This window comes from Choloepus didactylus, chromosome 7 (assembly GCF_015220235.1).
Source record: "Choloepus didactylus isolate mChoDid1 chromosome 7, mChoDid1.pri, whole genome shotgun sequence".
Lineage (NCBI taxonomy): Eukaryota > Metazoa > Chordata > Mammalia > Pilosa > Megalonychidae > Choloepus > Choloepus didactylus.
Genome location: NC_051313.1, coordinates 118,659,670 through 118,803,848, shown reverse-complemented (window position 1 = coordinate 118,803,848; position 144,179 = coordinate 118,659,670). Strand labels below are relative to the sequence as shown.

Sequence of the window (144,179 nt, the reverse complement as noted above, 5' to 3'; positions counted from 1 at the left end):
TTTTTTAGTTTTGGTCCACTAGAGACAGTTCCAATTCTATCTCATTTTCCTTTTGATTAGCTACCTTAAGAAAAATATGTCTTGAGGATGACAAGGAATTTGAACAGAGCAGAATCATGAAACAAAGTTTGTGTAGCAAGAAATAAAACCTGTTCTGGTTTGCTAATGCTGCTGGAATGCAAAATGCCAGAAATGGATTGTCTTTTATAAAGGGGGTTTATTTGGTTACACAGTTACAGTCTTAAGTCCATAAAAGTGTCCAAGGTAAGCCATCAACAATCAGGAACCTTCACCGAAGGATGCCCACTGGCATCCAGAAATCTCTGTTAGCTTGGAAGAAATGTGGCTGACGTCCACTTGCTCCCAGGTTGCGCTCCTCAAAATGGCATTCTCCAAAATTTTGCTCTTGGGGCGTTTTGTCTCCTCTTAGCTGCAGCTGCTCTTCAAAAGTCACTTTTAGTTGCTGTCTCTTGGCTGAAGCTCTGAGCTCCTTCTGTTTGGGCACTTATATAGGGCTCTAGTAAACTAATCAAGGCCCAGGTTGAATGGTGGGGCCCGTCCTTCATGGAAATTATCTAATCAGAGTTATCACCTGCAGTTGGGTGGGTCACGTCTCCATGGAAACAACCTAATCCAAAGGCTCCAACTTAACACTAATACGTCTGCCCCCACAAGATTGCATCAAAGAATATGGCTTTTTCTGGGGGACATGATACACACAAACCAGCACAAAACCGTATTGGCTGATGTGCCAGTTTGAATGTATTGTGTCCCCCAAATGCCATTATCTTTGTGGTCTTTTGGGGCAGGCGTTTTGGTGCTGGTTAGATTTGCTTGGAATGTGCCCCACTCAGCTGTGGGTGATGATTTTGATGAGATGTTCCCATGGAGGCATGGCCCCGCCCATTCAGGGTGGGCCTTGATCAGTGGAGCCATATAGATGAGCTGACTCAGAGAGAGGGAACTCACTGAGTGCAGCTGTGAGTGATGTTTTGAAGAGGAGCAAGCTTGCTGGAGAGGAGCGTCCTGGGAGAAAGCCATTTTGAAGCCAGAGCTTTGGAGCGGACGCTGGCTGCCTTCCTAGCTAGCAGAGGTTTTCCGGACAACATTGGCCATCCTCCGGTGAAGGTACCTGATTGCTGATGTGTTGCCTTGGATGCTTTGTGGCCTTAGGACTGTAACTGTGTAGCGAAATAAACCCCCATTTTATAAAAGCCTATCCATCTCTGGTGTTTTGCATTCTGCAGCATTAGCAAACTAGAACAGCTGATAATAACAATTAAAAACATAAACCCAAAGTATACTAGTTTGTCCCCATATTACATTTAACCAAGAACTGATGTCAGGAAATTAGCCTATCCATTGGAATGTTTTTGGGCCTTGCAGATATCATGAAACACCTTAACTTAGTCCTTTAAGATATTTATCAGTGTGCCAGATGTATTAACATGAATGTAGCATTGTTCACTGGCAGTCAGGGTGCTGTCTGCTTTGAAAGAAACTGAGGCTCAACTGTGAGCTTCAACTCTTCAGCTTGAAGAGCAATAAAGCTCTGTTTCCTAACTAGATGTATTTATAACTGCTCTCTCCTAGGGAAGGTTTGATGTTGTGCATGGAGCCCTGTATTAGGCAGGCCAAGAGATTGGAGTATCATCCCTCTTTTGTCAGTTTGTGGCCTGATGTACAAAATATACTGTTAACTTTTTGACTGGCATTTTGAGTAGACAATATAAGCAAGATCATGGGATCTAGTTATATTTTCAGGGAGTTAACAAAACCCGTGCAGTTATCTGCAGTTTATAAAGGAGATGTAATATATTTCAGACAATGAACAGGAGCAGAATCTGATAACCCACAGGAGTGTGCTATAATTTTCCATGGAAACATTAAATTTCTCTAGTCACCCTCCTTTTAATCAAAGATAACCTCAAAAAGATTACTGTTAATCATAAATAAGGTTGATTTAATTAGATTTGGCCCGATTATTTACATAGATACAGCAAGAATGGCAATTTACCATATAAGCCTTTTTAAGTTTCCTCTTCATAAGGCACCCCTGACTGGACTTTTAAAAGCCTCTCAAGGCTAGGAAGCCAAGGCAAAAACTCAACACCAGATTCACCCATAGATTTGGGTGAATTCCTCTTTCTCAAGATCCTTAAGGTATCATGTAGTTCCTATGCATGCCAGAAAGTAACTTTCTTTATTGACCTGTAAGGCTGGGAACCTGGGAGCCAGGTACCAGACTGGTTTCTCCAAGAGTTTTATAAGCATCAGCTTCATAGAATAAACCTTAGTTCCATGAAAGTTTCTGGTCACATCTGATTAACAGAGCATCATTCTCAAACATGGCATAGCCAATTACGTCCTGTTAACAAGGAGGGCAGAATCTGACTGAACTTTTGTCAATCATTATTTTGTCATAAAAATAAGAATATTCAATAAGAGTTTCCAAATTCTGGAGGGTTCAGGGAGGGAGAAAAAGATGGATGTTTTATGAATTATAGACAGTCTAAGGGAATAGAGTAAGGGATTTCTTCTATCTAGAAAACAAAATGTTGAAATAGCAGCAATACACAGCACAAACAGTGAATCCTATGTTAAACCATGAACTATAGTTAATAGTAATAGTACAATTATTAAAATGTGCTTTCATCAATTGTAGCAAAAGTACCACATAAATGCAAGGTATTGATAATAGGGTAGCATATGGGAATCCTGTATTTTCTGCATGATTTTTCTGTCAATCCAAAATTTCTCTACAAAAACACACACACACACAAATCAGCAAAAATTCAAATAACATTGAAATCATTCTTTGTCAGTTAATTCAATTCTAGGTTATTAATCCTTGTTTTACTTTGTCTTGTCTTTGCAATCTCACAAACTCATTGGCATCTCCACTAGACTTCTGGAATTTTGACAGCCCAGTGGTGTGATCTCAAAGTTGTTTAAGCAAAGTCAGTAGAAGCCGGTGCCCCAGAATACGTGACATAGTCATCTCCATAGGTCTCTGAGACAGTTCTGTTTGTTGAAGACAAAGGCCTCTGACCTGTAGCCACAACGCTTAGAGACGGCAGGAGGATGGAGAACTCAAGGGTCCCATAGGCACCTTTGCCTGCTTTTCTCATTGTTTCCAGAGCCATCAGCCATTGCCTTCAGGTCCCATCCTCATTGACAAAACCGATAAAAGAAAACTTTTCATGCAATTTAGGATTCTGTAGCATTATTGAGTGATTCTTGAATTGGGCACCATCCCATCCAGAAAGGACTCAGTGTTCTGACAGAGATTTCTTGGACGTCAGGACAACAACTAACAAACCAACCAACAAATCTCTTCCAGTCTTTGCAGATTGCCTCTGTGCTGGGGATCTCCTTCAACACTTAGTCAAAATTACACTAAGTCTACAGATTAGGCCACAATAAACGCTTAAGGTCGTCTCAGCTTTCTTCTGAGTATGTATCTTGCCCTGAGTTTGCAGCAAGGCTTTTTTAATTCCCCCAAATGCACAAATGCTCCTGAATGCCCTAATTTTCCAAGGAAACTCTCCAAAGCTTTCTCTCCTGGGTCCCAGGCACTCTATTGTATGTTTCAACCATAATATATTGCCCCAAGTGACTACACTTTGCTCATTCCCTTACAGTGTTTTGTGGCTACATCTGCCACTTCTCTGCCCTAATGAGTTATAGGATAAAAGAAACAGAGATGTGCAGAAGAAACTTGGACATGGAATTAGAAGCCAGAGGAGGCTATTCAGATTTTCTATTCTTGAGTCACTTTTGATAATTTGTGTCTCTCACAGGATTTGTCAATTTCATCTAAAGTTGTCAAATTTAACATTCTAAATTTGTTTATAATATTCCTTTAGCATCCTTTTAATATCTGATGGTTCTGTAGTGATGACCACCCTTTCATTCCTGATGATGATAATTTATATCTTCTTTCCTATTTCTTGACTAATCTAGCTAGAAGTTTATACATAATTGAACTTGCATTAACCAGTTTTTTTGTTTCATTGATTTTTCCCTATATCATATGTTTTAGTTAGCTAAAGCTCCTGAAATGCAATATACCAGAAAATGCAGGCTTTTAACAGTGGAGTTTATTAGCTTACAAGCTTACAGTTCTGAGGCTGTTAAAATGTCTAAATCAAGATATGAACTGGTGACACCTGGATTCTGAGGAGAGTCTGCCACCGATCCTCAGCTCCTCTGTCACATGGCCAGGCACATGACGGATGTGCTGGTCTCCCCTTTCTCTCCCAGGTTTTGTTACTTTCAGCTTCTGGCTTCTCCTTCTGTGGCTTTCTTTCTCAGCTTCTGTGTCTTTTTCTGTGTGAGTTTCTGCATTTTTCTCTCTGTGTTTTATCCTCTTATAAAGGATTCCAGTAAGAGGATTAAGAGCCACCTGGCACATGCCTCAACTGATCAAAAGTTCCCACCCACAGCAGATCTATATGCACAGGAATGGGTTGGCTTCAAGAACATGATCTTCTGGGGTCCATTAACAGCTTTAAACCAGCACACTCCACCCTCTGGACTCCAAAAAGGCATGTTCTTTCCATATACAAAATACATTCATTTCAAATGTGTTCAAAGGCACAACTACATGATGATACTGTGATGAATGCAAAACTGTATGATGATACTGTGAACAACTGATTATACACTGTGGATGATTGTATGCTATATGAATATATCTCAGTAAAATTGCAGACAAAAAAAATAAACAGAGGGATACAAGTGCTGGAGAAAATATGGAGAAAGGGATATACCTATTCACTGTTGGTGGGGAAGAAGAATGTTGCAGCCCATCTGGAGGTGGTTCCACAAGAAGCTAAGTATGGGGTTGCCATAAGATCCTGCAACCTCATTATTGGGTATAGACTTGGAAGAACTGAGAGCAGGGATATGAATGGACATTTGTGCACTGGTGTTTATGGTGGCAGTATTCATGATTCACAATTGATGGAGGTGGCCTAAGGGTACATCGACTGATGAATGGAATGGTGAACTGTGGTGTATGTATAAAATAGAATACTAAGTGGCTACAAGAAGGAATGAAGTTGTGAGTCATGCAACTAGGTGAATGGGTCTTGAGGACAGCATTTGAGTGAAATAAGCCAGAAATGAAAAGATGAACATTATGACTCCTCACTGATACAGACTAACTATAATGTACGAAATCTGAGAACTGAATCTTAGAGCATAGTTATCAGGGGAAGGCTTATTGTAGAGGTCCCTAGATTGTAGGCTCTTACAGCAGTCACTTCTATTACTGAGTTGTAATGGTTATCTCTAAATTTTGAGATGCTGAGCTCTTTGTGTATAACCTGGTTTGTCCCTGGAACTTCAGGTATCAGTGTGACATCTGAGGCTCAGAGCTAGAGTGCAGCAGCTATGAATGTCAGTATTACCCTTGATAGCAACTGTTTTAAAAGCTGAAAAAGAGTTTAGATTTCAGTTAGAGATATGAATGAAGCTAATCTTGTTAGGACTATGGCAAATCCAACTAAAGGGTAAAGGACGATATTGATGGTGTTTTAAAACTTCAACTTCTGTGTGAGACCAATGGAAGATATTTTTATTTGGTGCAAAATGCTTTATTCTGTAACACACTACAGAATTTAACTTGTATGGTCAGTTTATTCAAACACCATAATTACATGAAACTTTAGGGAGAGAGATCTGGTTGGTTTGTAAGGTTAGTGTGAATCCCCAATACATCCCAAAGTAATTTTGGCAGAGAATAAAAATGTATTTGCAAAGCTTCCTTGGGGGACTGGAAGGATATGTGGAAATATTAAACTTCCCCACCCAGGAAATTGCATTGATATTCTTACAAGAATTGGGGACTATCAATTTAGAAGGCTGAGTGCACAATCTTCGGGCTTGCCCTTATGAAGCTTGTTACTTCAAAGGAGAGGCTAAGGCTACTTATAATTGTACCTAAGAGACACCCCCAGAGAACCTCTTTTGTTGCTCAGATGTGGCCTCTCTTTCTAAGCTATCTCAGCAGATAAACTCACTGCCCTCCCCTCTACATGGGACATGACTTTCAGGGGTGTAAATCTCCCTGGCAATGTGGGACATGACTCCTGGGGATGAGCCTGGACTCAGCATTGTGAGATTGATAAAGCCTTCTGGACAAAAAAGAAGGAGAGAAATGAAACAAAATCAAGTTTCAGTGGCTGAGAGATTGTGAATGGAGTTAAGAGGTCATTCTGGAGGTTATTCTTATGTTTTATGTAGATATCCTGTATTAGTTAGGGTTCTACAGGGAAATAAAACGAACAGGAGATATCTGTAAATATGAGATATTATAAAAGTGTCTCATGCAACTGTGGGGGTGCACAAGTCCAAATTCCATTGGGCAGGAAGCAAGCAGGCAACTCAAATGAAGGTCTTTGATGAGCTACCTAGGAGAGGCTGATTGGCTGAAGAAGAAGTGAAAGTTCTCTCTCTTCTCCCTTAAAAGTCTTCAACTGATTGGGTTAAATCCAGCTGATTGAATTCTCTCATTGTGGAAAACACTCCCTTTGTTGATGTAATCAGCCACAGATGAAATCAACTGACTGATGATTTAATAAACCAGCCTTCTGGTTTATTAACCAGCCACAAATGTCCTTGCAGTAACGATTAGACCAGGGCTTGCTTGACCAGACACCTGAACACCATCACCTGGCCAAGTTGACACATGAACCTAACCATCACATATCCTTTTTTAGTTTTGGTGTATTGGAATAGCTAGAAGGAAACACCTGAAACTGTTGAATTGCATTCCAGTAGACTTGACTCTTGAAGACGATTGTATAACTATGTAGCATACAAGGGGTGACTGTGTGATTGTGAAAACTTTGTGAATTACACTCCCTTTATCTAGTGTATGGACAGATGAGTAGAAAAATGTGGACAAAAACTAATGAAAAATGGAGTGGGATGGGCAGGATGGGATGTTTTGGGTGTTCTTTTTTACTTTTATTTTTATTCTTATGTTTATTCTTTTTGGAGTAAGGAAAATCTTCAAATATTGATTATGGTGATGAATGCATAACTATCTGACAGTACTGTGAACAACTGATTTTATGCTGTGGATGATTGTATGGTATGTGAATATATCTCAAGGAAACTGAATAAAAAATACATTCATTTCATCACAGTATCTCAAAAGGCTTAAATCATTTCAGTAACATATTAAGTACAAAGTCTCATTAAAAACAGTTATAGGTGTGGTCTGTCCAAGGGCACACTTGCCCTCTGGCTGTGGCCCTTTGAAACTTGGAACAAGTTATCTGCTTCCAATATGCCAAGTGAACAATCCCATTTCCACAGGGAGAAATTGGAAGGAAAACAGGGGTCATGTGTCCCAAACAGTTCTGAAATCCAGCAGACCATACTCCATTATGTTTCAAGGTCTAAGAGTCATCTACAGAATGATGTCTTGTCCACAGGGCCTGATGAAGGGGCAGCCCCACCCCTTCCAAGGCCTTGTGCAGTGGCCCTGCTCTCTCCAGCTACTGGGGTGATGGCTCCAACCTCTCCAAGCATTGGGTGATGGCCATGCTCTCAGCTCCACCCTCATCAAGCATTTAGGCAGCAGCCAGACTCTCTAAGCCTCACCTTCCTCAAGCATCAGGGTTGCGGTCAGACTCTCCCCAATCCATGGAGAATGTGCTCCACCCTCTCTGAAGGCTGGGGTGGCAGCACTCTTCCTGAACAATGAGGAGGGAGGCCTGTCCTCCACAAGCTCTGGGGCATCCTCACCCTTTCCACATATATGGGTGGGTCCACTCTCCTGGCTCAAGGTGTCTTCATTCCAGACCTCAGCTTCCATGGTCCTACCTTTGAAGTCATGTTTCCTTCAATCTATCCTTTTTCTATCCCTTTTAGTCCAGGATGGCAGTGGTTCTGTGCAAACAGATCTCAGAAAAAACTTGTCAGTTTTGCATGTAGTACACAGGGGTCCTGTGCTGGTTTGGATGTATTATGTCCCCCAAAATGTCATGTTCTTTGATGCAATCTTGGGGGGGCAGACATATTAGTGTTGATTAGGTTGGAACCTAATGATTGAGTGTTTCCATGGAGATGTGACTCCATCAACTGTGGGCAAGACCTCTGACCTCTGATTGGATAATTTCCATGGAGGTGTTACTCTGCCTATTCAGAGTGGGTCTGAATTAAATCATTGGAGCCATATAAAAAGCTGACAAACAGAAGGAACTCAGAGCAGTTGTGAGTGACATTTTGGAGAGAAGATTAGAGAGACATTTTGAAGACAGCCATTGGAAGCTGACACTGACATTTTGGAAAACGCCATTTGAAATGATACCTGAGAACAAGCAGACAACAGTCACATTCCTTCCCAGCTAGCAGAGGTTTTCCAGACACCATTGGCCATCCTTCCAGTGAAGGAACCCTATTGTTGATGCCTTACCTTGGACACTTTATGGCCTTAAGACTGTAACTGTGTAACCAAATAAACCCCCTTTATAAAAGCCAATCCATTTCTGGTGTTTTGCATAACAGCAGTATTAGCAAACTGGAACAGTTCCCAATCACTGGACAGTAGGACCTTCCAGAGATTCTTTCTGGATATCTGCACCTCCAATCCTGACTTGCACTGAAATAACTGACTGAATCCATGTTCAGTTAAATCCTTCCATGGGGCACTATTCTCTGGGGACTCACTTTCAGAGAGCTCAGAATTTTCCAAACCATCAATTTCTGGTTTCTTTGTGCCCAAGAGTTCAGTTCTCAGCTCATCCCTTTCCTCTTGCATTTTACTATAAGCTCCAATGAGAAAACAGGCTGAAATTTCACATTTAGTTTGGAAATCTCCTCAGCTAAATACCCAAGCTCATCACTTTCAATTTCTGCCTTCCACCCACCATCAGGATTCATTTTGCCAAATTCTCTGCCATGTTAAAACAAAGAGCATCTTTCAGTTGGCAGACACTATCATCATTTCTATCTAAGGCCTCATTGGAAGTACCTTTAGAGTCCATATTTCTACCAACAGTCTCTTTGAAGCACTAAGCCTTTTCTATCAAGCACCTCACAATTCTTCCAGAATCTTCCCCTTACCATTTATAAAGCTGCTCCAGCATTTTTCATATTTGCAAAGCAGTACCCCACTCTTCTGGTAACAAAATCTGTTTTAATGTGGTAAAGCTGCTAAAATGCAGATACCATATAATGGGTTGGCTTTTAGCAATGGGGATTTGTTTGTTTACAAGCTCACGGTTCTGAGGACATGAAAATGTCCAAATCAAGATATGAATGGGTTATACCTGGACTCTGAAGAGAGGCAGCTGGCATCCTCAGTTCCTCTGTCACATGGCAAGGCATGTGGCAGGGCTGTTGGTCATCTCCCTTGTCTCCCAGTTTTTGTTACTTCTAGCTTCTGGCTTCTCCATCTGTGGCTTTCTTTCTCAGCTTCTGTGACTTTTCTCTGTCAGCTTCTGCATCTTTCTCTGTGTGTTTCATCCTCTTATAAAGGACTCCAGTAAGAGGATTAAGACCCACCTGACACATGCCTCATCTGAAATAACCTAATCAGAAGGTTCCATCTGCAGCAGGTCTGCACCCACAGGAATGAATTGGCTTCAAAGAAATAACAGCTTCAAACCAGCATATCTTATTTCACTGATTTCTGTTCTTACCTTAATTATTTCCTTCTTATTATTTACTTTGGGTTTATTTTTCTCCTCTCTATGAGTTTCAGTAACCATTTAAAGCTACATAATTTTCTCTTACCACTGCTTTCGTTGCATTCTACACATCGTTATATGTTTTATTTTCATTTTCCTTTGATTCAACATATTTTCTAATTTATCTTATTTTTTGTTCTTTGACCCATAGGTTATTTGGTAATGTGTTTTAAAATTTTCAAATATTTGGGAATTTTCCAGATATTTTTCTGCTTTTCATTTCTAATTTAATTCCATTTTGATCAGAGAACCTACTTTGTAGTATTTAATCCTTTTACATTCCCTGAGACTTTCTTTATGGCCCAGCACATAGTATATCTTGGTAAATACTGTACACTGTAAAATGTGCACTTATAAAATATGTGTATTCTGTTGTTTGGATGTGAAGTGTCCTATAAATACCAATTAGTTCCTAATGATAATGGTTTTTTTTTTTTTTTTTTTTTTTTTTCTGCTGCAAAAAGCTTTATTGTTTACACTCGTTTCAGAACTTGTTAGAGAGTGGCAGGGTGGCTGGTTAAAAAGATGCCTCCTGGCTGGAGGAAGGGGCTCAGGCAAAAGCCTGGATGCCAGGGGAATGCAGAGGGGCCCCCTAAAGGCCTCTGGGCTCCAGAGACTCCTAGTCGTGCTTGAGGGTGAGGCTTTCGAAGAGATACTCGCCCAGCCGCTCCTGAGGGACACCCAGCCTGCGGAGGTTGGTCAGGTGGTCGCCTATCTTCTTGATGAGTTTCACCTCCTCATCTAGGAAATGGTTCTCCAGGAAGTCACAGAGATGAGGGTCGGTATTGGCAGAACCCAAGGCATGCAGTTTCAAAAGATCCGTGTTCAGGCCCCTCTCCAAGACCAGGGCGGCTTCCATGGCTTCCAGGGTATTACCCCACTCATCTTTGGGCGGCTTCTGCACATCCTGAAAGAGGGCGCGGCCACCGCGCTGGTTTTGCATCTTCAAGAGACGCTCGGCGCCCTCGCGCTTCTCCTTTGCCAACTCGCGGAAGAAGTGGTCCACGCCCTTCAGGGCCACATCGTCACGGTCGAAATAGAAGCCCAGAGAGAGGTAGGTGTAGGAGTCCTGCAGATGCTCGTTGACCAAGCGGTTGACAGATGCCTCCACATCGGCGGAATAATTCTGACGGATCTGGGAGCTCATGGTTGGTCGACAATGAGGAGCTAACCACACAGAGAAACGGTGTTAGCTGGTCCCAAAAACAGGAGCTGGCCCAGAAGTTGGTCCCGGAGGTTGCAACTGGAGACGCAGTTGGAGGGTGGCCGAGGCAGAAGACGTGGGGGAAGCGTCCCCGGGACTGTTCCGTTCAAACACTGTTGAAGCAAGAGACAGATCCGCGGGACCGCCGTGCGCGCTGCTGATAATGTTTTTTATATCTTCTAAATTTTTATTGATTTTCTGTCTCTTTGTTCTGTTCATTTTGGAGGGAGGTATGTTGAACTCCACCAACATAATTGTGAATTTGTCTGTTTCTCCTTTCACTTCCATCAGTTTTTGCTTCATGTATTTCTGTTATTCAGTGCCCACACATTTCCTATCATTACGTCTTTTTGATAAATTGAGCCCTCTGTCATTAGGAAATGTCATTTTTATTCCTGGTAATCTTATATTTTCTCAAGTCTACATTGATAAAAATAATTATAGCCACTTCAGCTTTCTCATGATTAATATTTTCATGGTATATATGCTTCCATCCTTTTAATTTTAATCTGCTGTTTCTTTACATATAATGTGAATTTGTTGGAAATAATTGAATTTTGTTTTCTTATACAGTGTGACAAGTTCTTCTTTTTAATGAGATAGTCTAAATCTTTCACATAATGTAATTATCCATATAGTTGATTTATGACTATCTTGATTTTTTGTTTTCCATTTTTCTTTGTTTCTATTTTCCTTTTCTCCTGCCTTCTTTTTTTAAAAAGTATTCCATTTTGTCTTCATTATAGGCTTATTAGCTATACCAATTTGGTTTGTTATCTAGCAGTTTCTCTAGGATTTATATTGCGTATCTTTAACAGATCAAATGAACCTTTTAATAATGCAATACATTTCGCATAATGTAAGAATCTTATGGCAGTATACTTACATTTCTTCCTGCCCATTTTTTGTACTATTGTGTCATACATTTTACTTTTAACTGTGTTATAAACTCCAAATTACACTAGTATTACTTTTTCTTTAAACATTCAACTATCTTTTAAATAAATAAACAAATGAGACAAATTGAGAAATACTTCTTTTATGTATTTACCCATATATTTGTTATTGCTCTTCATTTCTTTGTATAGTTCCAGGTTAACATTTAATATACATTTTCTTCTGCGTGAAGAAATTCTTTTATCATTTCTTATAGTATAGGTCTGGTGGCAACAAATTCAGTCTTTGTCTGAAAAATTCCTTCTTTTGCCTTTAGATTTGAAATGTATTTTTGCTGAATAGAATTCTACATTGAGAACTTTTACTTTTATCCCTTTAAAAATGTTTCCTTTTCTTTCGACTTGCATAATTTCTGATAAAACCTACTATCTGTTCTTTTGTATGTAATGTGCTTTTTCTACCTGGCTGCTTTTTTTTTTTTTTTAAAAAGCAATATGGTAGCTGTTTATTCTTCCTTGATCAAAATATATTGACTCAGGTATGAAATATAGTTTTTGTTCATATTTGAGAATTACATATTAAAAATTTTCAAAACTCCAAATTATATAAAGCAAAGATTAAGTCCCTTTAAGTTGTCAGTTCAGTGATTGCTCCCTTGATAACTGCTAATCATTGTTAAAATTATATTTTTTTACTCTTAGTTTCAAAATAAAACTCCATGATCCATGTCCTTAGGAAATAAGACAATCTTGTAGGCAGTGTAGACGAGTGCTTAAGAGCAACATCCCTAGAACTGGACTGACTGGGGTGAGTCCTGACTCTGCTATTTATTAGATATATAATAGTAATTTTGGGCAAGTTGTTTAACCTCCTTCTGTCTACCTGGCTGCTTTTAAAAGTATTCATCGTCAGTGGTTTTCAGCAAATTTTTTGTTCATTTACAGTATCTTGATGTCTTGCACTTGTCTAGGACTCGGATAAACATGTCTTGAATCAGGAAAAGTGATTCTGCATTTAATTTTAATGTGTTTTTGGTCTAGTTTTCTTTTTTTTTAATCTGGCTTGAGGTTCATGAGCTTTTTGGATTTGTAGGTTTACAGTTTTAATTAGATTTGGGAAAATGTTGGACACTTTTTAATCTCTGGAAGTTCCATTTAGTTCTTTTTTTGTATCTTCCATTTCTCTCTTCATTTTGTTCATGTTTGGTTTAACTACTTGTACATAGTTGTAATAGCTGCTTTAACTTTTTTTCCTACTAATTATGTTATCTTTATCACTTATTGGTCTGTTTCTATTGACTGGTTCTTCTCCTAGTCATGTGCCATATTTCCTGACATTTTGGTACCACAATGTCCTACAATTTTAGACTACATACTGATTTATTTTACATTGTTGAATATCTGGGCTATTTTTTTTTTTTTTCCTTCCTTTAAAGAGTGTTGGACTTTGTTTTTAAATTCTTTTAGGGAAAGTATAGAGTAGCCTCTACTCTGTTGGATACTTAGCCTGGAATAATCAATGAAGACACTTTATTCTCGCTAGTCAGTACTCAAATGTCTCCCAGCCCTGTGTGAGCTTTCAGAATTCTTCTTACCACTCCCGGGGTACTCTTTGCCTGGACTCATAGAGATTTACCCTGTGTATACACATCTTAGTATCCAGCAAACAGTGAAAGTCTTTTCTATGCTTATATCCAGAGCTCTTTTTCTGCATATCTGCCTCCTCTCTGAAACTTTGTCCCACAATTTCCAGCTGCCTTGGCTTCCTTGAAGATTTCCCATCTCAACTGAGTGAGACTGTCCTGCTCTGCTTGGGATCCTTCCTCTACTCTGCCTCCCAGATGTGCCTCCAGACAGAAAGCAGAGTAAACATGGGACTCATTTCATTTGTTTACCTTCTTTCAGGTAATACAGTTCTATTATGCATTCCGTCTGCCATCTGAAAACTGTCATTTCAAATATTTTGTCCAGTTTTCTAGTTGCTTGGTGGTGGGAAAGTAAATCCAGTTCCTGTTACACTATTGACCAGAAGTGGCAATATAATAATTTTGGAAACCTCTTACAATATTGTGTCTTTTTTGCATTTTCTTTTGAAAATACTCCAGTATCTTTACCTGAAGTCATGAAACACAAAATCCTTAAAAATCTTACAAGAATTGTATTTGCTTAAATTCAGGAAAAGATAAGGAGTAACTGTGAACTTGACTCTCAATTCAACAGAGATCTAAGAGAAAGATACCTGGCTAAAAAGGATAGATTGCAATAAGTGGGAGGGACAGAGAGGTCAAAGTCCAGGTTTTCTTTCTACTCTGTGTCCTTAGTGTCTTTTAGAGTGCATGGGACATAATAGTTATCAATTAATATTCATTGCATAAATGAGAAGAAAAGACCACCAGGATTCTCAGAGAGAAAGCAAAGATCTGTGGAATGTTTGACAATCTACACTTAGAAATATCCTGTCTCATACATAATGACTCCTGCCTTTCCCAGTCCTTTCTATCCTTGAAATCCCAAATCCATACTCATCCATTTATTCATTTACTTATTTATTTAACAAGATTTTATTGAGCATTGGCTAGTGCCAGGACTGTTTTAGGTACTGGAAAGAGACCCTTCTCTAGAACTTTAGTCCTTTTGTATCTCCTAGTTTTTAATGCTCCATTTTGACTCCTGTGACTCTTCTATATGTTTTGTCCATTTATGGGATCCATGCTGTCTTATATTTGTCTAAGACTCAGATATGTATGCCTTGAATCCAGGCAAGGTATATTGCATTTTAAGAGGGTATAAAATAAACAAATTACATTCACCCAAAGCAATGAATTTCTAATGGACAAATTTACAGCAAAACAACTTTTTCAGCCTTGAAAAAGTAGGGTCCCAAAGTCCTAAAAATGATGTGATAACCTTTTCTCTCCATACCTAAGTCTGTCTGGCATGCTTTGTCCCTTCTATTATTTTTGACAAGTGCAATCTCTTTAAGCCTGGGTTTTTCTTTCAGTCCTCATCTCCCTTACCTATCACCAGGACAGCAAGGAGATCCCAGCCATATCACATCCTCACCCCAACTTCTGATGTTGACTTTCTACATCCACTAGCTATCATATCATCTCATTGCCCTGTCTCTCTCTCTCTCTCTTTCTCTTTCCTTATGCCAAACATTTATTCTTCAATGACTTTGACTGCTTCACTATATTTCCTTCTTAACTCACACACCCATTCAAATTCATCACTGGTTAATGTCTACTTTATAAAGGTCAGACCCTTCCTTCAGAGCATCCAGCTCTTTCTAGATTCTGCCATTGATACAAATAAGGAGAGAATAATGTCTCTGTTACAACTTCCTCCTCATAGACATTTTATTCCTTATATAGAGTCTAGCTCCAATCAAAGGGGTAATATGGGGCTCTCTCTCCATTAAACTTTTTCCTGACAACTTTTATATCTGCTCTGGGAGAGATATGTGTCCTCTGGAAACCAAGGGTAGGAGATTTAAGAATGATCAAGGGTTGATGCAATCCAGTTGATAAAAAGCAATTTAGAAGTGGGACAGCCAGCATAAATGAGTGTGGGAAGTGACAGTTATAGGGAACTTCTGATGCGAACAGTGAGCTTCCTTTTTCTTCTCCTCTGCTGTTCACAATCCTCCACACTGTGGTAGAAGGGGCAGTGGTAATAACACGGAGAGGGGAGTGGTGGAGGCTAGTTCCACGAGGAGGCAGTGAGAGGTGGTCATCTAGGAACTGTCCAGCAGTCTGTAATGTCCCATGCAAGTGTCTGTATCTCTTGAAGTCCACTCCGGTCCAGATCTGCTCACCATCACTTACAAATTTCAGTGCCTGAAATAATCCAGAAACTGGCCAACCAGGCCTCACAGATTAATTCATATTGATTCTCTCCCTTTTTCCCCTCCTCCCTCCCCCTCTCCCCATCACTATCAATTAAGAAAGAATACAGGGATGCATAATACTACTCTTCCTCCAAAATAAAAATTGAGGGGGGGGGGCTTGAATCATGAGATCAGCCTCAGAATCTCTTCCTTCCTTCTTCGAATGACTGACAATAAATCTGAACGTGAACTTCCCATTATTCTGACAACAGACTCCAGAGTCCAGCTGTATCCTATGCTTTGGGAGCCACCCAGGCATTTGTAGCTGGGATTTCCCCAGCCACGGTCTCTGCCCTTGATGCTACCGCCTCTGATACTCTTTTGTTCCTCTTGCGATTCACCTCTCCCTTATAGATCTCAACACCCTGATCCTCAGCTTCTGCTCACACGCATCCTTGCAGCAGAAATTTCTCAGGGGCTCAGTCTGCCAGAAACTAGTGACGCTGCCTCTCACCCACTGTCTGTTAGGTAGAGAAGAATGACTACCAGAATTACCCAGAGCAGAGCTTCTTCAAGGCCTCTGCATGCATTGATGTATAAACTTTTCCTCAAGGAAAAGACAGAGGGATGGAGAAAAGCTATAAAAAGACAAATAAAATAATTAGGAGCATGGCTGCAGGGCATTAAGTGTGAAAACAAAGTAAAAAGCTTACAGGGCTTTAGACAAAGTGAATGCTAGCAGGTGTGGAGGATGATCTATGATGAAAGCATTTTAGATTATGAGAGGTACAGAGAGTTATATTTGTTCTCTTGGTTTGCTAACACTGAGTAAGGGAAAGATTTCCTTTGAAGCTTTAAGAAGGTGAGTTTAGAACAGGAGAAACTACTTAATTTCCATTGGGCACCTTTTTACCCATAGAAGCTGAATGCATGTCTCAGTTCCACAAAGATTTAGATAAAAACAAGGGTGGCAGACATGCAGAGGGTTCTAAAGGTAACTAGAACCTTTTATGCCTGTTCGGAGCCTATGTACAAGGCAGACTTTAGTGAGGACCCCTTGGCCTTACCCTGGCTGCCCTGCAGTGGTTCTTATGCTCAGGTGTTCCTAGATCTACACACACACAGTGAATTCCAGATGAAAAGGATGCTGATTTCCATGCCTGGGGGAGAGGGGAAGTTAATTTCATTTTTTGCTTTTTTATTTTGTATATTTGGTTGGGGAGTTTACTCCATCAAGGCAAAGCAGCTTTAACTGGTAGCTGCATGAACTGCTCCTTCCTGTGAAGTAGTAGTTCTAAGTCTTATTTGCATATACTTCAGATTTTCTCAGCCATGGAGGACACGTCTTTCCTAAGAACTCACTCAGATCTTGTGTCCACATGACACCTCTGGATATGTTTCCCCATAATCAAACAGAGCTACTCTCTTGACCTGATGCCACCTCTTCCCGCAATTCAGTGTATGACTTCCCTGTTATAACATCCCCCTTCTCACTAACTCAGCTCGGGACCGGGACAGTCACGGCACCTCTGTCAGCTGGACTAGCTGGACACAAGTGACAAAGCTACACATCACTTCTCATTGGCTGGAGGAAAAGGTCACTGAACAGAAGTAATAATTCTTAGAATCACAGCTTTCCCCAAACCTGTTCCATCAACCACTCTCCCTCCCACTCTTATTGCCTAACTTAACATGGGCAGCTGAGTGTTCAACAGCTCCTTCTTGGGACAGGTTTTTCATTGACTGTGTATGCTAACCCGAGCAATAGAGCACCCGGCTTAGAGAGGGAAACAGGAAAGGGAGCAAGGCAGACGGCTGCTACGCTGCCTTTCCAGAGAGGAAGTGGAGGAAAGAAGCAGAAAAATAATTTTGGAGGGCTCATATGATGTCTCTTATTGTCCCATAACAGGAGCAATTGAGCTCATACACCAAAAAATGTTTTTTCTGATTGCAGAAAACAGAAAACTAAGGCACAGGTAAGGTGGGCTGGAATAATCTTGCTCAAACTTCTCTCACCCTAAGAAAGAAACTTTTCTTGTCTCCCATATACAAGTGCTCAGGGCTTACCTTAGCCTTCTCTGTATTTTACTAGGAGCAGATAATCCTTTTAAGATAAAACAAAAAGGCAATCAATAGTGTGTTTTATGTATTTAAATATATGTAAAAACACTTTGCACATGAATGAAGTAAAACTCTGCTTGGCTTCCTGGGACCTACTGTAGATACTTGGAGTCAGAGACCAGGATTATCCCTAGCTCTTGACTTTCTCTCCAGACCACACTTGGCCAGATTCAGATTCTTTAATTCAAGTCACAAGCCTATGAGCTATTTTACACTCATTTTACCATTTTTCTTTAGACCACTGCCCAGGTGGTACAGATTTTTCTTAAAAATCTATGTCAGAAATGAACATAAGGCTTTAGCTAAGGTCCCATCAGGGCAGAGGGGATGCCTATCACCTTCCTTCTTACAGATCTAATGCTTATAGTGATGCAGCCCAATGCCATATTAAGTTCTTTGATAAGCAGGTCAAACTATCGTCTCTTATCCAACTGATAGCCAATCAGATATTTGCCAGTGAGAGGGAGAAACAGGCACTCCTCTTTCTTTTTCCATCCCATAAGTGGAGGCATGCTATCTTAGTGTGCCAGATCTGCTATGAACTACTGCACAATGGGTTGGCCTAAACAAGAATTTATTGGCTCACAATTGGAGGCTAGAAGTCCAAAGTCAATATGTTGGCAAGGCTATGCTTTCTCCAATCCTCCATCATGTGACAATCTCTCCTCAATGACTTCACATGGTTTCTGGCTTCTCTGACCATGCTTCCTCCCTGTAGAAGGCTTCCAGTCATACATGGATTAATACCCACCTTGATTCAGTTTGACCACACCCTAATAAATAATAACATTTTCAAAGGTCCTATTTACAAATGGGTTCACACCCACAGGAACGCAGATTAAGACTTGGATGTGTACTTTGTGAGGTACTTAAACCCTAATCATCGGCCCCCTGCTCTTCTCTCTATATTCATTTTCCTGCAGATATCACTTACCTCCATGGCATCAATTATTATGTAAAGAAAACTCTATAGCTCCAATCTCATCTTAGGCTACCCATTGCAGTCCCATTATCATTACTTTTTATGTATTTGCATTTTATATCCAGTAAGAAGTAAAAAATGGAGTTACAAACCAAAATACAATAGTACTGGCATTTAAAATTACTCATGTAATTATCTTTACTGGAGATCTTCATTTTTCATCCAGCTTCAATCTACTGTCTAGTATTCTTTCTTTTCAATGTGAAGAAATTTTAGCATTGCTAGTAGGACAGGTCTAGTGGTGGCAAACTTCCTCAACTTCTGTTTATATGGGAGTATCTTAACCTCTCCCTTATCTTTGAAAGATCATTTCATTGCATATAAAATTCTTGGTTGGCAATTATTTTCTTTCAGCACTTTAAATATGTTATGTCACTTCTTTCTTGCCTCCATGATTCTGATGAGATAGTGGCACTTAATCTTACTAATTCTTGCTTTTACATGATGTATTTCTTCTCTCTTGCAGCTTTCAGGATTCTCTCTTTGTCTTTGACCTTTGACCGTTTGATTCTAATGTGTCTGGGTGTGGATCTCATTATCCTGTTTGGAGTTTACTGATCTTGTTGGATGTGTGTGTGTATTTCATTAAATTAGGGAAGTTTTCAGCCGTTATTTCTTCAAATATTCTTTCTGCCCCTTTCTCTCTTCTCCTTCTGAGAATCCTGTAACATGTATATTGGTATGCTTGAGAGTGTCCCACAGGTCTCTTAGGCTCTGTTCTTTTTTTTTTTTCTTTCAATTCCTCAGATGGAATAATTTCAACTGTCTTATCTTCAAATTCACTAATTGTTTCTTCTGCCAGCTCAAAATTGCTGCTGAATTCCTCTAGGGAATTTTTACATTCAGTTATTTTGGTCTTCAGCTCCAGTATTTCTGTTTGGTTTCTTTTTATAATTCATATATCTTTATTGAAATTCTCATTTTGCTCATATACCATTTTCCTAATATCCTTTGGTTCTTTGTCCATATTTTCCTTTAACTCTTTGAGCATACTTAAGATCATTTTTAAAAAAGTCTTTGTCTCAGTGAATAAAAATATATATGCAGGCCCCCCTGAGGACAAGTGTTGAGCTTCCTCAGCTGGATTGCTGCCGATGTTCTCACAAACATTGAGGACTGGTGGTTTGATGTGCCGAATCCTCTATCATGGGACTTGCCTTTATGAAGCTTGTTGCTGCAAAGGAGAGGCTAGGCCTGCTTATAATTGTGCCTAAGAGTCTCCCCCTGAGTACCTCTTTGTTGCTCAGGTGTGGCCCTCTCTCTCTAGCCAAGCCAACTTGGTGGGTGAACTTGCTGCATGCACATACACACGCACCCCCCACCGAGTAGGCTCTGACTCCCAGGGGTGTAAATCTCCCTGGCAACATGGGATATGACTCCCGAGGATGAATCCAGACTCAACATCATGGGATGGAGAACATCTTCTTGACCAAAAGGGGGATGTGAAATGAAACCAAATAAAGTTTCAGTGGCTGAGGAATTCCAAGTGGAGTTGAGAGGTCACTCTGGTGGACATTCTTATGCACTATATAGATAACCTTTTTGGTTTTAATGAATTGGAATAGGAAGAAGTAAATGCCTGAAACTATCAAACTGCAACCCCGTAGCCTTGACTCTTGAAGATGCTTGTATAGCAATGTAGCTTACAAGGGGTGCCAGTGTGATTGTTAAAACCTTGTGGATCACACTCCTTTTACCCAGTGTATGGATGAATGAGTAGAAAATGGGGACAAAAACTAAATGCAAAATAGGGTGGGGGGGTGGTTTGAGTGTTTTTTTTTTTTTTTTTACATTTATTTTTTATTCTTATTTTTACTTTTTCTGGTACAAGGAAAATTTTCAAAAAAGATTGCGGTGATGAAGGCACAACCATATGATGGTACTGTGAACAACTGATTGTACACTTTGGATGACTCCATGTGTGAATATATGTCAATAAAACTGAATTTTAAAAAGTCTTTGGTATGTGCAATATCTAGTACTCTTTGTTCATGGTTTCTGATGTTTTATCTAGCTCCTTTGGATAGGCCATTATTTCCTGTTTTGTGTGTGTGTGTGTTTGCCTTGTAACCTTTTATTGCACACTGGACATTTTAATATTTTAATGAGTTAACTGTGTGTAATTTAGTCCTTGAGATGTCTTTTCCATAAGTGTGAATCTAGCTAGTGTTTATGACAGACATGGCTTTGAATGCCAGGAGTTAACAAAACCAACCAATCAAACAAACAAAAACAAACAAAAATAAAAAAACCAGACACACCAAAAAACACCATTTATGGTTGCAGATTGGCTCTTTATTGGCTAGAGCTTTTCTTCAGAGCTTAGCCATCCTAACCATGAACCTGAGATCAACCCAAGGTGAAAGTGTAGGGTCAACCCCAGTCTTTTCTATTTAGGTCATCTTGTTCTGGACGTGTACTCATAGTCTTAGGAATTCCTCCATTTGAACAAATCTGACCCTCTGCAGTTTGATTGCTTCTTACACTGATTTAGCTGCCCACAAACTGCTTCTGTGTGCAAGGCAAGTTCTGGGATTGCGAGCCAGGATAAGTGTCCTGGTTCAGTCTTTCAGGCTGCCACTAGATTGTCTGAAACATACATGCACCCCAATATGTTCATAAGGGTTACCATGCTTCCCCCAGAACCAGAAGCAGGGACCTGGCTCCCTAAGAGTATGGTCTGGCTCCCAACAGAACCAAAAAAAATGGGAAGGACTAACAAAGGTGCCATGAGGTTTTCCTACCATTGTTAAATTGTCTTTTTCTTGATTCAGCACTCACTCAGTACTGCAACCCTTTAACTGTTCTCCAGAGCTCTGAGAATGATGGTTCTGCTAGTTTTTCCTAGTTATTTAAGAATTCTTTGGGGGTACCAAAACCTAGAACATCATCTTGGTGATAACACCCTCCCCTTCTTTTTCTAGTACCTGAAGTTTGGAGCTTTAATCATTCATTGCAGACATTTTTCTTTTCTACTATGAGCATTTAAAGCTCTAAATTATTCTTTAAGTGCTGCATTGCATGCATTTTGATATAATGTGTTTTCATATTCTTCATTTCAAAACATTTTCTAATTTTCCTTGTGATCCTGTTTTGACCTTGGTGTTATTTAGAAGTGTCTGGTTTAGTGTCCAAGTATTTCAGATTTTTCCAGAAATTTTTCTGTTACTTGTTTCTAACTTAATTCTGTTGTGGTCAGTGACAATGCTCTGTATCACTTCAATCCTAAGTTTATTGAGACTCGTTTATGACCCAGAGTATGGTCTAACATATGGGATGTTCTGTGTGCCCTTGAAAAGAATGTGTATTCTGCTGCTGTTGAGTGGAATATTCTACAGATGTCAATTAGGTCATGTTGGCTGGTTGATAGCATTATTCAAGTTCATATACATTTAAAATTGTTATATGTTCTTGCTAAATCGACCCCTTCATCATTATGAACTCTTCCTCTTTATCTTAAGTGATGTTCCTTGTTCTGAAATTACACTTGTCTGATACTAGTATAGCCACCAGCTTTCTTATAGTTGGCATTCTTTTCCCTTTTCTTTTACTTTTTTAAAATTTAATACTATATTTTATTTGTCACAGCCCAGCTTAGCCCTAGGACCAAGAAAATGCCAGGCATGAAGTTAGACATGAGTTTAAAGGAGTAACTTACAGGAGTTAGAGTTCTATGGCAGCGGTGGGCCACAAAAGCTGGAAGTTAGCACCCCACAAAAGCAGGGGTTGCCAGGGAGGAGTTCTTTTTTTTTTTTTAGGATTTATTCACACCATACAATCATCCAAAATATACAATCAATTGTTCACATTACCATCATTCATCACCCCAATCTATGTGTTGAACATTTTCCTTTGTACCTGAAAAAGTGAAAATAAGAATTAAAAAATAAGAATAAAAAAAGAATACCCAAATCGTCCCTCCACTCCCACCCTATTTTTCCTTTAGTTTTTTGCCCCCATTTTTCTACTCATCCATCCATACACTGGATAAAGGGGAGTGTGATCCACAAGGCTTTCACAATCACATTGTCACACCTTGTAAGCTACATTGTTATACAATCGTCTTCAAGATTCAGGGGTTCTGGGTTGTAGTTTGATAATTTCAGGTATTTACTACTAGCTATTCCAATTCATTAAAACCTAAAAAGAGTTATCTATATAGTTCATAATAGTGCCCACCAGAGTGACCTCTTGACTCCATTTGGAATCTTTCAGCTACTGAAACTTTATTTCATTTCATTTCACTTCTCCCTTTTGGTCAAGAAGATGTTCTCCATCCCACAATACTGGGTCAGATTCCTCCCTGGGAGTCATATTCCATGTTGCCAGGGAGATTTACTCCCTTGGGTGTCAGATCTCATGTAGGGGGGAGGGCAGTGATTTCACCCACCAAGTTGGCTTAGTTAGAGAGAGAGGCCACATCTGAGCAACAAAGAAGTACTCAGGGGGAGACTCTTAGGCACAGTTATAAGCAGGCCTAGCCTCTCCTTTGCAGTAACAGACTTCTTAAGGGCAAGTCCCATGATAGGTGGTTTGGCACATCAAACTGCCAGTCCTCAATGTTTGTGAGAACGTCAGCAACCATCCAGGTAAGGAAGCACAACACGTCTGCATTTCCCCCCAGCTCCTCAGGGGGGGTGGCTCTGCATATTTTTTTTTCATTTTTTTTAAATTAACTTCATCAAAAAATTAAAAGAAAAACAGACAATAAAAAAACATTTCAAACGAAGCCAAAACAAAGAAATAAGGAAAAAACAAATAGCCTAAAATAACTACATTACTTCCAACAAGTTCCTACTATGCCCAAAGAAAATATACAGACTATAACCCACCAAAGGAATAAGAAAAACAGATAACTTAAGATAACTACATTTCTGTGAACTTGTTCCTACCATACCCACCAGAAATTAACAAACCATAGCCATTCCTGAGCATTCCCAGGATGTTAAATTCACCCACAATAACTTATCTGTTCTTATTAGATTATCATTCCCCTTTTACTGTTTGCTATCTATCACTAGGTCCCCTATATTCTACCTTATAAACCATTTATTTTACATTTTTCAGTGTTCACATTAATGGTAACATACAATATTTCTCTTTTTGTGCTGGGCTTATTTTGCTCAGCATTATGTCTTCAAGGTTTATCCATGTTGTCATATGTTTCACAGCATTGTTCCTTCTTACTGCCATGTAATATTCCATCATGTGTGTATACCACATTTTATTTATCCACTCATCTGTTGAAGGACATTTGGGTTGTTTCCATCTCTTGGCAATTGTGAATATTGCTGCTGTGAACATTGGCATGCAGATATCTGTTTGTGTCACTGCTTTCACATCTTCCAGGTATATATCGAGAAGTGCCATTGCTGGATTGAAGGGTAACTCTATATCTAGTTTTCTAAGGAACTGCTAAACTGTCTTCCAGAGTGGCTGAACCATTATACAGTCCCACCAACAATGAATAAGAGTTCCAATTTCTCCACATCCTCTCTAGCATTTGTAGTTACCTATTTGTTTAATGGCAGCCATTCTAATTGGTGTAAGATGGTATTTCATTGTCGTCTTTATTTGTATCTCCCGAATACCTAGTGAAGCTGAACATTTTTTCATGTGTTTTTTTGGCCATTTTTATTTCCTCTTCAGAGAACTGTCTTTTCATATCTTTTGCCCATTTTATAATTGGGCTGTCTGTACTATTGTTGTTGAGTTGTAGGATTTATTTCTATATGCAAGAGATCAGTCTTTTGTCAGATACATGGTTTCCAAATATTTTTTTCCATTGAGTTGGCTGCCTCTTCATCTTTTTGACAAATTCATTTGAGGTACAGAAATTTCTAAGTTTGAGGAGTCCCCATTCATCTATTTTTTCTTTTGTTGCTTGTGATTTGGGTGTAATATCTAGGAAGTGACTGCCTAATACAAGGTCTTGAAGCTGTTTCCCTACATTATCTTCTAGGAGTTTTATGGTATTGTCTCTTGTGTTGAGAGCTTTAACCCATTTTGAGTTAATTTTTGTGTAGGGTGTGAGGTAGGGATCCTCCTTCCTTCTTTGGGATATGGATATCCAACTTTCCCAGCCCTGTTCATTGAAAAGAATGTTATGTTCCAGTTCAGTGGCCTTGGGGGCCTTATCAAAGATCAGTCAGCCATAGATCTGGGGGTCTATCTCCAAATTCTCAATTCTATTACATTGATCAATATGTCTATCTTTGTGCCAGTACCATGCTGTTTTGACTACTGTGGCTTTATAATAAACTTCAAAGTCAGGGAGTGTAAGTCCTCCCACTTCATTTTTCTTTTCTGGAATTTTTTTAGCAATTCAAGGCATCTTCCCTTTCCAAATAAATTTGATAACTAGCTTTTCCAAGTCTGAGAAGTAGGTTGTTAGAATTTTGATAGGGATTGTATTGAATCTGTAGATGAGTTTGGGTAGAATTGATACCTTAATGACATTTAGAGTTCCTATCCATGAACATGGAATATTTTTCCATCTTTTTAGGTCCCTTTCTATTTCTTTTAGTAAAGTTATGTAGTTTTCTTTGTATAGGTCTTTTATATCTTTGGTTAAGTTTATTCCTAGGTACTTGTTCTTTTACTTTTTACCTATACTTTTCCTTATATTTAAAGTGGGCATCTTATAGACAGCATACAGTTGGCTTATGTTTTTTACATATTCTGACAATTTCTGCCTTTTAATTGGAGAGTTTAGAACATGTACACTTAATTCAATCATTGATATAGTTGTGTTTCAATCTAACAACTTACTATTTGTTTTCGCTTTGTTCCATCATGTTTTTGTCCCTTTCCCCCTCTATTTTACTGCCTTAATTTGGACTAATTATGCTTAGTACACTTTATCTTCTATCTTGACTTATGACCTATACCTTTTTTTTAGTGATTTACCTAGTGTTTAAAATATCCAACTTAGTGCAATCTATCTTCAAATAAAATGTACTACTTCACATATAGTATAAGAACTTACAAGAGTAGACTTCCAACTGTTGCTGCAAAGGAGAGGCTAGGCCTGCCTACAATTGTGCCTAAGTGTCTCCTCCTGAATGCCTCTTTGTGGCTCAGGTGTGGCCCTTTCTCTCTAACTAAGCCAACTTGGCAGGTGAAGCACTGACCTCCCCTCTATGTGGGATCTGACACCCAGGGGTGTAAATCTACCTGGCAACATGGAATATGACTCCCGGGGAGGAATCTAGACCTGGCATTGTGGGATGGAAAACATCTTCTTGACCAAAAGGGGGATGTGAAAGGAAATGAAATAAGCTTCAGTGGCAGAGAGATTCCAAAAGAGCCGAGAGGTCACTCTGGTGGGCACTCTTATGCACAATATAGATAACCCTTTTTAGGTTCTAATGAATTGGAATAGCTAGCAGTAATACCTGAAACTATCAAACTACAACCCAGAACCCTTGAATCTTTCTTCTTTTTTAATTAAATTCAGTTTTATTGAAACCCTTGAATCTTGAAGATGATTGTATAACAATGTTGCTTATGAGGGGTGACAATGTGATTGGGAAAGCCATATGGATCACACTCCCCTTTGTCCAGTGTATGGATGGATGAGTAGATAGATGGGGGCAAAAAAAAAAAAAAGACAACCAGTGTTCTTTTTCACTTTAATTGTTCTTTTTCACTTGAATTTTTTTCTTATTATTTTTGTGTGTATGATAATGAAAATGTTCAAAACTTACTTTTGGTGATAACGCACAACAATATAATGGTACTGTGAACAATTGAATGTACGCTTTGTATGACTGCATGGTATGTTGATATGTGAATATATCTCAATAAAAATGAATTAAAAAAAAGTGTAGACTTCCATTTCTCCCTCCTATCTTTCATGCTATTATTCTATTATTTTCATACTTTTTATTTCTAGGTATGTTATAAACTCTAAAAATATATTATTCTTTTTTGCTTTAAACTGTTATATTTTAATAGAAAAAATATTTTATATTTATCCACATATTTACAATCTCATACTCTTTTTTTTTTTAGCTCTGACACAAAGTTTATTAGAAGTCTATTTTGCTTTAGCTTGGTTTGAAATACATGATACATGTCTTTTTGCACAATGCTCTCAAGAAGTTTCAATACTTGTCATTATTTTAAGTAAATTTTTCCAGGGAAAACTGTGGTAAATTAAATTTACATTTGTCACATGTATGCAACCCCTACAAATTCCTTCCTTCTGCCACTCATTGTAGAGCCTCTTGGATCTTAAATACCTCATGCTGTTTCCCATGGCTATTTTTTTAATTCAGTTTTATTGAGACATATTCACATATCATACAGTCATTCATGGTGTACAATTAGCTGTTCACAGTATCATCATATAGTTGTGCATTTGTCACCCCAGTCTATTTTTTTGAACATTTTCCTTACACCAAAAAAAGTAAAAATAAGAATAAAAAATAAAAGTAAAAAAGAACACCCAAATCATCCCCCCCATCCCACCATATTTTTCATTTTGTTTTTGTCCCCATTTTTCTACTCATCCATCCATACACTGGATAAAGGGAGTGCGATCCACAAAGCTTTCACAGTCACACTGTCACCCCTTGTAATCTACATTGCTATACAATCGTCTTCAAGAGGCAAGGCTACTGGATTGCAGTGTGATAGTTTCAGGTATTTACTTCTAACTATTCCAATACCTTAAAAACCTAAAAAGTGTTATCTATATAGTGCATAAGAATGTCCACCAGAGTGACCTCTCGACTCCATTTGGAATGTCTCAGCCACTGTCACGCTCTTTTCATTTTACCATCTAGACAACATTCACAAAGAGACAAAGTCCTTGTTCAAGTAGGACACTTTACTTCCTAATCAGCACTGTTCTTCTAGTCTCTGATTGAAAGCTCTGCTGTTGATAGTTTCACTCCTCCTACATGGAAGACTATAGCAGGTGTAAATTGGAATGAATGAAGACAGTTTCTAATTTTCTTTCTTGGATCTTGGTTTATATGTGGAAAACATAATCTATGGAAAGTCACTATGGTTACAGTCCAGCCTTGGAAAAGAAGTACAGGGGTGATGGGTGTTCTAAGTAAATCCTGGATTCCATATCCTCCTGAAATCTCATCCCAGACAGACCAAACCTCTTCCCTCAGACACTAATCACTGCAGTCTACAAACCAAATCCAACCACAGCTTCACCCAAGTCATATTTCCTCCAATATCTTCACCCCACCCCACCTTAACCTGTAGGTAGGGAAGAAATCAGGGCTGAGTCCCTATTCTAAGATCCTTCCTTCCAGGTTGGGTCAGAATCTTCAATATCCACACACAGAATTCAGCTTAAAATCACACCTTCATACAATATTAGCATATGTGACCTGACCCAAGGCTTACAGTAAGAACTCAGAGGCATACAGCTCTGAAATACTGAAGGATTTATTGGTCTTGGGGAATTCTCAAGAAGGGTGCAGTGGAGAGTTCTTCAAAGGAGATGAGGGGATGGGGAGTCCGGTGAGGGGATCATCTCCTCACCAGTGCTACAAAACATCAACATTGATAACCTTCTTTGTTTTAGGAATTTTCTAGGGGTTGGGTGCTTTAAGGTCACAAAAAAAAAAAAAGACTTTGGACTTGAAGGAATCAGCAAGTAAGTCATGGTAGAGAGCACAAGAAGGCAGTAAGAAGGGAAGTTAAGACTGAAGTTCGCAGGGCAGCTGGAATTCAGATCTCTGCCAGGTCTTCTTTACAGAATTATTTTCACCTGCAACAAGACACACACAGTTACTGTTATCCTTGGGTTCAGGACTCAAGGCTCAAGCCCACCTTCCCCACTTCCTTTATACCTACTCCCCCTTTCCCTCCCCTGTCCAGGCCCTAGGAGAAGGTGCTCATCCCTGCACGTGCCGCTGTCCTTCACGTGTGCAGAAGCAAGGAGAACCCTAAAGCGATGGGGGCTGGCTTGAGGGGAACCCCAAATGTTTCAAGACTCCAAATATCCTGAGAAGGGGAGGGACCAAATCACTGAGGTGACAGAAAAAGCTCAACTCTGGGATGATAACAGTGAAGGAAGGATAATTGTCACACTCTATAAAACTGCTCTTTGAATGGATTCCAAAAACCAATGTATACTTTTTCAGCTGGCTCTTACAGAACATTTGACACTACACAGTATTTTCTTGTTCCTGAAAATCTTTACTCCCTTGGCTTATATGTTAATACATTCTCCTAATTCTTCTGCCGCTGCTTTTTCTATTTTCTTTGAATACTTCTCTTTCTATATTTTGTTGATCATGGATTTTTGTGTAAATTGGATTTTTAAAAAATAACACATTGACTTACCATTTATCTTGTGTACTTAGTTTTTGGTGCCCCCTTAAATTTTCCACTCAAAGTGATGCCTTACTTGCCTCACTTCAGTACCTGCTCTGCTTTCTATAATTCCTCTCAAAGCCTGACATTAACCAGTACTCTTCTCATTCTATTTTTCTCATTCTAAACAATCTCTTTGGACAATTTCGTCCTTTGCCATACCTTTAACAATGACCCATCTATATGTGGATTATTGCCAAAGTTATTTATCTCAATCCTAGACTCCTCTACTAAACTTTGGACACCCATTTCCAATTACTTACTGAACTCCCCACTTAGTTGTGTAACAGACAGCGCCAACCCAGCATGTCCAAAATTAAGCTCTTTATTTTTTCCCCAAACCCACCTCTGCTCTTCTATTGATTATCTTAATAAATGGCACAATCATTTATTTTATACTTAAGATGGGAACCTGTATCCAGTCAATGAAAAATCCTATTAATTCCAACTCTGATGTATCTCTCAAATCTGTCTTCTCCTGTATATGCACTCTGCCATTGTTGTAATACATGTTTTACTATTTTTCACAACCATTAGCATCTATGTTACCACCAGTGTCATCATTTTATAAGTAAATTTCATCATGCCTGATAAAAATATCCACAGTTATACTTTAGATTGCCTGCCAGCCTTTCAAATTCCAATTCCAATTCCATAAATTACTAGATCTGTGATCTTGGAGAAGTTATGGTTTCAAAATCAGGGTCTTCTTTGTAAACTAGAAATAATAGTAGAGCCTATCTAAAAGGATTGTTGAGAAGATTAAATGACATTACATCTATAAAAAGTGTAGAAGCATCCTCAGTAAATATTCAACAAATGTTTAAGATTATCATGTCATTCTACTTAGAATCCCTCAGTGGCCTCACAATTAATTTCCGTATAAAATTCAAAGCAGAGCATACATGGTATATAAAGACCTTATAAAAGGTTTCCTGCCTTCCTCTTCAGCTTTCTGTCATGCCCCAATATACATCCTTCTTTATAACCATGCTCAACTCCTTGAATGAATTATGTTCTTTTGAACTTCTGTTTCTTTCTATGTGTTTTTCTTTCTGCCTCAATGCTTTTCCTTTCTTTTCCTGACTATTTTTTACTATTTACCAAGTTTTATGCATTTACTTATCCTGGAGGTCTTTCTTTCACCTTGCCAAGGCTCCAAGTAATACTTTAATTATAACATTTGCCATACTATGTTCTAATAATTGTTTTCTATTTTTGTATTCTCTGTTCACAGGAAATTTTTGTTTATAAAATCTGCAAGCCCAGCAAAGAGCCTTGGACAAAGCAAGTACTCAATAAATACATATTGGATGAATTAATAATATGCTCAGTAAGTCAACAGACACTTGTCAATATGCCAGGACATGTGCTAGATTTTACAGGTATGTAGATGAATATGAGGGGGCTTCTGATTCATGACAAGATGGCAAACCAACAAGAATTCCTCATTTCTTCCCCACACAAATCTCTATGGCAAAATTATAAAAGAGCAAAGGAAGCCTGAATATAAGGAACCAACATAAAACTAAATGAAACATCTGGAGAGATCACAGGCCGTTGTGAACTAGTGTGCAGGGGGCAGGGGCTAGACGAGGCAGGGGCAGGAACTGATTTGGCCCAAAGCTAGTTACAGCAGCGGCGTAACTTCTTGGAGCTTTTAAGTTTTGCTCTTGCCTCTCTCCCACTTTGCCTCTGGAGAATCACTGCCTGCCTCACTGCCTTTGTGAGACATAAATCAGCAGCACACCAAGCCTCACGTTGTTGGCAGGATAATATCAGGGTAATAGTAAAGCCTGCAGGTGTGAGATACAGGCTACTCATACCAGGGGGCAGTCAGTGATGGCTCTCTGATGCCTGAGACGCCTCTACTCTGGGATTCATTATCACCCATCTCCTTAAATTCACTAGGAAGGGGCTCACAAAAGGCTACAGTCTCTCCCTCCAAATATATTGCTAGACAGGGTAAGTAATAACATGAGCTTAGAGGGCAAAATAATTAAACATATCAATAGAACACATACCGCAAAAAAAAAAAAAGACAGAAAAATTCAAAAACCCATACCACATAGATAGGAATTGATGAAACAAACATCAAGATTTCAAAATAAGCAGAATATATTGTCTGAAAAAAGGGCAAATATTGTTGATATGAAAGTAACCCAAAGTTAAAAAATGACCAAGCTTGAAATATTAGATATAAGAAATGCAAGAGGCAGGACAAGATGGCAGACTGGTGAGCTGTATGTTTTAGTTACTCCTCCAGGAAAGTAGGTAGAAAGCCAGGAACTGCGTGGACTGGACACCACAGAGCAATCTGACTTTGGGCATACTTCATACAACACTCATGAAAACGCGGAACTGCTGAGATCAGCGAAATCTGTAAGTTTTTGTGGCCAGGGGACCCGCGCCCCTCCCTGCCAGGCTCAGTCCCGTGGGAGGAGGGGCTGTCAGCTCCGGGAAGGAGAAGGGAGAACTGCAGTGGCAGCCCTTATCGGAAACTCATTCTGCTGATCCAACTCCAACCATAGATAGACTGAGACCAGACACCAGAGAATCTGAGAGCAGCCAGCCCAGCAGAGAGGAGAAAGGCATAGAAAAAAAACAACACGAAAAACTCCAAAATAAAAGCGGAGGATTTTTGGAGTTCTGGTGAACATAGAAAGGGGAAAGGCAGAGCTCAGGCCTGAGCTCAGGCCCTAAGGCGCATATGCAAATCCCGAAGAAAAGCTGATCTCTCTGCCCTGTGGACCTTTCCTTAATGGCCCTGGTTGCTTTGTCTCTTAGCATTTCAATAACCCATTAGATCTCTGAGGAGGACCCTTTTTTTTTTTTTTTAATCCTTTTCTCTTTTTCTAAAACAATTACTCTAAGAAGTCCAATACACAAAGCTTCAAAGACTTGCAATTTGGGCAGGTCAAGTCAAGAGCAGAACTAGGAGAGCTCTGAGACAAAAGGCAATAATCCAGTGGCTGAGAAAATTCACTAAACACCACAACTTCCCAAGAAAAGGGGGGTGTCTGCTCACAGCCATCATCCTGGTGGACAGGAAACACTCCTGCCCATCGCCAGCCCCATAGCCCAGAGCTGCCCCAGACAACCCAGTGTGACGGAAGGGCTTCAAATAACAGGCACACACCACAAAACTGGCCGTGGACATTAGCCTTCCCTGCAACCTCAGCTGATTGTCCCAGAGTTGGGAAGGTAGAGCAGTGTGAATTAACAAAGCCCCATTCAGCCATCATTTCAGCAGACTGGGAGCCTCCCTACACAGCCCAGCAGCCCAGAACTGCCCTGGGGGGACGGCACTCACCTGTGACATAGCACAGTCATCCCTCAACAGAGGACCCGGGGTGCACGGCCTGGAAGAGGGGCCCACTTGCAAGTCTCAGGAGCCATACGCCAATACCAAGGACTTATGGGTCAGTGGCAGAGACAAACTGTGGCAGGACTGAACTGAAGGATTAGACTATTGCAGCAGCTTTAAAACTCTAGGATCACCAGGGAGATTTGATTGTTAGAGCCACCCCCCGTCCCTGACTGCCCAGAAACACGCCCCATATACAGGGCAGGCAACACCAACTACACACGCAAGCTTGGTACACCAGTTGGACCCCACAAGACTCACTCCCCCACTCACCAAAAAGGCTAAGCAGGGGAGAACTGGCTTGTGGAGAACAGGTGGCTCGTGGACGCCACCTGCTGGTTAGTTAGAGAAAGTGTACTCCACGAAGCTGTAGATCTGATAAATTAGACATAAGGACTTCAATTGGTCTACAAATCCTAAAACAACCCTATCAAGTTCAGCAAATGCCACAAGGCCAAAAACAACAGAAAATTATAAAGCATATGAAAAAACCAGACGATATGAATGACCCAAGCCCAAGCACCCAAATCAAAAGACCAGAAGAGACACAGCACCTAGAGCAGCTACTCAAAGAACTAAAGATGAACAATGAGACCATAGTACGGGAGACAAAGGAAATCAAGAAGACCCTAGAAAAGCATAAAGAAGACATTGCAAGACTAAATAAAAAAATGGATGATCTTATGGAAATTAAAGAAACTGTTGACCAAATAAAAAAGATTCTGGACACTCATAGTACAAGACTAGAGGAAGTTGAACAACGAATCAGTGACCTCGAAGATGACAGAATGGAAAATGAAAGCATAAAAGAAAGAATGGGGAAAAAATTGAAAAAATCGAAATGAACCTCAGGGATATGATAGATATTATGAAATGTCCAAATATAAGACTCATTGGTGTCCCAGAAGGGGAAGAAAAGGGTAAAGGTCTAGGAAGAGTATTCAAAGAAATTGTTGGGGAAAACTTCACAAATCTTCTAAACAACATAAATACACAAATCATAAATGCTCAGCGAACCCCAAATAGAATAAATCCAAATAAACCCACTCCGAGACATATACTGATCACACTGTCAAACACAGAAGAGAAGGAGCAAGTTCTGAAAGCAGCAAGAGAAAAGCAATTCACCACATACAAAGGAAACAGCATAAGACTAAGTAGTGACTACTCAGCAGCCACCATGGAGGCAAGAAGGCAGTGGCACGATATATTTAAAATTCTGAGTGAGAAAAATTTCCAGCCAAGAATACTTTATCCAGCAAAGCTCTCCTTCAAATTTGAGGGAGAGCTTAAATTTTTCACAGACAAACAAATGCTGAGAGAATTTGCTAACAAGAGACCTGCCCTACTGGAGATACTAAAGAGAGCCCTACAGACAGAGAAACAAAGAAAGGACAGAGAGACTTGGAGAAAGGTTCAGTACTAAAGAGATTCGGTATGGGTACAATAAAGGATATTAATAGAGAGAGGGGAAAAATATGACAAACATAAACCAAAGGATAAGATGGCTGATTCAAGAAATGCCTTCACGGTTATAACGTTGAATGTAAATGGATTAAACTCCCCAATTAAAAGATATAGATTCACAGAATGGATCAAAAAAATGAACCATCAATATGTTGCATACAAGAGACTCATCTTAGACACAGGGACACAAAGAAACTGAAAGTGAAAGGATGGAAAAAAATATTTCATTCAAGTTACAGCCAAAAGAAAGCAGGTGTAGCAATATTAATCTCAGATAAAATAGACTTCAAATGCAGGGATGTTTTGAGAGACAAAGAAGGCCACTACATACTAATAAAAGGGGCAATTCAGCAAGAAGAAATAACAATCGTAAATGTCTATGCACCCAATCAAGGTGCCACAAAATACATGAGAGAAACACTGGCAAAACTAAAGGAAGCAATCGATGTTTCCACAATAATTGTGGGAGACTTCAACACATCACTCTCTCCTATAGATAGATCAACCAGACAGAAGACCAATAAGGAAATTGAAAACCAAAACAATCTGATAAATGAATTAGATTTAACAGACATATACAGGACATTACATCCCAAATCACCAGGATACACATACTTTTCTAGTGCTCATGGAACTTTCTCCAGAATAGATCATATGCTGGGACATAAAACAAGCCTCAATAAATTTAAAAAGATTGAAATTATTCAAAGCACATTCTCTGACCACAATGGAATACAATTAGAAGTCAATAACCATCAGAGACTTAGAAAATTCGCAAATACCTGGAGGTTAAACAACACACTCCTAAACAATCAGTGGGTTAAAGAAGAAATAGCAAGAGAAATTGCTAAATATATACAGACGAATGAAAATGAGAACACAACATACCAAAACCTATGGGATGTAGCAAAAGCAGTGCTAAGGGGGAAATTTATAGCACTAAACGCATATATTAAAAAGGAAGAAAGAGCCAAAATCAGAGAACTAATGGATCAACTGAAGAAGCTAGAAAATGAACAGCAAACCAATCCTAAACCAAGTACAAGAAAAGAAATCACAAGGATTCAAGCAGAAATAAATGACATAGAGAACAAAAAAACAAAAGAGAGGATAAATATCACCAAAAGTTTGTTCTTTGAGAAGATCAACAAGATTGACAAGCCCCTAGCTAGACTGACAAAATCAAAAAGAGAGAAGACCCATATAAACAAAATAATGAATAAAAAAGGTGACATAACTGCAGATCCTGAAGAAATTAAAAAAATTATAAGAGGATACTATGAACAACTGTATGGCAACAAACTGGATAATGTAGAAGAAATGGACAATTTCCTGGAAACATATGAACAACCTAGACTGACCAGAGAAGAAATAGAAGACCTCAACCAACCCATCACAAGCAAAGAGATCCAATCAGTCATCAAAAATCTTCCCACAAATAAATGCCCAGGGCCAGATGGCTTCACAGGGGAATTCTACCAAACTTTCCAGAAAGAACTGACACCAATCTTACTCAAACTCTTTCAAAACATTGAAGAAAATGGAACACTACCTAACTCATTTTATGAAGCTAACATCAATCTAATACCAAAACCAGGCAAAGATGCTACAAAAAAGGAAAACTACCGGCCAATCTCCCTAATGAATACAGATGCAAAAATCCTCAACAAAATACTTGCAAATCGAATCCAAAGACACATTAAAAAAATCATACACCATGACCAAGTGGGGTTCATTCCAGGCATGCAAGGATGGTTCAACATAAGAAAATCAATCAATGTATTACAACAGATTAACAAGTCAAAAGGGAAAAATCAATTGATCATCTCAATAGATGCTGAAAAAGCATTTGACAAAATCCAACATCCGTTTTTGATAAAAACACTTCAAAAGGTAGGAATTGAAGGAAACTTCCTCAACATGATAAAGAGCATATATGAAAAACCCACAGCCAGCATTGTACTCAATGGTGAGAGACTGAAAGCCTTCCCTCTAAGATCAGGAACAAGACAAGGATGCCTGCTGTCACCACTGTTATTCAACATTGTGCTGGAAGTGCTAGCCAGGGCAATCCAGCAAGACAAAGAAATAAAAGGCATCCAAATTGGAAAAGAAGAAGTAAAACTGTCATTGTTTGCAGATGATATGATCTTATATCTAGAAAACCCTGAGAAATCGACGATACAGCTACTAGAGCTAATAAAGAAATTTAGCAAAGTAGCGGGATACAAGGTTAATGCACATAAGTCAGTAATGTTTCTACATGCTAGAAATGAACAAACTGAAGAGACACTCAAGAAAAAGATACCATTTTCAATAGGAACTAAAAAAATCAAGTACCTAGGAATAAACTTAACCAAAGATGTAAAGGACCTATACAAAGAAAACTACATAATTCTACTAAAAGAAATAGAAGGGGACCTTAAAAGATGGAAAAATATTCCATGTTCATGGATAGGAAGACTAAATGTCATTAAGATGTCAATTCTACCCAAACTCATCTACAGATTCAATGCAATCCCAATCAAAATTCCAACAACCTACTTTGCAGACTTGGAAAAGCTAGTTATCAAATTTATTTGGAAAGGGAAGATGCCTCAAATTGCTAAAGACACTCTAAAAAAGAAAAACGAAGTGGGAGGACTTACACTCCCTGACTTTGAAGGTTATTATGAAGCCACAGTTGCCAAAACAGCATGGTACTGGCACAAAGATAGACATATAGATCAATGGAATCGAACTGGCAATTCAGAGATAGACCCTCAGATCTATGGCCGACTGATCTTTGATAAGGCCCCCAAAGTCACTGAACTGAGTCATAATGGTCTTTTCAACAAATGGGGCTGGGAGAGTTGGATATCCATATCCAAAAGAATGAAAGAGGACCCCTACCTCACCCCCTACACAAAAATTAACTCAAAATGGACCAAAGATCTCAATATAAAAGAAAGTACCATAAAACTCCTAGAAGATAATGTAGGAAAACATCTTCAAGACCTTGTATTAGGCGGCCACTTCCTAGACTTTACACCGAAAGCACAAGCAACAAAAGAGAAAATAGATAAATGGGAACTCCTCAAGCTTAGAAGTTTCTGCACCTCAAAGGAATTTCTCAAAAAGGTAAAGAGGCAGCCAACTCAATGGGAAAAAATTTTTGGAAACCATGTATCTGACAAAAGACTGATATCTTGCATATACAAAGAAATCCTACAACTCAATGACAATAGTACAGACAGCCCAATTATAAAATGGGCAAAAGATATGAAAAGACAGTTCTCTGAAGAGGAAATACAAATGACCAAGAAACACATGAAAAAATGTTCAGCTTCACTAGCTATTAGAGAGATGCAAATTAAGACCACAATGAGATACCATCTAACACCGGTTAGAATGGCTGCCATTAAACAAACAGGAAACTACAAATGCTGGAAGGGATGTTGAGAAATTGGAACTCTTATTCACTGTTGGTGGGACTGTATAATGGTTCAGCCACTCTGGAAGTCAGTCTGGCAGTTCCTTAGAAAACTAGATATAGAGCTACCATTCGATCCGGCGATTGCACTTCTCGTTATATACCCGGAAGATCGGAAAGCAGTGACACGAACAGATATCTGCACGCCAATGTTCATAGCAGCATTATTCACAATTGCCAAGAGATGGAAACAACCTAAATGTCCTTCAACAGATGAGTGGATAAATAAAATGTGGTATATACACACGATGGAATACTACGCGTCAGTAAGAAGGAACGATCTCGTGAAACATATGACAACATGGACGAACCTTGAAGACATAATGCTGAGTGAAATAAGCCAGGCACAAAAAGAGAAATATTATATGCTACCACTAATGTGAACTTTCAAAAATGTAAAACAAATGGTTTATAATGCAGAATGTAGGGGAACTAGCAGTAGAGAGTAATTAAGGAAGGGGGAACAATAATCCAAGAAGAACAGATAAGCTTTTTAACGTTCTGGGGATGCCCAGAAATGGCTATGGTCTGTTAATTTCTGATGGATATAGTAGGAACAAGTTCACAGAAAGGTTGCTATATTATGTAACTTTCTTGGGGTAAAGTAGGAACATGTTGGAAGTTAAGCAGTTATCTTAGGTTAGTTGTCTTTTTCTTACTCCCTTGTTATGGTCTCTTTGAAATGTTCTTTTATTGTATGTTTGTTTTCTTTTTAACTGTTTTTTTCATACAGTTGATTTAAAAAAGAAGGGAAAGTTAAAAAAAAAAAAAGAAAGAAAGAAAAACAAGGAAAAAAAATGATGTAGTGCCCCCTCGAGGAGCCTGTGGAGAATGCAGGGGTATTCGCCTACCCCACCTCGATGGTTGCTAACATGACCACAGACATAGGAGACTGGTGGTTTGATGGGTTGAGCCCTCTACCATAAGTTTTACCCTTGGGAAGATGGTTGCTGCAAAGGAGAGGCTAAGCCTCCCTATATTTGTGCCTAAGAGTCTCCTCCTGAATGCCTCTTTGTTGCTCAGATGTGGCCCTCTCTCTCTGGCTAAGCCAACTTGAAAGGTGAAATCACTGCCCTCCCCCCTACGTGGGATCAGATACCCAGGGGAGTGAATCTCCCTGGCAACGTGGAATATGACTCCCGGGGAGGAATGTAGACCCGGCATCGTGAGACGGAGAACATCTTCTTGACCAAAAGGGGGATGTGAAAGGAAATGAAATAAGCTTCAGTGGCAGAGAGATTCCAAAAGGAGCCAAGAGGTCACTCCGGTGGGCACTCTTACGCACACTTTAGACAACCCTTTTTAGGTTCTACAGAATTGGGGTAGCTGGTGGTGGATACCTGAAACTATCAAACTACAACCCAGAACCCATGAATCTCGAAGACAGATGTATAAAAATGTAGCTTATGAGGGGTGACAATGGGATTGGGAAAGCCATAAGGACCACACTCCACTTTGTCTAGTTTATGGATGGATGAGTAGAAAAATAGGGGAAGGAAACAAACAGACAAAGGTACCCAGTGTTCTTTTTTACTTCAATTGCTCTTTTTCACTCTAATTATTATTCTTGTTATTTTTGTGTGTGTGCTAATGAAGGTGTCAGGGATTGATTTAGGTGATGAATGTACAACTATGTAATGGTACTGTAAACAATCGAAAGTACGATTTGTTTTGTATGACTGCGTGGTATGTGAATATATCTCAATAAAATGATTTTAAAAAAAAAAGAACACTCAGGCAAAAAAAAATGCAGTATAAGCATGAGAAATGCTGGCATGTGTGACTTATAATTAAAATAAAAGCTAAAAACATAAACATCTGGAGTTCAAGCAAATATTTAGAGAAACAAAGTTTCAAATAGTTACCATAGTAATAGGGGATGTACTGCTAATTACTTTTTTCTTTTAACCCTTACACTGAGTTATTCCATGCTGATGAAAAGAAAACACATACCTTATTTAAATAAACACTCCTCAATGCCACATGCCTGAGATTGCATATATGCTAGTAGAATAAAAAATTTTTTAAAAACCTTAGAATTATATAACACAAAGAGTAAACCCTATTGTAAAGAATGGGCTATAGGTAATAGCACAATTATAAAATGTTCTTTCATGAATTTTAACAAATGTACCACACTAATGCAAGATGTTAATAATAGGCTGATATATGAGAACTCTGTATTTGATGTGTAATTTTTCTGTAAACCTACAACTTCTCTCATAAAAAAATGTAAATTCTGGAAAAAAAGAATATGTGGAATAAATGCATTATTATTATAAAAAAAAAAGTGTTCATAGAGTTTCAAAGAGGAGAAATAAGAGAAAAACCTTACATACATTCATTGTAGTTAAACTTAATAACATCAAAGGTGATGAGAAAGTTCTGGAAATGTCCCAAGAGAAAGAACAAATCATCTACTAATGAAGACAAGAATCAGACTGACAGCAGACAGTAGATGCAAGAAAATTATGCATAAATATTTTCAAAGTACTGGAGCAAAAGAAATTTGAACCCTATTTTATTTCCTGGAAAGTTTTTATTTAAATGTGAAGGTGCAAAAAAAAGATATTTTCAGGAATACAAGGCTTCAGAAGACTTATTACCCAAAGATTCACTCTTGAAGGAAGTGTTCAAATAAGAAAAGAAATCATTTCAGGATAAGCTGTAAAAGATATGAAAAGTAAGAGCTATTAAACAACTTAATACATATTGTTTATTGGTATCCATAATAATCCAGAAAGAAATTGATTAGAGTCTATTTCTAGTCAATATCAAGATGGTGGAAGAAGGCAGGTCAGGTGTATGAGGCTGAGATCAAAAGGGACATGAGAGCATATACAGCGTACGTTGGATTGTTTTCATGGGGAAGGGAGAGGAGGGATATTGGTTAGTTTAAGAAAACTCAAAAGGGATAAATAAAATAACATGATTCTTAAATTAATGGCAACTGAGGGAACTTGTGCAAGCTGTTAAGACATATTACAAAGTCGTAGTAATCAAAACACTAGGATACTGGCACAAGAAGAGACAAATAGAGCAATGAACAAAATAGAGCTCAAACACGGATCCATTTATAATGGAACTTTATATATAATAAAGGGGCTCCACGAACCTATGGAGAAAAGGTAAACCATATACTAGTGTTGGGAAAACTGACCCAGTGTATGGAGAAAAATAAAACTTGATCCCCATTTAACATCAAACACTACGGTGTATCCCAGATATATTAACTAAATGTGAAATTTAAAACGAGAGAAGATATTGCAAGGGAGCAACTTTGAGACTTGAGCATGGGAAAACTCCATAATCTCAAATTTCAAAAACAGAAGCATAAAATAAAATATTTATAGGTTTGATTATGAAACTATTAAAGATTTCTGTTTAATAAAGGATACCAAGGAGGAAGTTGCCAGAAGTCAAATTAGGAGAAAACATTTGCAATGCTTAAAACTGACAAAGGACTAGTAGCAAGTCTATACAGGTAACTACTGCAAATCAATAAGGAAAAGACAGGAGCCCAAAGCAGAAAAATGAGCAAGACTATAAACTGGAAATTCACGGAAGAGGAATCGCAAGTGGCTAGCAAATCTAGAAGATAGTTCAATCACAAATAATTAAATAAATGCAAATTAAACAGCAATAATATATTCTTTTCGTCATATGAAATTAGAAAACTGGATAATGTCCAATGTTGAGGTGGATTTAAGAGTTGCAGAAAATTGCAGGTACTGCTGGGGGAAATACAGATGAGTACAGCCATTCTGGTGAGCAGCTGAGCAGTACATTGCCAAATTAAGAAGTTGCATTCCAATGACCCAGCAACTCCTTTCTAGGGTACGTAAGTTCTGTAGACGCATATTTGTATGGGAACATAAACACTGTTTGCAATAATGGGGAGCTAGAGGCAATCCAGGTGTCGCAGGGGGAATACAGATAAGCGGACAAGCATGGAACAGCTAAAGCAATAGGCTAGATTGCAGAATTACATCCATAATACTACTTTGGCCCATTAAAAATACATGTACACTAAACAATACTATTACATTATATTAGGATATATACAAATAAAAGGAAATGTGTCAAATCCATTAGACCATTTACTTGTGGGTTCTGAGTAAAGATTAGAAATGGGAGTGGGGACAGAGGGTAGAATAGAGCAAGTAAATCAAGAGCAGAACTTGCAAGGACTGAGGATGCTTGACTTCACTCTCTGCACCTGAGGTCCAGCAGAAAAATAAAAACAGTAATCATGAATAAGATGTGCTCATCACCGTGGAAAAAACACTAATGGGAAGAGAATTACAAAAGAGCTAAATAGATAAAATGTGGCAAGTACCATGATAAATAAGAAACTATAGAACCCCGGAAGGAGAGTTTGTATGAGCTTTGCCACTCAGTGAATCCCAGTGGTTTTCAGTGGAGATAGCAACCAAACTGTCTCTCATGCTGTGCTATAATTATATACAGAAATGTCTATCTGCCTCCACTACTAGACTATGGGTGCCTTGAGAGTTTGGACTTGGTCATTTCCTTCACAAACTAAAGAGGAAGTATAGGGTAGTGGTTAAGCAAACAGTCTTGAATTTGAACACTAGCTCACACACTACCTCCTAGCTGTGTGATCTTGGTCAAATTGCTCAACGTTTCTGTGCCTGGTACCGCACATGTGTAAAATGATGACAATATTAGTACTGTGGAGAAAAATGAGTTAATAAATGCAAAGTACTCAGAATAGTGCCTAACATAGTCATTACTTGAGAAATTATCAGTATTATTTTTATTATTATGCAGCTCAATGCTTTTAACCCTATAAGAGATCAGTGTACACTGATCATATTGAATTCTTCTTCCCCTCCTTATATACCACAGATCCCAGACTCCAACATCTTTTCCTCTGATGTTATCCTACGGTCCCTGCCCACAGAATAACTCACAGGGGCCCCCGGGCCCGGGGGTCACTGCTGGATCGCAGAGCCCTTGTGATGAGGGTGGTGCCAGCAATGATGCCCACCAGCCCCACCGCCAGGCCCAGGGCACAGACCACAGTCTCCGTCGTCTCAGGCATCTGGATGGGCTCCTGGGCCTCTGGGAAGAGAATAAAGAGACGATATCAGAAGGTGCAGGGAGAGGTGGGGCTGGCCTGGGGTAGGTACAGGTGTTGAAGCTTATAGACCATTTGATGGCATGTTAGGGTAAGGAGTGGACTGAGACCTGGTGAGTGGGGAAGGTTGGTGCCGAGGGCACCAGGTCCTGGGGGTAGAGGGTCCCAGGGAGGGTGTGGAGAGGGAAAGGGTCTTCCTACCCCAGTGCTTGAGAAGCGGCTCGTCCAGGCCCCAGTGCTCCGCCTTGCAGTCATAGAAGTCCTCGGCTGAGGGCACGAAGGTCAGGTAGTGGAACTTGTGGAAACTGTAATCTGTTCTGGGCAGGAAGAGGCTCTCCCCGACACCCTCGGTGACCGGCTGCCCGTTGCGCAGCCACGTGACGTTGAGCACCGGCGGGAAGAACTTGTCCAGGTGGCAGATGAGGGTGTTGGGCCGACCCAGCTCCACAGGCTCCTTGGGAAACACGGTCACCTCGGGGGGCTCTGAGGGGAGACGGGACCTGGTGAGTCCCTGTCTGGGCTGAATCACAAAGGCTCCACTTTTGGGATCTTACATATCTCAGGCTCAGGCTTTACGGTACCTCTGGGTTTCTGAATCAGAGCAAGAATCTCATTCTACTGATTAATCTCACTCAGCTCAACCTTTCTCTTGGATAAGGATGATCCAAACTCTCAGCTGGACTGGGCTGAGCCATGGTCACTCAGGGAAAGAGGGTCACTCAGCTGTGGGCACCTGGGTCTCCCTCCCACTCTGCATGTGACAGAAGAATCTCCCATCCCGTCCCAGTTGGGCTACAGAGGAAGAAGCAAAGATAGACAGTACCACTGGTGGCCTGGGTGTGGTTGGAACGTTTGATCATGACATTCAAATTGCTCTTCATTATGGCGATGTTGGCCAGCCCACCCTGAGCCTCAAAGGAAAAGGCTCGGCCAAACTCCGGCAGATGCCAGACAGTCTCCTTCTTATCCAGATCCACGTAGAACATCTCATCCTCATCAAACTCAAACATATACTCTCCAGAAGGTCTATGTGTCTGTACAAACTCTTCATAAGTTGATATATGGTCTGCTGCATAAAGAAAGAAAGTAGGCAAAGATGATAAAATGTAAATTTGAATATGTAAGTGGCAGAGGTCATAAATGGACAATGATTTGTTAATGTAGAAAAGGCAGATGGAAAAAGGCCAAAGGAAGAACATAGGGGGAAGAAGGATTAACACTAAAAGAAGATAATGCAGAGAAGACAAGAGCAGATATAAAAGGAAATGAGGGAGGAATGAAATGAGAGAAGAGGATCATTGAGGAGTTGAGATGCTTCCCAGGTCTTTGAAATACTATGCATCCTGGCTCTCGAGAAATATTAATAATGCTAACAGGTAACATTTATTGAGCATATACTGTTCTAAGTACTGTACATATATTTACTCATTTAATTGTCACAGTAACCCTACGAAGCAAACACATGCATGCTATTTTATGAATGAGGAAATGCAGAGAGATTAAGTATTTTGCTCAAGCCCACACAGCTATTGGTGGAACTAGTAGAGTTTTTCCTCTCCCCAAACGATCTCAGAATTCTTCTAGGCCCACAGATGTAAAATTATTTTTAGAGTCTTGGGAGAATTTTATTTTTCCTACTTAAAGAGAAAAAAGGGGGAAGTAGAAAATTGAGGGGAAAAGAAAACATCTTTCAAGTTGTAGTGCTATTTATAGTATTTAATTTTCTATTTCACTGATGAACATTAAACTGCAGGGTGTATAGTTTTCTTTATAAGATTTTTCATTTTAGTTACATTAAATTCAAAAGTTCAGAACAGTTATTTTGGCAATGGTTCCAAAGCTTTTCATTTTTGTTTTAAAAGAGCTACAAGTTTTTGCAGAGTTTGAAATACCTATGGAATTTAAGTTCTTTTGTTTCTTTCTTTTTTTTTTTTTCAATTCCGTGAGAGAGAAAAGAGAAACCATAACATTCTGCATTTTTCACCTCTACGTTCAGACTCCTCCTATGTTGCATGTTTATTTGCTACTGGGATCCCAAATGTTTTTACATATCTTTATAGATATAACCATTAAAAATATAATTTCTTAATCTTTATCAGTTTATAAGACCTATGGGATTTAAGTTATTTTGTTTCTTAGTCTTTATCAGTTTATAAAAAATAGGAACAAACAAGAGAGTAACAGAAAAACTGTCATTATTAAATAAAGCAATGAAAATATGAGACATTTGGGGTTTGGAATAATAGATGAATAAGAGAGAAAGGGGACTTTAGAGGTTATCTTGTCTAACTGTAATATTCATGGATTTCCCTACAGCGGCTCTAACATACAGTGACCCACTCTGTGCTTGGACATTTACAGTGGGAGGGAGATAATTTCTTCACGAGGGTAGTTACAGCCCTTCTCAGTTTTAAAAACACAGAGGAAGCACCTTCAGAAAAGAGGATAAAATAGAAAGAGACAAAATCTCTAATTATGAGAACAAAATTGCCAACGTGAATGTAGTTTGTACTTCTTTTGATGCTTTATGTTTCAACTTCTTCACAAATTCTAAGGTCTAAAGTTCTGGTAGATTGAGAATAATGATTTTCCTTTAAATATCATTTTCACTCATCTCAGACAAAAAAATATTATAAGCTTGCTATATATCAAACATTGTTAAACACTAGAGATTCAAATAAAAATAAGGCATTGTTCATGTCCTTGAGATTCTTAGAATCCCCTGAAGGAGACAGACAAGCAAAAAGACAACAGCATGCACATTGCCATAAGTTCAGAAATACTGATATGCACTAGGTGCTATCAGGAACACAGAGGAAGGACAGGAAAATCAAATAAGGCATTAGGGAAGTTTTCCTGGAGAATGTGTTGCTTGAGTTTAGACAGTCAGAAAACAGGGTAAAAAGCCATTTCTCACACAGGGAGAAGAATATTCAAAAAGTGTAGGCCCAGCTTGACATGTGACATATTTAGAGAAATGCAAAGTCTTCGATTTGATTGGAACTTAGGTCAGATATGGGACAGTAGGAGTAGATGAGAAGAGACAGGCAGGGGTGAGATCATGGTGGGCCTGGCATGGAAAGCTCAGGAGTTTAAATGCTATCCTGAAAGCCACAAGGAATTATTGAAGGAATTTAAACAGTAAGGTGACATAACAGATTTATAATTTAGGAGCATGGCTGTGGTAGGAGTGTGCAGAATGGATGGGAGAAGCCTGGTTTAGAGAAAAAAACAGAAGCTCTTGTAGGAATAAAAAGAGTGATAATGAGCATCACAGCAGAAGGAAGGGAGAAGAGGAATGAATTTGAATGGCATTAAAAGGATTAGATTAGAATCTGTAGAAACTCGTGAGTAATAGGATGGGGGTGAGATAAGGGAGATAGAGGAGTCCTAGATGACTGTTTCATTCCTAGACTGGCCAGTGCAATGAACTTTATTCCATTATCTAAAGAGATAATAAAGGAAGAGGGTCTGATGGGAAGAAAATGTTTAGTTCAATTTGGGGCAAACTGAGTTTAAGACATCTAAAAGGGATCTAAGTAGAAATGATCAGTAAGCAGTTGAACATGATGCCTGGCTCTTAGGAGAGGGATTTGGGTCAGTGACAGAGAACTGGGACTGAGTCATCAGTGGTAGCTGAAGTTTAGATGAGATTGTCCAGGAAGAGTGCATAAAATAAGAATTTCAGAAATCTGAGGATACATCTCTGGAGAACATGAAAATTAAGAGACAATTTCACAGGAGAATGAAGATGATCCAGAGAAATAGGAGAAAAACATGGCCAAAGTTAAAGGAGGATTTAAAAAGTTCCAAGAAGAAATAAGAAAGAATTAGATTATGGTGGAACTGTCATCAAGAACTAAAGCCAGACAGACATTGAGAAGTCCTCACTGGGCTTGAGTTTCTATTTCGGTCATTGAAGACCCATCAGAGTGTATCTTCAGTCGTGTATTGGAGACAGAAGTCAGAATGCAGCAGGTTGAGGACTGATTAAAATAAAACAAAGTAAAAAAAAATTATGAACTTCTCCAAGAAGTTAGCTACAAAGGTGTGGACACACAGAGAGTATCACCAAGGTAGGATGCAGAGTTCAGGCAAAGCTGGCTTTTATTTATTTGTTATGTTTGCATTTTTTAGGTAGAGAACATGCTGATATGTTGAGGGAGGAGCCAGTAGGGAGAGAAGCACTAAAGGTAGAGCCAAATTAATTGATCATATCTATAGAAAACTCTAAAAAGTATTCATACATGTATGAAGGCAGGTTCCTTATGATGTTGATTATAACACAACATTGAAAATAAAACGTAAATGATTATCAACAGAGCAATAGGTGCTTCTTTCTCTCTAGTTTCATCTCCTCTTCAACTTCTATCCATCCCCTAGAATCCATATCTAAAAACTGTATGGGACCACGGTGCATCTTCTGGGGATCTGCTTTTATATAAAGGACTCTAACCCTTCACATCACTAGATTTTTGGGACAGCAGAGGAAAAGAGTGTTCCCTAAAATTTACATTCCTGGCTGAGCCCTTGTGGCTGTACAAAGCCTAAGTCTCTCAAAGCAGCAACAGTCCCCTGGGTCACTCAGGATCTGAATCACAAGGTTGACAAAAACATAGAAACACCTCTGTCTTGGGAGAAAAAAGCATTTGAAGTACCCTCAAAGATCCTGGCAGGGTCCTAGGATCCTGGGAGAGAGGAGGAACACAGGATCTTATGGATTTTTCTCCTCACACACAGGACCCATTAGCTCAGAGTCCCTCAAAAGCAGACACAAGAAGTGGAGGAGAGGGATCTAGGAGTAGTACAAGGGGCAGGGGATCCCTGAAGGGTTCAGTTAGAAAGTCACCGTGTGCAGAATTCTGGGGTAATGCGAAGAGTATGATCATCAGAATCGAGTCTGGGTTTAAGCCTTGGCTCTTTGACTTTGTGTATAACCTCAGAAATGTATTAATCATTCTGAGTTTCAGTTTTTTCTTCACAAAAATGAAGTAATAATATCTTCCTTGAAGATTGTTGTGAGGAGAAAATGAAGAAAGATACTAAGTAGATAATCTAGTAAATAGTGGCTGCTATTATTATTGTTACAATTAGGACAAGAGGGAACAAAGGAGAACCTCATCAAGGGAGTGAAGAAGAAAGAGAGGGTACAGGGAGGAAAAGGGATCAATGAGTCCCTGAGATCTCTAACCCTAAAGCAACAATTCATAGTGCCCTGCCCCACCTCTCACCCTCACTGTCTCCAGTCCTCCTGAGCACTCACCCTTGATGGCCTCAGCTCCTTGGAGACTCAGAAGGAAAGCCAGAGAGAGGGCTCTCAGGATCAGAGCTTTATTCTGGAACATTCTCTCTTTGGAATGTGGGGTCTACAATGACCAGTGAGAGAGCACAGGAGCAGTGATGAGGAACTGGGGCTGGATGGAGGCAGACAGACTCTGAAATTGTGGGCTTGTATCACCCAAAAATGTCCAAAAGGGGTAGAGAGGAAATGGCATGGCTAGCCAGGCTCAACCAATCCGGGAAATAACTGAGCTGACAGTGTCTGTTGCTGGGTAAAGAGGATACTGGAAGGGGCTGGGGAGGAGATGGGAGAATTTTCAGAAACCAGCATGGTCAAGGAACTCCAATTTTAAGATACATTTTCAGGGTTAGAGAGAAACTTGAAAAGATAAGTCACTCTAGCATTCTTCTGATGGCAATTGATTTGTATAATGTTCTGTGATAGCATAGGGTTAGTTTTCCTTCCTTCATTCCCCATCCCCACCTTCAACATTCAAGTTATCTTTGATGGTTTCTTCTAAATAATTTTTGCAAAATAATTTTTAAATTTATTTCACCAAGTTTACAAAAATATTCTGCTGGTATTTAGTTGTAAATGAACTATCTAATAAAAAATATAATTAATTTTTGTGCCCACCTGCCTCCTCTTTTTTGTTTAATTATTTATGTAAAAATTTTACAATTTCATTCAGAGGTTTAATTAACATGAATGAAGCTGATCTTTAAGCATCTTTCCATTCTTGGTTACTTTTATTAGTGAAATTTCCGGATAATACTTATTTATTCAGATTTCTTATTATTTGAATTTGTCTGGTAAACAAGCTGTCTGAAGGTAATATTAATTTTTTGCTTTAGATTACTACTCATTTTATTTAATTTTCATATAAGAATGGGCACTCTTCCCTTGATCTTGTTTTTAAGAGAGATTTCTCAAATGTTTTTCTATTACATGTAATGCTTATTTTTGTTTTATATTCTCCTTACCATATTTAAGTAATTATTTTTCTATTCTTATTTTAAATGTTTTTATTTTGGAGTATTTCTTTGGTATTCATAGTTAAGATCATAGAATTGATTTCATGCCTAATAGACCTCTTATGCTATGTAAATCTTTTTGTCTCCTGCATTATATATGCTACCATTTTGTTTACATTTTAATATCTATGTTAATAGTTGATGTTGGTTTGACATTTTCTTCATTAAATTTTGTGGTCCAACAGGATCACATTTTATAAGTTTGTAAATTAGGGAGTAATGTTCCCTGAAAGTTTGTAAAGTCTTCACTGTAAACACATCAAAATCAGATGCTTTGGAGGAGGTAGGATCCTTAATGATTTTTTTTCATTTTCTTCCTCATTTACTGGTCTATTTATATCCTCTATGGACTTTACTTTTCGAAAGCATTTTCAGATCTATTTATCTCATTTGACCTTTAGAGCAAGTTTTATCACCCCCATATTGAAGAGGAAGAAAGCGAAGCCTAGAAAAGGTAAGTAATTTCCTTAAAGTTGCAGCACATACTTGGTGGTAGAGCTGTTGTGTCTTCACTCTCAGGTGCAAGGTCCCTGGGCCTTACAGACCCTGGCAAGAGTCCTCCATAAGGACCCTCAGTGCTCTGCACCCTTCAGGGCTAACCAACCTCTGGGAGAAAGAGGATTGGATGGGAGCTGCTCACACAGATCTCCCTGAGCATAAGCCAGGCATGCAGACTACATTTTGAGTTCGGGGAGGAGAGTCTAATTTCACTATAAATCTTGCCACTGTATGACTTTTTTTTTTTTTCAAAATCCTGAACTTTATTTACGAGTGTAAAAGGATCACTGGACAGAAAAAAAAAAAAGTTAGAACAACAGTACAATAGATACAAAGATGGTCAAGATGAAAATAAAATTGAAATAAATGGTAGACAGCATTTCTGTGATGACCGTGACTCGATCCCACTAGCATTAGCGTGCTGATCATTGTGAGGAAGTTCAGAGAAGCAACACATCATGAATTCTCCAAACAGGAGCTCATAGATGGCATGACAGAATTAGGATGTGACAGCACAGAAACACTCAAGGGCCTGACACCCAAGATGGAACAAGAATCAAAAGAACCAGGATGGTTTGAGGATTTTTACCAGTTTACTTTTTTTAAAAATTCAGTTTTATTGAGATATATTCACATACTTTACAATCATCCATGGTGTACAATCAACTGTTTGCAGTACCATCATATAGTTGTGCATTCATCACCAATCTACTTTTGAACATTTTTCTTACATCAGAATCAGAATAAGAATAAAAAATAAAAGTAAAAGAGAGTACCAAAATCATCCCCCCATCCCACCCTATTTTTCATTTGTTTTTGTCCCCATTTTTCTACTCATCCATCCATACACTGGATAAAGTGAGTGCAACCCACAGGGTTTTCACAATCATGCTGTCACCCCTTGTAATCTACATTGTTATACAATCGTCTTCAAGAGTCAAGGCTGCTGGGTTGGAGTTTGGTAGTTTCAGGTATTTACTTCTAGCTATTCCAATACATTAAAGCCTAAGAGGTGTTATCTATATAGTGCATAAGAATGCCCACCAGAGTGACTTCTTGACTCCATTTGAAATCTCTCAGCCACTGAAGCTTTATTTCATTTCATTTCGCATCCCCCTTTTGGTCTAGAAGATGTTCTCAATCCCATGATGCCAGGTCCAGATTCATCCCCAGGAGTCTTATCCTGTGTTGCCAGGGAGATTTGCAACCCTGGGAGTCAGGTCCCACATAGGGGGAAGGGCAGTGAGTTCACCTGCCGAGGCCACTGTATGACTTTTTACACACTGTGATGGCCCTTGCTCCACCCCAGACTCACTTCTGTGAGTTTTTGGGGGGTGGCAGGTGGGGAAAGGGAAAGATAATCCCCAGAGATGGGCTACCAGAATATCAGAGATCTGCTTCAGAGCAAAGAAAACACACAATCTCCCCATACCTCCTGCCTTATTCGATAACTGAAAATGAGTATCACTCTCCTCCATCTATCAATTGTCAGACCTTTCACACTAAGCTTCTGCCCAGTGAGTGATGAGTCATATCAAGCTCAGTGTTCATTGGTTCCTTTCTGAGAATCTGTCCAATCCCAGGGGACATAGGAGATTATTTTGGTCCATGGTCTCTGATATTCCAGAGGGAAGTGCACTTAGTGAGTCCTTCTCTGACTGCAACTCTCTCTGCCTCGCCATCCTTTTCCACCTCCACAATGGTCCTGCAGGTCCCTGAAGGCCCCTGGACAGCGGCCCTGACAGTGTTACTGATGGTGCTGAGCAATCCCATGGTCCAGGGCAGGACCGCTCCAGGTAAGTGCAGCAGCTACTCCTGGAGGGCTGCCTGGCTCAGGGGGAAATTCCTGGGTCCTTTCCCTTTAAGGATTCTGACCCTGAGACGGTCCGTGGGGGCTCCCGCCACAGTCCAGGATCCATTCTCTCCAGCTAGGAAATCAGGCATACCTCTGGTTGTGATCCAGCAGGACTATTCTCTCTCCCAGAGACAAAGGCACAATGAGCAGGGAGGAGGACATGCTTGTCTCATGTGGAAAATGGGGCCTAGAGGCCCTGGATGGCTTTAGAGGGACAAGTTCAGCCAGCAAGTTCAGCCTCCTGAACAGAACGCAGAGGGGACTCCTAGAGGCGCTCTTGGCTGGGGTGCCTGGGCTCTAAGATCACCCTGCTGATTCAGTGCTGATTCAGTGCTCAGGGAGAAGGCCTTCTGATCTCTAGGGTAGAGCAGGAGCTACCCCCCTCAGACAGTGATGGCAACTTCATCAGAGAATATTTAGGTAGGACCAAGGAAGACAGTGATTGAGGGAGAGACTCTTTCCTCATGCTACCTCCCTGTGGTCGTTCAGTATTATAGCTCCTCGGATGAGAAGTCTGTCTATCCAGTGCTTCTTAGCTTTCCAGTCCAAATTTACATCCAACACTGTGAGAGGTAGGGCTGAAAAGTAAGTCATCTAGATCTTTCACTAATTTTCATCTTTCCTTTCCTAGAACCTTACTCCTTTATCTCCCTCCACACATCTCCCTAGAATATATTGCCTTCATTTTGCTTCTCCAGTTTCCGGGGGTAATAGCTTGAATCTCCTGAGTTTAGTCTCTCAAACCCAAGGCCCCTCTCCTCTTCCACTGAGCCCATTTGCTGATATGGGAGGGAAACCGGCAGATGTTAATCCCAGAGGGTGCTGGGAACTAACTAGCAAGGCAGGTCAGCTGTGCTTTCAGAATCCTGTGAACTGGAGAGGGATGAGGCTGGGAAAGAAGCTTTTGGATGATTCTGAATAATGTCCAGGAAGAGGCAAGGGGAAGCAGTGCTGTGATCCCGTAGGAAGAGCTGTTCTGTGGGATAATGGGCAGTGATGGGAGTTGCTCAGAAAACTCTGGACGTGGGGTGAACAGAGGGCAGAGTGGTATGTTATGGTGGGAGGGGGAGCTGGGGGGGGGTTGCAAAGGGTGAATTGAGACTTGTAGGAAGATTGAGATGAGAATGTGTAGGTATATGAAAGAGAAGAGGGAGGTAACCAGAGCACCCTGTACAGAATAAATGCTCAGTAAAACTTGCTGGAGACAGAAGAAGATGGCAGCATAGAGAGGACTGGAAGCTGGTTTGTCCCCCTGAAACAACTCATAAACAACCAGGAACAACTAGTAAATAATCTGGAATAACTGCGGGGGGGACAAACGTGACTGTCCACTCATCATACACCAACCTGAATTGGGAGGAATGCCCAAGATCGCAGCATAAAATCTGTAAGTAAAACCTGCAGATCCAAGCCAGGAGCCCCCTCCCCCCATGGCCTAAACTGCAAAGCCTCCTGGTGCTAGAGAGCAGCATTCTCTGAGCAAGTGAAGATAGCTCAACTGAGCTCCAGCTGGGGTTTTAATTAACAAATGTGGACTGCTGCATACAAGATATGAATTCCCAACAAGCAGACAGAGGCTTTTGGTGATGATTGACCTTGGAGAGCTGGAGGGTGGCCGCAGACTGGCCCTGAAGGGGACTTTCTGTCCCTTTTATGGCTCAGTGGAGAAAGCCTCAGCCATTTTCAGTTCCCAGTGTTCTGACCAGACAAGGGTGGAGATAGCACAGGCACAGAGTCTATTCAAATATAAATGACCTCGCCCTATGGGGTGTATTTTCCCTAAGAGGAAGAAGATGGTGCCAAGCTCTACTACTCACCTTCCATTGAGAACCAGACCCTAGAGCCTGGGGGAAAACAGCCATGGGCCTCACCTCCCTACACCAATCTGGAGTGATAGGCTGACAGGCGCCACCTGCTGGGCAGAAAGGCACAGTGATTGAGACCTCACAGGGTGCACCAATCTTCTAACACAAACCCTCAGGGAGATGTGATATGTTGCCTCCTGCTAAGACCTGAGCCCGTTCTGGTCTTGGAAAGCCTGATTGGGGTAACCAAGAAAATCAGATGCCTAGACAACAGAAAGCTACAACCTACACTAATAAAAACGAAGTTATGGCCCAGTCAAAGGAACAAACTTACACTTCAACTAAGATATAGGAATTTAAACAACTAATACTAAATCAGTTTAAAAAGTTCAGGGAAGATATGGCAAAAGAGATGAAGCGTATAATGAAAACACTGGGTTACATAAGGAAGAAATGGAAAGTTCTAAAAAACAACCGGTAGAATCTACGGAAATGAAAGTTACAACAAAAGAGATGAAAGACACAATGGAAACATATAACAGCAGATCTCAAGGGGCAGAAGAAAACACTCAGGAACTGGAGAACAATGCACCTGAAAGCCTACACACGAAAGAACAGATAGAGAAAAGAATGGAAAAATAAGAGCAATGTCTCTGGGAACTTAAGGACAAAATGAAATGCAGGAATGTACATGTCTTTGGTGTCCCAGAAAGAGAAGGGAAGGGAAAAGGGGTGGAAAGAATAATAGAGGAAATAATCAGTGAAAATTTCCCATCTCTTATGAAAGACATAAAATTACGAATCCAAGAAGTGCAGCATATCCCAAACAGAATAGATCTGAATAGGCCTACACCAAGACACTTAATAATCAGGTTATCAAACGTCAAAGATAAAGAGAGAATTCTGAAAGCAGCAAGAGAAAAGCAATCCATCACATGCAAGGGAAGCTTGATAAGACTATGTGTGGATTTCTCAATAGAAACCATGGAGGCAAGAAGGAAGTAGGATGATATATTTAAGATACTGAAAGAGAAAAACCACCAACCAAGAATCCTATATCTGGCAAAACTGTCCTTCAAATATGAGGGAGAGCTTAAAATATTCTCTGACAAACAGACAATGACAGAGTTTGTGAACAAGATACCTGCTCTATAGGAAATACTAAAGGGAGCACTGCAGACATAAAGGAAAAGACAGGAGTGAGAGGTTTGGAACACAATTTTGGGAGATGGTAGCACAGAAATGTAAGTACACTGAACAATGATGAATGTGAGTATGGTTGAAAGAGGAAAGTTAGGAGCATGTGGAACACCAGAACAAAAGACGAAAGGTAAAGACTGGGACTGTATCACTCAGTGAAACCTAGGGTGTTCAATGATTGTAATAAAAGGTACAAATATGTTTTTACATGAGGCATAACAAGTGAATATCAACACTGCAAGGTGTTAAAAATTGGGTGGGATTGGGGGTAAAATATAATCAATGCAAACTAGAGACTGTAATCAACAGAAACATTGTATTATGCTTCCTTTAATATAACAAAGGCAGTATACCAAAGCTAAATGCATATGGGTGGTGGGGCACAGGGTAAGGGTATGGTGCTCCTGGCATTGGTGATGTTGTCTGACTCTTTATCAGACTTTAGTTTAATGCTATTTTTCCTTTTGTTGCTTTCTAGCTATCAAGTTTTTTTCTCCTTTCTCCTTTTCTTTTTTCTTTTTCTTTTGTCTCTCTAACTTCTTTGACTCTTCCTCCTTCTCTGTGGAAGAAATGGAGATGTCCTTATATAGATAGTGGTGATGGTGCTGAATACATGAATACGTGACTATACAGGGAACCAACAATTGTTTACTTAGGATGGAATGTATGGTGTGTGAACAAAACCATGTTAAAAAAAATGGGTTGATGAAGAAATCTTGAGGGCACTATATTGAGTGAAATAAGACAGACACACAAGGACAAATATTGCATAGTCTCACTCATATGAACTAATTATAAAATGTAAACTCATAGACATGAAATATAAGTTACCAGGATATAGAATGAGGCTAAAGAATGGGGAGCAGTTGCTTATCATAAGCAGAATGTTCAACTAGGGTGAACTTAAACGTTTGGAAATGGACAGAGGTGATGGTAGCACATTGTGAGAATAACTAACAGTGCTGAATGGTGTGTGAAGATGTTGGAAAGGGGAAGCTCAGAGTCATGTATGTCACCAGAAGGGAAGTTGGAGGTTAAAAGATGGGAATGTATAAAACAGCAAATCTTGTGGTAGACAATGTCTGTGATTAACTGTACAAATATTAGAAATCCCTCTCATGAACTACAACAAATGTATAACACTATAACTAGAAGTTAATAATAGAGGGGCATATAGGAAAAAATATATACCTATTGCAAACTATATACTACAGTTAGTAGTATTTTAACATTTGGTACTATACCAAGCTATGAATCAATAATGGAGGGGGGTAGTTAGGGGTATGGGAGGATTGGAGTTTCCTTTTTTTGTCTTTATTTCCTGGAGTAATGAAAATGAAAAATATTGAAAAAAAGATTAATTGTGGTGATGGACACACAGCTGTATGATGGTACCATGGGCAACTGATTGTGCACTCTGGATCTTTGGATAGTTGTATGGTATGTGAACAGTCTCAATGAAAACTAAAAAAATTAAAAAAAAAACCTGCTGGAGGAGCTGGAATCAGGCGAATGTAGGTGGGCAGAGCAGAGTCTACAATTCCCCTCACACTCTTCAACTCCACCCAGATCCTCCCACCTCAAACAGGGTAGAAGAGGAAAGACAGAGGAGGGCAGGCTTTGGCTTGAAGGGGCTGGGGGGCAGGGGAAGCCTGGCTGAGATGAGCCCTAGAGAGCATGAGGGGAAGCAGCAGATGGGTCTCGAAGAAACCAAACTCATAGAGGCAACATCCTTTTAGCTCTGACAGACTTTTAAAATGAGCTTTTATGACTGGGGCTCTCAGTCCTCACGTGTCCTGTTCCAAGGTTTTATGACTGGGGTCCCCCCACCACCATACACACCACTCCAGGGTTTTAGTACCAGACTCCCAAGTCCTCCTGTTATACCAACTGGGCAGTTGCAGAAACTGAGTGTGGATTTGAATCTTTATATATTTACTCTTTTGTCATTTTTACCCCCCAAATAAAATCACTGGGAAAAGGAGAGGTGGGAAGATATAAAGAGTCAGCAAAGGCCTCCACCCATTAGGATCGCATCCAAATGGCAGTTCTAGTTCGTATTTTCCGGTAGTCCTTGAGCTGAACTGGTCCCTCCCAAGTGTTTCTTTAGAATTTTGTACTTTATTAAAACATGATCAAAAGAAAGGGGAAGAGAACAAATAAAATTTTGAGCAGTGTCAGATTTGATGCTACATGTTCTACATGTGTTAATTTCTTTAATTCTCACAGCAGTTCTTCAAGGTAAACAGTATTTTTACTATTTTACATTTCAAGAAATGGAGACTTAGATTATTGCCCAAGATCATTTAGCTAATACAAGTTTGAGCTGGGACTTGAACCATACCTGTAACCTTTTCTTTTTCTCACACCATATTGTCTCCATTATATTGTAATTATTTTAAAATTTTTTAAATAATTCAATTTTATTGAAATATATTCACAAATCATACAGTCATCCACAGTGTACAATCAATTGCTCACAGTACCATTATATAGTTGGGCATTCATCACCACAATCAATTTTTAAACATTTTCATTATTACACACAAAAAAATAAAAGTTTAAGTAGAAAAGAACACTGAAAACATCCTGTACCTTCCCATCCCTCCCTATTATTCATTTACCTTTTTTTTTTTTGGATCTTATTGTTTTAATAATTCTAATAGTCTTTGCATTTTTTAAATTCAGTTTTATTGAGATATATTCACATACCATACAATCATCCATGGTGTACAATCAACTGTTCACAGTACCATCATAAAGTTGTGCATTCGTCACCCCAATCTATTTTTGAACATTTTCCTTACACCAAAAAGAATCAGAATAAGAATAAAAAAATAAAAGTAAAAAAGGACAACCAAACCATCCCCCCCATCCCAGCATATTTTTCATTTAGTTTTTGTCCCCATTTATTTACTCATCCATCCATACACTGGATAAAGGGAGAGTGATCCACAAGATTTTCACAATCACACTGTCACCCCCTGTAATTGACATTGTTATACAGTTGTCAAGAGTCAAGGCTACTGGGCTGGAGTTTGGTAGTTTCAGGTATTTACTTCTAGCTATTCCAATACATTAGAACCTAAAAAGTGTTATCTATATAGTGCATAAGAATGTCCACTAGAGTGACCTCTCCACTCCATTTGAAATCTCTCAGTCACTGAAGCTTTATTTTGTTTCAGTTCGCATCCCACTTTTGGTCAAGACGACGTTCTCAATCCCACATTGTCGGGTCCAGATTCATCCCCGGGAGTCATATCCTGCATTGCCAGGGAGATTTACACCCCTGAGAGTCAGGTCCCACGTAGTGGGGAGGGCAGTGAGTTCACCTGCCGAGGAGGCTTAGTTAGAGAGAGATAGGGCCACATCTTAGCAACAGAGGCACTCAGGGGAAGACTGTTAAGCATGATTATAAGCAGGTTTAGTCTCTTCTTTGCAGTAACAAGCTTCATATGGGTAAGTCCCATGACAGAGGGCTCGGCATATCAAGCTGTCAGTCCCCACTGTTTGTGAGAACATCAGCAACAATCCAGGTGGGAAAGTCCAACACTTCCGCATTTTCCCCCAGCTCCTCAAGGGGGCCCTGCATGTATATTTTTATTCTCTGCCCAAATTACTTTGGGATGTGTTGCTATTTCACTCTAACCTGTACAGACCTACCATATTTCACTTCTTATTCAAAGTTCCACGTAATTGTGGCATTTAAGTAAACTGACTGTATAAGTTATATTGTTTAGGAAATACAGATCCTACACCAAATAAACATCTCTTCCCTTGGTCTCACATGGAAGTTGAAGTTTTAACACATAGTCAGTTTCAACCTTTACCCTTTGACCCTGTTTGCACTAGTCTTAACCAGATCTACTTCATTCATATCTCTAATTGAAGTCTTGGCTCTTTTTCAGCTTTTTTTTTTTTAACAGTTGCTGTAGGTGTTAATACTGACATTCACATCTGCCAAGCTCTAACTGAGTTTCAGGTGTCACACAGATAGCCAGTGTTCCAGAAACCAATCAGGTTATACACAAAGGGATCAACATCTCAGAGTTTGGAGATAGCCATTATAATTCAGGAATAGATTTGACTGCTGTAAGAGCTTACAATCTAGGGACAATTGCAATCATCGTTTCCCTGTTAGGCTGTGCTCTAAGATTCAATTCTGAGTTTACATATTGTAGTTAGTCCATATTGGTGAGGCATTATAGTGTTTGCCTTTCTTTCTGGCGTACTTCACTCAAAATGCTGTCTAAGGATCCATCACCTCGTTGCCTCTCACAACTTCACTCCTTCTCGTAGTTGCTCAATATTCCATTGTATGCATACACCACAGTTCACCATTCCGTTCCTCAGTCAGTGTACCCTTAGGCCACCTCCACCCACTGCAAATCATGAATACTGCCTCCATGAACACCAATGTGAAAATGTCCATTCATGTCTCTGCTCTCAGATCTTCCAAGTACATAATCCATAATGAGGTTGCAGGACCTTGTGGCCCCCACATACTTAGCTTCCCCATTGAGTGTGATGTTAGCTGTGGGTTTTTTTCATATATTGCCTTTATTATACTGAGAAAATTCCCCTCTATTCCTATCCTTTGTGGTGTTTTCATCAAGAAAGGATGCTGAATTTTGTCAAATGCCTTTTCTGCATCGATCTAGATGATCATGTGGTTCTTCTGCTTCAGTTGATTGATGTGTATTACATTAATTGATTTTCTTGTGCTGAACCAGCCTTGCATACCTGGAATAAACCCCACTTGGCCATGGTGTATAATTCTTTTAGTGTGCTGCTGGATTTGGTTTGTGAGTATATTGTTGAGTATTTTTGCATCTATATTCATTCAAGAGATTGGTCTATAATTTTCTTTTTTTGCAGTATCTTTGTCTGATTTTGGTATTAGGGTGATGTTGGCTTCATAGAATGAGTTGGGTAGCTTTCCCTCCTCTTCAATTTTTTTGAAGAGTTTGAGCAGGATTGGTATTAATTCTTTCTTGAATGCTTGGTAGAATTCACATGTGAAGCCATCTGGTCCTGGGATTTTCTTTTTTGGTAGATTTTTGGTGACTGACTCAATCTCTTTGCTTGTGATTGGTTTCTTGAGGTCATCTATTTCTTCTTGGGTCAGTGTTGGTTGTTTATGCTTTTCTAGGAAGTTGTCCATTTTGTGTAAGTTGTCCAGTTTATTAGCATATAAGTACTCACAGTAACTTCTCATTATCTCCTTTATTTCTGCAGAGTCAGTAGTTATGTTTCCTTTTCCGTTTCTGATTGCATTTATTTGCATCCACTCTCTTTTTTTCCGTTGTTAGCCTAGCTAGGGGTCCATCAATTTTGTTGATTTTCTCAAAGAACCAGCTTCTGGTTTTGTTGATTCTCTCTATTGTTTTCCTGTTCTCAGTTTCATTTATTTCTGCTCTAATCTTTGTTATTTCTTTCCTTCTATTTGCTTTCGGGTTAATTTGCTATTCTTTCTCTAGTTCCTCCAGGTGGACAGTTAATTTCTCAATTTTTGCTCTCTCTTCTCTTTTAGTACAGGCATTTAAGGTAATAAATTTCCCTCTCAGCATTGCCTTTGCTGCATCGCATAAGTTTTGATATGTTGTGTTTTCATTGTCATTTGCCTCGAGGTACTCATTTCTCTTGTAATTTCTTCCTTTACCCACTGGTTTTCTAAGAGTGTGTTGTTTAGCCTCCATATATTTGTGAATTTTACAGTCTTCTGCCTGTTATTTTTTTCCAACTTCATTCCATTATGATCTGAGAAAGTGTTTTTTATAATATCAATATTTTTTAATTTGTTGAGACTTGCTTTGTGACCCAGCATCTGTTCTATCCTAGAGAATGTTCCATGAGGACTTGAGAAAAATGTGTATCCTTCTGTTGTGGGGTATAGTGCTCTATAAATGTCTGTCAAGTCTAGTTCATTTATCATACAATTCAACATCTCTGTTTCCTTGTTGATCTGCTGTCTAGATGTACTGAAGTCTCCAACTATTACTGTGGTGTTATCTACTTCTCCTTTCAGTGTTCTCAGTGTTTGCCTCATGAATTTTGGGGCACTATGCCTTGGTGCACAAATATTTATGATTGCTTTGTTTTCTTGATGAATTGACCCTTTTATTAATATATAGTGTCCTTCTTTATCTCTTTCAATTATTTTACTTTTGAAGTCTACTTTGTCTGATATTAATATAGCTACTCTGCTTTTTTCTGGTTGCTTTTTGCATAATATCTTTTTCCAACCTTTCACTTTCAGCCTATTTTTTTCCTTGTGTCTAAGGTGAGTTTCTTGTCAACAGCATATAGATGGGTCCTGTTTTTTAATCCATTCTGCCAGTCTGTGTCTTTTTTTTTTTTTTTTTTTTAAATCATCATTTTATTGAGATATATTCACATACCACGCAGTCATACAAAACAAATTGTACTTTCGATTGTTTACAGTACCATTACATAGTTGTACATTCATCACCTAAATCAATCCCTGACACCTTCATTAGCACACACACAAAAATAACAAGAATAATAATTAGAGTGAAAAAGAGCAATTGAAGTAAAAAAGAACACTGGGTACCTTTGTCTGTTTGTTTCCTTCCCCTACTTTTCTACACATCCATCCATAAACTAGACAAAGTGGTGTTTGGTCCTTATGGCTTTCCCAATCCCATTGTCACCCCTCATAAGCTACATTTTTATACAACTGTCTTCGAGATTCATGGGTTCTGGGTTGTAGTTTAATAGTTTCAGGTATCCACCACCAGCTACCCCAATTCTTTAGAACCTAAAAAGGGTTGTCTAAAGTGTGCATAAGAGTGCCCACCAGAGTGACCTCTCGGCTCCTTTTGGAATCTCTCTGCCACTGAAGCTTATTTCATTTCCTTTCACATCCCCCTTTTGGTCAAGAAGATGTTCTCCGTCCCACGGTGCCAGGTCTACATTCCTCCCTGGGAGTCATATTCCACGTTGCCAGGGAGATTCACTTCCCTGGGTGTCTGATCCCACGTAGGGGGGAGGGCAGTGATTTCACCTTTCAAGTTGGCTTAGCCAGAGAGAGAGGGCCACATCTGAGCAACAAAGAGGCATTCAGGAGGAGACTCTTAGGCACAAATACAGGGAGGCCTAGCCTCTCCTTTGCAGCAACCGTCTTCCCAAGGGTAAAACTTATGGTAGAGGGCTCAACCCATCAAACCACCAGTCCCCTATGTCTGTGGTCATGTTAGCAACCATGGAGGTGGGGTAGGCGAATACCCCTGCATTCTCCACAGGCTCCTCAAGGGGGCACTACATCTTTTTTTTTTTTTTTTTCCCCTTGTTTGTCTTTTTTTCTTTTTTTTTTTTTTTTTTTTTTTTTTTAACTTTCCCTTCTTTTTTCAAATCACCTGTATGAAAAAAAAAAGTTAAAAAGAAAACAAACATACAATAAAAGAGCATTTCAAAGAGACCATAGCAAGGGAGTAAGAAAAAGACAACTAACCTAAGATAACTGCTTAACTTCCAACATGTTCCTACTTTACCCCAAGAAAGTTACATAATATAGCAACATTTCAGTGAACTTGTTCCTACTACAACCATCAGAAATTAACAGACCATAGTCATTTCTGGGCATCCCCAGAACGTTAAATAGCTTATCTGTTCTTCCTGGATTATTGTTCCCCCTTCCTTAATTGCTCTCTACTGCTAGTTCCCCTACATTCTACATTATAAACCATTTGTTTTACATTTTTCAAAGTTCACATTAGTGGTAGCATATAATATTTCTCTTTTTGTGCCTGGCTTATTTCGCTCAGCATTATGTCTTCAAGGTTCATCCATGTTGTCATATGTTTCACCAGATCGTTCCTTCTTATTGCCGCGTAGTATTCCATCGTGTGTATATACCACATTTTATTTATCCACTCATCTGTTGAAGGACATTTGGGTTGTTTCCATCTCTTGGCAATTGTGAATAATGCTGCTATGAACATTGGCGTGCAGATATCTGTTCGTGTCACTGCTTTCCGATCTTCCGGGTATATACCGAGGAGTGCAATCGCTGGATCGAATGGTAGCTCTATATCTAGTTTTCTAAGGAACTGCCAGACTGACTTCCAGAGTGGCTGAACCATTATACAGTCCCACCAACAATGAATAAGAGTTCCAATTTCTCCACATCCCCTCCAGCATTTGTAGTTTCCTGTTTGTTTAATGGCAGCCATTCTAACCGGTGTTAGATGGTATCTCATTGTGGTCTTAATTTGCATCTCTCTAATAGCTAGTGAAGCTGAACATTTTTTCATGTGTTTCTTGGTCATTTGTATTTCCTCTTCAGAGAACTGTCTTTTCATATCTTTTGCCCATTTTATAATTGGGCTGTCTGTACTATTGTCATTGAGTTGTAGGATTTCTTTGTATATGCAAGATATCAGTCTTTTGTCAGATACATGGTTTCCAAAAATTTTTTCCCATTGAGTTGGCTGCCTCTTTACCTTTTTGAGAAATTCCTTTGAGGTGCAGAAACTTCTAAGCTTGAGGAGTTCCCATTTATCTATTTTCTCTTTTGTTGCTTGTGCTTTGGGTGTAAAGTCTAGGAAGTGGCCTCCTAATACAAGGTCTTGAAGATGTTTTCCTACATTATCTTCTAGGAGTTTTATGGTACTTTCTTTTATATTGAGATCTTTGGTCCATTTTGAGTTAATTTTTGTGTAGGGGGTGAGGTGGGGGTCCTCTTTCATTCTTTTGGATATGGATATCCAACTCTCCCAGCCCCATTTGTTGAAAAGACCATTATGGCTCAGTTCGGTGACTTTGGGGGCCTTATCAAAGATCAGTCGGCCATAGATCTGAGGGTCTATCTCTGAATTCTCAATTCGATTCCATTGATCTATATGTCTATCTTTGTGCCAGTACCATGCTGTCTTGGCAACTGTGGCTTTATAATAAGCTTCAAAGTCAGGGAGTGTAAGTCCTCCCACTTCGTTTTTCTTTTTTAGAGTGTCTTTAGCAATTCGAGGCATCTTCCCTTTCCAAATAAATTTAATAACTAGCTTTTCCAAGTCTGCAAAGTAGGTTGTTGGAAATTTGATTGGGATTGCATTGAATCTGTAGATGAGTTTGGGTAGAATTGACATCTTAATGACATTTAGCCTTCCTATCCATGAACATGGAATATTTTTCCATCTTTTAAGGTCCCCTTCTATTTCTTTTAGTAGAGTTATGTAGTTTTCTTTGTATAGGTCTTTTACATCTTTGGTTAAGTTTATTCCTAGGTACTTGATTTTTTTAGTTGCTATTGAAAATGGTATCTTTTTCTTGAGTGTCTCTTCAGTTTGTTCATTTCTAGCATATAGAAACATTACTGACTTATGTGCATTAATCTTGTATCCCGCTACTTTGCTAAATTTGTTTATTAGCTCTAGTAGGTGTATCGTTGATTTCTCAGGGTTTTCTAGATATAAGATCATATCATCTGCAAACAATGACAGTTTTACTTCTTCTTTTCCAATTTGGATGCCTTTTATTTCTTTGTCTTGCCGGATTGCCCTGGCTAGCACTTCCAGCACAATGTTGAATAACAGTGGTGACAGCGGGCATCCTTGTCTTGTTCCTGATCTTAGAGGGAAGGCTTTCAGTCTCTCACCATTGAGTACTATGCTGGCTGTGGGTTTTTCATATATGCTCTTTATCATGTTGAGGAAGTTTCCTTCAATTCCTACCTTTTGAAGTGTTTTTATCAAAAAGGGATGTTGGATTTTGTCAAATGCTTTTTCAGCATCTATTGAGATGATCAATTGATTTTTCCCTTTCGAGTTTTTAATGTGTTGTAATACATTGATTGTTTTTCTTATGTTGAACCATCCTTGCATGCCTGGAATGAACCCCACTTGGTCATGGTGTATGATTTTTTTAATGTGTCTTTGGATTCGATTTGCAAGTATTTTGTTGAGGATTTTTGCATCTATATTCATTAGGGAGATTGGCCGGTAGTTTTCCTTTTTTGTAGCATCTTTGCCTGGTTTTGGTATTAGATTGATGTTAGCTTCATAAAATGAGTTAGGTAGTGTTCCATTTTTTTCAATGTTTTGAAAGAGTTTGAGTAAGATTGGTGTCAGTTCTTTCTGGAAAGTTTGGTAGAATTCCCCTGTGAAGCCATCTGGCCCTGGGCATTTATTTGTGGGAAGATTTTTGATGACTGATTGGATCTCTTTGCTTGTGATGGGTTGGTTGAGGTCTTCTATTTCTTCTCTGGTCAGTCTAGGTTGTTCATATGTTTCCAGGAAATTGTCCATTTCTTCTACATTATCCAGTTTCTTGCCATACAGTTGTTCATAATATCCTCTTATAATTTTTTTAATTTCTTCAGGATCTGCAGTTATGTCACCTTTTTCATTCATTATTTTGTTTATATGGGTCTTCTCTCTTTTTGATTTTGTCAGTCTAGCTAGGGGCTTGTCAATCTTGTTGATCTTCTCAAAGAACCAACTTTTGGTGATATTTATCCTTTCTATTGTTTTTTTGTTCTCTATGTCATTTATTTCTGCTTTAATCCTTGTTATTTCTTTTCTTCTACTTGGTTTAGGATTGGTTTGCTGTTCATTTTCTAGCTTCTTCAGTTGATCCATTAGTTCTTTGATTTTGGCTCTTTCTTCCTTTTTAATATATGCGTTTAGTGCTATAAATTTCCCCCTTAGCACTGCTTTTGCTGCATCCCATAGGTTTTGGTATGTTGTGTTCTCATTTTCATTCGTCTCTATATATTTAGCAATTTCTCTTGCTATTTCTTCTTTAACCCACTGATTGTTTAGGAGTGTGTTGTTTAACCTCCAGGTATTTGTGAATTTTCTAAGTCTCTGATGGTTATTGACTTCTAATTGTATTCCATTGTGGTCAGAGAATGTGCTTTGAATAATTTCAATCTTTTTAAATTTATTGAGGCTTGTTTTATGTCCCAGCATATGATCTATTCTGGAGAAAGTTCCGTGAGCACTAGAAAAGTATGTGTATCCTGGTGATTTGGGATGTAATGTCCTGTAGATGTCTGTTAAATCTAATTCATTTATCAGATTGTTTAGGTTTTCAATTTCCTTATTGGTCTTCTGTCTGGTTGATCTATCTATAGGAGAGAGTGATGTGTTGAAGTCTCCCACAATTATTGTGGAAACATCAATTGCTTCCTTTAGTTTTGCCAATGTTTCTCTCATGTATTTTGTGGCACCTTGATTGGGTGCATAGACATTTACGATTGTTATTTCTTCTTGCTGAATTGCCCCTTTTATTAGTATGTAGTGGCCTTCTTTGTCTCTCAAAACATCCCTGCATTTGAAGTCTATTTTATCTGAGATTAATATTGCTACACCTGCTTTCTTTTGGCTGTAGCTTGCATGAAATATTTTTTTCCATCCTTTCACTTTCAATTTCTTTGTGTCCCTGTGTCTAAGATGAGTCTCTTGTATGCAACATATTGATGGTTCATTTTTTTTGATCCATTCTGCGAATCTATATCTTTTAATTGGGGAGTTTAATCCATTTACATTCAACGTTAAAACCGTGAAGGCATTTCTTGAATCGGCCATCTTATCCTTTGGATTATGTTTGCCATATTTTTCCCTCTCTCTATTAATATCCTTTATTGTACCCATACCGAATCTCTTTAGTACTGAACCTTTCTCCAAGTCTCTCTGTCCTGTCTTTGTTTCTCTGTCTGTAGGGCTCCCTTTAGTATCTCCAGTAGGGCAGGTCTCTTGTTAGCAAATTCTCTCAGCATTTCTTTGTCTGTGAAAAATTTAAGCTCTCCCTCAAATTTGAAGGAGAGCTTTGCTGGATAAAGTATTCTTGGCTGGAAATTCCTCTCTCTCAGAATTTTAAATATATCGTGCCATTGCCTTCTCGCCTCCATGGTGGCTGCTGAGTAGTCACTACTTAGTCTTATGCTGTTTCCTTTGTATGTGGTGAATTGCTTTTCTCTTGCTGCTTTCAGAACTTGCTCCTTCTCTTCTATGTTTGACAGTGTGATCAGTATATGTCTCGGAGTGGGTTTTTTTGGATTTATTCTATTTGGAGTTCGCTGAGCATTTATGATTTGTGTATTTATGTTGTTTAGAAGATTTGGGAAGTTTTCCCCAACAATTTCTTTGAATACTCTTCCTAGACCTTTACCCTTTTCTTCCCCTTCTGGGACACCAATGAGTCTTATATTCGGACGCTTCATATTATCTATCATATCCCTGAGGTCCATTTCGAGTTTTTCAATTTTTTTCCCCATTCTTTCTTTTATGCTTTCATTTTCCATTCTGTCATCTTCCAGGTCACTGATTCGTTGTTCAACTTCCTCTAGTCTTGTACTATGAGTGTCCAGAATCTTTTTAATTTGGTCAACAGTTTCTTTAATTTCCATAAGATCATCCATTTTTTTTATTTAGTCTTGCAATGTCTTCTTTATGCTCTTCTAGGGTCTTCTTGATTTCCTTCATATCCCGTACTAGGGTCTCATTGTTCATCTTTAGTTCTTTGAGTAGCTGCTCTAGGTGTGTCTCTTCTGGTCTTTTGATTTGGGTGCTTGGGCTTGGGTTATCCATATCGTCTGGTTTTTTCATATGCTTTATAATTTTCTGTTGTTTTTGGCCTCGTGGCATTTGCTGTCCTTGATAGGGTTCTTTTAGGGTTTGTAGACCAGTTGAAGTCCTTATCTCTAATTTATCAGATCTACAGCTTCGTGGAGTACACTTTCTCTAACTAACCAGCAGGTGGCGTCCACAAGCCACCTGTTCTCCACAAGCCAGATCTCCCCTGCTCAGCCTTTTTGGTGAGTGGGGGAGTGAGTCTTGTGGGGCCCAATTGGTGTCCCAAGCTTGCGTGTGTAATTGGTGTTGCCTGCCCTGTATGTGGGGCGTGTTTCTGGGCAGTCGGGGAGGGGGGGTGGCCCTAACAATCAAATCTCCCTGATGATCCTAGAGTTTTAAAGCTACTGCAATAGTCTAATCCTTCAGTTCAGTCCTGCCACAGTTTGTCTGTGTCACTGACCCACAAGTCTTTGGTATTGGCGTATGGCTCCTGAGACTTGCAAGTGGGCCCCTCTTCCAGGCTGTGCACCCCGGGTCCTCTGTTGAGGGATGACTGTGCTATGTCACAGGTGAGTGCCGTCCCCCCAGCGCAGTTCTGGGCTGCTGGGCTGTGTTGGGAGGCTCCCAGTCTGCTCAAATGATGGCTGAATGGGGCTCTGTTAATTCACACTGCTCCCCCTTCCCAGCTCTGGGACATTCAGCTGAGGTTGCAGGGAAGGCTAATGTCCACGCCCAGTTTTGTGGTGTGTGCCTGTTATTTGAAGCACTTCCGTCACACTGGGTTGTCTGGGGCAGCTCTGGGCTATGGGGCTGGCGATGGGCAGGAGTGTTTCCTGTCCACCAGGATGGTGGCTGTGAGCGGACACCCCCCTTTTCTTGGGAAGTTGTGTTGTTTAGTGAATTTTCTCAGCCACTGGATTATTGCCTTTTGTCTCAGAGCTCTCTTATTTCTGCTCTTGACTTGACGTGCCCAAATTTCAATTCTTTGAAGCTTTCTGTGTTGAGCTTCTTAGAGTAATTGTTTTAGAAAAAGCAAAAAGGATTTAAAAAAAAGAAAAAAAAAAAAAAAAAAAAAAAAACGGCCCTCCTCAGAGATCTAATGGGTTATTGAAATGCTAATAGACAAAGCAACCAGGGCCATTAAGGAAAGGTGCCCTGGGCAGAGAGATCAGCCTTGCTTCGGGATTTGCATATGCGCCTCAAGGCCTGATCTCCGCCCTTCCCCTTTCTGTGTTCACCAGAACTCCAAAAATCCTCTGCTTTTACTTTGGAGCTTCTCGTGTTGTTTTCCTTCTATGCCCGTCTCCTCTCTGCTGGGCTGGCTGCTCTCAGAGTCTCTGGTGTCTGGCCTCAGTCTATCTATGGTTGGAGTTTGAATCAGTAGAATGAGTTTCCGATGAGAGCAGCCACTGCAATTCTCCCTTCTCCTTCCTGGAGCTGACAGCCCCTCCTCCCCCGGGACTGAGCCTGGCAGGGAGGGGCGCGGGTCCCCTGGCCGCAAAAACTTACAGATTTCGCTGATCTCAGCAGTTCCACGTTTTCATGAGTGTTGTATGAAGTATGCCCAAAGACAGATTGCTCTGTGGTGTCCAGTCCACGCAGTTCCTGGCTTTTTACCTACTTTCCTGGAGGAGTAACTAAAACATACAGCTCACCAGTCTGCCATCTTGCCCCGCCTCCCAGTCTGTGTCTTTTTATTGGGGAGTTTAATCCATTAACATTTAGTGTTATTACTAAAAGGGCAGTACTTTCTTCTATCATTTTGTCTTTTGGATTTTAAATGTCATGTTTCATTTTTCCCTCTCTCTCTTTTTACCCTTCCTGATAATCTCCATTTCTACACTCTTCTCCAGACCTCTTTCTCCTGTCTTTTCCTATCAGCCTGTAGCACTCCCTTTACTATTTCTTGTAGCACCAGTCTCTTATTCACAAACTCTCTCAGTGTCTGTTTGTCTGAAAATATTTTAATCTCTCCCTCATTTTTGAAGGACAGTTTTGCAAGATATAGAATTCTTGGTTGGCAGTTCTTCTCTTTCGGTATCTTAAACATATCATACCACTATCTTCTCACCTCCATGGTTTCTGTGGAGAAATCTGTACATAGTCTTATCGAGCTTCCCTTGTATGTGATGGATTGCTTTTCTCTTGCTGCTTTCAAAATTCTCTCTTTGTCTTTGACATTGGACAATCTGATCAGTAAGTGTTTTGGAGTAGGTCTACTCTGTTTGGGGTGCACTGTACTTCTTGAGTCTGTAATTTTCTGTCTTTTGCAAGAGTTGGGAAATTTTCAGTAATTATTTCATCTATTCTTTCTGCCCCTTTTCTCCTCTCTTCTCCCTCTGGGACACCCATAACACATATATTTGTGCATTTCATGTCATCACTTAGCTCCCTAAGACCCTGCTCACATTTTTCCATTCTTTTCACCATATATTCTTTCATATTTGTGAATAGATGTCTGGTCTTCCAATTCACTGATCCTTTCTTCTGCCTGTTCAAATCTACTGTTGTATCCCTCCATTGTATTTTTTTTTTTTTCTGAGACATGAGCTTTTATTATAGGGCTTACCTACAGGGTGGGGAAGTCGAGTCACATTGCCCTGAAACCAGGAGCTTCTCTGGATGGATTCAGGAGCTGCTCTGAATGGTGGCCAGTTCAGAGCACAATGTCGAAATAGTTTGCCCCCTCCGCTGTCTTTTTCATCTCCTCCATTATGCCCTTCATTCCCATAAGTTCTGCCATTTGCTTTTCCAAGTTTATGAATTCTTCCTTGTGGTCATCCAGTGCCCTCCTTATATCCTTCATCTCTTTTGCTATGTCTTCTCTAATTCTTTGACTTGATTTTTGAATTGATTTAGATTTGTTTGAACATCCCCAATTAGTTCTTCCTTTAGTTCACTGAATTGATTTAGCAATAATTGCTTCAACTCCTGTGTCTCAGTTGAACCATTAGTTTGTTCCTTTGGCTGATCCATATTTTCGTGTTTCCTAGTATGGCTTGTTATCTTAAGCTGTCTAGGCATCTGACTTTCTTGATTAGTTTATTCTGGAGCTTGTTTTCACTCTTTTACTTAGGGTTTCTTGTTGGTTGCCTTTGTTCTCTAACCTTTGGTGTTCAGTTCAGCTAATTCTAGACCTTTAACTTAGATTCTGTTTAGTTGATCAGAATTTTTCACCTCTTGTTTTTCTTTTCTTGCTCCTCTGCATCTATGTAGCCTTCTTGTGTGATGGTCTCATCAGATATGGGAAACCCCAGTCAGGTTTTCCCAGTCCAGAGAGGCCCAGGTCTCAGGAGGAGGGGTATGGAGTTTCCTTTAGAATGAGACACTCCTGTGACACTTTTAGAGTCTATGCTTCTCCCATGCTGTCCAGCAGGTGGCGCTTGCCAGCCTGCAGTTCCCCCACCAGTATAAGGAGGCAGGGAGCCTTTAGTTCTCCAGGTGACCCTGACCTTGTCTGGAGTGTGGCTGGCTGAAGATGGTTTCTGAATTTCAGCCCCTGGGGTCTGAGTTCCCAAAAGGAGGCTACCACTGGAGCTGGACTATGCTCCCCTTTTCTTGGGAAGTTATGGTGTTTAGCAAATTTTCTCCACCACTAGACTTATTGCTTTGTCTCTCAGAGCTATCTTAGCTCTGCTCTTGCCTGGGCCCAAACTGGAAGTCTTTGAGGCTTTCTGTAGTGGGCTTCTTAGAATAATTGTTTTAGAGAAAGAGAAAAAGATTAAAAAAAAGAAGAAGAAGAAAAGAAAAGAAAAAGAAAAAGAAAAAGAAGGGCCCAATATGGTCTATTTATCCTTACAGATCTAATGGGCTATTGAAATGCTAAAAGACAAGGAGTTCAGGACAATTGAGGAACAATCAAGAAAGCAAAGAAACCAGCTTTTCAGACAAGGGCCCTCACCTCCTGAAATTGCATATGTGCCTGATTCTGTTTGATCCTGGCTCTTCTCCATATTATGTTCACCTGAACTCCAAAAAAATCTCTTTTTTTATTTTGTTTTTTGATTTTTGTGGTTGGTTTTTTTTTTTTTTCTTTCTGTTTTTGCTAACCCTATCTTCTCTCCACCGGACTGACTGCTCCTGGATTCTCCAGTGTCTGATCTCAATTTATCTGTGGTTGGAGTTTTTGTTCCAGAGTCTGAGTTTGTTAATCAGTGGTACAACTGCAGTTCTCCCTCCTGATTCCTAGCACCAACAGCCCATCCTCCCATGGGACTTTACCTGGCAGGGAGGGGTGCAGGCCCCCTGGCCACAAGAACTTACAGATTTTGCTGATCTCAGCTGTTCCACCCATTCATGAGTGTTGTATGAAGTATGTCCAAACTAAAATTCCTCTGTGGTGTCCAGTCCACGCAGTTCCTGGCTTTCTACCAACTGCCCCGGAGAAGTAACTAAAACCCACACCTCACCACTCCACCACCTTCTATTCATTTACTTTTTGTCTTCATTTTTCTATCATCTGTCCATATACTGTATAAAGGCAGTGGGAGCCACAAATTTTCACAATTTGTGACACAGTATAAGTTATATAGTTATACAATAGATTTCAAGAGTACGGGCTACTGGGTTACAGTTCAACAGTTTCAGGTATTTCCTTCTAGTTATTCCAATACACTAAAAACTAAATAAGTATATCTATATAATTCATAAGAATAACCTCCCAGATGACCTCTCAACTCTATTTGTGATCTCTCAGCCACTTTATTTTGCTTCATTTCACTTCTCCATTTTGGTCAAGAAGCCTTTCTCAATCCCACGATGTCAGGGCCAAGCTCATCTCTGCAAGTCATGTCCCATGTTGCCAGGGAGATTTACAGCCCTGGGAGTCCCATGTAGAGGGGAGGGCAGTGAGTTTACCTGCAGTGTTGGCTTAGAGAGAGAGGCCACATCTGAGCAACCAAAGAGGTTCTCCGGGGGTGAATCTTAGGCACAATTTTAAATAGGCTTAGCCTCTACTTGCAATAACAAACTTCACAATGACAAGCCCCAAGATTGAGGGCTTGGCGTTCTAATTGGTAGCCCCCAATGCTTTTGAGAATATCATTGTTAGGTCAGAGTTGTTCAGGAATCCACACAATGCAGCGAGTCGTGGTTTAAGTAGAGAGTTTAAGGTTTATTAAAGGAAGAAAGCCGAAGAAAGCAGGTGGGAGCCAGCAGAAAAGAAAGAAAGAAAAAATGGCTCCAGCTCTCTATCTGAGAGCAGCATTTTTTAAAGGAAAAAAAACCATGTGGGGAGGGAAGGGTGTCCTGTGCTTTAAGCGGGTGAGGGCTTATAACTTCTGAGCTGACTGGTTACTAGGGTTCTAACACACTACTCTTCTTTGATGTGCACTGTATTATCTATGTGGAGGAAGCAGGCCTTTTGGCTTCTTTGTGGTCATTCATCTTATGGACATATCTGACCTTGCCTTACCTACCTTTGAGGGGCCACTGTGGCTGGGACAGCCTTGAACAGCCTTCATTCTTTAGTTTATGGGGCACCTATTTTCTGTGAGATAAGCAGCAGGGCCCCTGGATCAGGCATTCCTTCTATATGTTAAACTCTTTTTTCTGGGGTCTGACAATCATTAATTCCCCAGGTGGGGAAATTTAATATTTCCACATTTTCTCCCAGTCCCTCAAGGGGGCTTTGCAAATACATTTTTATTCTCTGTCCAAATTACTCTGGGATGTATCAGGGCTTCACACAAACCTGTACAAACAAACCAGATTTCATTCCCTATTCAACATTTCATGTAATTATGTTGCTTGAATAAATGGACCATACAAGTTAAATTATATAGTGTACTACAAAAAATAGAGATTTTGCATCAAATAAACATCTCTTCCTTTGGTCTCACACAGAACTTGAAGTTTTAAAACACTGTCAATATCATCCTTTACTCTTTAGTCTAATTTACCCTAGTCTTAGTTATGCATTCACCACCACTATCTGTATGAGGACATTTCCATTCCTTTCAAAAAAAAAAAAAAAAGACACACACAAAAAAAGAAAAAAAATGACAACTAAAAAGCAACAAAAGAAAAACTAAAATAAAACACGTGTAAAAAGTCAGACAACTACCCCTATGCCAAGAATCCCATACCCCTCTCTTATATCCCCTCATATAGACATTCAGCTTTGGTATATTGCTTTTGTTACAATTAATGGAAGCATATTACAATGTTACTGTTAACCTTAGATTCTAATTTGCATTTCTTGCATTTTTCCCCAATACCACCCCTTTTTTTTTCATTTTTATTGAGATTGTTCAGATACCATACAATTATCCAAAGATCCAAAGTGTACAATCACTTGCCCCTGGGTACCCTCATACAGCTGTGCATCCATCACACTTAATTTTTGTTCAATTTTTAGAAACTTTTCGTTACTCCAGACAAGAAATAAAGTGAAAGATGAAAAAAGAAAAAAAGAAAAGGAAACTCTAATCCTCCCCTATCCCTAACCAACCCCCCTCAATTGTTGACTCCTAGTATTGATAGAGTACATTTGTTACTGTTTATGAAAAAATGTTAAAATACTACTAACTGTAGTATACAGTTTGTAATAGGTATATAGTTCTTCCCTATACGCCCCTCTATTATTAACTTCTAATTGTATTGTCATACATTTGTTCTGGTTCATGGAAGCGATTTCTAGTATTTGTACAGTTGATCATGGACATTGCCCATCATAGGATTCAGTTTTATACATTCCCATCTTTTGACCTCCAACTTTCCTTCTGGTAACATATATGACTCTGAGCTTCCCCTTTCCACCTCATTCACATACCATTCGGCACTGTTAATTATTCTCACATCTTGCTACCAACACCCCTGTTCATTTCCAAACATTTAAGTTCATCCTAGTTGAACATTCTGCTCATACTAAGCAACCACTCCCCATTCTTAAGCCTCGTCCTATATCTTGGTACCTTATATTTCATGTCTATGAGTTTACATATTATAATTAATTCCTATCAGAGACCCTGCCATAATTGTCCTTATGTGTCTGGCTTATTTCACTCAGCATATTGCCCTTGAGGTTTTGTCATCAACCCATTTTTTTTTAATATGGTTTTGTTCACTCACCATACATTCCATCCCAAGTAAATAATCGATGGTTCTCTGCATGGTCATACATTTATGTGTTCACCATCTTCACCACTATCTATATAAGGGCATCTACATTTCTTCCACAAGGCAGGAGGGAGAGTCAAAGAAGGTAGAGAGGCAAAAGAAAGAGGAAAAAAAATGACAGCTAGGAAGTAGCAAAAGGAAAAATAACCTTAAATCAAAGAAGAATAAAGAATCAGACAATACCACCAATGTCAAGTGTCTAACATGCCTCCCCTATCCCCCCCTCTTATCTGCATTCACCTTGGTATATCACCTTTGTTACATTAAAGGAAGCATGATACAATGATTCTATTAGTTACAGTCTCTAGTTTATGCTGATTGCATCCCTCCCCCAATGCCTCCCCATTTTCAACACCTTGCAAGGTTGACATTTGCTTGTTCTTCCTCGTAAAAGAACATATTTGTACATTTTATCACAATTGTTGAATACTCTATATTTCACCAAGTTACATATTCCGTCTTTATCTTTCCTCCTTTCTTGTGGTGTCTCACATGCTCCCCACCTTCCTCTCTCATCCATATTCATAGTTATCTTTGTTCGGTGTACTTACATTGTTGTGCTACCATCTCCCAAAATTGTGTTCCAAACCACACACTCCTGTCTTCTATCACCCTGTAGTGCTCCCTTTAGTATTTCCTGTAGGGCAGGTGTCTTGTTCACAAAGTCTCTCATTGTCTGTTTGTCAGAAAATATTTTGAGCTCTCCCTCATATTTGAAGGACAGCTTTGCTGGATACAGGATTCTTGGTTGGTGGTTTTTCTCTTTCAGTACCTTAAATATATCACACCACTTCCTTCTTGCCTCCATGGTTTCTGCTGAGAGATCCGCACATAGTCTTATTAAGCTTCCTTTGTATGTAATGGATCGCTTTTCTCTTGCTGCTTTCAGGATTCTCTCTTTGTCTTTGACATTTGATAATCTGATTATTAAGTGTCTTGGCGTAGGCCTATTCATATCTCTTCTGTTTGGAGTATGCTGCGCTCCTTGGATCTGTAATTTTATGTCTTTCATAAGAGATGGGAAATTTTCATTAATTATTTCCTCTATTATTGCTTCTGCCCCCTTTCCCTTCTCTTCTCCTTCTGGGACACCAATGATACGTACATTATTGTACTTTGTTTCATCCTTGAGTTCCCGGAGACGTTGCTCATATTTTTTCATTCTTTTCTCCATCTGCTCCTTTGTGTGTAGGCTTTCAGGTGTTTTGTTCTCCAGTTCCTGAGTGTTTTCTTCTGCCTCTTGAGATCTGCTGTTGTATGTTTCCATTGTGTCTTTCATCTCTTGTGTTGTGCCTTTCATTTCCATGTATTCTACTGGTTGTTTTTTTGAACTTTTGATTTCTGCCGTATACATGCCCAGTGCTTCCTTTACAGCCTCTATCTCTTTTGCAATATCTTCTCTAAACTTTTTGATTTGATTTAGCATTACTTTAAATTCCTGTATCTCAGTTGAAGTGTACATTTGTTCCTTTGACTGGGCCATAACTTTGTTTTTCTTAGTGTAGGTTGTAATTTTCTGTTGTCTAGGCATGGTTTCCTTGGTTATCCAAATCAGGTTTTCCCAGACCAGAACAGGCTCAGGTCCCAGAGGGAAGAAATATTCAGTATCTGGTTTCCCTGTGGGTATGTCTTAGAAAATTGCTCCACACTGTGATGCCTCAGGTCACTGTGCTTTTCTGCCCAGCAGGTGATGCCTGTTAGCCTATAATTCTTGACTGGTGTGAGGAGGTATGGCCGTGTTCCCCCAGGCTCTGGGGTCTGGTTCTGAATGGAAAGGGCCCCATCCCCTTCCTCCTAGAGAAGACAGAGCCCCCAGGTGGAGGTCATTAGCATTTCAATGGTCTCACTCTCTGCTTGTGCTGTCTCCACCCTTCCCCAAGTCACAGCCCTGGAAACTGAATATGACTGGGGCTTTCTCCACTGAGCCAAAAAAGAAACAGATAGTCCCCTTCAGACCCAGCCCAAGGCGACCCTCCGGCTCTCCAAGGTCAGTCGTCACCCAAAGCCTCTGTTTTTAGGGGATGCGTACCTGTAGTGAGCAGTTCATACTCGCTACTTAAAACCCCAGTTGGAGCTCAGCTGAGCTATATTCGCTTGCTGGGAGAGAGCTTCTCTCTGGCACCACAAGGCTTTGCAGCTCAGGCTATGGGGGAGGGGGTCTCATGACTTGGATCCGCAGGTTTTACTTACAGATTTTATGCTGTGTTCTTGGGCATTCCTCCCAATTCAGGTTGGTGTATGATGAGTGGATGGTCTCGTTTGTCCCCCTGCAGTTATTCTGGATTATTTATTAGCTGTTTCTGGTTTTTTGTAGTTGTTCCAGGGGGACTACTTAGCTTCCACTCCTCTCTATGCCGCCATCTTGCCCCGCCTGCTCTGCACCACCCCATTTTTAACACCTTGCAAAGTTGACATTCATTTGTTCTCCCTCATGTAAAAACATTCTTATATTTGTACATTCAATCACAAACATTGACCACTCCAGGTTTCACTAAGTTACACTGCCCCAGTCTTTTCTTCTATCTTTCCTTATGGTGTCCTACATGCCCCTAACCTTCCTCTTTCAACCATACTCAAAGTCATCTTTGTTCAGCGTACTTACACCATTGTGCTATCATCACCAATATTGTGCTATCCACTTCTGGATGTATACAATCAATCCTGTTGAACATTCTGTGCTCCTTCAGCGTCAATTTCCTGACCTTTACTCTATCTCCTGGTATCTTCATTTCTACACTCTTCTTCAAACCTCTCTCTCCTGTCTTTTCCTATCTGCCTGTAGTGCTCCCTTTAGTATTTCTTATACAGGAGGTCTCCTGTTCACAAACTCTCTCAGTGTCTATTTATATGTAAATATTTTAAACTCTTCCTCATTTGTGAAGGTCAGTTTTGCTGAATATAGGATTCTTGGTTGGCAGTTTTTCTCTTTCAGTATCTTGAATATGTCATACCACTGCCTTCTCACCTCGATGGTTTCTATTGAGAAATCTGCACCTAGTCTTACTGAACTACACTTGTAGGTGATGGATTGCTTTTCTCTTGCTGCTTTCAGAATTCTCCCTTTGTCTTTGACATTTGACAATCTGATTAGTAAGTGCCTTGGAGTAGGTCTCTTTGGATCAATTCTGTTTGGGGTATGCTGTGCTTCTTGGACCTGTAATTTTATGCCCTTCATAAGAGTTGGGACGTTTTCATTGATTATTTCCTCTATTATTCTTTCCACCCCTTTTCCCTTCTCTTCTCCTTCTTGAACACCTATAATGTGTATATTCATGTGCTTCTTGTTGTCATTCAGTTCCCTGAGCCTCTGCTCATATTTTTCCATTCTTTTCATTATCTCTTCTTTTGTTTATAGGATTTCAGGTGTCCTGTCTTCTAGTTCACTGATCCTTTCTTCTGCTTCTCCAAGTCTGCTGTTGTATGTTTCCATTGTGTTTTTCATGTCTTCTTATTGTACCTTTCATTCCTATAAGTTCTGCTATTTGTTTTTTCAAGTTTTCTAGTTCTTCCTTATGGTCACCCAGTGTACACTTGTACATTAAAGGTGGTCTTGGAAGTTGTGTGATAAATTGCTTCTGCCATTTAATTTTTTTTTAATTTTTAATTTTGAAACAAATTAAAACTTACAGTAACAGTTGCAAAAATAATACAAACCCCAGAACTCCAGCATACCCCAACCCCTCTCCACCGATACCCTGATCTACCAACTTTAATATTTTGTCACTTTACCATTTCTTTCTTTCCCTCCCTCCCTATCATCCATCGTCTATTGCTCTGTCTTCTGAACATAGAGAGCAACTTGCATACATCCTTGAACAAATAATGTAATTCACATATACATTTCCTATGAACAAGAATATTCATTAATGTAATCACATTAAGTGTAATTAAGAAGTTCAAGAAATTTAACATTAATATAAATTTTACATTCTATATATATATTTTTTTCTTATGTCCCAATTGTGTCCTTTTGAGCCTTTTCTCCTCTATTCTTACATCTCATCCAAGATCATCTATGGCATTTAATTGACATTGTCTATTTAGAGTGTCTTTTTTTTTTTAATTGTGGAAACATATATACAGCATAAATCTTCCCATTCCAACCCCTCCCAAGCATTCCATTTAGTGGGATTAATCACATTCACAATGTTGCAATGCCATCACCTTCCCACCATCCATTGCTAGAAATTTCCCTTCACCCCAAACAGAAACCCTACACTCATTTCTTATTAACTCCCCATTGCCCCTTCCCCCACTTTTTGTAACTCATACTCTACTTTTCATTTCTATGATCATATTCTCTTGATACTTCCTTTGTGTTTACTGTGGGGCTTAAATTTAACATCTTAAGTCTATAACAATCTTGTTTTCTTTGATACCAACTTAACTTCAATAGGACGCATAAACTATGTTCCTATACTCCTCCATTCCCCCACCATTATGTAGTTCTTGTCAAAAATTACATATTTTACATTGAGTCCAAAACCACTGATTTGTCATTACACTATGTATTTTAGATCCTGTAGGAAGTAAATAGTGGAGTTACAAATTAAAAATACAGTAGTATTAGTATTTATATTTACTATGTGATCTTTACTGAAAATCTTTATTTCTTCAAGTGGTTTCAGTCAATTGTTTAGTGTCTCTTCCTTTCAGCCTGCACAATTCCCTTAAGCATTTCTTATAGGACTGATCTACTGGTGATGAAGTCCCTCAGCTTTTGATTATCTGGGAATGTTTTCATCTCCCCCTCATTTTTAACATCCAGGTATTTGTGAATTTTCTAAGTCTCTGATGGTTATTGACTTCTATTTGTATTCCATTGTGGTCAGAGAATGTGCTTTGAATAATTTCAATATTTTTTAAATTTATTGAGGCTTGTTTTATGTCCCAGCATATGGTCTATTCTGGAGAAAGTTCCATGATCACTGAGAAGAATGTGTATCCTGGTGATTTGGGATGTAATGTTCTATATATGTCTGTCAAATTTCTCTATTTCTCTCTCCTTTCTTTGTTTCTCTGTTGGTAGGGCTCCATTTAGTATCTGAAGTAGGGCAGGTCTTTTATTAGCAAAATCTCTCAGCATTTGTTTGTCTGAAAAATTTAAGCTCTCCCTCAAATTTGAAGGAGAGTTTTGCTGGATAAAGTATTCTTGGTTGGAAATTTTTCTCTCTCAGAATTTTAAATATGTCATGCCACTGCCTTCTCGCCTCCATGGTGGCCGCTGAGTAGTCACTACTTAGTCTTAGGTTGTTTCCTTTGTATGTGATGAATTGCTTTTCTCTTGCTGCTTTCAGAACTTGCTCCTTCTCTTCAGTATTTGACAGTCTGATCAGAATATGTCTTGGAGTGGATTTATTTGGTTTTATTCTATTTGGAGTTCACTGGTCATTTATGCTTTGTGTATTTATATTATGTAGAAGGTTTGGGAAGTTTTCCCCAAAATTTCTTTGAATACTCTTTCTAGACCTTTACCATTCTCTTCCCCTTCTGGGACACCAATGAGTCTGAAATTTGGATGTTTTATTTTATCTATCATGTCCCTGGGATCCATTTCTTTTTTTTTTCCCCCCATTCTTTCTTTTGTTCTTTCATTTTCCATCCTGTGTTTCTCGAGGTTGCTGACTTGTTGTTCAGCTTCCTCTAGTCTTGTACTATGAGTATCCAGAATCTTTTTTAGTTTGGTCAGCAGTTTCTTTTATTTCCATAAGATCATCTATTTTTTTATTTACTCTGGAAATTTCTTCTTTATGCTCTTCTAGGGTCTTCTTCATGTCCTTTGTATCTTGTGCCATTCTCTTCTTCATGTCCTTTATATCCTGTGCCATGCTCTCATTGTTTGTCTTTAGTTCTTTGATTAATTGCTCCAAGTACTGTGTCTCCTCTGATCTTTTGATTTGGGTATTTGGGTTTGGGTTATCCATATCATATGGTTTTTTCATATGCTTTAAAATTTTCTATTGTTTTGGGGCTCTTGGCATTTGCTTTACTTGCTAGGGTTCTTTTAGGAAATGAAGGATTATTCAGACACCAATCTCTAATTTGTCAGATCTACAGCTTGGTGGCATACAATTTCTCTAACTAACCAGCAGATGGTGTCCATGAGTCACCTATTCCCCTCAAGTCAGTTCTCCCCAAACTTGTCTTTGTGGTGTGTGGGGGTCTGGTTCTTGTGGGGTCCAATTGGTGCACCAAGTTTGGGTGTGTTGTTGGTGCTGTCCGCCCTGAATGTGGGGCATGTGTCTGAGCAGTTAGGGAGACAGGACAGCTCTAATAATCAAACCTTCCAGGTGTTCCTGGAGATTTAAGGCTGTTGCAAGAGTCTAAACTTTCATTTCAGTCTCTGCTGCTGACCCACAGCTCCTTGGTATTGGCGTAGGGTCCCTGGGATTTCTGGGTGGATTCCTATTCCCAGCCATGCCCGTCTAGGACCTCTGCTGAGGGAAGACTGTGCTACATCACACATGCGCACCATCCTTCAAGGGAAGCCCTGAGCTGCTGGGCCATGCCGGGGCATTCCCAACCTGCTGTGAAGATGGCTGAATGGGGTGTGTTAATTTCCCCATTTCGCACAGCTCCACCTTCCAGCTCTGGGACAATTAGCTGTGGGTACGCAAAACACTATTGTTCACGCCTGACACTGTGGCATGTGCGCGTGCTACTGGAAACACCCCTGTCACATTGGGTTTCTTGATGCGGCTCTGGGCTGTGGCTCTGGTGCCAGGCAGGAGCGTTCCCAGTTTGCTGGGAAGATGGCTGCAAGGGGCGTGGTTTTTTTTCCCCTTTTGGCTAACCTCTGCCTGCCTTGCTCCGAGACAATTAGTAGCGGGTACACAAAAGGCTATCTTCCACACCAGATATTGAGGCGCTTGCACAGGCCGTTCCTGCCATGCTTCACTCTGTGGTTCCCACTGCCGTATCTGCAGCCACTTTTGGGTTTTTTTAAAAAAGAACTAGTCTGCCTCCAAATGTCAACCCTCGGTTTCCCCATACCGCAACACAGCTGCTGGATATTCAGTGGCTTACTCATTCATTTCAGAACACAGACTCCCAGTTTCACCAAGTTCACGGTCCCTGTGGATTTAGCAGACCTTGTCCAGCTGGTGTATCACTGGAATTGGTGTTCTGGGTCACTTTCTGGCTTTTATCTAGTATTTTCCACAGAGATGTTTTTTGCCCTGTCTCCCCTAGCCACCATCTTAGGTTCTCTGCCATTTAAATTTGTGATATTCTGTTTTAATGCAGTCACAGAGCTTGCCATTAAACACACACACACATTTAATAAACTTTTTTAAGAGTTCCCTCCTATGTTCCAGGCAAACAGTTCATTTTATTTGTTTGTTCATTCATTTCACTGATACACAAATATTTACTGAGCACTATGTTAGATGTTGGACATATAAAGAAGAATAAGCCAGTAGTTAATGTAAGAAGTTAATGTATAGAGGATTAAACAGATGTGAAAAGCAATCATACTACCTTAGTTTCCCCAACATGACCAATAACAAACCAGGCCAAAGAGACTGAGGGAGAAGCAAAGACAAATGTGCTTGATCATGGTTATTTCTGTGCACATTTGCACCTGCCAGAACCCTGCTGGTGGCACACATGGGGAGACCTGCCACATTTCTTTATATTAGATATTGCATCATCAATAACTCTGAAACAATGGCATCTACCCCAAGATTCTGGATATTGTGATTATGGTCATTGATCAAGTCATATTTCACACATTTTAAGGTCAAGTCTCCTAACAGCCACATTTGAAAAGTGAAAACATGTTAACATTTAGACTAAGAAGTTTTTCTTACACCAAACTTTAAGAAATTTATTTCTAGATTTCCAGCACACACACAACCAGAACAAAATTGAGGTAATACAAGATGTAATAGTGAGACATATGAGAGAGCACCTACCTGTGGAACAGGGCAAGAACTAAGGCAATGCTTTCTGGAGGAGGTGAGATTGGAGCCAAGCTTGTCACCAGGATGACAAGTGAAAGGAACAGGGTTCAGATAGAGCATCACTGCTCTTTCTCTGGCTGCTTTTGGCCTGAGAGCCTTTCCGCACTGCTCTCCCCGGTGGTATTCTGCCCTTCCCTGTGACCCCAGATGAAAATCATCTCCCCCCTAAGCTGTTATCTCCCTCTGCTCTTCCACAGAGCTGATTACTTTCCCCTCAGTATGCCCCCCACTCTCTAAGGATCATTGAATCACCCCCTTGTTAAATGACATATATATATATTTGACATACATATTTTTACTTTTCTCTTTTAGACTTTGAGTTTCTCCCAGGCAGGACCCTTCTATTATTTAATGCTGAAAAGGGCTTCAGAAATAATTTCATTAGATATTCTTTTATGGATGAGAAAACCGAGGCCTAGAAAGGTTCAGTGACCTGCCTAAGATCCCCTATCTTGCTATTAGGAAAAATAAAAATAAAAAATAAAAATAGTACTTTAAAATCCAACCCTAAGGTGGGGAGGTTTGGGAGGATACATAGTAGCTTATACATGAAATTGAATGTGCACGGCTCTCAATAAATGTGAGAGAGACCGAGATACAGAGACCAAGCACCAGCTCCTGATTAGGCCGCATGCAGCGTGGAAGGCACGGGAGCTCGGGGGACTCTGGGCTCATCGGTGGCTCAGCACCTCCCCGCTCCCCGCAGAGAACTACGTGTTGCAGTCCCGGGATGACTGCTACGCGCTTAACGGGACGCAGCGCTACGTGGAGACATATATCTATAACCGGGAGGAGATCGTGCGCTTCGACAGCGACGTGGGGGTGTACGTGGCCGTGACGGAGCTGGGGCGGCCGGACGCCGAGCACTGGAACAGCCAGAGGGACATCCTGGAGCGGAAGCGGGCCGAGGTGGACACGGTGTGCAGACACAACAACGAGCTGGTCGAGGGTTTCACGCTGAAGCGCCGAGGTGAGGCTGCGGCCCGGGCTGCGGAGCGCGGCGAGGCCTCTGCCGGGGGGGGTCGGGATCGGGCACGGGGCGAGCCGGCTGGGACGGGCCTTCAGCCCTCACAGCAGGCGGGAAGGAGGACTGTGACGGGGCGGGAACCAGTCCAGGGGAGAGAGGGCACGAACTGGACCGAGCGTGAGATGCGAGGAGACGGGACCCAGAGAAAAGCGCCAGGAGGCTGGCAGGCCCGAGGGCAAAGCGGGCGGGCAGGGAACCCCTGTGGGGGGAGGTGGTGTGGTCCCTTTGGGGCCTGCGGGTTTGAGATGCTTCAGGGACCCCCAGGTGCACCATTGATGGACAATCATAGTAAGGAGCCTGGAGCTGGGGAGAAGCATCTGGGCTGGATGAGATTATCTACAGAGACAGCATCCTGTGAGGAGAGAGAACGGGACACAGGAAATGGTAGCAGTTTGGACAATTTTGTGTACAATACATGGTTCATGTCTGTGCTTTTCCCTGACCCAGCCCACCTCAGGGTGTTCTCTGAGAAGTAGAAAGAAGGTAGAAAGGAAAGAACTAAGTTATTAAGGACCTAGAAGCCGAGATGTGGGGAATTACCCTGAATGGGCTCTTCTCCAGGAGCAGATGGATCTTTTCTGCCATCCAGGGGGGAGGAGGGTCCTGGTAACAGAGGCCAAAAAGAAGTGACTGTGCTGGGTGTTGGGAAGTCACGAGTGTAGGCAGCAGCTTGGACACTGACCTGGGAGCAGCGGAGAGGATGACCAGGAGAGGAGGGGACATCGAGTAGAGAGAGGCAGGGGGATGGGCAACCCCTGACTATTCCTGAGAACTCTCAAGGGACCCACGAAGAGGAGGAACTTGGGAAAGGACTGGAATTCCCACTAATCAAGCATGTGGGAGCTCAGAATATTGGATTTGGAGATATTATTATAAATATAAAGATTTTGGTTTTTTGGAGGGGAGGCCAGATGATACACAGGTTATTTGAAGAATAAAACATGTCATTTTTTATTAAATTTACTTCATTTACTTTTATTTTTCTTGCAATAAAGTTATTAGATTGATGGAGAAGAGAATGCCGCTAAGTTATATTATAGCTTCAAGAAATTATTTGAGCTAATTTTGCATCCTTTTCATCAAGAAGAACATTGAAAAGATAGACAGTTTCACAGCTGGTTAAACATTCTTTGCCCCAAAACTATTAGCTAATGACTTATAGTTAATAAAGTTTATAGTATAAATTATAATATAAATTTCTGCTAAATGTACTAGAAAGTACTGCTTTTATATCTCTCCCATTCTTCTCAATCTTTACTATGTAATTGAAGATGTATTTGTATCTTTTCAGGACCACCCTTATCCACTAGCCTAATTATGGCATTTATATTTTAAACATGTAGAAATCCATTCTAGACTCCAAATGTCTAAGAAATGATCATGCCATTACCTTTTCTTTTTCCTGCTCCTAGCTCAGCCGAAAGTGCACGTGTCCCCCTCCAAGAAGGGGCCCCTGCAGCACCACAACCTGCTTGTCTGCCATGTGACAGATTTCTACCCGGGCAGCATTGAAATCCAGTGGTTCCGGAATGGACAGGAGGAAACAGCTGGGCTTGTGTCCACCAGCCTGATCCGTAATGGAGACTGGACCTTCCAGATCCTGGTGATGCTGGAAATGACCCCCCAGCAGGGAGATGTCTATACCTGCCAGGTGCAGCACCCCAGCCTGGACAGTCCTGTCACCGTGGAGTGGAGTGAGTTACCCCTTCATGACCCCATGAGACTCCACATTCTGAAGAGGAGAAGACACTGACTCTGGATCCCCTCACTCTGTCTTATGTGTCTGTATGCTAGGGTCACATCTACCCCATCTTCCTCCTATACAAGTTCCTGGCAATGGAGACTTGTCTGTCCCTGGCCTAGGGGATCCTTAGGACTCACGGTTCTCTGCCCTTGTCAGAAAATCTAGGGAACTGAGACACCTTCCTGAATGGCCCTCGGACATGGGAGCAGTTCTCTTCCTTCAGGCTTTCAGCCTACCTGGGGTTATTTTGAGAGGCAGCTACCAGAATCAGTATCTGTCTCCTTGGTTCATCACCACCCTAAGCTCCAGAACTTGGGGGTTCTTTCAAAATTTACCCCTTATCCAAAGTGCATCCCTCTCAGAGTCCTGCTTCCAGCCTTCTATATCTGGCTCCAGGACCTCGGCTGGGACCTGAGGGGGTGCAGCAGGTGGGGGTGAGACTGACCCTGGGTCTGTTCTTACAGAGGCACAGTCTGATTCTGCCCAAAACAAGATGCTGACTGGAGTCGGGGGGTTTGTGCTGGGGCTCATCACCCTTGGAGTGGGCATCTTCATGCATAAGAGGAGCAAAAAAGGTAAGGAATCCTGGGGAGGTGGCTGAGACTTGCCTTTCCCCCATCTCACTCATCTGTCTTCTGTGATAAGGGTCTGAGCTAGAAAAGGAACCACAGAGAGTTCTGGAGACCACAGACATCAGATGGTGGAACAGCTAAGCTGGCCTGAAGGAAGTGAGGAATCCCCAGGCTGGGATCTTATCCCACCCAGAAGCATGAGCTGCCCAATTACTCAGTTAACGCAAGGCTTCTGTCACTGATAGGTCCATCTAGAACCAGTCCCTGCCTTAATTCCCAAAGACGGGATCAGGGCAATGGTTGAATGGGATGGGAATGTTTATCTAAAGTGTCTAAGGTGGTTTTTAATGGCTGAATATATCTCCTCCTCTCTTCATTTTAGTTCAACGAGGACCTCTATAAACAGGTAATATTCCTGCCTCATTTTCCTTGAGGGGGTGGGAGGCGGACGGATGTCGCTCTTTTCATGGCAGTGTAACTCTGAGGCACCTACTGGGAAGAGAGTCTCAGGTCTGAACTTCTTTTTCAACCCCAGCCCTTGGGTGAGTGTAGGGAAAGAGCAATCCTTGGCTCCATCTGTGAAAGGAGCCTAGAAAAAGTGCTTTCTATCAGGGCCAAGAGAGTCTCTTGCCATAAATTTTCTCTCCTGGGACTTAGAGGAAGAGATGCCAACAAACTTGGGATAATATTTTCCTTTTTCCCCACAGGTTCCTGATCTGACCTGAAAGACTATATGTGCCTGGAACAAGTATTTTTATGTTTCTTTAGTCCCAGAAGGCTTGAGTCAGACCCTCAGCTTCCCTAGAGGATGTTACTGCCGAGTAACTGCTCTGAAACCAGTTTCTGCACTTCTGCTTTTTGATTCAATGCACAGCTTCTACAGAGCCGCTAACCAAGTTCCCTTCTCCTTAGCTCCATAAAGAATCAAAACCCAGCATGATTGTCTCTTTTCTTTTGAGAACATGCACCAAGGCATCTCTGGCATTGCTTTCTGCTTGAGGGTTTTGATAAACAGAGGAGTTACTGTAGAAGCTCATTGTTTGTACTTAAATAAGAAGAAAATCACAAAAATAGGAATATTCTAATTATCAGATAAGAGGGCCAGTTGGAAGTGGAAAGCCTCCAAATTTGCTAATTTCATCAGGCTGCCCCATGTTCATCTTTGGCATCTTCATCCATGTAGGCCTGGAACCATCGTTCTTAGTTATTCATGGATGAGCAGACCCCCATATGATTCTGGGATTATGTGATCCATATTCAGATGCATTGATTCAACATATAATTAATTGAGAGTGTGATATACTGCTTTTCAAGTAATCAAATCAGAATTAAAACCTAAAAATGTCATGTAATAAATTTTAGACACTTTCTTTGCTTACCATGATAAATAGTTCTTGACCAATAATGACTTAGTTTTTTTAATGTATCAAGTTATAGAGGATGCAGACTTAGCCTCTATTCATCAGATCACCCCAGACCTCCTGTCTTAGTAATTCACACAGTGGGAAACGCATCCCCAGTATTTAAAGAGACTCAGAGCAATAAATGTAGCACTTTTTTTCAAATATCAGCTTGCTTTCACAATCCAAAATGATTATGGGCTTTTTGTTTGATATTAAATTATCTTTATGGTCAAGATAGAGGTCTCATTTAGTCTAAGCATTCCTCTTGAATAGAGTACAGAGAATTACCTCCTAACTCACATACTGAGCACTCCATAGTTTCTGGCACACCAAGTTGGTGGCTTCTCTCTCCTGGATTCTTGTAAGCAGCCCCTGAGCCTTGATTGCCCTGAGCACCAGCCCCTGGTCAGTTTCCATGAGCTGCTGTGTGCCTCTCTCGCAGCTCCCCTCCAAAAGCACTACCTGCATCTGTGGACCAGCTTCTCCCATTTCAAAGAGAGGTTGATGGGTGAACGTGCAGAATTGGATGTCACTGGCACAGAGGTGTTGCTGGGGTCTGCAGAAAGGGTGGACTTACTAAGTGAGGGAGTCTGGAAGAGAAGCCACAGAAATGGAGACTCAACCATGTCCACATAATCTGCTAAGTGCATAACACACAATGCCTCATTCAATCCTCATAACCCAGGGAAGAGGACAGAGTTTTATTTTCTTCTTAAAAATGTGAAAACTGAGCCTTTGTGAGGTTACATGGCTATCACATGGCAGAAACACAAATAAAATTTAAATCTGACTGATTCCAAAGCCCATGCTCTTTCCTTGACAACCTGAGAGAATTGATAGGGAGACAGGAATCTTGTCCAGTTTAAATACTGTTAGCCCTGATCAGCATGGTTTTCTCTAAAAGCATAAATGAAAATGCTCCCACCTTGTTTTGTGTAGTAATTTCAGCTGTCCCGTAGTGAGGCAAGTAGGACAGGATAGAGTAAATAAATGAGGATTTTTTTTTCTCTTCCAAAACCCATATGGGGCCATGTTTTATTATTCGGATGGTTCTTAGCACATCTTATCCCATATTGCAATTGCTTATATACATGTCTTATAACTTCCAAGTCATTCAACTTTATAATGCCCAACACTTTGCCCATTGCTCTCCTTGTAGGGGGCATTCAAGTTGATAAGAGAGAAATCAGTTCTGGTTAATATTCTTCCAACAGTATCTGAACTACTCCCAAAACAAACTTGTGACTAGAAGAGGCACAGATCATTGACCACATTCTTGCCAAAATGACTGATTGAAATTCCTTTATAACTGATTTGGTCTCAGTTTTCAGCAGATGCTGAGACTTTTGCTAGTTAAACCAGTTTTCTTTGGATTAATTTTGTTTTCTGTATGTGTTTGTGCCAAAAAATAAAGACAGATTCTCTAACGACAGTGATAATATATGTAATAGGACTACTTCTTAACGTCAACATTCCTTTTTTTAAGTGTACCCAGGAAAGACCCTCTTTTTCTTCAGATATATATATTTAAACAGGAAAGTAATTTAAGTCATTCCCAAAATTGCTTATATAAAGGCACCACTCAGGAAACTTGCCCCAAATAAGTCTAATGGTTTCCATGACCTGGCATAAGTTTTTAACTCTCCTTATAGATACTGAACACAAAATCCCAAATCAGTGACTATCACAAAGACTGACTCCAGGAAGAGTGTCCTCCCTTCCTGCACTCCAAACTGAACTCAGATATTTATTTTCCTTGTGCACCTTTAAATATTGGCTGATATTAAAGTTCCAGGTTCTACCAAGTGGGCCACTATCAAACAAAAAGATCACAGCACTGCTTTCCTTGGCTGATCTGTAACATCATCATCCACAAGCACATGTTATGTGTGTGTGTGTGTGTATGTGTGTGGTTGGGAGAAGGTTTCTCCCTGAAGGCCATGCTCCCAGCTTCAAAGTCTATCCTTGATTTTTGTCTCCCTTGGTGACTGTTCCATGTCCTGTACCTGCACACACAATCTGTTGAAGCAGACAGGTACTCTATAGGACAGTGAGAATTCAACCTGCTGAACATTTCTTGAAAATACATGGAAGGCTTCATGTTATTTGTGTCATTTACATCAAAGGCATATAATCTGGATCACAGCCTAAAACAAGGATTTATTGTCTCCAAAGGTGGAGGACATGGTTTCAAATATTTAAAGAGATAAAATGAGGATTCTTGTTCTCCCTCCCATTCCCTTGAGAAACCTATTCAGTGTGATAGTAATATGATCAGAATCCAGCCATTCAAAGAAAGAGAAGAGTCATGGACATTCTGAAAAGGCTTAAAATCTAGCTCAATCAATGTTAAATCCCCAGACCCAGAGCCCCCAAGCACCGAGTATATTAAACCACACCAGAGCACAGCCTTCTCCAACCATCCTTCTCCCCCTCTTCCCTGGGTTACAGGACAGGGAAGCTCCCAGGACAGAGTGAACATTCCCTGGATGAGAAACTCCAGTCCCTTGGCCCACATTCCAGGTCTGGGCATATACTCTGGGGAACTGAGGGGATAAGGAGACCTGGAATAGGTCCTGGACTTGGAGAATGAAGTTATCAGACATGTTGAGCACTAACGTGCACAGGAATATATTAGTCTCCTGGATTTCTCAGGAAGAGAGTTCCAAAAGAAGACCAGGGCATGGAGACCAGCCATTCTTCACCATTCTTCAAAATTTCAACATTTATCAAGTACTTTTTGTGCATCAGGCCTTTTGCAGAATGAACTAGGTGGGGTAGGGTCATAAAGACAGGCAGGAACTGAAGAGATTGTTGGGTACTTCAGAGATTGGCATTCTGGAGCACAAAGATTCAAGGGAAGCTGGGAATTGAGCATTAAAAGAGACCTGAAGGCAGGTTCTCCCCTATGTCCTCTTCTGACACAGAAAGGTCAACACCTGCACCAGGACACAGTGAGTTTAAGACTCCAATTTTAGCATTGCACCCCCATCCCTTTACACCTGTTCCCTTCATTTTCTGTCCCTGTGGTTGTTTAGGTAGAGGATGTTCTTCCCAGCACATGTTGCTCCCCCCCCCCACAATGAGGGGCAGTGAGAAGTGAATGGGTACCCTACCATATGCCGTTTCACCATCTCTAAATCTCCGCCTGCCCACATGCCCTGAGCCTCTGAGACAGCAAGACATGAATGATGGAATGATGACAGTTGAAGGAGATAGGAGTTTGCCACACTCCAGTAGGGTTCCAGAAGACTTTTTTTGTTTTTCACTTTTTTAAAAAAATCAATTTTACTGAGATATATTCACATACCATACAAAAATCTAAAGTGTATCAAATTCCATGTGAGACCAAGGGAAGAGATGTTTAGTTAGTGCAAGATCTATATCTCCTAAACAGTTTAACTCGCACAGTTCATTCAAATACCATAATTACATAGAACTTTTAGTAGGAATGAGACTTGGTAGGTTTGCATAGGTTAGTGTGAAATAATGACACATCCCAAAGTAATTTGGACAGAGATTAAAAATATATGTGCAGGGCCTCCCCGAGGAGCTGGGGAAAAATTCAGTGTTGGGCTTCCTCACCTGGAATGTTGCTGATGTTCTCACAAACATTGAGGACTAGCGGTTTGATGTGCCGAGCCGTCTGTCATGGGACTTGCCCTTATGAAGCTCATTACTGCTAAGGAGAGGCTACACCTGCTTATAATTGTGCCTAAGAGTCTCCCCCTGAGTACCTCTTTGTTGCTCAGATGTGGCCCTCTCTCTCTAGCTAAGCCAACTAAGCAGGTGATCTCACTGCCCTCCCCCCATGTGGGACCCGATCCCAGGGGTGTAAATCTCCCTGGCAACACAGGGTATGACTCCCAGGGATGAATCTGGACCCAGCATCATGGGATTGAGAAGATCTTCTTGACCAAAGGGGGATGCGAAATGAAACAAAATAAAGTTTCAGTGGCTGAGAGATTCCAAATGGAGTCGAGAGGTCACTCTGGTGGGCATTCTTATTCACTATATAGATAATCCTTTTCAGGTTTTAATGCATTGGAATAGCTAGAAGTAAATACCTGAAACTATCAAACTGCAACCCAGTAGCCTTGACTCTTGAAGACAATTGTATAACAATGTCGCTTACAAGGAGTGACAGTGTGATTGTGAAAGCCTTGTGGATCACACTCCCTTTATGCAGTGTATGGATGGATGAGTAGAAAAATGGGGATAAAAAATTAATGAAAATAGGGTGGGAGGGGGGCGTGTTTTGGGTGTTCTTCTTTACTTTTATTTTTTATTCTTATTTTCACTTTTTCTAGTACAAGGAAAATGTTCAAAAAATAAATTGGGATGATGAATGCACAACTATATGATGGTACTGGAAACGACTGTACACTTTGGATGATTGTACGGTATGTGAATATATCTCAGTAAAATTTTATTAAAAAATCCAAAGTGTGCAATCAAGTGTTCACTCCAGCAAAATTTTAATTCCAGGCCCAGTGGATACTTATCTTACTTGACACCTGGTAAATATCTAACACTGGTAACTATTCCCTCCTAACACTGGTAACTATTCCCTCCTTGCTGAAATTTCTGCTCTCTTGGCTTCTGTTACAATATTCTCTGAATTCTCTTTCCGCTTCCTCAAAGTCTCTTTGGGCCCCTTTCTTTCTATGCCTTTTTTATAATAAGAATGGGGTAGGCTATGATGATGTAACAACCCTAAAATTTAGATTTTGTTTGTGCTACTGGGGGGAGCTCTGCTCATCACAGCCACTCAGGGAACCAAGCTGACGGAAGCCTCGTCTCGACGCCTGTTCCCATAATCTCCCCCACCGAGCGAGGGGAGCCTGGTGAGTTCTACACTGGCTCTTACTGATCCTCCTGCAACTAACACATCACTTCTCACATTTCATTGGCCAATGCAAATCACACACTGCACCTGACTTCAAATGAGGTGGAGTCCTTGGAAATGCAACATATTCAATAAATACATATTAAGTAAATAGCAAAATACTCACACACTGGAGAGACATTTTGTTGAGGACCTGTAAGAAAGGAATAAGTTTCGTTTTCACATAGAGACAGCATGGAATAAGGGAAATGGAGGCAAAACCAGTTTAAACAAGCCCCAGACAAAGAAAAGAGAGAATCTGCCTGCTCCTTATATGGAAAAGTAACCATAGTTACTGGAATGTAAAGAGATATGAGGTAATATCAGAGGCGGGAACTCACAGCAGAAAAAATAAAAATAAAAATTTGGGGGGGATAGGCTGATCAGTTCAAAATCTCAAAAATGAGCTAGTTGGCTCTCTGGGATTGGCTGTACAAATTAAAATCTCAAAAGATGAATTAGTTAGTGTTCTCGGATAGGCTGTAACCTCTGTAGTACCCAGTCAATGGGGAAACAGGGGAGGGACTTGCGAATTAGGAGTAGGAGATTTAAAGACCGCCATTCTCTTCCTCTGGCGCGCCAGCCTTCCACGTGTTTGGCTGGACGCCCTATCTTGCAAGATTGTAAATAAATTCTTTTCTCTTCCAGAACCGAGAGAGCGTTTATTCCCTTACAGGTACCGCTTTATTTCCGACAGGACTTACATTGTACCTGGAACTATGATAGGCATATGGATAAAGTGGAGCTTTAGCTCCTGAAAGTTTTACAAACCAGCTGCCAGACCAAAGAGGGTTTCTGGGGTGCTGGGAATGTTCTGTTTCTTAAATGAGGTAGTAGTTCCATGGGCGTTTGTTGTCAGTAATTCACTGACTGTACATTGTTGTTTTGTGTATTTATATATGTGGTCTATTACATCATAAGAGTTTTAAAATAGAGGTAAGGGAGAATATTGGTAATTTGAAGCAAAAACAAGAAGCAAATGAATCAAGCAGAAATATAGGATTTTAAGAATGGTAGAAATGAAGAACATAATAGATGTGATAACTAATGGGACTTTTGCAATTGAAGAATAATTAATACCTAAGAGGATAAGACTGAGAAACTCTTCCAAAAGTAGTATGAAAGATTAAAAAAAAACATAAAAGAAAAACTAAGAGACACGATGGCTACAAATAGAAATCCTGATGTCCTGATGATCACACACCAAGAAAGTGGGGAAAATAGTAGAGAGGAGATGAAATGTCTGAAAATATAATAGGGCTCTAACATTTAAAGGAAGATGAAATAATTCTGGTTGAAACGGCATGTAGAGTGACAGTTTTAAAAATCACATACCTAAATACATTATAAAGGAACTAATAATTTCAAGAACAAAGAGAACACTTCTAAAAAGAACAGAACAGTTCAACTTATAAAAGGAAGAAGCAGATTTCTCTTTAGAAGGGCAAAAATAAGATAGATCATTCTTGTCAACAACAACACAATGTCATATGAAAATGGAATATTATTTTCATAAAATTGAAGGAAAATAACTTTGTATCCCCAAACTTATTAATCTATGTCGTATTAAATGGCCATTTAATACGACATAGATATTCTCAAGTATTGCAAGCCCAGTGCTTTGCTACTCAAACAACCACTTGAAAATACTTTCAGTGCTACAAAGAATGCTACAAGAAATTTGGAAAAGAAAAAAGATCAAATAATTTAGCAGAGTTTATTGTTATCTTAAAAAGCAAGGACTCAATGTGTTTTTTAAAAAAATAAAAAGAAAGAAAAAGGGTATATAAAACAAACAAAATCTAAAAATATAGATAATTTCAACATAGTAGAGATGATGGGAGGTCATGGTCATGATGGGGAAAAACAAAAGAACATATGACCCCCATAAAGTAATTGTCTTATTTGGGGGGTGGGGGAATTTTTCAGTTTTTTTTTTTTTTAATCAAGAGGATAAATAAACATGATTAAGGGCATTAAGACAAACCACTTTATGAATATACTTGATTCTTTCTTGGGGGGGGGTAGCTATCAGGTTTTTTTTTTTTTAACTCAAAATGTAAATAAATATGACTAAGGGCATTAAGACAAACCACTATATGAATATATAAAGATTCAAAATCAAATAACAGAAAAAAGACTTAGGTAGATATTAAAAGAGAGCTTGAATAACAAATTTTACATCTGACAAAATAAAATACAAAGCATGAAAAAAAAGATCTAGGACAAAAATGTAATCATCTTGAACACAGATACCCCTAAAAATAAAGCCTCAAAATATTTAAATAACCAAATGATAGAAAAATGTGGAGAAAGAATTAAATCTAAAAATTTAGCTATATATTTTAACATATCCTCAATAACTAAGAGCCAAAGCAGAGAGCTAGATTTCAATGATGCAATTAATAAACTTAAATATTTTGATACCTAAAAATTTCTACAAACAATAAAGAGAATATAATATGCACATTTTTTCAAGCACAACTCATGGGACATTTATGAAAACTTAGAATTTATTAAGCCACAAAGAAAGTCTCAGTAAACTGAAATTAATCAATAGCATATGAACTTTGTTCTTTAGCCATAATGCAACTGAATTCTACATTGATAAAAAGGATAATTAATTCCACATAACTAAGAGAAGCAATTAATAAACCTGGGATTTAGAAAATAAATGATGGAAGATAGTACTAAATGAAAAACTATATACCAAAAGTAGTGCCAAGAAGAAAGCATCTAGCTTTAAACATATTTATTAGGAAAAGAAAAGCTGAAAACAAATGAGATCATCGTTTAAATTCAGAGACTAGAAAAGAAGAAAAAAACAAAAGAAAATAGAAATAATAGAGACAAGGGCAGAAATCAATGAAATAGAAAAGAAGCTGTAGAGGAGTAACAAAATCAAATCTTAGTTCATTAAAAAGTTTGATGAGGTTGATACACCTCTGGTGAGATGTTCATGAGAAACACGGGAGATACAAATGAAAAATGCAGAATGACAAGGGTAAAATAATGATACACATATTTAAAAATGAAATAAACTTATGATCATCTGCACTAAAAAATTTGAAAAGCTTTGATAAAATTGATAAATTTCAAGAGAAATATAAATGTCAAAACTATAAGAAAAATAGGAAATTAAAATAGATTAATATGCATCAAAGACATTGATGACAGTAAGCAAAGAATAGCCGCCGTAAAGATTTCCACTCCTGATAATATAACAGATAAGGGAGTCCTGCTACATTTCCAAGGATCAGAAAATTCCTATGTTATGTATATTGTTATAGAAAATAGAAAGGAACTGAAGCTTTCTAGATCATTTTATGAGGTGTTCTATCCTTATTTCCAGATCCAGCTAAGGTCAGTACAAAAGAAAAACATTACAGAGTCATTTCATCCATGTCACAGACTGCAACAGTATATTACAAACATGATTAACTTTGGTCAAATAAGGTTTTCCTAGGAATGCAATAATGGTTCAATATCAGAAAATCTATAGTGGGATTAATACATTAGTAGAGAACAGAAAATTCTTATTGTTTCAACCTAAATCAATTCAATGAGTACACGAAAAGAAAGTTGGTAAGTTTTAACAAATGGTAAAAATTATAAACCAAAACTCTATAGCAACTATATTCATGAAGAAATAGATGCATTCCCTTTCAGATTAGGGAAAAGGTAGGATGTACTTTATTGTTGCTACTGTTTGACATAGCACTAAAGGTTTTGGACATTGGTATGAGAATAGAATAAAATTAAAGCTGAAAAGATTGTAAGGGAGAGATCTAATGGTCAGTTGTTGAAAATGATATCATAATCTACATAGAAAAATTAAAATAATCAATGAATTACTAGAAAGTATGGTAAGTTCAAATGATATCAGAAAAATTAAGAAATACAACAGTAATAATAAACTAGAAAATACAATTAAAAAATAAGATATCATATACTATAAAATAAATGCCAAAAGAATTAGTAATAAATGAAGAGAAAACCCAAGATCCCCGAATAAGAGAGCTTTTTAACTCTAACAATAAATACTTACAGATCTAAATTAATGGAGACACATTTCATCTAGGGAATAGGATTGCTAATGTTCTAAAGATTTCAATTCACTACAAATTCAATGCAATTACAATCCAAATTCCTGCGGGAATCTTTGAAGAATTCAATACACTTATTCCAAAATTTATAGGAAAGAATAAAACTGTGCAACTGCACAAGCAGTTAAACCAGTACCACAGCACGTGTTTGATAAGGTCACATCTAAAAACTGACACAGATTGCCAATGACCCCACCGATGGCCCACCCAGACCCTCCTCACCAGGCCTGTGACCCCACCCAGGCTGTGGTGGGTCCTGCTTGCTGACCCCTTTCTCCCGAGAATTGCTCTCAGTAGCTGTTTTGCCCAAAGATGTGACACATGGCAGAGACTGAATGATGGGGTAAAAAGTCCCACTCCCCTTGCTCAAGGTGGAGGTAGCCCATGGGACATTCATTCTCCAAGCTCCTCATGGGATCAGGCTGAGGCTGGCCTCCACTGGAGATGCATCCTGTCCTGCTTCCCCTCACCCTCGCAGATTTCTCCTGAGAGTCCTCCCTCAGTGAATCACTTTCCCAAGAATTCCCATCTCAGGTTCTGATTTCTGGAAAGCCAAATGAAGACACGTAACTATGTCACACTGTTCACTCTCATGGATAATAAGATAAGAGAGAGGCATTCGTGTGGACTAATGATGAGCATACACCATGAACTGAGGACCATAAAAGAAAGCACCGCTCTGTACCTTGAGCCCAAAATAAAAAATAAATTGAATTTTAAAAAAAGATGTGGTCATTGCCACTGAGAATTTCACTAGTTAGCAGAGGAAAGAGATGTATAAACAGATACATACATTTTTAAGGCAGTAATTACAATGATGACTAGGGAACTAGAAACACAAGAGACCTGTGTATACAATTCAGCGGGACAAAGGGTGTTCACTGGAAAGAGGAAAGGGACTTAAGAATCTATTAGGATGAATTTTAACTTTGTAGTTCTGTGTCTTTTCTTCTACTAGACAATGGGCTCAGTGAGAGCCACAAACCGGTCTTGTTCTTTGTGTAATAGAGGGGCAGTATAACACAGTGGGTGAGGGTGCAGCCTGCGGTGCCCCAATGCCTGCCTCAGATCTCAGTTCTGTGGCTTTCAAACTGTGTGACCTTGGACAAATGGATGCCCTCTCCTGAAGTCCCTTTCCCCTCTGTAAAATGGGGCAGTGATGGTACTAACCTCCAAACCTAAATCAGTGAATACAAGAGAAAAATTTAATAGTGCCTGATGCATAGTAAGTAACTCAACTACTGTTGTTTACCACATATATTTGTTATTGTCATCATCTAATTCAGTGACTCTAAAATATAAACTGTTCAAAGATTCCCTGTTAGCTTCCCCACCTCGATGGTTGCTGATGTGCTCACAGACGTAGGGGACTGGTGGTTTGATGGGCTGAGCCCTCAGTCACGGGACCTGCCCTTGGCAAGATTGTTGCTGCAAAGGAGAGGCTAGGCCTGCCTATAATTGTGTCTAAGGGCCTCCTCCCAAATGCCTCTTTGTTGCTCAGATGTGGCCCTCTCTCTCTAGCTAAACCAACTTGGCAGGTGAAGTCACTGCCCTCCCCACTACGTGGGATTTGACACCCAGGGGAGTGAATCTCCCTGGCAATGTGGATATGACTCCCAGGAAGGAATCTAGACCTGGCATCATGGGATAGAGAACACCTTCTTGACCAAAAGGGGGATGTGAAAGGAAATGAAATAAGTTTCAGTGGCAGAGAGATTCCAAAAGGAGCCGAGAGGACACTCTGGTGGGCACTCTTACACACAATATAGATAACCCTTTTTAGGTTCTAATGAATTGGAAGAGCTAGCAGTAAATACCTGAAACTGTCAAACTACAACCCAGAACCCTTGAATCTTGAAGACGATTGTATAACAATGCAACTTATGAGGGGTGACAATATGATTGGGAAAGCCATATGGTCCACACTCCCCTTTGTCCAGTGTATGGATGGGTGAGTAGAAAAACGGGGCAAAAAAAAAAAAAAAAAAAAGGCACCCAGTGATCTTTTTTACTTTAATGATTCTTTTTCACTTGAATTTTTATTCTTCTTATTTTTGTGTGTGTGATAATGAAAACGTTCAAAAATTAATTTTGGTGATAAACGCACAACTATATAATGGTACTGTGAACAACTGTATGCTTTGTATGACTGCATGGTATGTGACTATATCTCAATAAAATTGAATTTAAAAAAAAGAATTAAAAGTATATTATTGTTAAAAGCTCAGTCTGTGGAGTCAGGTAGGGCCTTAATAAAAATCCTCATATGGATTTGTGTCTCTGAATAAATCATTTGAAGAGATTTTTATAATTTTTTGATTATTTCTTTCCAAATACAAAACTGGGATGATCATTCTACTCTGACAGGATAACTTTAAAATTATTTACTTGATTTACCCACTTAGTATCATTGTTTAATTAAGTATTAGTGAAAAATTAATAGCCCAATCCATATCATATTTGAATGAGCCAATAAAAATATTTCACCTCAAGATTAGGGCCTATTCTCAATTCATATTTACCCACCCTTTTACATTTCTAATCTTAAACACTTACTGTATCTTCAATTTCTTGCACATCCATCCATTTTCCCTTCTTACATTTATTCCTTACCTTTGCAATATCATGTCTCCTGTAACAACTAGAGAAAAACACTCAATATAGATACCCAGGAATCTGTTACTTCAGTGCCCACCATGATGAATTAAAGTCCACCATGGTGAATTAAAGCATTTTGTGAGCACTCTCCAGAGTCATTAGAGTTGAGTGGCCAGAGACCCTGCGTAATCTTGGTTCTGAACCAATGGGCCACATGGTCATTCTGGGTTCAGTTTTCTTATCCTGTAAATTAGTGAGCTGAATCATATCACCTTGAAATAGACATTTGCTAATAATATCAGCAGATATGAAGAATAGTAGCACCAGAATATTATCACTAGAAATAGAAGTAATGCTAATTCAGATATCTGCCATCTTCAAAGCACAGAACGAGGTGTTTGGGGTGAGGGGGGGCTGGAATCACGAATGGGGCATGTTCTCTGAGCTTCCAGTGCTAACAGCTCTGCGATGGTTAAGTTCATGTGTCAATTTGGCCAGGTTATGGTGTCCAGTTGTCTGGTCGAGCTACCCTGGTCTGAATGTTACTATGAAGATATTGTGTGAACTTGAAATATCAGTAAGTTGATTGTGTCTATGGCTGATTACACCTACAATCAACTGAAGAGACTGCCTTCAACAATGAGAGAAGTCTCTTCCAATCAATTGAAGGCCTTAAAAGAAGAAGTGATGATTTCAGCAGTCAGAATGGAGAATTTCCATCTCTACTTCAGCCAGCCAGCTTCTCCTGGGGAATTCCTCAAAAACTTTCATCAGAGTTCCCAGCTAGCAGCTTGCCCTATGGAATTTGGACTTGCCCATCCCCAAAGTCACATGAGACAATTCTTATAAAAATCTCTTAATATATTTATATGTATCCTGTTGGTTCTATTTCCCTAGAGAACCCTGACTAATACAAGTCCCATATGGGAAAATAAAACACAAACAACCCTGAGATTGAAGCAAGTGATGAACACCATTAAAACAATAACTGCAGGACAGGGATATGGAAGAACCTGTTTGATGTGGCCTGAGAAACCATACTGGACATCAGGACTTGGCGTTCAGGGAGGGCTTCTTACAGGGATAGGTGATTGACTACGTATGTGTGTATATATTGGTGTACCTATATACATAAATATTTATGTTTCTATATTTCATTTTTTTCCAAATGCCCAAACTCTCAAAAGTAGATTTTACTTAGCCAAAATGTTCTACTCATTCCCTTAATTATATTGCCTCAGGAGCATTGTCCTTGTTTTATTGATTATTTTTATGCCTTTGACTGTAAATTAACTGAAATTTGTTTTAGAAGGAATTAGAAGGGATAGAAGGGAGAAAAAGAAGGGAAGATAAAGGAGGAAAGGAAGAAAGAAAAGGAAGGCAAAAAGTCCAAAGCAAAGAGCAAAGAGATTTGGTTCTGATTCTATTGTATAGCCCTATTTATCTCTTACCTAATCACCTAAAGTTGATTAAGAGATTTGCATTCTTCCAAAATTGTCTTCCTCTTTACTTTTTACGCTGATTTCTTCAGTATATTGTAATTCCTTTCACTCATTTTAATTCAATTCAGTTGTATGCAGCATACCTCAAGATCATATTGTACATGTGCTTCAAGTCTTCTCAATTTGTTTCCACAAACATTTTTAGAACCCACTGAATTATATATTGAACTATTTGTCTTTTGTCTCAAGTCTTAGTGTTACATGAATGAATCCATTTTCTGGCAAATGTGGGTTTGAAGTTTATATCAGTCTTAATTAAGGAATAATGCCAGCCTGTAGCTAGAAGCACATTGGACTCATACATATGGGGTTGTAATCAGCTAACACCCTCCTCTCTTCCTGTTTTTTTTTTTCCCCTCTACTATCCTTTCTTGAATGGGTCTATTCTTGGGTAATACATGAGATGTAAAGATAATAAGGAATGTTTACCCTTCAGCTAACATTTGTTTTAATAACAACAAACATATTTACGATACGCCTCATTATTTATAACAATTGCAAAGAACTAAGATTATATATTTTAACAAAATGTACCTTAAAACGGTAAAATTTTAAAGTATGATTATGTGTATATTGCTAATATTTTCAATCTGCTATCTTAAATATCTGTCATGGACACAAGATATGCTATTGTAGGTGACCTAAATGAAAAAAAATTCCTAACATTTACATTTATATATTAAGTTACTTTGCAATGATTAAAATTCCTTTTATATTAACAACAAAAAAAGATTCCCTGTTAATGTGTTTCTCCTCCCCATACACCACACATAGCTTGCATCTTCTTTTCCACTGTGTTTCCAGTACCCTACCTCTAGGATACTTCACAGGGACCTCTGAACCCGGGGATGCATCCAGGACACACGACGACAATGCCAGCGATGATGCCCACCAGCCCCACTGCCAGGCCCAGAGCACAGACCACAGTCTCCATCGTCTCACGCACCTGGATGGGCTCCTGGGCCTCTGGGGAGAGAATAAAGAGACGGGGTCAGAAGGTGCAGAGTAGGGACTGGCCTCCAGGTGTAGGGTGCTGAACGTTAGAAATCATTAGATGGTGGCCTTTGGATAATGTGACCATGAGACATGGGATTAAGGAAATCAGGTGCCGAGGGGAGGATTCTGGATATAAAGTGTCAGGATGGGGATACCAAAGGGAGAGGACACCTACCCCAGTGCTGGAGGAGCAGCCTGTCCAGACCCCAGTGCTCCACCCGGCAGTCATAGACGTCCTCGGCTGTGGGAAGGAATGTCAGGTAGTGGAACTTGTGGAATCTGAATTCTGTGCTGGGTAGAAAGATGGTCTTGACGACAGCCTTGGTGACTGGCTGCCCGTTGTGCAGCCACGTGACGTTGCAGGTGGGAAGAACTTGTCGAGGTGTCAGATGAGGGTGTTGGGCTGGCCCAGCTCCACAGGCTCCTTGGGAAACATGGTCGCTTTGGGGACTCTGAGGGAGGACAGGACCTGGTAAAGCTACCACCTTTGGCCATATCTCTAAGGTTCTACCATTCCGGGCCCTATATCCTCCAAATAAGGGCAACCTCTCTCAGGGCCAAACTTCTGCTGCCCCAGGACTCCAGATCAGAGCCATGGGTCCTCATGCTCCTAACCTTGGCTCCCCTGCCAACCTTCCTCTTGCAGAAGAATCAAGGCCTCCTCCCCTGCTTTACTCCAATTCCTGCAGGCTCAGGAGGAGGGCTCGCTCCTGTGTGGGCATCTGGGTCTCCACCAAGGCGCAGAAGGGCCTCCCATCCCTCCAGGCAAGGCCAGTACCGAACATGGCCCTGGTGTGATGGGACCGTTGGATCAGGATGTCCAGGTTCTTCCTCGCCATGACAATGTCATCTATACCCCTCCAAGCATCAAAGTCAAAGGCGTGAACAAACTATGGCAGATGCCAGACCGTCTCCTTCTGATCCAGGTCCACATAGAACTGCTCATCCTCATCAAATGTGAACATGTATTCCCCAGGTCTACGTGTCTGGACAAATTCTGCTTACATTGACACGTGGTCTGCTGCATGAAGAGGAAGAAGGAGGCTGGGGAATGCGTGAAGATTCAGGAAAGTAAACACAATACAGGAAGTGAGCAGATAAAGGGGAGGCTATTAGGGACCTGAAGGAATGATACAGAAAAGGAGAAAGGCAAAATGACAGAAAATAAAACAAGTGGGAAGGAAACAATGAGAGAAATGACTCATTAAAAATTAGGATTCTTTCCTTTGTCACTGAAGACTCAAAAAAAATGAAAATATTAAACATAAAATAAAAACAATGAAATTAGATAAAATTTATTGAGCACCTGCTATGTGCTAGGTATTTATTCACTGAATCCTTGGATTCCACGTAGAAGGCATTATTTTGCATTCAGGGAAATGACTGCAGAGGGTTAAGTAACTTGCTTAAGCAATATTGAGTTATCCTCCTCCAACCCTCCACAGGACCAGACATAAAAATGATTGTTAAAGCCACGAAGCAGGGAATGCTGGAGTGGGCTTTTCTTCGTTTTCAGGGTGGCAAATTTTTAAAATAATGGAGGAAATAAAAACAGTTCCAGAGTTTTGATGCTCTTTATAAATTTCACATTACTTTCTTAGTTTAAATAAAAACTATGGGGTGTGTAATTTTGTGTGCAACCCTTTCATTTTAGGCATATTAAATTAAAACATCCACACATTTTCTTGTTGAATTTATGTGTGGTTTCATTTGGAAATAAAAATTTTTGTTGCATTTGAAGTACTGTTAGGATAGTATCTTAGTTTTAACTGATGTGTAAGGAGCAGCAAATAGCTGAGAACAAAAGAATCTGCTGGTATTACAGCAGAACAATGAAAATGAGAGCATGTGGGGGTTTCCAATGGTAGAGGAACCAGGCTGAACTGAGATGAGACATCAGAGTTCACTCGTCTATCTCCCTAAACAAGGGTCCCCCTGAACAGCCCCCACAGGCAGGGAACAAACTCTCTCATTGGAGCTTTGTAGTGACAGGTAGTGACAGGGAGCTCATTATCCACATGGATGCTTAGGATTCTCCACTGGGGGTAGGGGTTACTGGAATCACTTACTTACAGAAAAGGTAAAAGAAAAAGGGGGAAAAAACAAAAATTACTGAGAACACACATGGCAACATGGATGTGGTTTATTCACCTTAGGATATTCATTTTTACAATAATCACAAGTTCTTAAAACTAAAAATCTGTGCATTTTGAAGCAAATCATTCTCTTTCAAATATTAATTTTCATTCAGTAAAAAAAATCACATTCATTTGAATCTTCACTCCAAACACAAGGCTATAACTCAGAAGACTTACCCACTTCTCAGATGTGTGAAATCCAGAGGATGAGAAAGGCAATGAAAAGACAATTATTACCTATGTGGTTTGATCACTGCCGAGTATATGAGGTATACACAAGATGCTGCTAGAGAGTAAAAGGGCACAAAAAATTAAAATGAGACTTAGGAAAGGTTTCCTGAGGAAGGTGTTGCCTGAAGTTAGCAAAGCAGAGAAAGGAGAAAATGGTACTTCTAGCAGAGGAAGAAGTATATTCAAGAGTGGAGAGACACAAAGCTGCAGGGAGAACTGTAAGTTCTTCAGTGTGACTGGAGCTAAAGAGTTGTGATGACAGGGCTACAGAATGGTGAGCCCAGTGTGCAAACTGCAGGTGTTTGAATTTTATCCCATGGGGCTTGGGGGTTGAAGGATATTAAGCATGAGAGTGATGTAATCAGATTTGTATTTGGAGGCAGCAGCCGTGGGAAGGATGAAATGGAGGAGGGTAGTTTGAAAGTAAGGCCAGCAGGAGCTCCTCAGCAATCAGATGAGGACTGAAGAGGTTACAGGAGGGGGAAAGGAGATCAGGTAAGTTTGAATGTCAGTGAAGAGGTCAGAATCCATAGGAATCAGTAAATGATGGAGTCCAGAAATCATGCAATGTGGAGAAGTATGGTGCCATTGACAATAAGGAAGTGATTGGGAAAAGATGAAACACTCTGTTTGGGACATGCTGAGTTTGACTTTGCATGCTACAAAGTGGAGTTGACTTGAGGGCGCTTGAAAGAAGTGATTAGATCTCAGGCTAGACTTGGCTAGGGGCAAAGACTGGGGAATCCTCAAGGTAGGTGACATTACACGTTTGAATTGGGTCACCAAGAACAGTGTGTAAGGTGAGAAAGAGACTGAAAGGGAGAGGACGGAAAAATAGGAGAAAAACAAGGAAAAGGTGTGGTCACAAATGACACAGGACTAGGGAAAAATTCCACGGAGTAGGAAGTGGTCAGCATCACAGATATTACTAAGGACACAGTAAGCTCCAGGCAAGAAAGTGACCACTGGTTTCAGTTGTTTGGAGGTCACTACTGGTCAACTGAGCCTACCTATAATTGTGCTTAAGAATCTCCCCCAGAGAACCTCTTTGTTGCTCAGATGTGGCCTCTCTCTCTCTCTAAGCCCACACGGCAGGTGAACTCACTGCTTTCCACCCTACGTGGTCATGACTCCCAGGGGTATAAATCTCCTTGGCAACGTGGGACATGACTCCTGTAGATAAGCCTGGACACGGCATCATGTGATTCAGAAAATCTTCTTGACCAAACGGGAAAGTGAAATGAAACAAAGTTTCAATGGCTGAGAGATTTCAAATGGAGTCAAGAGGTTAGTCTTGAGAGCATTCTTAGGTGCCATGTAGATATCCCTTTTTAGTTTTTAGTGTCTTGGAAGCTGTTGAATTGCAACCCAGTAGTCTTGATTCTTGAAGATGATTGTGTAACTATATAGCTTGTATGGTATGACTGTGTAATTGTGAAACCCTCATGGCTCACATTCCCTTTGTCCTGTGTATGGACAGATGAGAACAATGGGGACAAAAACCAAATGGAAAAATAGGGTGGAATGAGGGGGATAGAATGTTTTGGATGTTCTTTTTCACTTTTACTTTGATTTTTTTTTGGAGTAAGAAAAGTGCTCAAAAGTTGATTCTGGAGGAGTCGGGCAAGATGGTGGCATAGAGAGGAGTGGAAGCTAAGTAGTCCCCCTGGAACAACTACAAAAAACCAGAAACAACTAGTAAATAATCCAGAATAACTGTGGGGGGACAAACGAGACCATCCACTCATCATACACCAACCTGAATTGGGAGGAATGCCCGAGAACACAGCATAAAATCTGTAAGTAAAACCTGCGGAACCAGGTCGGGAGACCCCCTCCCCCATAGCCCGAGCTGCGGAGCCGCGTGGTGCCACAGAGAAGCTCTCTCCCAGCAAGCAAATACAGCTCAGCTGAGCTCCAACCAGGGTTTTAAGTAGCGAGTGTGAACTGCTCACTACAGGTACGCAGCCCCAAAAAACAGACAGAGGCTTTGGGTGACGACTGACCTGGGAGAGCTGGAGGGTTGCCTTGGACTGGGTCTGAAGGGGACTATCTGTTTCTTTTTTGGCTCAGTGGAGAAAGCCCCAGGCATTTCCAGTTTCCAGGGCTGTGACTCTGGGAAGGGTGGAGACACCACAAGCAGAGAGCGAGACCATTGAAATGCTAATGACCTCCACCTGAGGGGTCTGTCTTCTCTAGGAGGAAAGGGGTGGGGCCCTTTGCATTCAGAACCAGACCCCAGAGCCTGGGAGAACACAGCCATACCTCCTCACACCAGTCAAGAATTATAGGCTAACAGGCATCACCTGCTGGGCAGAAAAGCACAGTGACCTGAGGCATCAAAGGGTGGAGCAATTTTCTAAGACACACCCTCAGGGAAACCAGATACTGAATATTTCTTCCCTGTGAGACGTGAGCCTGTTCTGGTCTGAGAAAACCCGATTTGGATAACCAAGGAAACCATGCCTAGACAACAGAAAATTACAACCTACACTAAGAAAAACAGAGTTATGGCCCAGTCAAAAGAACACACTTACACTTCAACTGAGATACAGGAATTTAAACAACTAATGCTAAATCAATTCAAAAAGTTTAGAGAAGATATTGCAAAAGAGATAGAGGCTGTAAAGGAAGAACTGGACATGTATACAGCAGAAATCAAAAGTTCAAAAAAACTACTAGTAGAATCTATGGAAATGAAAGGCACAACACAAGAGATGAAAGACACAATGGAAACATACAACAGCAGATCTCAAGAGGCAGAAGAAAACACTCAGGAACTGGAGAACAAAACACCTGAAAGCCTACACGCAAAGGAGCAGATGGAGAAAAGAATGAAAAAATATGAGCAACGTCTCCGAGAACTCAAGGATGGAACAAAGTACAATAATGTACGTATCATTGGTGTCCCAGAAGGAGAAGAGAAGGGAAAGGGGGCAGAAGCAATAATAGAGGAAATAATTAATGAAAATTTCCCATCTCTTATGAAAGACATAAAATTACAGATCCAAGGAGCGCAGCGTACTCCAAACAGAAGAGATATGAAGAGGCCTACGCCAAGACACTTAATAATCAGATTATCAAATGTCAAAGACAAAGAGAGAATCCTGAAAGCAGCAAGAGAAAAGCAATCCATTACATACAAAGGAAGCTTAATAAGACTATGTGCAGATCTCTCAGCAGAAACCATGGAGGCAAGAAGGAAGTGGTGTGATACATTTAAGATACTGAAAGAGAAAAACCACCAACCAAGAATCCTGTATCCAGCAAAGCTGTCCTTCAAATATGAGGGAGAGCTCAAAATATTTTCTGACAAACAGACAATGAGAGACTTTGTGAACAAGACACCTGCCCTACAGGAAATACTAAAGGGAGCACTACAGGGTGATAGAAGACAGGAGTGTGTGGTTTGGAACACAATTTTGGGAGATGGTAGCACAACAATGTAAGTACACTGAACAAAGGTAACTATGAATATGGTTGAGAGAGAAAGATGGGGAGCATGTGAGACACCAGAAGAAAGGAGGAAAGATAACGACTGGGACTGTGTAACTTGGTGAAATCTAGAGTATTCAACAATTGTGATAAAATGTACAAATATGTTCTTTTACAAGGGAGAACAAGCAAATGTCAACCTTGCAAGGTGTTAAAAATGGGGAGGCATTGGGGGAGGGATGCAATCAGCATAAACTAGAGACTGTAACTAATAGAATCATTGTATTATGCTTCCTTTAATGTAGCAAAGGTGATATACCAAGGTGAATGCAGATAAGGGGGGGGGATAGGGGAGGCATGTTAGACACTTGACATTGGTGGTATTGTCTGATTCTTTACTCTACTTTGATTTAAGGTTATTTTTCCTTTTGCTGCTTCCTAGCTGTCATTTTTTTTTTGTTTCCTCTTTCTTTTGCCTCTCTACCTTCTTTGACTCTCCCTCCTGCCTTGTGGAAGAAATGTAGATGCTCTTGCTTAGTATGAGCAGAATGTTCAATTAGGATGAACTTAAATGTTTGGAAATGAACAGGGGTGTTGGTAGCAAGATGTGAGAATAACTAACAGCGCCGAATGGTGTGTGAATGAGGTGGAAAGGGGAAGCTCAGAGTCATATATGTCACCAGAAGGAAAGTTGGAGGTCAAAAGATGGAAATGTTTAAAACTGAATCCTATGGTGGGCAATGTCCATGATCAACTGTACAAATACTAGAAATCACTTCATGAGCCAGAACAAATGTATGACAATACAATTAGAAGTTAATAATAGAAGGGCATATAGGGAAGAACTATATACCTATTACAAACTATATACTACAGTTAGTAGTATTTCAACATTTTTTCATAAACAGTAGCAAACATACTGTATCAATACTAGGAGTCAACAATTGAGGGGGGTTGGTTAGGGATAGGGGAGGTTTAGAGTTTCCTTTTCTTTTTTTCTTTTTTCATCTTTCACTTTATTTCTTGTCTGGAGTAATGAAAAGTTTCTAAAAATTGAACAAAAATTAAGTGTGATGGATGCACAGCTGTATGAGGGTACCCAGGGGCAAGTGATTGTACACTTTGGATCTTTGGATAATTGTATGGTATCTGAACAATCTCAATAAAAATGAAAAAAAAAAAGTTGATTCTGGTGATGAATGAACAACTCTATGGTGGTACTATGAATAGTTGATTGTACACTGTGGATGACTGTAGGGTATGTGAATATATCTCAGTAAACCTGTATTTTAAAAGAAGAAGAAGCAAAACAACCTGCTTCCATAACTATAGGTGATGGAATTTCCACAGGCGGCTTTTGTTGCCTGAAGATGGACCAGGCTAGGTAGAAATTATTCACTTTGGACTGACAATAGCTGAAAGTGAGGTTTCATACGGGTTTGGCTTAGCGACTGGGGCCTCTAAGAAGGAAGAGCCCTGTGGGAACGAGGGTGTAGGAGGATGTGAAGGAGATGGAGGTTGTTCTGAGTGGACAGGTCCACGAGAGGAAAGTGGGTGGGGTGGCATCTGGGCTTGTATTGACCATGTAAGAATGGGGGTCAAAAACTATAGACCAGGAGCAAAAATTACAAGGACTTTGTAAGAGTTTGTAAACTTTGTACATTCTCCATTTTAAGAAAAAAATAATACTGCTGTTTTCTGATTGGGGTTGACAATAAAGCCTGAAACATGAAGAAAATTACAAAATTAAAGTGCATATTAATATTTTTACATTTGACCACATCCTTGGTGTTCCTGAAATGACTATAGAAAGTGTTAAAATAACTTTTGTCTATACAAAATTTTTCTCAAAGGAAAAGATATTGATGAAGCAATTGCAGGTCTCCCAAATTATAATAAGTCTGTGCTTTAAACCCACTGATGAAAAAGTTGCTGGAACAATGGTCAAAATTTTTCTGTATATTTCATGATTATGTTATGGAATAAAAATTAAACACATTAGTTCAGTTTTATTTTCTTTTAATTAAAACAAAGAAAGAAAATATTGCTTAAAATATAAAATATCTGCTATAGAGTACTAAATATCCAGTAGATAACATGTCAACTTGTGGGTTTAGAAATCCAATAATCTCTCATTTAATATCCTGATATTTTCAAGTATGGAGCAGCATTACAAGCACACACATTGACAGATACTATTTTTTACTATGAAAATTTCAGACATATAGGAAAGCTGGGAAAGTAGAAAGTACAAAGAATATATATATCCATTCATTTCTTACCTTAAAGTTAGCATATAGCATGTACGCTCTCTTATATCTTGCATTTTCCACTATATCCTGGAGATCCCTCCACATCAGTACAAAGACATACTCCTCATTCTATTTTGCAGCTTTATGTTACTCCCTTATGTAGATGTACCATAGTTTTTTCAACAATATTCCGCTGCTGCTGGACATGTTTGCAATCTTTTGCTATTACAAATAATGGCAAATTTTTTTAAAAGGCAGATAAACATATAATAGAGATAATGTACATATATTTGGTATTTTTTTACACATATTAGCATATGTTTTATAAGAAAAATATTACCTGTATTGATTTGTTTATAATTCAGTTTATAACATTCTTCAGAACACTCAAGTTTCCTGGAAAATTTTGGGAATGTCAGGTATGCTTCACCATGAGTGTGGGAACCAACGGATTTGAGGAATGGAAGGTGAGTAGACATTACAAGTGCTTAATAAGTGAAAGATAATGATACCAGTAATAATGCAGACAGTGATGTTAACAATAGCAGAACATTATTTATTTTTCCTTATTTGAGCATGTCATCAAAGAATTTGAGAGCAGGGTGACTGCATTTTACTCTTCAGTCTGTCAGTTGTTTAAATGTTCCAGGCATTATGATAAGAACCTGTACTGGAGGGAGCTGAAAGTGGGACACATCCTGAGGGCCTGTGGAAAGGAGGAAAGGGCAGCCAAGAGTGTACCCAGGCCTCAGGAGCGGTGTCTGGACTCTAGGGTGTAGGTCTCCAGGGGTCGGAAATGCCTGGGAGTCCTCTCTCTGGGAGACTCTGGGCTGGCACAGATTTGGAGCCTCCAGGCAAGGAGGAGTCGAACCACAAGATGTAGCCAAATCACAGCTGGCAGCACCGTTGTCAGCCACCGTGAGGTGAGAAGAGGGAAGAGAATCTGCTCCTCTGTAGACTTGACCATTTTCCCAGAAGACTTCCCACGAGGATAAGGGAGGAAGAGAAGCTGGAATGGAGGGAGCCCATTCAAGGAGAGGCATCTGTCCAGCAGTATTAACAAGGTAATGTGAGGGAGGGGGACTGGGGGAGGTGGTTAATTTAGCAGAGTTGATCGGGGCAGCCTTTCTAAACTGGTACCACAGGAGTCGTGAGCAGACGACGAGATGGAAGCTTTAATTTTAAGACCTTGAGCAGGTGGATTCCAAGGAAAGACAGTGCGGCTGTAGCTTCATGAAAGGAGAGTGAAGGGAGGTGAGGTTGGAGAGACCTGTGAGGCCAGTTCATATAGAGAGAGCCTTGTTAGCCAGTAAGGAATTTAGATTCTCTTCTAAGTGAGAAAGGATGTCTGAACGAGGGGAGAGACACAATGGGACAGGTGGGAGAAGTAAAATGTCTTCACTAATTCCAAAATCTCATCATTCCGCAACCTCACCCCATTTCCTGCTGACTATAAGAAGCCTTAATGAAATTAGCTTCCAAAAGAGGTGAAACCTCTTCCTGTACATTTCTTAGTAAGTTTGCTATCCGACCCTGCCCGTCCTGCCTCATGTTTAACAGGCTAGCCTTCATTTGCTTCTGAGTAGCAATGGTGCCATGGAACGAATATGGGCTGTAGCATCCTAAAGACCTTCCCAGCCACTGTCTAGGTGTCTGACCTTGGCAATTTATGGAATTTGAATCCCAGTTTACTCCTCTGTAAAATGGAGATAATTATACTTAACTTGCAGTTAGGTGTAAAGAAGTGAAATAATGCATGTGTGACAGAATAATGCAGCTTTTCTTTTTTCTTTCCCTGCATTTAAGTTTGTGATACAGGGTAATAACAAATATCACCTGCAAAATTCTTCCTCTTCTGGCTTTGAATTTCCCAAAGCTTGGAGCATACTTGGCATTGTTCCAGGTGTCCCAGAGTAGGAGAGAAAGAGAAGAATGCCATTGAGAGACAGTAAGTCAAGTCGGAGAGGAGAGATTCTCCCCAATTGTGTGTCCATGGGTCCTAAGAGAGTCCTTGGCAGCACCCAGGGGTGTAGAGAAGGCCTCAGGTGGGGGAGGGGAGGAGGTGGCTATGGGGTGCATCTTCATAGTCCTACTCCTGGGTGCCCCAAGCCTGGTACAGGAGCAGCAAAGCTGACAATCTGAAAGGACTGTACAGGCTAAGACATGGGCATCCTCGGGGTAACCAATCTAAACAGACACACGAAGACAGAAGGGCGTCTCCAGTGCCTGAGCATGTGTCAGGGCACAGAACCTTTGAACATCTATGGGAGAAGGAAGCCCCAGTGATGACTGAGATGGAATTTACCACTAGCCTCAAGGGAGGGAGATTGGAGTCTGATTTAAGACAATTTAAATAATCTTACTATTTCTTGCCTTTTGTGCACTATTTTCTTGATTTTGTGTACCAAGACTCAAACATACCACACATGAAAAGCATTTAACACAAGACCTGGCTCATGGTATGTGTTCAGTGAATGGCAGCCAGTGTTAATAAACCCAGCTGCAGAGCAGTGGGAGTAGGTCTGATCTGAAGCAAATATAATGGAATTAAATAGAATTCTACAAATGTTTTCACACCTAGTATGTTCCAGGCAACATGACAGGTGACGGAAATATAGGACACAGATGCCCTTGCTGTAGAGGAGCAATCAGTGGCAATGGTAGAAACACAGTTAACTCTGACCTGTGGCAGAATGCGGTGTGTTCTCTAGTGTGAGAGAGTAGGCAAAATACGGAGTCTTGAGTTTGGGAAGGCTTCACAGAACAGGTGACATTTAATTTGAAATGTCCCAGAGAAGGAGACATATAATTTTGAATAGTTGGCAGGGGAAGGCAGGTTAGACACAGGGAATGGTAGGTGCAGATGCAGGGAGGAGTAAGCATATATTAAAATTTTGTGTAACTTAACCATTGACTATTTTCCAGAGAGCTATTAGGAATAAAGTTGAAATGGTGGATTGGGGTAGTTTGAAAAGGATCTTCATCCTGTAGGTAATGGAAAAGTAATAGGAATTTAAAGCAGGAGGAAGGGAAAAGAAAATAGCCTACAAACTTCCAAAGAGAAAAACCAACAACAAATCCCATACAAAGGATCAGTACTCTGAATGTCTTTTGGCTTCTCAGCAAAAACACTAGAAACTAAGAGACTATAGAGAAATACCTTTGAAATCCTGATGGAATCATTTCAAACCTAGAGTTTTATACCCAACCAAGCTATCATTCAAGTGTGAGGGTGGAATAAATACATTTTATGACATGCAAAGCATTAAAAAATTTGCCTCACATATATTCCAGAAGCTAAAAGATATGCCTTATTAAAATAAGGCAGTAGACCACAAGAGGGTAATTACTGGCTACAAGAAACAGAAGATCCAACACAAAGGACAGGTAAATCCTAGGGTAACCACCATGCCACTGAAGACAACTAGTTGAGATTAGAGCAGAGAGAAGGTTCTGGGAGAGTTTTGTCTAAAATGATAAATTGACAGAATACTTGATGTGTCTGATTTTATTGAGATGAAATTTGGACAAATAGTGGAAACTTTTGTGTTTCATTAATGATATGTACAAATAAAACTGACGAAGAGAAAGCAAGGCCATTATTAACTCCAGGAGGTGGGGGAGGGGGGAAGTTGTATAGGAAAGGAAAAGCATGATTTACTCTATGGTTTGGTCATGAAAAACCTTTATGTGGTTGTAATAATATAAACACTGAGCAGTGAGCAAGCCAAAATTACCATATAACTATATTAAGGGGAGAGAGTATGAGAAGGGACATGGGTGAAGTGTGGGGGTGAAAAAAAAACTAAATCCTCCTCTTCCATAGTATGAAGTAAAGAGATAAAGAGATAAAGCTGAAAAATCAAGATGTAACAACACAAACATGATATTCAGAGACAGGAGGTCGGTACCAACAGGATCTGTTGGGCTTTGTTTTTAAATTCTGTTAGGGAAAGTATAGTGTAGCCTTTCTGCTGTGGGATACCTTAGTGCTGACTGATCAATGAAGACACTTTACTCTCACTAGTCAGTACTCAAATGTCTCCTAGCCCTGTGTGAGCTTTTGGAATTCTTACCACTCCTGGGGTTGCTTTGCCTGGACTCACAGAGATTTACCTTCTGTATACACATCTTAGTATCCAGCAAATAGTGAAAGGGTTCTCTATGCTAATATCCAGAGCTCTTTTTCTGTGTATCTGCCTCATCCCTGGAACTCTGCCCCACAGTTTCCAGTGGCCTTGGCTTTCCTGAAGATTTCCCATCTCAATTCACTGAGACTGTCCTGCTCTGCTTGGGATCCTCTCTCTACTCTGCCTCCCAGAGTATGACTCCAGACAGAAAGCAGAGTGAACACAGAACTCATGTCATTTGTTTACTTTGTTTCAGGTAATATAGTTCTATTATGCATTCTGTCTGCCATCTGAAAACTGTTGTTTCATATATTTTGTCCAATTTTCTAGTTGTTTGGTGGAGGGAAAGTAAATCCAATTCCTGTTACACAATCATGACAGAAGTGGCAATCCAATAATTTTGGAAACCTCTTACAATTTTGTGTTGTTTTTCTTTCTTGGCATTTTTTTTTTAAATTCTCCTATATCTTTACCCAAAGTCATGAAACACAAAATCCTTTAAAATCTTACAAGAATTGTGTATTTGCTTAAGTACAGGAAATGATAGGGAGAAACTGTAAACTTGATCAATCCAACAAGATCTAAGAGAAAAATACCTGGCTGAAAAGGATAGATTGCTCTAAGTGGAAAGGGAAGAGAGTCCAGGTCTTCTCTCAACTGTGTATCACTAGAGCCTCTCAGAGTGCATGGGACATAATAGTTATCAATTTTCATTGTATAAATAAGTAGAAAAGACCACTAGGATACTCAGGAGAGAAATCAAGAATCTGAGGAATGTTTGAGGATCTACACTTAGAAATATCTTGTCTGATACCTAAAGACTCCTGCCTTTCCCAGTCCTTTCTATCCTTCAAATCCCAAATCCATACTAATTCATTTAATCATTTATTTAACAAGATTTTATTGAGCATTGACTAGTGCCAGGACTGTTCTAGGTAATGAAAACAGAGATCCTTCTGTAGGAATTTAGTCCTTTCAAATCTCCTAGTTTTTAATGCACCATCTTACCTCCTGTAACTCGTGTATATGTTTTGTCCATTTATTGGACCCATGCTGTCTTGTATTTGTCTAAGACTCAGAAAAGTATGTCTTGAATCCAGACAAGGTATATTGCATTTTTTTAATATTCATTTTATTGAGATATATTCACATACCACGCAGTCATACAAAACAAATCGTACTTTCGATTGTTCACAGTACCATTACGTAGTGGTACATTCATCACCCAAATCAATCCCTGACACCTTCATTAGCACACACACAAAAATAACAAGAATAATAATTAACATGAAAAAGAGCAATTAAAGTAAAAAAGAACACTGGGTGCCTTTGTCTGTTTGTTTGTTTGTTTCCTTCCCCTATTTTTCTACTCATCCATCCATAAACTAGACAAAGGGGAGTGTGGTCCTTCTGGCTTTCCCAATCCCATTGTCACCCCTCATAAGCTACATTTTTATACAATTGTCTTCAAGATTCATGGGTTCTGGGTTGTAGTTTGATAGTTTCAAGTATCTACCACCAGCTATCCCTATTCATTAGAACCTAAAAAGGGTTGTCTATATTGTGCATAAGAGTGCCCACCAGAGTGACCTCGCGGCTTCTTTTGGAATCTCTCTGCCACTGAAGTTTATTTCATTTCCTTTCACATCCCCCTTTTGGAAAAGAAGATGTTCTCTATCCCACGATGCCAGGTCTACATTCCTCCCTGGGAGTCATATTCCACGTTGCCAGGGAGATTCACTCCCCTGGGTGTCTGATCCTATATTGCTTTTTAAGAGGATATAAAATAAACAAATTACATTCACCGAAAGCAGCGAATTTCTAATGGACAAATTTAAGACACAACAATAGGGTGAAAGTGGCTGAAAAAGCAGGGACTTCCCAAAGTCCCAGAAATGATGTGATAACCTTTTCTCCCATACTTAAGTCTGTCTGGCATGTTTTGTCCCTTCTATTATTTTTGACAAGTGTGATCCCTTCAAGCATGGATTTTTTCTTTCACTTCTCATCTCCCTAGTCAAAAATGCTATCACCAGGACAGCAGGGAGATATCAGCCATATCATGTCCTCACCACTAAGCTCTGATGTTGACTTTCTACACCTACTAGCTAGCTTCTCATTACCATGTTTCTCTCTTCTTCTTTCCTTACACCTACATTGATTATTCAAGAATCTGACTGTGTCACTATATTTCCTTCTTAACTCACACACACATTCAAATTTATCACTGGTAATGTCTACTTTATAAAGCTTAGACCCTTCCTTGAAAGCACCTAGCTCTCTCCTAGATTCTGCCATTGATCCAAATAAATAGGGAGAGAATAAGGTCTCTATTACAACTTCCTCCTCATAGTCATTTTATTCCTTATATAGAGTCTAGCTCCAATCAAAAGGGTAATATGGGGGCTTCTCTCCATCAAACCTTCCCCTGACAACTTTGATATCTGCTCTGGGAAAGATATGTGTCCTCTGGAAACTAAGGGTAGGAGGTTTAAGAATGATCAAGGGTTGCTGCAATCTAGTTGATAAAGAACAATTTAGAAGTGGGACAGCCAGCATAGAGTGTGGGGAGCAACAGTTACAGGGAATTTCTGATGCAAACAGTGAGCTCCCTTTTTCTTCTCCACTGCTGTTAACAGTCCTCCATACTGTGGTAGAAGGGTCAGTGGTAATAACATGGAGAGGGGAGTGGTGGAGGCTAGTTTCACGAGGAGGCAGTGAGAGGTGGTCATCTAGGAACTGTCCAGCAGTCTGTAATGTCCCATGCAAGTGTCTGTATCTCTTGAAGTCCACTCCAGTCCAGATCTGCTCACCATCACTTACAAATTTCAGTGCCTGAAATAAACCAAAAACTGGCCAACCAGACCTCACAAATGAATTCATACTAATTCTTTCTCTTTCTCCCCCTCCCTCCTTCCCTTTCTCACTCCATCTTTCCCTTCTTCCCCTTTTCCCTTCTTCCCTCCCCCTCTCCCCATCACTATCAATTAAGAAAGAATACAGACGGGAACCTAAGATGGCAGCTAGGTGAGACAGGGCAAAAAAATACACCTCTGTGAAAAATACTAGATAAAAGCTGGAAAGTGACCCAGAACACCAGTTCCAGTGATGCACCAGCTGGACAAAGTATGCTAAATCCACAGGGACCATGCACTTGGTGAAACCAGGGGTCTGCGTTCTGAAACGAGTGAGTGAGCCTGCTGAATGTCCAGCAGCCATGCTGCAGTGTGGGGAAACTTGGTTGGCGTTTGGAGGAGGATTAGTTCTTTGAAAAAAAACAAAAGTGGCCACAGATATGGCAGTGAGAATCACACAGTGAAGCACGGCAGGAACGGGCTGTGCAAATGCCACAATATCTGGCGTGGAAGGTAGACTTTCATACACCTGCTGCTAATTGTCTCAGAGCGAGGAAGGTAGAGGTTAGCCAAAAGGGGAAAAAAACCACCCCCCTTGCAGCCATCTTCACTGCGGGCTGGGAATGCTCCTGCCCAGCGCAGGTGCCATGCCCAGAGATGTGCCAAGGGACCCAGTGTGACAGAAAGTGTTTCCAGCAGCACAATCACATGCCACAATATCAGGTGTGGACAATAGCCTTTAGTGCACCCACAGCTAATTGTCCTGGAGCTGGGAAGGCAGAGCTGTGCAAAAGGGGGAAATTAACATGCCCCACTCAGCCATCTTTACAGCAGGCTGGGAACGACCCTGCATGGCCCAGCGGCCCAGAACTTCCCTTGAGGGATGATGTGCACTTGTGATGTAGCACAGCCTTCCCTCAGCAGAGGCTCTAAGAAGGGCATGACCGGGAAGGGGGACCCACTCAGAAATCCCAGGGATCATACGCCAATACCAAGGACTTGTGGGTCAGCGGCAAAGACGATCTGTGGCAAGACTGAACTGAAGGTTTAAACTCTCGGAACAGCCTTAAATCTCCAGGAACACCTGGGAGGTTTGATTATTAAAGCTGCCCTGCCTCCCTCACTGCTCAGACACAAACCCCACATTCAGGGTGGACAGCACCAACAGCACACCCAAACTTGGTGCACCAATTGAATCCCACAAGAATGAGACCCCCCACACACCACAAAGACAAAGTTGGGGAGAACTGACTTGAGGGAAATAGGTGACTCATGGATGCCACCTGCTGGTTAGATAAAGTGTACGCCACCAAGCTGCAGTTCTGACATATTAGAGAACAAGTAAAGCAAATGCCAAGAGGCCAAAAACAACAGAAAATTTTAAAGCATATGAAAAAAAGAGATGATATGGATAACCCAAACCCAAACACCCAAATCAAAAGATCAGAAGAGACACAGTACTTGGAGCAATTAATCAAAGAACTAAAGACAAACAATGAGAGCATGGCACAGGATATAAAGGACATGAAGAAGACCCTAGAAGAGCATAAAGAAGAAATTGCAAGAGTAAATAAAAACACAGATGATCTTATGGAAATAAAAGAAACTGTTGGCCAAATTAAAAAGAGTCTGGATACTCATAGTACAAGACTAGAGGAAGCTGAACAACAACTCAGCAACCTCGAGAAACAAAGAACGGAAAATGAAAGAACAAAAGAAAGAATGGGGAAAAAATCAAAAAAATCAAAATGGATCTCAGGGACATGATAAATAAAACAAAACATCCAAATTTAAGACTCATTGGTGTCCCAGAATGGGAAGAGGAGGGTAAAGGTCTAGAAAGAGTATTCAAAGAAATTGTTGGGGAAAACTTCCCCAACCTTCTACACAATATAAATACACAAAGCATAAATGCCCAGCGAACTCCAAATAGAATAAATCCAAATAAACCCACTCTGAGACATATTCTGATCAGAATGTCAAATATTGAAGAGAAAGAGCAAGTTCTGAAAGCACCAAGAGAAAAGCAATTCACCACATACAAAAGAAACAGCATAAGACTAAGTAGTGACTACTCAGCAGGCACCATGGAGGCAAGAAGTCAGTGGCATGACATACTTAAAATTCTGAGAGAGAAAAATTTCCAACCAAGAATACTTTATCCAGCAAAACTCTCCTTCAAATTTGAGGGAGAGCGTAAATTTTTCACAGACAAACATATGCTGAGAGATTTTGCCAATAAAAGACCTGCCCTACTTCAGATACTAAAGGAAGCCTTACTGATGGAGAAACAAAGAAAAGAGAGAGATATAGAGAGAAATTTAACAGACATTTATAGAACATTACATTCCAAATCACCAGGATACACAGTCTTCTCTAGAGATCACGGAACTTTCTCCAGAATAGACCATAGGCTGAGACATAAAACAAGCCTCAATAAATTTAAAAAAAAATAGAATTTATTCAAAGCACATTCTCTGACCACAATGGAATACAAATAGAAGTCAATAACCATCAGAGACTCAGAAAATTCACAAACACCTGGAGGTTAAAAATGAGGGGGAGATGTAAACATTCTCGGATAATCAAAAGCTGAGGGACTTAATCACCAGTAGATCAGTTCTATAAGAAATGCTAAAGGGAATTGTGTAGGCTGAAAGGAAGGGACACTAAACAATTGATTGAAACTGCATGAAGAAATAAGGATTTCCAGTAAACATCACATAGTAAATATAAATACCAATACTACTGCATTTTTGATTTGTAACTCCACTATTTACTTCCTACAGGATCTAAAAGACATAAAGTGTAATGATAAATCAGTGGTTTTGGACTCGATGTAAAATATGCAATTTTTGACAAGAACTACATAATGATGGGGGAATGGAGGAATATAGGAACATAGTTTATGTGTCCTATTGAAGTTAAGTTGGTATCAAAGAAAACAAGATTGTTATAGATTTAAGATGTTAAATTTAAGCCCCACAGTAAGCACAAAGAAAGTATCAGAGAATATGATCATAGAGATGAAAAGTAGAGTACGGGTTATGAGAAGTGGGGGAAGGGGCAGTGGGGAGTTAATAAGAAATGAGTGTAGGGTTTCTGTTTGGGGTGAGGGGATATTTCTAGTAATGGATGGTGGGAAGGTGATGGCATTGCAACACTGTGAATGTGATTAATCCCACTAATGGAATGCTTGGGAGGGGTTGGAATGGAGAGATTTATGCTGCATATATGTTTCCACAATTGAAAAAAAAAAAAAGACAGTCTAAATAGATAATGACAATTAAATGCCAAGGATGATTCTGGATGGGATCTGAGGATGGAGGAGAGGAGGCTCAAAGGCACACAGTTGAGACATAAGAAAAAAATGAAATATAGAATGTAAGCTTTGTATCAATGTTGAATTTCTTGAACTTCTTAGCTGCACTTAATGTGATTGCATAAATGAATGTTCTTATTCATGGGAAATGTATATGTGAATTATATTGTTTGTTCAAGGATGTGTGCAGCTTGCTCTCATATGCTCAGAAGACAGAGCAATAGATGATGGACGATAGATTGGGAGGGAGGGAGGGAGGGAGGGAAAGAAAGAAATGGTGGAGTGACAGGATGTCAAAGTTGGTGGATCTGTGTATTAGTGGAGGGGGGTTGGCGTATGCTGGAGTTCTGTGTATGGGGTTTGTATTGTTTTTGCAACTGTTCCTGTAAGTTTGAATTTATTTCAAAATAAAATTTTAAAAAAAGGGGGGGTGAAAAAAAAAGAAAGAAAGAATACAGAGATGCATGATACTACTCCTCCTCCCAAATAGAAATTGTGGGGGGGGGGGGCGTGAATCATGAGATTAGCCTCAGAATCTCTTTCTCCCTTCTTCTAATGACTGACAATAAGTCTGAATGTGAACTTCCCATTATTCTGACAACAGACTCCAGAGTCCACCTGTATCCTATGCTTTGGGAGCCACCCAGGCATTTGTGGCTGGGATTTCCCCACCCACGGCCTCTGCACTTGATGCTACCGCCTCTGAAACTCTTTTGTTCCTCTTGCCTTTCAACTCTCCCTTATAGATCCCAACACCTGATCTGTAACTTCCACTCACACACATCCTTGCAGCAGAGCCTGCTCAGGGGCTTAATCTGCCAGAAACTAGTGATGCTGCCTCTCACCCACTGTCTGTTAGGTAGAGAAGAACGACTACCAGAATTACCCAGGAGCAGACCTTCCCCAAAGCCTCTGCATGCATTGATGTACATTTCCCTGATATATGCCTCAGGTAAAAGACAAAGGGAATAGAGAAGAGCTGAAAAGGACAAAAAAAAAAAATTGGGAGCATGGGGTGGGTCATTAAGTGTGAAAGCATAATAAAAAGCTTACAGGGCTTTAGACAAAGTGAATGCTAGCAGGTGTGGAGGATGATCTATGATGAAAGCATTTTAAATTATGAGAGGTGCAGAGTTATTTGTTCCCCTGATTTGCTAACACTGAATAAGGGAAATATTTCCTTTGAAGCTTTAAGAAGGTGAGTTTAGAACAAATGAAACTACTTAATTTCTCTGGGGCGCCTGTTTACCCATAGTAGCTGAATGCATGACTCATTTCCACAAAGGTTTAGATGAAAACAAGGGTGGCAGACATGCAGAGGGTTCTAAAGGTAACTAGAACCTTTTATGCCTGTTCAAAGCCTATGTACAAGGTGGACTTGGTAAGGCCCCTCGGCCTTACCCTGGCTGCCCTGCAGTGGTTCTTATGCTCAGCTGTTCCTAGATCTACACACACGCGGTGGATTCCAGATGAAAAGGATGCTGATTTCCTGCCTGGGGGAGAGGGGAAGCTAACTTTATTTTTTGCTTTTACGTTTTGTATATTTGTTTGGGGAGTTTACTCCATCCAGGCAAAGCAGCTCTAACTGGTAGCTACGTGAACTGCTCCTTCCTGTGAAGCAGTAGTTCTAAGCCTCGTTTGCATATACTTCTGATTTTCTCAACCATGGAGGACACATCTTTCCTAAGAATTCACTCAGATCTTGTGTCCATATGACACCTCGGGATATGTTTCCCCGTAATCAAACAGAGCTACTCCCTTGACCTGATGCCACCTCTTTTCACAATTCATTGTATGACTTCCCTGTTATAACATCCCTCTTCTCACTAACTCAGGTCGGGACCAGGACAATCACAGCGCTTCTGTCAGCTGGACTAGCTGGACACAAGTGACAAAGCTACACATCACTTCTCATTGGCTGGAGGAAAAGGTCACTACACAGAAATAGTAATTCTTAGAATCACAGCTTTCCTCAAACCTGTTCCATCAGCTTCTCTCCCTCCCATTCTTAATGCCTAACTTAACATGGGGAGCTGGGTGTTCAACAACTCCTTCTTGGGGCAGGTTTTTCATTGACTGTGTATGCTAACCCCCGAGCAATAGAGCACACGGCTTAGAGAGGGAAACAGGAAAGGGAGCAAGGCAGACGGCTGCTACGCTGCCTGTCCAGAGAGGAAGTGGAGGAAAGAAGCAGAAAAATAATTTTGGGGGGCTCATGTGATGTGTCTGATTGTCCCATGACAATGTTTTTTTTCTGATTGCAGAAATGTTTTTTCTGATTGCAGAAAACATAGAAAGACAAGGCACAGGAAGGGTGGGCTGGAATAATCTTGCTCAAATTTCTCTCATCCTAAGAACCTTTGCTTGTCTCCCATACACAAGTGCTCAGGGCTCACCTTAGCCTTCTTTGTATTTTACTAGGAGCAGAAAATCCTGTTAAAGAGAAAATAAAAAGGCAATCAATAATGTGTTTTATGTATTTAAATATATATAAAAACACTTTGCACATGAATGAAGTAAAACTCCCTTGCCTGCCTCCTGGGACCTTGGTAATTGAGGTGCTGGAGATACTTGGAATCAGAGACCCAGGACTATCCCTGGCTCTGGCCTTTCTCTCCAGACCACACTTGCTCAGATTCAGATTCTTTAATGTTTCCTCAAGTCACAAGACTTTGACCTATTTTACACTCATTTTATCATTTTTCTTTAGACCACTGCCCAGGTGGTATAGATTTTTCTTAAAAATCTATGTCAGAAATGAATATAGGGCTTTGACTAAGGTCCCATCGGGGCAGAGGGGACGTCTATCACCTTCCTTCTTACAGATATAATGCTCATAGTGATGCAGCCTAATGCCATATTCAGTTCTTTGATAGGCAGGTCAAACTATTGTCTCTTATCCAATTGATAGCCAGTCAGATATTTGCCAGTGAGAGGGAAAAACAGGCACTCCTCTTTCTTTTTCTGTCCCATGCTATCTTAGTGTGCCAGATCTGCTATGAACTACTACACAATGGGTTGGCCTAAACAAGAATTTACTGGCTCACAATTGGAGGCTAGAAGTCCAAAATCAATATATTGGCAAGGCTATGCTTTCTCCAATCTTCTATCATGTGGCAATCTCTCCTCAATGGCTTCACATGGTTTCTGCTTCTCTGACCATGCCCAAATTTCCTCCCTTTAGAAGGCCTCCAGTCATACAGATTAACACCCACCCTGATTCAGTTTGACCACATCTTAATCAATAATAGCATTTTTAAAGGTCTTATTTACAAATGAGTTAACACCCACAGGAATGCAGAAGACTTGAACATGTCCTTTGTGAGGTACATGATTCAATCCCCAACACATACCTAAGCCCTAATCTTCAGCCCCCTGCTCTTCTCTCTATACTCATTCTCCTGCAGATCTCACTCACCTCCATGGCATCAATCATGTAAAGGAAACTATAGTCTCCAACCTCAACTTAGGCTACCCATTGCAGTTCTATCATCATTACTTTTTATGCATTTGTATTTTATATCCAGTTACAAGTAAAAAGTGGAGTTACAAACCAAAAATACACTAGTATTGGCATTCAAAATTACTCATGTAGTTACCTTTACTGGTATTCCAGCTTGCTAACGCTGCTGTTATACAAAATACCAGAAATGGATTGGCTTTTATAAAGGGGGTTTATTTGGTTACAAAGTTATAGTCTGAAGGCCATGCAAATGTCCAAATTAAGGCATCAACACAAGTAAACCTTCACTGAAGGAAGGCCAGTGGCATCCGGAAAACCTCTGTTAGCTGGGAAGGCACATGGCTGGTTTCTGCTTGCTCCTAGGTTTCATTTCAAAATGACTTCTCCCAGGACGTTTCTCTCTAGGCCTCTGGGGGTGTTCTCTTAGTTTCTCCCAGGCAAACTCTGGGCTAGCAAAAGTCTGCTTTCAATGGCCATTTCCAAAATGTCTCTCTTGACTGCAGCTCCAAAATGTCACTCTCACTTGCTCTCCAAAATGTCACTGTAGCTGCTCTGAGGTCCTTCTGTTTGTGAGCTTTTTATAGGCCCAAGGTGAATGGGCAAGACCACATTTCCATGGAAACACTCAACTAAAGGATTCCAACCTAATCAACACTAATACCTCTGCCTCCACAAGATTGCGTTAAAGACCACTGCATTTTGGGGGACATAATACATTCAAATCAGCACAACTGGAGATCTTTATTTTTTATCCAGCTTCAATCTACTGTCTAGTGTTCTTTCAATCTGAAGAACTTTTAGTGTTGCTAGTAGGGCAGGCCTAGTGGTGGCAAACTTCCTCAACTTTTGTTTATATGGGAATGTCTTAATCTCTCCCTTATCTTTGAAAGATAGTTTCATTGCATATAAAATTCTTGGTTGGTGTGATGGTTAAGTTCATGTGTCAACTTGGCCAGGTGATGGTACCCAGGTGTCTGGTCAAGCAAGCACTGGCCTAACTGTTACTGCAAGGACATTTGTGGCTGGTTAACAAACCAGAAAACTGGCTTATTAAATCATCAGTCAATTGGTTGCAGCTGTGACTGATTACATCAGTGAAGGGCATGTCTTCCACAATGAGAAAATGTAATCAGTTGGAGTTAATCCAATCAGTTCAAGACTTTTAAGTGAGACAGATAGAGGACCTTCACTTCTTTGGCTAGCCAGTGAAGCATTTCCTGAGTTCATTGGAGTTGCCAGTTTGCTGTCTTCCCTACAGAATTTGAACTTGTGCATCTCCACAGTTGCATGAGACACTTTTATAAAATCATTTATTTAGATATCTCTTGTTGATTCTGTTTTCCTAGAGAACCCTAACTAATACAGTTGGCAGTTATTTTCTTTTAGCACTTTAAATATGTTATGCCACTTCTTTCTTGCCTCCATGGTTCTGATGAAATATTGGCACTTAATCTTATTAATGCTCACTTTTACATGATGTGTTTCTTCTCCCTTGCAGCTTTCAGGATTCTCTCTATGTCTTTGAACTTTGACAGTTTGATTCTAATGTGTCTGGGTGTTGATATCATTGAGTTTATCCTGTTTGGAGTTTGTTGAGTTTGTTGGATGTGTGTGTTTCATTAAATTATGGAAGCTTTCAGCCATTATTTCTTCAAATATTCTTTCTGCTCCTTTCTCTCCTCTCCTTCTGAGACTCCTGTTATGTGTATATTGGTGTGCTTGAGAGTGTCCCACAAATATCTTAGGCTCTGTTCTTTTTTTTTTTTTCCCTACTCCTCAGACTTTATAATTTCAGCTGTCTTATCTTCCAGTTCACTAATTCTTTCTTCCACCAGCTCCAAATTGCTGCTAAACCCCTCTAGGAAATTTTTACATTCAGTTATTATGGTCTTCAGCTCCAGTATTTCTGTTTTGTTTCCCTTTATAATTTATATCTCTTCACTGAAATTCTCATTTTTCTCATATACCATTTTCATAACATCCTTTAGTTCTTTGTCCATATTTTCCTTTAACTTTTTGAGCATGCTTAAGATCATTCTTTAAAAAGTCTTTGTCTGGAGTGTGAAATATCTAGTACTCTTCGTTCATGATTTCTGATGTTTTATCTAGCTCCTTTGGATAGGCCATCATTTCCTGTTTTTTTGGTATGCCTTGTAACCTTTAGTTGCACACCAGACATTTTAATATTTTAATGTGCTAACTGTGTGGAATTTAGTCCTTGAGATGTCTTTTCCTTAAGTTTGTATCCAGATAGTATTTATGACAGAGATGTCTTTGAATCCCAGGAGTTAACAAAATCAACCAACCAAACCGAAAAACAAAATGCACAGACACACAAAAAACACCTCTTATGGTTGCAGATTGGCTTTGTATTAGCTAGAGCTTTTCTTCAGAGCTTAGCCCTCCTAACCATGAACCTGAGGTCAGCCCGAGGTGAAAGTGTAGGGTCAGCTCCAGTCTTTTCTATTTAGGGTGTCTTGTCCTGGACACGCACTCGTGGTCTTAGGAATTCCCCCATTTGCACAGACCTGACCCTCAGCAATTCGATTGTTTCTTACACTGATTTAAGATCCATTTTAAGATGCTTTTTCCTTGATTCAGGACTCATTCAGTACTGCACCCCTTTAACTATTTTCCAGAGCTCTGAGAAAGATAGTTCTGCCAGTTTTTCCTAGCTATTTAAGAATTCTGTGGGGGTACTGAACCCTAGAACATCTCACTCCGTCAACTTGGTGATAACACCCTCCTCTTCTTTTTCTAGTATCTTAAGTTTTGGGCTTTAATCATTTATTGTAGACTCTCTTCTAATATGAGCATTTAAACCTCAAAGTTATGCTTTAATTGCTGCATTGCATGCATTTTGATATAATGTTTTCATATTCTTCATTTTAAAACATTTTCTAATTTTCTTTGTGATTCTTTTTTGATCCAGGTGTTATTTAGAAGTGTCTGGTTTAGTGTCCAAATATTTGAGGTTTTTCTACAAAATGTTCCATTACTTGCATCTAATTTAATTCTGTTGTGGTCAGCAAACTTGCTATGTATCACTTCAATCCTCCTAGGTTATTGAGACTCATTTATGACCCAGAGTATGGTCTAACATGTGGGATGTTCTGTGTGCCCTTGAAATGAATGGTATTCTGCTGCCACTGGGTGGAGTGTTCTTCAGATGACAATCAGGTCATGCTGGCTGCTTGACAGCACTATTCAAGTCTTCCATTTCCTTACTGATGCCTTGTCTAATTGACGTATCAACTACTGAGAGAAGAGTGCTGAAATATTCAAATGTAACTGTTGGTTTGTCTATTTCTCCTTTTATTTTTATCAGGTTTGCATTATAGGCTTTGAAGCTTTTTCATTAGGGTCATATACATTTCAAATTGTTCTATGTTCTTGCTGAATTGACCCCTTTGTTGCTATGAACGCTTCCTCTATATCCTTAGTGATATTCCTTTTTCTGAAATTATATTTGTCTGATATTAGTATAGCCACCAGCTTTCTTATGGTTAGCATTCTTTCCCATTCTTTCACTTTTTACCTATATTTATCTATACTTTTCTTTATATTTCAAGTGGGCACCTTATAAACAGCATACAGTTGGCTTATGCCTTTTTATGCTTTCTGACATTTTTGCCTTTTAATTGGAGAATTTAAACCATGTACATTTAATTCAATTATTGGTATAGTTGTGCTTCAATCTACCATCCTACTATTTGTTTTCTTTGTCCCATCAAGTTTTTTTTCCTTTCCCCCCTATTCACACTGCCTTAATTTGGGCTAATTATGCTTAGTATTCCATTTTATCTTCTATATTTACTTATGACCTATATCTTTTCTTTTAGTGATTGCTAAAAACATACTCCATGGAAAATCACTATGGTTACAGTCCAGCCTTGGAAAGGAAGTACAGGAGTGATGGGTGTTCTAAGTAAATCCTGGAATCCATATCCTCCTGAAATCTCATCCCCAACAAACTAAATGTCTTCCCTCAGAGACTCTAATCACTGTAATCTACAAACCAAATCCAACCACAACTTCACTCAAGCCATATTTCCTCCAATATCTTCACTCCCATCCCACCCTATCCTGTAGTTAGGGAAGAAATCGGGGATAAGTAAATATTCTCAGATCCTTCCAGCCATGTTGGGTCAGAATCTTTAATATCTACACCCAGAATTCACCTTGAAATCACACCTTCATAAATATTACCATATGTGATCTGGCCCAAGGCTTCCAGCAAGAAGAACTCAGAGTCATACAGCTCTGAAATACTGAAGGATTTATTGGTCTTAGGGAAATCTCAGGAAGGGGGCAGTGGAGAGTTCTTCAAAGGAGATGAGGGGATGGGGAGCCCAGTGGGGGATCATCTCCTCACCAGTGCTACAAAACATCAACATTGATAACCTTCTTTGTGTCAGGAATTTTCTAGGGGCTGGTGCTTTAAGGTCACAAAAAGGGACTTTGGACTCGGACTTCAAGGGATCAGCAAGTAAGTCATGGTAGAGAACACAGGGAATGAGAAGGGAACGTGAGACTGAAGCTCACAGGGCAGCTGGAATTCACATCTCTTCCAGGTCTTCTTCTTTGCAGAATTATTTTCACCTGCAACAAGACACACACAGTTACTGTAATCCTTGGGTTCAGGATTCAAGGCTCAGGCCCAGCTTCCCCACTTCCTTTATTCCTACTCCCCCTTTCCCTACCCTGTCCAGGCCCTAGGAGAAGGTGCTCATCCCTGCACGTGCCGCTGTCCTTCAGGTGTGCAGAAGCAAGGAGCACCTGGAAGTGATAGAGGCTGACTTTGGGGGAAACCCAAATGTTTCAAGTCTCCAAAATATCCTGAGAAGGGGAGGGACCATATCACTGAGGCCACAGAAAAAACTCAACTCTGGAATGACGACAGTGAAGGAAGGATAATTGGTCACAATTATCCTCTTTGTAGGGATTCCAAAAACCAATGTATAATTTTTCAGCTGGCTCCTATGGAACATTTGACACTACTCAGTACTTTCTCTTTCCTGAAAATCTTTACTCTCTTGGCTTACATGTTAATACATTCCCCTAATTCTTCTGCTTTTTCTGTCTTCTTTGAGTACTTCTCCTTCAATATTTTGTTAATCACGGATTTTTGCATAAATTGGATTTTTGAAAAATAATCCATTAACATACCATTTATCTTGTGCACTGAGATTTTGGTACTCCCTTAAATTTTTCACCCAAAGTGATGGCTTATTCACTTCACCCCAGTCCCAGCTTTGCTTTCTATAATTCCTCTTAAGCCTAGCATTAACCAGGGCTCTTCTCATTCTGTTTTTCTCATTCTAAACATCTACTTGGACAATTTCATCCTCTGCCACACTGTCAACAATGACCTACCTATAGGTTGATTACTGCCAAAGTTATTTATATCAATCCTAGGCCCCTCAACTTAGCTTCATAAACCCATTTCCAATTACTTACTGAACTCCCCACTCAGTTGCCTTAGGACAGCTCCAACCCAATATGTCAAAAACTAAGCTCTTTATTTTTTTTTTCCCCAAACCTACCTCTGCTCTTCTATTAACTATGTCAGTAAATAGGGCAATCATTCATTCTATACTCAGGATGGGAACCTGTATACAGCCAATGAAACATCCTGTAGATTCCAACTCTGATGTATCTCTCAGATCTGTCATCTCCTTTATATACACTCTGTCATTGCTATAATTCATGTTTTATCATTTTTCACAAGAATTAGCCTTTACATTACCACCAGTGACATTATTTTATAGGTAAATCTCATCATGCCTGATCAAAATACCCACAGTTGTACTCTAGATTGCCTGCCAGGCTTTCAAATTCCAATCCCAATTCCATCAATAACTAGATCTATGATCTGGAGAAGTTATTGTTTTAAGATCACTGTCTTCTTTGCAAACTAGAAATAATAGTAGGTTCTATCTAAAAGGATTGGTGAGAAGATCAAATGACATCACATCTGTACAGGGTGTGACACCTTCCTCATTAAATGTTCAATAAAAAGTGTTTATAAGTATCATGTGATTCTCTTAGAATCCTTCAGTGGCTTCACAATTAATTTCAGTATAAAATTCAAAGCAGACCTCCCCCCTACGTGGGATCAGACACCCAGGGGAGTGAATCTCCCTGGCAACGTGGAATACGACTCCCGGGGAGGAATATAGACCTGGCATTGTGGGACGGAGAACATCTTCTTAACCAAAAGGGGGATGTGAAAGGAAATGAAATAAGCTTCAGTGGCAGAGAGATTCCAAAAGGAGCTGAGAGGTCACTCTGGTGGGCACTCTTACGCACACTTTAGACAACCCCTTTTAGGTTCTAAAGAATTGGGGTAGCTGGTGGTGGATACCTGAAACTATCAAACTACAACCCAGAACCCATGAATCTCGAAGACAGTTGTATAAAAATGTAGCTTATGAGGGGTGACAAGGGGATTGGGAAAGCCATAAGGACCACACTCCACTTTGTCTAGTTTATGGATGGATGAGTAGAAAAATAGGGGAAGGAAACAAACAGACAAAGGTACCCAGTGTTCTTTTTTACTTCAATTGCTCTTTTTCACTTTAATTATTATTCTTGTTATTTTTGTGTGTGTGCTAACGAACGTGTCAGGGATTGATTTAGGTGATGAATGTACAACTATGTAATGGTACTGTGAACAATCGAATGTACGATTTGTTTTGTATGACTGCATGGTATGTGAATATATCTCAATAAAATGAAGATAAAAAAAAAATCAATTCAGGCTTTAGGGAAGGCCTCCTAGAGAGCATGTTGCTTGACTTTAAACAGAAAACAGGGTAAAAAGTCTTTTCTCACACAGGGGGAAGAATGTTCAAAAGTGTAGGCCCAACTTGATATGTGTTGGAGAACTGCAAACACTTCTATTTGACTGGAACTTAGGTCAGATATGCGACAGTAGGAGTAGATGAGAAGAGACAGGCAGGAGTCAGATCATGATGGGCCTGGCACGCAAAGCTCAGGAGTTTGAATGCTATCCTGAAAGCCACAAGGAATTATTGAAGAAATTTAAACAGGAAGGTGGCATAGCAGTTTTGCAATTTAGGAAAATTACTGTGGCAAGAGTGTGCCAGATGGATGGAAGAGGGCTGGTTTAGAGACAAGACGAGAAGTTCTTGTAGGAATGAGAAGAGTGAAAATGGGCATCGAAGCAGAAGGAAGGGAGAGCAATGAATTTAAATGGCATTAAAGAGATTAGAATCTATAGGAATTAGTGAGTAATAGGAGGGTGGTAAGGGTGATGGAGGAGTCCTAGACTACTTTTTCATTCCTATATGGTCAGCACAATGAACTTGATTCCATTAACTAAAGAGATGATCAAGGAAAAAGGTGTGATGGGGAGATGTTGAATTCAGTTTGGGGCAAACTGCGTTTAAGACATCTAAAAGGCACGTGATAGAAATGATCAGTAGGCAGTTAAACATGATGTCTGGACCTCAGGAGAGGGATTTGGGTCAATGACAGAACTGGGAGTCTTCAGTGGTAGCTAAAGGTTAGATAAGATTGTCCAGGAAAAGTGCATAAAATAAGAATTTCAGAAATCTGAGGATTCACCTCTGGAGAACATGAAAATTAAGAAACAATTTTACAGGAGAATGATGATGATGCTGATAAATAGGAGAAAAATATGGACATAGTAAGTTAAAGGAGGATTTTTAAAGTTCCAAGAAGCAATAAGAAAAGTAGATTATGGTGCAACTGTTGTCTGGAACTCAAGCCAGATAGACATTAAGAAGTCCCCACTGGGCTTGGGCTTATATAGAGGTCATTGAAGACCCATCAGAGAGTATCTTCATTGGTGTATTGGAGACACAAGTCAGAATGCAGTAGGTTGAGGACTGATTAAAATAAAAGAAAGTTAAAAAGCATTATAAACTTCTTCAAGAAGCTTAGCTACAAAAGTATGGATTCAGGGAATATCTCCAAGGTAGAATGCAGAATTCAGGCAAAGCTGGTTTTTATTTGTTGGTTGATGTTTGCATTTTCTAAGTTGAGAACATGCTTACATGTTGAGGGAGAAGGAAACAGTAGGGAGAGAATCACTAAAGGGAAAGCCAAATTAATGTATCTTATCTATAGAACACCCTAAAAAATATCCATGTATATGAAGATAGGCTCCTTATGATGTTTATTATAACACATTGAAATTAATGTAAATGACCATCAACAGAGCAATAGGTACTTTTTTCTCATTAGTTTAATCTCCTCTTCACTTCTATCAGTCCCCCAGAATCCACAGCTAAAATAAAATGGTATGGGACCAAGGTGCATCTTCTGGAATCTGCTCTTATATTAAGAACTCTAACCCTTCACATCCCTAGATTTTTAGGTGGCAATATGTCAGGACAGCAGGGAAAAGTGTATTCACTGTAATTTACAATCCTGGCTGAGCCCTTGTAGCTGTACAAAGACTAAGTCTCTCAATGCAGCAAACAGTCCCCTGGGTCACTCAGGATTTGAATCACAAGGTTGACAAAAACATAGAAACACCACTGTCTTGGGAGAAGAAAGCATTTGAAGTACCCACAAGATCCTGGCAGGGTCCTAGGATACTGGGAGAGAGGAGGAACACAGGATCTTACAGCTTTCTCTCCTGGATCCTAACACACGGGACCCATAGCTCAGAATCCCTCAAAAGCAGCCACAAGAAGTGGAGGAGAGGGATCCAGAGTAGTACATGGGGCAGGGGATCCATGAACGGTTCAGTTAGAAAGTCATCGTGTGCAGAATTCTGGGGTAATGCGAACAGTATGATCATCGGAAGTGGGTCTGGGTTTAAGTCTTGGTTCTTTGACTTGGTCTGTAACCTTGGAAATATATTAATCTTTCTGAGTTTCCATTTTTTTCATTACTAAAATGAGTGTAATATCATCTTCCTTGAAGTTTCTTTTGAGGAGAAAATGAAGAAAGATGCTAAGTAAGTGTCTAGTAAATAATGGCTGCTGTTGTTGTTATGACAGCAAGTGGGAACAAAGGAGAACCTCATCAAGGGAGTAGATACAAGAGAAAAGAGATAGGGAGGAAAAGAGATCAATGAGTCCCTGAGATCTCTAATCCCAAAGCACCAATTTTTGGCGTCCTGCCCCACCCCTCACCCTCACCTTCTCCAGTCCTTCTGAGCACTCACCCTTGATGGCCCCAGCTCCTTGAAGACTCATCAGGAAAGCCAGGGAAAGGGCTCTCAGGATCAGAGCTTTGTTCTGGAACATTATCTCTTCAGGGTTCACGTTGTGGGGTCTACAATGACCCCCAAGATCACAGGAACAGTGTGGAGGAACTTGGGCTGGGTGGAGGCAGACAAGAGCTCTGAAATTGTGGGCTTGTATCTCCCTGAAAATGTCTAAAAGGGTAAGGAGAAAACAACATGGCTAGCTAGGCTCAACCAATCAGGGAACTAACAGAGCTGACAGTGTCAGTTGCTGGGTAGAGAGGATACCGGATGAGGCTGGGAAGGAAATGGGAGAATTTTCAGAAACCAGCAAGGTCAAGGTCCAATTTATAGTACACTTTTCAGGGTTAGAGAAAGAGACTTGAAAAGATGAGTCACACTAGCATTCTTCTGACAGCAATTGGTTTGTACTATGTTCTGTGATAAGATAGGGTTCGTCTTCCTTCCTTCATTCCCGATCCCCACCTTCAACATTCAAGTTATCTTTGATGGTTTCTTCTAAATAATTTTTTCAAAATTATTTTTAAATTATTTCACCAAGTTTACAAAAACATTCTGCTAGTATTTAGGTGTAAATGAATTACCTAATAAAAATATAATTAATCTTGTGCTCACCTGCCTCTTCTTTTTTGTTTAATTAATTATGTAAAAATTTTATAGTTTCATTCAGAGGTTTTAAAGTTGTTATTTAAGCATCTTTCTATTCTTGGTTACTTTTGTTAGTGAAATTTCCAGAAAATTCTTATTTATTCAGGTTTCTTATTATTTGAGTTTGTCTAGTGTATAAGCTGTCTGAATGTAATGTTAGTTTTTCCCTTTAAATTACTATTCATTTAGTTTCATTTTCATGTAAGAATGAGCACCCTTCTTTTGATCTTGTTTTTAAAAGCAATTTCTCGAATGTTTTTCTATTACATGTAATGCGCATTTTTTATTAATTCTGCTTACCATATTTAAGGAATTATTTTTCTATTCTTATTTTAAATATTTTTATTTTGGAGTATCTGTTTGGTATTCATACATAAGATCACAGAACAATTAATATTTAATGTAATAATGAAATATACTCTATTAGTATTTTTCTTATTTTGTGGTATCCTTGCATTAATAATAATTAGTATTAAAATTTAGCATAACAATAACCTTAGTATGCTCCAGAAGCTGTCTTCAGTGCTTCACAAGTATTAATTCTCACATCATACCAAATAGGTAGGTATTATAAATGTCCATTCTAAATATAAATTTCCTGAGCCATGTGGGGGTTAAGTACCTTGTCCAATTGTCTGTAGCAGGCAAATGGCAGAGTGAGGAGTGAATCCTGGAAGTTTACTGCAGAACCAGAGCTTTTTCCCACAATACTATGCTGACTCCTCATCCCTAATAGACCTCTTATGCTATGTAATTCTTTTTGTCTCCTGCATTTTATACGCTACCATTTTATTTACATTTTAATATATTAGTTAATAGTTGATGTTGGTTTGACATTTTCTTCATTAAATTTGTGGTCCAACAGGATCACATTTGTAAGTTTGTAAAATAGGGAGTAATGTTCCCTGAAAGTTGTGAAGTCTTCACTGTAAACACATGAAAATCAGATGTTTTGGAGGATATAGGATCCTTAATGATTTTTTTTTTTTACTGATCTATTTATATTCTCTTTACTTTTTTTTTACTGATCTATTTATATTCTTTACTTTTTACTGATCTATTTATATTCTCTTTATTCTTTTTTTTAACTGATCTATTTATATTCTCTTTACTTTTTTTTAACTGATCTATTTATATTCTCTTTACTTTTTTTTACTGATCTATTTATATTCTCTTTACTTTTTACTGATCTATTTATATTCTCTTTACTCTTTTTTTTACTGATCTATTTATATTCTCTTTACTTTTTGAAAGCATTTTCAGATCTATTTCTCCCTTTTGACCTTTAAAGTATTGCTGTAAGAGCAAGTTTTATCATCACCATACTGAAGATGAAGAAAGGAAAGTCTAGAAAAAGTAATTTCCTTCAAGTTGCAGTACATACTTGGTGGTAAAGCTGGTGTGTCCTCACTCTCAGGTGCAAGGTCTCTGCACTGGGGCTTAGAGACCCTGGTGAGAGTCCTCCATGGAGACCCTCAGTGCCATGCACCCCTCAGGGCTAAGCAATCTCTGGGAGAAAGAAAATACAGATGGGAGCTGCTCCTACATATCCCGTTGAGCATAGGCCAGGCATGCAGACTCCAGGGCTCATTTTGTATTTGGGGATGGACAGTCTAATCCTGCTATAAATCTTGCCATGAATGACTTTTTACACACTCTGATGGCCCTTGCTCCACCCCAGACCATGTTCTGTGGGTTTTTGAGGGATGGCAGGTGGGGAAAGGGAATGATAATCCCCAGAGAAGGGCCACTAGCATATCTGAGATCTGCTTCAGAGCGAAGAAAACACACAATCTCCCTCCTCCCTTATCCAATTACTCAAAATAAGTATCACTGTCCTCCATCTATCAATTGTCAGACCATTCATACTAAGCTTCTGCCCAGTGAGTGATGAGTCATATCAAGCTCAGTGTTCCTTGGTTGCTTTCTCAGAATCTGTCCAATCCCAGGAGACACAGGAGACTATTTTGGTCCATGGTCTCTGATATTTCAGAGGGGAGTGCATTTAGTGAGTCCTTCTCTGACTGCAATTCTCTCCGCCTCGCCATCCTTTTCCACCTCCACAATGGTTCTGCAGGTTCCTGAAGGCCCCTGGACAGCAGCTCTGACAGTGTTACTGATGGTGCTGAGCAATCCCATGGTCCAGGGCAGGACAGCTCCAGGTAAGTGCAGCAGCTACTCCTGGAGGGCTGCCTGGCTCAGGGGAAAAGTGCTGGGGCCTTTCCCTTTTAGGTTCCTGACCCTGAGAGTCCGTGGGGGCTCCTGACACAGCCCAGGGTCCTTCCTCTCCAGCTAGAGAATCAGGCTCACCCCTCGTTGCTATCCTGCAGGACTATCCTCTCTCCCAGGGACAAAGGCACAATGAATTGGGAGACCTAGAGACCTAGGATGGCTTTAGAGGGATGAGATTTCCAGAGAGAGGCCAGGAAGTTCAGCCTCCTGGACAGAATCCAGAGGGGACTCCTGGAGACTCCCTTGGCTGGGGTGCCTGGGCTCTCAAGATCACCCTTCTGATTCAGTGCTCAGGGAGAAAGTCTTCCATTCTCTAGGGTAGAACAGAAGCCACCCCCCTTGGACAGTGACAGCAACTTCATCAGGGAATCCTTAGGCAGGACTAAGAAAGACATGACTAAGGGAGAGACTCCCTCGTGCTGCCTCCCTGTGGCCAGTTCAGTATTATGGCTCCTCGGATGTGGTGTCTGTCTCTCCAATGTTTCCTAACTTTCCAGTCCAAATTTACATCCAACACCAGAAGACACAGGGCTGAAAAGTAAGTCATCTACATCTTTCACTAACTCTCATCTTTCCTTTCCTAGCGCCTTCCTCCTTTAGCTCCCTCCACACATCTCCCTAGAATATACCACCTTCAATTCACTTCCCCAGTTTCCAGGAGTAATAGCTTGAATCTCCTGAGTACAGCTCCTCAAACCCCTAGGCCCCTCTCCTCTTCCACTGAGCCCATTTGCTGAGATGGGAGGGAAACCTGCAGGTGTTAGTCCCAGAGGGTGCTGGTCAGCGGTGGAGCCTGTGCCTTCAGAATCCTGGGAACTGGAGAGGGATGAGTCTGGGAAAGAAGTCTTTGGATGATGCTGATAATGTCCAGCAAGAGGCAAGGGGAAGCAGTGCTGTGATCTTGTAGGAAGAGCTGTTCTGTGGGATAATGGGCAGTAATGGGAGTGGCCCAGGAAACCCCAGAGGTGGGGTGAACAGAGGGCAGTGTGGTGTGTGTGATGGGGGAGGGAGAACTGGGGGGGGGTGCAAAGGGTGGGTTGAGACTTGTAGGAAGAATGAGATGAGAGTGTGTAGGTATGTGAAAGGGAAGAGGGAGGTAAGCAGAGCACCCCGTGCAGAACAGGTGCTCAGTAAAACCTGCGAGAGTTGCTGGAATCAGGGGACACCAGATTCTACAATTCCCCTCATGCCCTTCAAACATCATCCAGATTCCCCCTCCTCAAACAGGGCAGAAAAGGAAAGGCAGGGAAGGGTGAGCTTTGGCTTGAAGGGGCTGGGGGGCGGGGGAAGCCTGGCTGAGACAAGCTCTAGAGAGCATGAGGGGAGGCAGCAGATGGGGCTCGAAGAAACCAAACTCATGGAGGCAACATCCTCTTATCTCTCACAGACTTTTAAAATGAGCTTTTATGAATGGGGTTCCCAGTCCCCATAGGCCCTGTTCCACAGTTTTATGACTGGAGTTCCCCCGCCACCATACACACCATTCCAGGGTTTTAGTACCAGACTCCCAAGTCCTCCCTGTCACACCAGCTGGGCAGTTGCAGAAACTGAGGGTGGATTTGAATCTTTTTATATTTACTGTTTTGTTGTCTTTGTCCCCATGTAAAATCACTGGGAGAAGGAGAGGTAGAACGATATGAAGAGTCAGCAAAAGCTTCCAACCATTAAATCTTGTCCAAATGGCAACTCCACTTGAGATTTTCCAGTAGTCTATGGGCTGAACTGGTCCTTCTCAGGTGTTTCTTTAGAATTTTGCACTTTATTAAAACATCATCCATTGGAAAGGGAAAGGGAACTAACAAAATATTGAGCAGTGCCAGATACTATGCTACATGTTTTACATGTACTAATTTCTTTAATTCTCACAGCAGTTCTTCAAGGTAAATGGTATTAATTCTCTTTTACATTTCAAGAAACGGAGACTTAGATTATTGTCCAAGATCACTTAGCGAATATGTTTGCACTGGGACTTGAACCATACCTGTAATATGTTCTTTTTCTCACACCATACTGTCTCCATTTTATTGTAATTATTTTTTTAAATGTATCCTGTTCCGGATGAGAGAAGACTTTACTTAGATCTGAAGTTGTTGAACTGTGCTCTGGGGAACTCAGAGTTACTGCAAGCGTTCCACAAACAGCGTAAAGTTTCTCATACACAGAAAAAATGAAGAACACACTCATCACTTTGCAGATAAAAAGTGATGATAAAAGCTTTGCAGATAAAATTGAAAAAAGTTGATGATAAAACTTTGCAGATAAAAGTGAAGATAAAAGCTTTGCAGATAAAATTGCATTTGAAAATTAAAAAGTGAATATTGGGGGAAAGAAGTTTCAAAATTACTTTTCTATACTGACAGAAATATTCCCCCATTGATAAACGGGAGGGGGAAACAAGGATTCATCTATTAAAACTACAGGAAGCACCTTCAGAGCTGGGTGGTTGGGTGGAGAGGAGTAGGTGGCGGGCAGAAGTAGAAAGACTCCTAGTCTGAAGAGGGCTGGAAGTTTGGGAAGCTGGAGCACAAAGCATCAGGAGAGGTGGCAGGTCAGGATTTTTGAGCCAAGAAAGAACTGGGATCTTGCCTTCCTATTGCAAAGACTTGTCTGGTGGCCCCACCATTCTCCTCTGTCCTCTATCATCAGTTGTACAGCTTCTGGTGAGCAGTGTGGTAGGAGGGAACTCACCAAAGTTATTCTGGCCAACACTCCAATGACAGATGGCAGCCAGATCACCCCCACATCTGTCCACCTCTTGCTCCTGGAAACTCTAGACTGGTTTTTCTTCTATCCTCAAGAAGGTTTCCCAAATTTAGGGCTAGCACCAGCAGCAGAGCTTCATGTGGGACGTTGCACTCATCATATTTGGCCTCAACCTTTCCCATTTCCTCTTATTTAGTCCTCATCTGACAAGGCAAAAACCAGGTGCAAAACACATTTGCAGCCACACCACACTTGTACTTTAAAGGTGGTCTCAGAAGTTGTGTGATAAACTGGATCTGATATTTAAATTTGTGATATTCTGTTTTAATGAGCTTGCTATTAAACACACATGTGCACACACACACACATTTGATAAACTTTTTAGCATTCCCTCTTATGTTCCAGGCAAACAATTCATTTTATTTCTTTGTTCATTCATTTCACTGATACACAAATATTTACCGGGCACTATGTTAGATGCTGTATATATGAAGAATAATAAGCTAGTGATTAATGTAAGAAGTTACAGTGTAGAAGATGAAACAGACGTGAGAAACAGTCATACCACCTTAGTTTCCCCAACACGACCAATAACAGACCAGGCCCAAAGAGACTGAGGCAGAAGCAAACACAAACGTGTTTGATCATCGTTATTTCTGTGCACATTCGCACCTGTCAGAACACTGCTGGTGGCACACATGGGGAGACCTGCTGCATTGCTTTATATTAGAAACTACATCATCAATAACTCTGGAACAATGGCATCCATCCCGAGGTCCTGGATATTGTGATTATTGTCATTGATCAGCTCCATTGCACACATTTTGAGGTCAAGTCTTCCTACAGCCACATTTGAAAAGTGAAAAGATATGTTAACATGGAGACTAGGAAGTGTTTCTTACACCAAGCTTTAAGAAATTTATTTCTAGATTTCCAGCATACACACAACCAGAACAAAATTGAGGTAATACAAGATGTAATAGTGACACATATGAGAGAGCACCTAACTGTGGAACGGCAAGAAATAAGGCAATGCTTCCTGGAGGAGGTGACACTTGAGCCAAGCTCGCCACCAGGATGACAGTCAGGAAGAGGGTTCAGAAAGCGCGGCGCTGCTCTCGTTTCCCCAGCTGCTTCTGGCCTGCTCTTCCTCTGCCTAAGGACATTTCCCTACCGCTCTCCCTGGGGAGAATCTGCCCCCCGCCCTGGAACCCCAGTTGAAAATCACCTCCCTCCCAAGCTCTTACTCCCCTCGACTCCTCCAGCTGCCCGCAGAACTGATTACTTTCCCCTCAGTGTGCCCCCCACTCTCTGAAGATCAATGAATCGCCCCCTTATCATTAAATGACATATATATATATATATATATATGACGTACTTAATTTTACTTTTCCCTTTTAGACTTTGAGTTTCCCCTGGGCAGGGCCTTTCTATTACTTAATGCCGGCAAGGGCTTCAGAAATAATTTCGTTAAATCTTTTCCTTTCGTGGATGAGAAAACCGAGGTCTAAAAAAGTTCTGTGACCTGCCTAAGATCCTCAAACTCGCTATTAGGAAAAAAAAAAAGTACTTTAAAATCCAGCCCTGGGGTGGGGAGGTTTGGGAGGATACATAGTAGCTTGTACATGAAATGGAATGTACACGCTCTCAATAAATGTGACAGAGAGCTCGTTGAGTTGAAGCATCGCAGCCCTGCTCGGCCACACGCGCTGGGGAGAGCCCGGGAGCTCGGGGACTCTGGGGTCGTCGCGGGCTCAGCGCCTCCCCGCGCCCCGCAGAGAATTACGTGTACAACTTCCGGCACGACTGCTACGTGCTTAACCGGACGCATCGCTTCCTGGAGAGGCACTTCTGTAACAGGGAGCAGTTCGCGCATTTCGACAGTGGCGTGGGGCAGTACGTGGCCGTGACGGAGCTGGGGCGGAGCTTCGCCGAGCACTGGAACAGCCAGAAGGACCTCCTGGAGGAGAAGCGGGCCGAGGTGGACACGGTGTGCAGACACAACTACGAGCTGAACGAGGGCTTCACGCTGAAGCGCCGAGGTGAGGCTGCGGGCCGGGAGCGGACGGCCGCGGCGGGGGTCGGGATCCGGCGCGGGGCGGGCGGGCCTTGAGGGGCTTGGGTCCTCACAGCAGGCGGGAAGGAGGACTTTGGGCCGAAACCAGTCCACGGGTGATAGGACACGAACTGGACCGAGCGTGAGATGAGAGAAGACGGGACCCAGAGAAAAGCGCCAGGAGGCTGGCAGGCCCGAGGGCAAAGCGGGCGGGCAGGGAGCCCCTGTGCGGGGAGGCGGTGCGGTCCGTTTGGGGCCTGCGGGTTTGAGATGCTTGAGGGACCCCCAGGTGCTCCACTGATGGACAATCATAGTAAGGGGCCTGGAGCTGGGGGGAAGGATCTGGGCTGGATGAGATTATCTAGGGAGAGGGGATCCGGTGAGGAGAGAGAAGGGGACAGAGGAATGTGAACATTTGTGATGATGGCAGTTTGAACAAGTTTGTGTACAATGCATAGTTCAAGTCTCTGCTTTTCCCTGACCCAGCGCCTACTCATGGTGTTCGTGTTCTCTGAGAAGTAGAAAGGAAAGAACTAAGCTATTAAGAACATAGAAGCTGTGATGTGGAGAATTACCCTGAGTGGGCTCTTCTCTGGGAGCAGAGGGATCCTTTCTGCCCTCCAGAGGGGAGAAGGATCCTGGTAGCAGAGTCTCAAAAGAAGGGACTGCACTGGGTGTTGGGAAATCACGAGAAGGAGGCAGCAGCATGGAAACTGACCTGGGAGCAGGGGAGGAGGGGACATCAAGTAGAGAGAGGCAGAGAGACGGGCAAACCCTGATTATTCATGAGAACTCTCAAGGGACCCACAAAGACATAATTGCAGAGGAGGAACTTGGGAAAGGACTAGAATTCCCACTAATCAAGCATGTGAGGGCTCAGAAAATTGGTTTTGGAGATATTAAATATAAAGATTTTGGTTTTTTGGAAGGGAGGCCAGAAGGTACACAAGTTATTTAAAGAATAAGTCATGTCAAACTTACTTCATTTCCTTTTTATTTTTCTTGCAATAAAATTATTAGATTGATAGAGAAGATAATGCAATTATCAGGATCTAAGTATATCTTAGTTTCAAGAAATTATTTGAACTAATTTTGCATCCTTTTCTTCAAGACAGAGCATTGAAGAGATAGTTTCACAGCTGGTTAAACATTCTTTGCCTAAAAACTATTAGTTAATGACTTATGACTTATACTTAATATAGTTTATAATATAAATTATAATATCCATTTCGGCTAAATGTGCTATAGAGTGCTGCCTTATCTCTCTCCCATTCTTCTCAAACTTAATATGTAATTGAAGATGTATTTGTATCTCTTCAGTACCATCCTTATCCACTAGCCTAATTGTGTCATTTTTGTTTTAAACATCTAGAAATCCATTCCAGACCCAGATGTCTAAGAAATAACCATCTCAAATGCCATTACCTTTTCTCTTTCCTGCTCCTAGTCCAGCCAAAAGTACATGTCTCCCCCTCCAGGAAGGGGCTCCTGCAGCACCACAACCTGCTTGTCTGCCACGTGACGGATTTCTATCCGGGCAGCATTGAAATCCAGTGGTTCCGGAATGGACAGGAGGAAATAGCTGGGGTTGTGTCCACCAGCCTGATCCGTAATGGAGACTGGACCTTCCAGATCCTGGTGATGCTGGAAATGACCCCCCAGCAGGGAGACGTCTACACCTGCCAGGTGCAGCACCCCAGCCTGGACAGTCCTGTCACCGTGGAGTGGAGTGAGTTACCCCCTCATGACCCTGCGAGACCCCATACTCTGAAGAGGAGGGGACACTGACTCTGGATCCCCTCACTCTGTCTTATGTGTCTATATGCTGAGGTCACATCTACCTGTCTTCTTCGTATACAAGCCCCTGGCAATGGAGACTTGTCTCCCTGGCCTAGTGAATCCTTAGGACTCACAGTTGGCTGCCCTTGTCAGAAAATCTAGGGAACTGAGACACCTTCCTGAATGGCCCTCGGACATGGGAACAATTCTCTTCCTTCAGGCTCTCAGCCTACCTGGGGTTATTTTGAGAGGCAGCTACCAGAATCAGTATCTGTCTCCTTGGTACATCACCATCCTAAGCTCCAGAACTTGGGGGTCCTTTCAAAATTTACCCCTTATCCAAAGTGCATCCCTCTCACTGTCCTCCTTCCAGCATTCTACATCTGGCTCCAGGACCTCGGCCAGGACCTGAGGGGGTGCAGCAGGTGGGGGTGAGACTGACCCTGGGTCTGTTCTTACAGAGGCACAGTCTGATTCTGCCCAAAACAAGATGCTGACTGGAGTTGGGGGGTTTGTGCTGGGGCTCATCACCCTTGGAGTGGGCATCTTCATGCATAAGAGAAGCAAGAAAGGTAAGAAACCTTGGGGAGGTGGCTGAGACTTGCCTTTCCCCCGTCTCACTCACCCACTTTACGTAATAAGGGTCTGAGCTGAAAAAGCAACTGCAGAGTCCTGGAGATCCCAGAAATCAGATTGTTGACCAGCTAAGCTGGCCTGTAGGGAGCGAGGAATCCCCAGGCTGGGATCTTTTCCCATCCAGAAGCATGAGCTGCCCTGTTACGCAGGTTAATGCAGGGGCTTCTGTTACTGATGGGGCCGTCTACAAGCAGCCCCTGCCTTAATTCCCAATGACAGGATCAGGGCAATGGCCGTTTGGGATGGGAATGTTTATCTAAAGTATCTAAGGTGTTTTTAATGGCTGAAAGTATCTCCTCCCCTCTTTCCTTTTAGTTCAATGAGGACCTCTATAAACAGGTAATATTTCTGCCTCATTTTCCTTGAGGGGTGAGTGGCAGACGGATGTCATTTCCTTTCTTGGCATTGTAGCTCTGAGGCATCGACTGGGAAAAAGAGCCTTGGAGCCTGAACTTCCCTTTCAATCTCAGCCCTTGGGTGAAAGTAAGGAAAGAGCAATCCTTGGCTCTGTTTATGAAGGAAGCCTAGAAAACTGCTTTTTATCAGGGCCAAGAAAGTCTCTTGCCATAAATTTTCTCTCCTGGGACTTAGAGGAAGAGATGCCAACAAACCTGGGAAAACATTTTTCTTTCCCCCCACAGGTTCCTGATCTACCATGAAAGACTATATGTGCCTTGGAACAAGTATTTCTATGTTTCTTTAGTCCCAGAAGGCTTGAGTCAGACCCTCAGCTTCCCAAGAGGATGTTACTGCTAAGTAACTACTCTGAAACCAGTCTCTGTAGTTCTACTCTTTGATTCAACGCACAGCATCTACAGAGCCACTAACCAAGTTCCATTCTCCTTACCTCCATAAATAATCAAAATCCAACATGATTGTCTGTTTTCTTTTGAGAATATGTACCAAGGCATCTCTCTCATTGACTTTTTTAAATTTAATTTTATTGAGACTGTTCACATACCATACAGTTATCCAAAGTGTATAATCACTTGCTCACAGTGCCATCCTACAGCTGTGCATCCATCATCACAATTAATTTTTTTTTGACTTTTAGAACATTTTCATTACTCCAGAAAAGAAAACTCAAATCCTCCCATGCCCCTAACCACCACCACCCCCTCCATTATTGACTCATAGTATTGGTATAGTACATTTGTTACTGTTGATGAAAGAATGTTAAAATACTACTAACTGTAGTACATAGTTTGCAATAGGTATATTTTTCCCTATATACCCCTCTATTACTAACTTCCAGTTATAGTGTCATACATTTGTCCTAGTTCATGAAAGAGATTTCTTTTTGTACAGTTAATCACAGACATTGTCCACCACAAGATTCACCATTATACATTCACATCTTTTAACCTCCAACATTCCTTCTGGTGACATATGTGATTCTAAGCTTACCCTTTCCACTACATTCAAACCCCATTTAGCTCTGTTAGTTATTCTCACAATAATGTGCTACCATCACCTCTGTCCATTTCCAAATACTTAAGTTCAGCCTGGTTGAACATTCTGCTCATAATAAGCAACCACTCCCCATTCTTTAGCCTTATTCTATATCCTGGTAGCTTATATTTCATGTCTATGAGTTTACGTATTATAATTAGTTCATATCAGTGAGACCATACAATATTTGTCTTTATGTGTCTGACTTATTTCACTCTATATAGTGCCCTCAAGGTTTCTTCATCAACCCATTTTTTTTTAAGATGGTTTTGTTCACCCACCATACATTCCATCCTAAGTAAACAAATGATGGTTCCCTGTATAGTCACATATTTATGTATTCACCACTATCAACACTATCTGCATAAGGACATCTCCATTTCTTCCACAAAGAAAGAGGAAGAGTCAAAGAAGGTAGAGAGACAAAAGAGAAAGAAAGAAAAAAAAAACATGACAGCTAAAAAGCAAAAAAAGGAAACATAGAATTAAACTAAAGTAGAATAAGAGAGACAACATAACCAATACCAAAGGTCCCATACCCCACCCTTATGTCCCCCTCTTCCAGCATTTAGCTTTGGTATATTGCCTTTGTTACATTAAAGGAAGCATAATACATTGTTTCTGTTAACTACAGTCTCTAGTTAATAGAAACAATGATTGATTGTAGTTTCCCCAATACCACCCCATTTTTAACACCTTGCAAGGTTGACATTCATTTGTTCTTCCTAGTGTAAAAACATATTTGTACATTTTATCACAATTGTTGGACACTCTAGGTTTCACTGAGTTATACAGTCCCAGTCTTTATCTTTCTTCTTTCCTTCTGGTGTCTCACATGCTCCTAACCTTCCTCTTTCCACCATACTCACAGTCATCTTTGTTCATTGTACTTACATTGCTGTTCTACCATCACCCAAAATTGTGTTCCAAACCTCTCACTCCTGTCTTTTCCTTTCTGTCTATAGTGCTCCCTTTAGTATTTCCTGCAGAGCAGGTATCTTGTCCACAAACT

General features: G+C 40.3%; 4 protein-coding genes and 1 pseudogene across 8 annotated transcripts; 2 read left to right on the top strand and 3 right to left on the bottom strand.

The window, feature by feature from the left end:
• Positions 1 to 10,162: 10,162 nt before the first annotated feature.
• LOC119539737 (ferritin light chain-like) lies at positions 10,163 to 11,066 on the bottom strand. Its single transcript, XM_037843468.1, has one exon. The coding sequence runs from the start codon at positions 10,855 to 10,857 to the stop codon at positions 10,330 to 10,332; it is 528 nt and encodes a 175-aa protein (XP_037699396.1). The 5' UTR covers positions 10,858 to 11,066; the 3' UTR covers positions 10,163 to 10,329.
• A 17,072-nt stretch (positions 11,067 to 28,138) lies between these two features.
• LOC119539988 (HLA class II histocompatibility antigen, DP alpha 1 chain) lies at positions 28,139 to 47,942 on the bottom strand. 2 transcript variants are annotated; one of them, XM_037843932.1, is made up of 5 exons: positions 47,763 to 47,942; positions 43,323 to 43,565; positions 42,701 to 42,982; positions 42,333 to 42,483; positions 28,139 to 28,481 (listed from the first exon to the last, which is right to left on the bottom strand). In XM_037843932.1, the coding sequence occupies exons 1-5, from the start codon at positions 47,842 to 47,844 to the stop codon at positions 28,478 to 28,480; spliced, it is 762 nt and encodes a 253-aa protein (XP_037699860.1). In that variant the 5' UTR covers positions 47,845 to 47,942; the 3' UTR covers positions 28,139 to 28,477. The 2 variants fall into 2 exon arrangements, with proteins under 2 accessions (XP_037699860.1, XP_037699859.1); XM_037843931.1 differs by having other exon boundaries at positions 43,323 to 43,568; positions 47,763 to 47,941.
• A 2,991-nt stretch (positions 47,943 to 50,933) lies between these two features.
• Positions 50,934 to 87,969, top strand: LOC119539320 (HLA class II histocompatibility antigen, DP beta 1 chain-like). Of its 2 annotated transcripts, none has more exons than XM_037842761.1 (6): positions 50,934 to 51,108; positions 82,498 to 82,761; positions 84,231 to 84,512; positions 85,027 to 85,137; positions 85,517 to 85,540; positions 85,903 to 87,969. In XM_037842761.1, the coding sequence occupies exons 1-5, from the start codon at positions 51,012 to 51,014 to the stop codon at positions 85,534 to 85,536; spliced, it is 774 nt and encodes a 257-aa protein (XP_037698689.1). In that variant the 5' UTR covers positions 50,934 to 51,011; the 3' UTR covers positions 85,537 to 85,540; positions 85,903 to 87,969. The 2 variants fall into 2 exon arrangements, with proteins under 2 accessions (XP_037698689.1, XP_037698688.1); XM_037842760.1 differs by having other exon boundaries at positions 85,842 to 87,969.
• Positions 87,970 to 96,409: 8,440 nt separating this feature from the next.
• On the bottom strand, positions 96,410 to 131,862 carry LOC119540714 (annotated as a pseudogene).
• Positions 131,863 to 134,305: 2,443 nt separating this feature from the next.
• LOC119539228 (HLA class II histocompatibility antigen, DP beta 1 chain-like) lies at positions 134,306 to 142,585 on the top strand. 3 transcript variants are annotated; one of them, XM_037842568.1, is made up of 6 exons: positions 134,306 to 134,471; positions 139,023 to 139,286; positions 140,748 to 141,029; positions 141,541 to 141,651; positions 142,031 to 142,054; positions 142,357 to 142,585. In XM_037842568.1, exons 1-5 carry the CDS (start codon positions 134,375 to 134,377, stop codon positions 142,036 to 142,038), a joined length of 762 nt encoding a protein of 253 aa, XP_037698496.1. In that variant the 5' UTR covers positions 134,306 to 134,374; the 3' UTR covers positions 142,039 to 142,054; positions 142,357 to 142,585. The 3 variants fall into 3 exon arrangements, with proteins under 3 accessions (XP_037698496.1, XP_037698497.1, XP_037698495.1); XM_037842569.1 differs by lacking the exon at positions 142,031 to 142,054; XM_037842567.1 differs by having other exon boundaries at positions 142,031 to 142,585.
• Positions 142,586 to 144,179: the final 1,594 nt, after the last annotated feature.

Bases quoted from the DNA above. Each gene is read 5' to 3' on its own strand.
- LOC119539988 (XM_037843931.1), bottom strand. From the start codon at position 47,844: ATGTTCCAGAATAAAGCTCTGATCCTGAGAGCCCTCTCTCTGGCTTTC. The intron at 42,983-43,322 runs GTACTGTCTATC...GTCTCCCCTCAG, and splicing joins CCACACCCAGGCCACCAGTG to AGCCCCCCGAGGTGACCGTG. The intron at 42,484-42,700 runs GTAGGAAGACCC...TTCTCTTCCCAG, and splicing joins GCCGCTTCTCAAGCACTGGG to AGGCCCAGGAGCCCATCCAG.
- LOC119539320 (XM_037842761.1), top strand. From the start codon at position 51,012: ATGGTCCTGCAGGTCCCTGAAGGCCCCTGGACAGCGGCCCTGACAGTG. The intron at 82,762-84,230 runs GTGAGGCTGCGG...TCCTGCTCCTAG, and splicing joins TTTCACGCTGAAGCGCCGAG to CTCAGCCGAAAGTGCACGTG. The intron at 84,513-85,026 runs GTGAGTTACCCC...CTGTTCTTACAG, and splicing joins TCCTGTCACCGTGGAGTGGA to AGGCACAGTCTGATTCTGCC.
- LOC119539737 (XM_037843468.1), bottom strand. From the start codon at position 10,857: ATGAGCTCCCAGATCCGTCAGAATTATTCCGCCGATGTGGAGGCATCT.
- LOC119539228 (XM_037842569.1), top strand. From the start codon at position 134,375: ATGGTTCTGCAGGTTCCTGAAGGCCCCTGGACAGCAGCTCTGACAGTG. The intron at 139,287-140,747 runs GTGAGGCTGCGG...TCCTGCTCCTAG, and splicing joins CTTCACGCTGAAGCGCCGAG to TCCAGCCAAAAGTACATGTC. The intron at 141,030-141,540 runs GTGAGTTACCCC...CTGTTCTTACAG, and splicing joins TCCTGTCACCGTGGAGTGGA to AGGCACAGTCTGATTCTGCC.